Source organism: Lagenorhynchus albirostris, chromosome 19 (assembly GCF_949774975.1).
Source record: "Lagenorhynchus albirostris chromosome 19, mLagAlb1.1, whole genome shotgun sequence".
In the NCBI taxonomy this organism is placed as follows: Eukaryota; Metazoa; Chordata; class Mammalia; order Artiodactyla; family Delphinidae; genus Lagenorhynchus; species Lagenorhynchus albirostris.
This window is the reverse complement of record NC_083113.1, coordinates 7,871,953-7,984,469: the sequence shown is the minus strand read 5'-3', so window position 1 is coordinate 7,984,469 and position 112,517 is coordinate 7,871,953. Positions and strand designations below refer to the sequence as shown.

Below are 112,517 nucleotides of genomic sequence, written 5' to 3'. Positions count from 1 at the left end.
CGTGCAGTGCTATTTGCTGAATTAATAGTGTACACACTGTCTCTCTCTCTCACACACACACATGCACACACACACGCACACACACACACACGCACACACACACACACACACATCCTGGCCTGGGCCTTGGTGTTGCCCCGAGGCAGAGCTGGGGCCCATCACCTGGGGCATCTCTGGGGTCACTTCTGCCCTGGTTCAGTGAGTCTCACACCCACAGGGTGGGGCACTGTTACACCCACAAGCTACTGTTACACCCACAAGCTCCAGGCTCCAAATACTGTCACACCCACTGTCAGGGTTCCTCTCAACTCTTGTCACCCAGGCTGGGTGGGGGGCTATGACATTTCTGTTCAGACTTTGGCTCTGAGGCTGCTCCTGGGGCCAGAGCGCCCCACACCCTCCCCAGGTCCTTCCTGTTCTTCAAGCTCTGTCCCTCACTCTGTTTTTCTCTCTTTTTGTCTTTCCCTTTGTCTGGTCTCTGTCCTCCATCTCTGGATCTCCATCTTCCTGTGTCTCTCCTTTTCCTTGGCTTACTTTTTCTTTTCTTTCCTTCCTGGCATCCTTTAACCTCTGTTCGGGGAGCCACACACTTGCTGTGTGACCTTGAGCAAGAGCCTTTGCCTCTCTGTGCCTCAGTTTCTCATCTGTACCACAGCGCTTGCAGGGCCGATGTGAAGCTGGAGGGAGTTACCACGTGTCCCAAGGGCATCTGGTGTACAGCTAGTGCTCAATCAAGATCACGGCCAACATTGGCAACTCTGCGCCAAGCCCTGGGCTAAGATTTAAGACATAATGATTCATTTACTCCTCACAGTATCCCTATAAAGGAGGTAAGGTATTGCCCCCAGTTTACAGATGAGGAGACTGAGGTTTACAGGCTAGACTTGCCCCAAATCAAACAGCGAGTAAGTGGTGGGGCCAGAATTTGAATGCAGGTCACCTGGCCCGACCCCTAACCCTGAGCTATGAGACTTCTAGAGTATTAACTGTTATGTTTATCAATAAATATCAGAATTTCTGAGGTACTACTGACACCTGAGGCTGTATGATTCATCTCGTGGGGGCCATCCGTGCACTGTAGGATGTTCAGCTGCATCTCTGGGCTCCATCCACGAGATGCAGGTATCACCCCCATAAACATAAGCTGAAAGCAGCAGGAGAGGTATTTCATTGATCTACTCAGAAATTCTGATTGGGGAAGACTCAGACTCTGTCCACTCCCCTAGCCTCCTCCCTGGCCTCCCTGCCTCCAATCTCCCCAACCAGCCCATTCCCTCCAGGACCCCAGAGCTGATCCTGCCCCTCCTTTGCTCACAGCCCTCTCATAACTCCCCAGTGGCCCCAGGACGGCACCCAGCCTTTCATTGGAGACACGTGGCATCACCCTCTCTTGCACGTCTATATCACCATGCCCACGAGATGCGGGCACTCGGGGATAGTCTGACTCACACCTCCAGACTTTGTGCAGGCAGGTCCCTCTGCCCAGAATGCCCTCCCCATTCTCTCCTTCCCTACCTGCCCAGTGGACTCAACTCCATGCCCGAGTCACAGCCTGGCATGTGCCCTTTGACCAGCTACTCCAGTCTAGGAATTCAGCCTTCAGATAACAGTCACACATGAACTTGAAGAACCAAGCACATGGATATTCACCTCAGCACTGCTAATCCTAGCAGTTTAGAGGGGAAATAACCTAAATGTTCACCAGGAGGGGACTTCAGATAGATTCCAGGAGGAGGCTGTAAAGTAAACAAATTTGATAGCTGCCCACAATTACGAACAGAATCCTCTTCAAATATGTTACTAAGGGAAAAACACAAGGTGCAAAATCAAGCGTACTCTGTGCCCTGCCCCTCCGTCGCTCGCTGTGTGAGCTTGGGAAAATCACCTCACCTCTCTGAACCTCCATTTCCTCGTCTATAAAATGGGATATTCATAATCTCAAAGTTTGAGGTGAAGATTACATAACAAAACATGAGGGGGAGAACCATATATATAAATATAAATATTCAGAAAATGTGAGCTTTTAACGTTAGGGCAGAGGTTGGTAAACTTTTTCTGTAAAGGGTCAGTTAGTAAATATTTTTTGCTTTGCAGACTATATGGTCTCTCTTGCAATGACTCAACTCTGTTATCATTGTGCAAAAGCACCATGCGTCAAAGAATGGACAAGGCTGTGTTCCAATAAAACTTTATTTAATATAACAGACAGCTGGCCCATGGGTCATAGTTGACCCGCATATTAGCATTGAAGAAGAGGCAACTGTTTATTTTTACAGGCTTTGTATGCCCCTCCAGCCTCCAAACTCATTTCCCTTTATCAGACAATATTGTGGTATTGGTTTCTCTTTCCCTTTAGGGGTCAGCCCTCCCCACGCCCAGACCTTGAACTCCCAGGTCAGGAGCCTTATCTGAGCTCTGTGGGTCTCCAGAACCAGCCTCCACCCCTGTCCTAGGAGCACAGCAGAAATATTTGTTGAATTCATCCATTCATTCATTCGTTCATAGAGACAGAGCATGCCAGGCACTGTTCTAGACACTGAGGCTATAACAGTGACCAACACAGACACAAACCCCTGGAGCTTATGTTCTAAAGGGGGAGACAGACCATAAATAAAATAAACACTTAAAACATGTAACCTATTAGATGGTCTTATGCACCACAGAGAAGTAAATAAAGCAGGAAAAGAGAATGAGAGTGTGTCGGGGGGCTGTTTATAATTTCCATAGTTCTGCCAGGGGAGGCCTCATTGATGAAGGTGAAGTCTGGATGGAGATGAGGGAGTGAGTCATGGGAATATCCCAGGGGAAAGCTTTCTGGGCAGCGGGAACAGCAAGTGCAAAGGCCCTGGGGTGCGAACGTGCCTGGCATTTTCAATGAACAGTAAAGAAACCAGTGTGATAGCAACTGAGTGCATGATGGAAAGAGTGGAAGGTCTGAGACAGGGTCAGAGAGGAGATGGGGTGGGTTGTACAAAGCCTTGTGGTGAGAAGTTTGCTTTTACTCTGAGTGAGGTAGAAGCCGGGTGGTATCTTAGTCTGCTCAGGCCGCCATAAAAAATACCATAGACTGGGTGGCTCCAACAACAGGAATTTATTTCTCACAGTCTGGAGGCTGGGAAGTCCAAGATCAAGGTGTCAGCAGATACCTTCCCCAGTAAGAGCTGTCTCCCCGGCTTGCAGACGGTGGCTTCTCCCTCTGTCCTACGGCAGAGAGAACACGAGCTCTGTTTTCTCTTCCTCTTCTTATAGGGCCACAACACTAATCCCATCCTGGGGGCTCCAGCCTCATGAACTCAGCTAAACCTAATTCTCTCCAAAGACCCCACCTCCTAATACTGTCACACTGGGGGTTTGGGGCTTCAACAGGTGTGTTTTGGAGGGACACAAACATTCAGTCCATATTGGGAGAATTTTGAGCAGAGGAGGGATGAGATCTGTCTGAGGTTTTAACAGGATTCTTCCGGCTGCCAGGTGGGGAATAGGCTGTGGATGGAAGCGGAGAGCCCAGCAAGGAGGCAATAGATAAATCAGGAGGTGATGGTGGGCTGGACCAGGGTGGTGGCAGCTGGCTAATGGGGAGTGGTGGAAACTGGAACATATTTTTGAAGGTACAGGCTATAGAATCTATTGACAAGTTGGTTATGAGATGTGAGAGGAAGTGAGGAATCCAGGATGACTCCAGAGGCTTTGGCCTGGAAGGATGGACCTTCCTCCCCCTGAGACAGGGAGACAGAGAGGAGGAGGTCTAAGGATGGTGGGGTAGGCTGACTAATGACACGCCCCCCATAGGTGGCCAGGGCCTAATCACCAGAATCTGTGAGTATGTGACGTTACATGGTAAAAGGGACTTTGCAGTGGTGAGTTACATGAAGGATCTTGAGGCGGGAAGATGATTCTGGATGACCTGAATGGGCCCAGTATCATCACAAGCGTTCTTATAAGAGGGACGCAGGAGGACCAAAGGCAGTAGTATGAGATGTAACCATGGAAACAGAGGTTGCAATGGGCCATGAGCCAAGGTGTGCAGGCAGCCTCTAGAAGCTGGGAAAAGGCCAGGAGACAGATTCTCCCCTCAGAGCCTCCAGAGGAACCAGCCAACAAGCCCTGTCGACACCTTGATTTTAGCCCAGCGAGACTGATGACAGACTTCTGGCCTCCAGAACTGGAAGAAAATAAATTTGTGTTGTTTGAAGCCATGAAATGTGTGAGAATCGGTTACAGCAGCAACAGGGAACGAAGACAGAGGGGGAGAGGTTAGGAGTTCGGCTCGGGACAGGATGAAATGTCTGTTGGACACCCATGGGGAAATGTCAGGTGGACAGGTGGGTAAGTGAGTCTGGGGTTTAGAGGAGAGGTCTTGTTGTGAACAAATGAATGAATGAAGTCATCTCGGTCACTCCAGAGGGATCAACGGCTCCCTATCTGCTCTCCCTACCCTGCCCCCGCCAGTCCATTCTCCATTCTTTGTTGTAGGGGCCCTTCTGATACAAAATCCCATCCTGTCCTCTCTGCTTAAAGTGTCCGGAGGCTCCCTGTGAGCTCAGGATTTAGTCCACATTCCTCACCACTGAGCCGTGCCCACATCTCCAGCCTCACCTCACACTCCATCCTGCTTGCTTCTCTCCAGCTGCACTGACCTTTCTGTTTTCTGCGTGAACCTTGTATCTTCCTGTTACGGGACCGTTGCCTATGCTGTTCCTTCTGCCTGGACCACCTTTCCCTCCCGTTCTACCTAATAACTCCTACTCACTCTTCAAGTCAAAGCTCAATAAGGACACCTCCTCAGGGAAGCACTCTGGATGGTCCCAACAAGGTCAGATCCCTCTGTTACATATTCTCAGAGCATCACGCGTCTTTCCATGGAAGCCGTCGGCAGGGAGGGGATTTTACATAAGAAGGAAGCTCTAAGAGGACAAGAACTTCCTGCCTGCTGCACCCCCAGCATCTAGACCAGCACCTGGTACACAGTAGGTGCTCAATAAATATTTGTTGGATGAGTGAATGAATGAGCAAATGTATGAATGACAAAAATAACAAGGATGCGCACTGACAGCCACGGACTCAGAGAGGAAGGGATAAATGTAAACCCTTTGGCAAAGGAAGTATGGGTTGGGGATGGTGTGAGGGGAGAGGAGGAGACGGATTTGGAGAGAAAGAATGATAATAACCTTGGCCGAGAGAAGGAAATCCAGCCAAGAGAGTGGAAGCTTAGTCCAGACCTAAAAGGACTACCCCCCTTTTTTTTTTAAAGAAGATGTTGGGGGTAGGGGTTTATTAATTAATTTATTTATTTTTGCTGTGTTGGGTCTTCGTTTCTGTGTGAGGGCTTTCTCTAGTTGTGGCAAGCGGGGGCCACTCTTCATTGCGGTGCGCGGGCCTCTCACTATCGCGGCCTCTCTTGTTGCGGAGCACAGGCTCCAGATGTGCAGGCTCAGTGGTTGTGGCTCACGGGCCCAGTTGCTCCGCGGCATGTGGGATCTTCCCATACCAGGGCTCGAACCCGTGTCCCCTGCATTAGCAGGCAGATTCTCAACCACTGCGCCACCAGGGAAGCCCCAGGACTCCACTTTTAAGCTGCATTGTCCAATGTGGCAGCCAGTTGCTACCTCTCACTCTTCTTTTTTCTTAAAATTTATTATTTTTTATTTATTTACTTTTGGCTGTGTTGGGTCTTCGTTGCTGTGCACAGGCTTTCTCTAGTTGCAGCGAGCAGGGGCCGCTCTTCATTGCGGTGCGTGGGCTTCTCACTGCGGTGGCTTCTCTTGTTGCAGAGCACGGGCTCTAGGCGCGTGGGCTTCAGTAGTTGTGGCTCGAGGGCTTCAGTAGTTGTGGCTCGCGGGCTCTAGAGCGCAGGCTCAATAGTTGTGGCACAAGATAAGGAAAGGCGGACCATGAGGTGAGACAGGAGATAGACGGGCTGCAGGCTGAGCCGCTGGAATTTATCCTCTGTGGACAGACACTCCAAGATGAAGACAATAGCAGGAGAGAGGAGCTGAGCCCTGCCCAGATAAGAGATAAGTAGACCACATATTTCTCATTCTCAAGGTCAAGGAGACCTTCCCAACTACGCATGTACAGAAAGGCTCCTCAGAGGTCGAAAAGGGAGGGGGCGCCTTCCCATAGTAGGTGCTGTCAACCTACCCATAGGCCTCTTTGCTAGAATCCATCTTGGCTAAGAGATGTGTGCGCACGCAGGGGAGGACCCTGAGATATACGAAATACAGACTCAGAGCCAGGCAAAGCAAGATGATTGACCAAGGAAACCCGGAAGAATTGTCCCATATAAGTGATTCAAACTACCATGAGGGCGCGACTCCCTCTCTGAGCCCACTCATTTGAGTCTATTCACACGTACCCTTTTTCCTCCTAACAAACAATTTACTTGTTTCACTACTTTCCGTCTCTTTGTGGGAATTCATTTCTACACAGCTGATGGGCCAGGGCCTTGTCACTGGCCAATGGTCCCTGGTGGTCTAGTGGCTAGGATTCAGCCTTCTCACTGCCATGGTTCGACTTCAATCTCTGCCTGGGGAACCGAAATCCTGCTTCAAGCCGCTGCAGGCTGAGGCCACCTGGGATCACAGGGACTTCTGTTTTGTTCAGTGCTGTATCCCCGGCGCCTGGCATACAATAGATACCCAGTATATATATTTATTGGATGAATGATGAATGAATGCATGAAAGAACGAGTAAGTGCAGGAATGGAGTAACCAGGACACGTGCTTGTCTTTTGAAGATAGTAATGGAGGGTTAGAGTCCCGGCTGTGTGGCTTCGGTCAGGCAACGTCAGCTTCTTGGGTCCTGGTAGCCAAGGGGAAGAGAATTTGGGTAGATGGAAAACCTGTTTATAATGATCTGACTTAACTCTGTTTTGCCCATAAACACAAAATACTTCTTGCTCAGTCTGAGTTATACCAACTGTTCCAGGGGTGTGGCTGGCATGTACATTGAGAGATTTTGCTCCATTGTACTCTGAGATCGTCAGAAGAGTTGACCGCGATTTTGGAAAAAAATCCCACGTCTGACAGCACAGTATCTCCTGGTTTTTGACTTCATACGTATCCCCGTGTCGGGCTGGGTTTCTAGCTGTTGCTTTCATGTTGATTGTTATCCGTACATTGTCATCCATGCAAGCCCTGGCTACTTCTTTATGTAGGCTGGGTCTCAAACTTTAATGAACATATAACTCCTCTGGGGGGAGGCTGTTCAAAGGCAGATTCTGATTTACAGGGTCTGGGATGGGGCTGGGGAGTCTACATTTCTAACAAGCTTCTCAGAGTTGCTATGCGGCCGGTCCATGGATTGCACTTCCAGAGTAAAGTTCTGGGGTGGGGTTTCTCAGCCTCTGCACTACTGACATTTGGGGCCAATGATTCTTCGTCGTGGGGCAGTCCTGTGCATCGTAGGATGTAGCAGCGTCCCTGGGCTCTACCCAGCAGCACTCCTTACCAGTCATGACAATTGTCTTAGTCTGTTTGGGCTGCTATAACAAAATACCATAGACAGGTAGCTTATCAACAACAGATATTTATTTATCACAGTTCTGGAGGCTTAAAGTGGAAGATCAGAGTATCAACACGGTTGGGTGAGGGTCACAGACTTCTTATTGCATCCAAACATGATTGTAAGGGTAAGGGGGTTCTTGGGGTCCCTTTTAGAAGGGCACTAATCCCGATTGTGAAGGCTCCATCTTCATGACTTAATCACCGCCCCAAAGTCCCACCTCCAGGTACCATCCCTTGGGGATTAGGATTTCAACATATGAATTTTGGAGGTACACAGACATTCAGACCTTAGCAACAAACAAAATGGTCTTCAGACATTGTCAAGTGTCTCCTGAGTGACACAATTGCTCCCTGTGGAGAATCACTGATCTAATTAGAAAAAGATCAGAAAAAGTTTGACAACTCTTGTTCTAGAATGTTCTTAGCAGCCTTATTGTAATACCCCCAACTGGAAATTACACAAATACCCATTCACAGTTGGATGAATAAATAGACAGTGTTGTATTCGTACAATGGAATGTCATCCAGCAGGGGCTGACGAACTTTTTCTGTTGAGGACCAAATAGTAAATATTTTCAGCTTTCTGGGCCATATGGGCTCTGGTACAGCCATTGAGGCATGCAAGCAGCTACTGACAACAGTAGATGAATGGGAGTGACTGTGTTCCAATAAAACTTTATTTATACAAACAGTCAACAAGCTAGCTCTGACCCCCAGGCTGTAGTTTGCCAACACCCACCATACAGCAATGAGAATAAACAATCCACAACATAGAACCTTGATACATTATGTTAAATGAAAGGGGTACAGACTGTCCAATTCCATTTATATGAAATTCAAGAACAGGAAGAACCGAAAGAAAAAAAAAAAGAGAGAGAGATGAAAAGAGAAAAAGAACAGGAGGAACTAATCTATGGCAATAGAAGTGAGGACAAAGGTGACCCTTGAGGGAAGGAACACAAGGAGAGCTATCCTGATTTTTCAATCTGGCTTCCTGGACATGCTTGCTTTGTGATAATTCATTGAGCTGTACACCTATGGAGTGAGCCCCCCTTTTGTGTGCATATTATTGTAAATAAAGATGGCAGGGGCGTTGGCTGGGATACAGCAGCTGGGACTCACTAGAGGCCCCTGATCTCTCGGTGGCATAGGGATCTGACGGCTTCGCAGCCTCACAGCTGTTGGGGCTTCTCAGAACCGCTGACAGAGTGATTTCGACACGGTGTAAAAATTCTCAGATTCTTACGAGAACCACACCCCCATGAGTCTACTCCCTTTTAATCTCACCAGTTTCAGACCAGGAAATGAGCAGGAAAAAAACAAATTAAACACCTCCAAGATACCAAGGGAAATGTCGTAAACACCAGGCGGTGAAATTTATATCTGTTACTCATAGGAGAACACAGTCAACTCCTCTCCTTCAGGCTATGACTCGAGTGACAGAGAGACCTTCCCAGACCACTCTGTCTAGGGGAGCAGCCCCTCACCCCACCACTTCCTGTCCCCCTTCTCTGTTTGTGTTTTGCCTTAGTGTGTGTGAGGGGTTGAATTGTGTGCCCCTCAAAAGGGTATGTCGTAGTCCTAGCTTCCAGTAGGTCAGAATGTGACCTTATTTGGAAATAGGGTCATTGCAGATGTAATTAGTTAAAATGAGCTCATACTGGAGCAGGGTGGACCCCTAATCCAATGGGATCGGTGTCCTTATAAAGAGAACACCATGTATAGACAGAGATGCACAGGGATAACGCCATGTGACAACAAAATTAGAGATTGGAGGGGCGCAACTGCAAGCCAAGGAGTGCCAAAGATTGCTGACAGCCATCAGAGGCTCGGAAGAGACAAGGAAGAATTCTTTCCTACAGGTCTCAGAGGGAACATGGCCCTGCTGACAATTTGATCTCAGGCTTCTGGCCTCCAGAACCATGAGACAGTACATTTCTTCTTTTTTAAAAAAAAATATTTATTTATTTATTTAATTTATTTTGGCTGCATCAGGTCTTGGTTGTGGCATGTGAAGTCTTAGTTGCGGCATGCATGAGGGATCTAGTTCCCTGACCAGGGATCGAACCCAGGCCCCCTACAAAGTCTTACTCACTGGACTACCAGTGAAGTCCTGAGACAGTAAATTTCTATTGTTCTAAGCCATCCAGTTTGTGGTACTTTTATTTATTTTTTAAATATTTATTTATTTATTTATTGGCCACACACATGGCATGTGAGATCTTAGTTCCCCAACCAGGGATCAAACTCATGCCCCCTGCAGTGGAAGCACAGAGTCTTAACCACTGGACCACCAGGGAAGTCCCTGTGGTCCTTTTTTTAATGGCCACACCAGAAAACAAATAGAGTGTGCATTACCATCTGACTTATTTACCTTGTTTATTCTCTCCCCACTGGGATGTAAAATCCATGAAGGTAAGGATTTTTGTTTGTCTTGTCTACTCCTGCATCACCATGGACTAGCACAGAGATTGTCATTAGTAGGTGCTCAATAAATATTTGTTGAATCAATTAATTCATTAATTTTGAAAACGTAGAGTGAGCACTTCCTTTATATCAATGCACTGCGTGGACAGAGAGGGTGTCTAAGGCATTGATGCTGCCCTTGGTGAGCTCCCATCCTAAGAAGACAATTACAAAATACAGACAAAAATAACTAGACAAGTCTGCATGAAATGAGTCTGGAGGACAAGGCTCTGGAGATTTAGGAGATAGAGCAGTGAGGGTTAGGCGATGAGGGAACACTTTAAGGAGGAATCTGGATTTCAGCTAAGCCTTGACAGGTTGAATTATGTCCCCGCCCCACCAAAGATGTTGGAGTCCTGACTCCAGGGACCTGTAACTGTGATCTTATTTGGAAACAGGATCTTTGCAGATGCTCAAGTTAAGTTGTGATCATTAGAGTGGACACTAATCCAATATGACTGATGTCTTTATTAAAGAAAAGGGGAAACTTGGACACAGACACACACAGAGGGCAGATGATGTAAAGACATGGAGAACATTATCTACAAGGCAAGGAATGCATGAGACTACAAGAAGCTAGGAGAGAGGCCTGGGACAGATTCTCATAGCCCTCACAAGGAACCAACCCAACCTACACCTTGATTTTGAACTCCTACATTCCAGAACTGTGGGACAATACATCTGTTGTTTAAGCCACTCAGTTTGTAGAACTTTGTTCTAGTCATCCCTAGCAAACTACTACAGATGGGTGAAATTCAGATATGTGGAAGAGAGAGGTTGGGCATTCAAGGTGAGGGAGCAGACTGGGCAAAGGTAAGGAGGCAGGAAACCACTGGGCTTACACAGAGAAGAAAGCACAGGTTAGTTTTATGGGGCTGTGGCATGCAGTATTATAGGGTGCTGCATCTCTAGGACACCTAACCCAGACATCTTAACCTTGCATCTCTAGGACACTTAACCTCCTTCTCAGTTCCAGACACATATCTCTTCTCCTGGAAGAGGGGATATTTGAGTTAGGTGTTAAAGGATGAATAGGAGTTCACCAGGGAGAGAGGGGGAGGGAATTCTGGGTAAAGGGGGCAGTGTTTGTGCAGAGATGAAAATTGAAGGGCTGGGATGTTGTCCTAGAAGCACTGGGGAGCCCTGGGAGGACTGAGCAGAGGATGAGCTCTGGGTGTAGAAAGACCTGGGACCACATGGGGGACAGGCCAGAGGGGAAATCTGGAGGCCTGGGAGGAGGATGGGGTAAGAGCTTGAACTGAGGCTGTAGCCATGGGGATGGAGAGAAAGGCTTGGGCAGAGATGGGAGCCAGAGGGCCCAGCTGTGGGAGAGGTGCAAGGAGGAGAGAGGCAGTGATGATGGTGCCTCTGTTATCTAACCTAGACAACTGGATGTATGGAGAAGCCATTTACCAAGAGAGAAAATACAGGTATTAGAGCAGGTTTGGCAGGAAAGATAATGAGTCTTGTTTTAGGGTAAGTGCACAGAACATTTATGAGAGACTTCCTTCCAGGATGTCTGGCCCCAAGAGGTGTGGAATTTAAAGAGTTAATCCCTCTGCTATTTGGAAAAGGAAGGCCTTGGCTGGAGTGTCTTTCTCTCTTGCCCCTCCTTTATGTCTCTGGGAATAAACATATGTCAGATAACCTAGTCAAGAAAGCACCTGGCACTCAGTAAATAATCATTAGATGGTAATTGTGTATTTTTTTTAATGTAATGAGTGGAATGGTTGGAATTTTTTCTCATTCTTGCCACTTCTTTATTTCTTCTTCTCTTCACCCGCAGTGGGAAGGCAGTTGTCTGGCATAATAACACATTTGTGTAATCTTAAGAAAGGCAGTCACTTCTGCAAGAGACAGGTTGATTTCCCTGTAGATACTTCTAGAACTTTCCACGAAAGGGAAATGTTGCATGTCTGTGCTGCCAACATGGTAGCAACCAGCCTCATGTGGCTGTTGAGCATTTGAAATATGGCTAGCAGGACTGAGGAACTGAATTTTCAAACTTATTTAATTTTAATTCATTTAAACTTAAACAGACTTATGTGACTAGTGGCGACCATGTTGGGCAAAGTGGTCCTAAAACTAAACCGACTCCCCAGGAAGTGTAAAGAAATACCCTGCTTTCCTCAAAGACACAGAAAGCCTCAAGGACTTCTGAGGTGGCAGTGGAGGGGAGATAAGAGAGATAGAAGAATAAAAAAGAGGGACAAGCTGGGAACTTTCTATGTGGATGACAGGAGTGTGAATTGAATCAGTCAAATAAAAAAGGCACACATCCCTCCTGGAACTCAGAAAGAAAAAGACAAAAAAACCCAGTTCAAATATGGGCAAAAGATCTGAACAGACACTTCATGAAGGAGAAAATACAGATGGCCAATAAGCTCATGGAGAAATGGCCAACATCATTCGTCATCAGGGAAGTGCAAATTGAAACTGTAATGAGACACAGCCCATCTGCCATGATGGTTGATATTAAAATAACTGACAGTGTTAAATGTTGGTGAGGAGGTGGAACAACCAGAATGCTCATTCACTGATGGTGGAAGTGTAAACGGCAGGCAGAGTCATATCCCCCAAAGATGTCCACATCCTGATCCCCAGGACCTGTGAACATTACCTTACGTGGCAAAAGGGACTTGGCAGATGTGTAAATTCAGGATCTTGAGTTGGGGAGATTATCCCGGATTATCCAGGAGGGTCCTGAATGTCATCACAAGGGTCTTAGTAAGAGGGAGGCAGGAGCGTCAGGGTCAGAGAGGAAGATGGAAGCAGAGGTTGGAGTGATGAGGCCAGGAGCCAAGGAATGAAGGCAGCCTTGAGAAGGGTTGGAAATTAAAGTTCCAGATCTGTGCTGCTGACATGGTAGCCACAAGCCTCGTGTGTCTACCGAGCATTTGCAATATGGCTAGCGACACTAAGGAACTGAATTTTCAATCTTATTTCATTTTAATTCATTTAAACTTAAACAGACTCATGTGACTAGTGGGCCGCCATACTGGGCGGTATGATCCTAAAACTCAGTCTAAGGGATGGATTAGAGCCTCCAGAAGAGACACATTTCCGCTGACACCTTGATTTTAGACCTGTAAGACCCATTTCAGACATCTGACCTCCAGAACTATATAATTTGTGCTGTTTTAAGCTACTAAGATTGTGGCAATTTGTCATAGCAGCAATAGGAAGCTAATACAGCCACCTCAGGAAAAGATGTGGCATTTTCTTAGACATTAAACCCACATCCACTCTGTGACTAAGAAATTCCACGCTAGAGAAATAAAAACATGTACCCACAGAAAAGACTGGTAAAAGAATATTTTGGGGGGGTAAATTCTATAATAATTTTATTTATTTTTTTATGTGTATCTTTTTTTAAACATCTTTATTGGCGTATAATTGCTTTACAATGGTGTGTTAGTTTCTGCTTTATAACAAAGTGAACCAGCTATACATATACCTATATCCTCATATCTCCTCCCTCTTGCGTCTCCCTCCCACCCTCCCTATCCCACCCCTCTAGGTGGTCACAAAGCACCGAGCTGATCTCCCTGTGCTATGCAGCTGTATTGATAGCAGCTTTATTCATAATAACCCCAAACTGGAAATATGTGTCCAATAGCAGGAGAAGGGATCAACAAATGTGTACGTCCATACAATGGGATACCACACAGTGATAAAAAGGAAGAGACTACGGATTCATACAGCAACATGGATGAATATCAAAACCACTTTGAGGAGTGAAGGAAACCAGACACAAAATATTACCAACTGTAGGTTTCTGTTTATGAAAAGGTCTAGAACAGATAAAACTTAATCTATGGTGATAAAAATCAGAGCAGTAGTTGCCTGGGGTCGGGTGAGGGGCGGGGTGGAGTCAGGGATTGACAGGGAAGGAGCATGTGGTAACTTTCCGGGGCATGAAAATGTTCTCTATATTTTCATAGTTGGGTATATATTTGTCAAAACGTATCGAACGGTATCTTTAGGACTTGTGCATTTTGCTGTATACACATTTTACCTCAAAGAAAGAACCACTGAAGAAATAACAAACTCTAGCTGATAATGTGTGTGATGAAGTGTGTAGGATGAACTGGACTGATGTCTGCAAATTATTTTAGCGAATGGGCAGACTGCCATATTTCTCAACTTCAGCGTTATTAACATGTGGGGCCAGAGAATGCTTCGTTGTGGGGGACCGTCCTGTGGGTTGCAGGATGCTAATAAGATTCTCTCCCCCACACACAGGTTGCGACAATAAAAAAAAAGACTTCCAGACAATGCCAGATGTCCCCCCAGGAGCAAATTTGCTCCTGGTTCAGAACCACTGAGATAGAGCGAAGGAAAAAGGGATACATTTGTAATAAAGCACATACAGTAAAATGGTACAACTGTGGGATCTAACTGTGTGTTCATTGCATACTTGTTTTCAATGTTTCTATGTGCTTGAAATGTTTCATAATAAAAATTAGGGAACAATGCACGTGACCTACGATCTACCAGTACTAGTATCCACTAGGGAGAAACAATTGCTCTGTATTCATAAGGAGACATACATGAGAACATTCACCATTCCCCCATTTCCTTATTTATAATAACAAAACGCTGGAGACAATCTAAGGGGTTCTATCAGTGTAAATGTCCATCAACCCCATCAACTGGGGATTGTGTACAATAAGCCGCGATGCGTTTGTGTTACGGAATTCTGTGCTGCCTTTTTTTTTTTGCATGAGAAAGACATGAATGGACTGACACAGAAATTTTTAGGACATATGATCAAATGTAGCGCTGCCTGTAGAACTGGGCAACAGAAACTACAAAAGGGGCAAGGGAATTTCAGGGGTGATGCATCTGCCCTGTATTTTGATCGCGGCGGTGGTTACACCACTGTCAGCATTTGTCAAAACTTCACAGACTGTACACTAGAAAGAATGAATTTTACCTAGGAAAACTATACATATATCTATGATATGATTATACATTTGTCTATAAATTATACCTCATAAACGCAACTTAATTATTCTGAGAAAGAGTCCGTAGGTTTTATCAGATGCTGAAGGGATCCACGACAAAGGAAGGCTTGTCTGGTGTGCAAAGGTGAGCTCACGTGGGTGAGGTGTGGGCATTGCCTGAATCACCTGTCACAGTGGGAATGGAAGAAAGGAAAAGAAGGACATTCCAAGGAGAGGTCCTTGCATGGGCTCAGGCTGGGGCTCAGAGGTGGGTCCTGGGACAGGTGTGCCCCCAGGAGGCTGGAATGCAGGGGAGGGGGAGACGAGGAGGCAGGAGGCAAGTTGAAACCAGATGGGGACCCTTGGCATATATAGTTTCCACCCTGTCACCAGGCTATTATCATATACAGCCTGCTATATATTCATTAATGATACACCTGCCTTATCTGCCCCCTCAGCCTGCATTTCGTTCAGGTTAGCAGATGGTTCTGGAGGCCCGAGGGACACCGGCCGCTGTGTCGGGCTCCGAGGAACCCGAGGGGAACCGACCCTGGTCCCTGTCCTTGAGGAGTTCCAGCCCAGCGGGGGAGACAGACAGCTGAGTGCCCTCACCTGGGGAAGAGGCTATACTGGAAGGACCCCAGGCGCTGGATGACAGAGCAGGACTTGCCCCTTGATCTGGGGCAAGTTGCTTCACCTCTCTGAGCCTAATACCCAAGACAGTTTTATATTGCTGCATAACAAAAAATTTAGTGACTTAAAATAACACATATTTATCATTTCATAGTTTCTGTGGGTCAGGAAATTCATAAAATTACATAGTAAACTTTTTGTGAATACACACCAAAATATTACCAGGGGTACATCTGGCTAGGGAAATGAGATGGAGGATGCTGGTCTATAAAGGTACCTGCAGACATTATTCCAATCCAGTGTGATCAGAGCCCATCCATCCATCCATCATCAGTCCTTCCGTCCATCTGTCCAGCTGTTCCACCATTTATGCATGAATTGATTCTTCCATCCATCTGCCCACTTATTTATTCATTGTGTATACCTCCATGCATTCATTTATTAATCCATCCATTCAAACATCTATGCCCTCATTCATTCATTTATTCCACCAGTTACACATCCATCCATTCATGTGTTTATTCATCAGTATCCACGGTCATATGATCTTTCCACTCCAAATGTCACCTCCTCAGGGAGCCTTTCCTGACCCCCTTTCTGAAAGAACATACCCCACCCCTTCCCTCTCTTACCTTCCATTGCTATTTCTTTGTAGCACTTGCTCTGACTTGTCGCTGTGCTCTGTAATTATGTGTTCACTTGTTTGGTGTCTGTGTCCACCACCCAGAAAGTATTTGTTGAGGATCTAGAGAGTGCCAGGCTCTGTTGTAGGCACTGGGAACACAGCAGGGGACAAGACAGACAAAAATCCCCACCCACACAGAGCTGACATTCTAGTTGGGGGCTTCAGACAATAAACAACAAGTGTAATAAGTAAATTACTGGCAGGTTGGAGAATGCTTAGTGCTGTGGTCAAAGAAAATGTAGAACAGGTGAGGGGTATCAGGGGTCCAAAGGAGAGGTTGCTCAGAGAAGTCCTCATGGAGGAGGTGGTATTTGAGTAAAGACTGGAAGGAGATGAGGGAGCCAAGTGGTTTTCTAAGGGAAGTGCATTCTAGTAGAGAGAGAATGGCACGTGCAAAAGTCCTGAGGCAGGGCTGAGCCCTGTGTGTTTGAGAAGCATTGAGGAGGCCAGCATGGCTGGAGCAAAGTAATCAAGGGGGAGAGGGTGGGAGCTGTGGATAGAGAGGGGACAAAGAGGGCCTGTTGGTATAGGGCCTGTGGGACCTGGTGAGGACTTTGCTTCAACTTTGAGACTGGACCCAGGGGTGGGCCCTGAGCAGAAGAGGGACAAGATCTAACTTAGATGTGAACAGCTTTCCTCTGCCTGCCATATAGGAGTAGATTAATATCTGAATTCTCTGAGGGCTGAGACTACATCTTTGTTCACTCCATCTCCTCGGCTTCTGGAACAGGGGTCTGCAAACTACAGCCCACAGGCTAAATGCTCCCACTTCCTGTTTGTATAAATAAAGTTTTATTGAAACAAACCCACACCCATTCATTTACATATTGTCTATGGCTGCTTTCCTTCTCTGCCACCAAGTAGAGTAGTTATAGCAGAGACCATCTGGCTCTCAAAGCTGAAAATATTTACTGTTTGGCTTTTACAGAAAACGTGTGCAGACCCCTGGTCAGGAACAAGACCTGGCACATGGTAGGCACTCAGTAAATATTTGTTGTCGCATAACTGAGCCTGTCACTCATCTGTGACCCACACAAGGCTGCCAGATTACTCTTGTCTCAAAGCCAGTTCCAGTCACATGCAGGAAAACAACAGCCCAGGGACCAAAAATAAAATACTGGAACCAATCACATCTTTGCCACAGAGGAATTGCCCAGGCAGGAATACAGTCAGGACCCACAGAGAAACTTAACACACTCTTTGTCCCTTTCTTTTTCTCTATTAAGACTTGGGGCTCCTTAACCCCTGCCAGGCATGGAAACTGCTCCCCCATTTTTTCTCACTTAAAAAATCCCCCTAACCCTCTTCCATAGAGAAGCCCCCTCCCTGACTCTCCTGTCTCCTCCCGTCTCAGCTCCAACGTTTTGTTTCTGTACATGAACTTAGCTCCCTGCTGTTTTTTTTCCCACACTTGTGCTGCCCATTACTAAGATTCTGCATAACAAGGTAGTTATGAGTTACGAATAATGGGGCTGTTTCAGCTGGAAGGAATCCCGCTGGTAACTGAAAAAGCTCCCACACTCCTATTTCCTTTTCTTCTTATACACATTTATCCCAGTATTCTATCCATCCCCATTTTCCGAGTTCCTCTCTACTGCAGTTTATCCTGCACCCTCGGGACCCAGAGAGGAATCAGACCTGGTCCCTCATAGCCAAGGACTCACAATTTAGTGGAGACAATCCCAGTGCCTGGGGTGAAGAGGTGGATGCGTGGTGGGGATGCCTTGACCGTCAAGGGAATGAGTTTGAAGTTTTATCCTGAGGACCCTCTCTGGCAGACTTGGATGGAGGCCAGATGGAGGGCTCTGAGGCAGCAGATTGTCTCCTTCTGACCTGGTTTCCTGGGTCTCAGCTACACTCTGGTGGTTTCACATAGGGATCCACAACGCAAGCTCTGGGGCCAGACTGCTTGGGTTCAAATCCAGGCTCTCATGCTTTCTAGCTGTGCAGTCTTGGGCCGTTTTCCCTCAGTGTCCTCACCTATAAAATGAGTATGACACTAGTACCTACCATTTAGAGTTATTGGGAGGATTATGGGACTTAATACATATAAAGAGCTTAGAACTGTGCCTGGCACACAGTAGGCACTCAGTAAATATCAGCAACTATTAATGTGCATAGTACAGGCATCCAGCTCATAGAAAACCCTCAGCAAAAGGAAGCTTAATATTATCCTTTGGTGATGTCATCACTTACCCATATAGATCTCCAGTTTAGACCCTCGGTGGGAATGATGACATCACTAGTTGCCAGGTAGATTTAATCCCAGAGGGTGTTGATGACATCACCAGTCACAAGGCAGGAAATGGTTAGAATGTGCATGCCCGAGGCTTCCTTCCTGTTTGAACTTCTGTTGTGTCCCAGGCCACACTCTTCCCTGGGGCACATGAGATTTGCATCTATTTGAGCCCAGTTTTCTATCAGTCAAATGCAGATAATAAAAGTATCAATCTCGTAGGATTGTTGAGAGAATCCAATGAGTTAAATACATACGAAGGGCACAATGTCAAGCACACAGTCGGCACTCAATAAACAGCAGCTCCTGTTAGCCTCACGGCAGGAGGCTTCCATGGTGGACATTCGGGCCAGAGTAACAGGTGCTCTCCTCTCTGTCTTGGTTAACAGCACAGACTCAGGAGTCTGACCTACTGCAGTCTGAGCCCAGATCTGCCATCAGGAGCAGGTGGGAGACCCTGGGCACATTGCGGGACTGTAAAGTGAGGTAATGACAGTGCCAACTCATAGGACTGGCATGAGGAGGCATTGACGTGATGGTCATGTTCCCAGCACACAGTCAAGCTTATACCCGTGAGCTGCGTTATCACTGAGCATGTCCTTGGAAAGGTCCTCCCCTCCTTGGAACTCAGTTTCCCTGTCTGCAAAGAAATGGGCAGTGGCCATGGCAATCTCAAATCTTCTTGCCTACAAGGACTCACCTTTGCCATTGCTGAGCAAATGCGTTGGGAGTTGGATGCTCTCGCTTGTATCTGCTCTCATCCCAACTCCAGCTCTCTCCTTCTGTCTCTTCATTTCCCACCTCTTACCTGTCTATTTTTCCCTTTCTCTGGCATCTTTCCCTTGCTCTGGACTTTCTCTCTCTTGTTTCTCTCCTGCATGCTATCAGCAGGCCATTTGCAGAGCAATAAATATCAACAGTAATCATCATCATAATTTGTTTATTTAGTCTTTCCCCGAGGCCAGGACTGCTCTAAGCTCTTTGCATGTATTAACTCATTTAATTCACACAATACAAGGACTTGTTACTATTGATTCAACAAACACTTATTGAGCGCCTACTGTGTGCCAGGCCCAGAGGAGCCAGCATGAAGCAAAACAAAGATCCTCATCCTTGTGGGGCTTACGTTCTAGTGGGGAGACAGAAGATAAACAGGTAAACAAGTAGGAAAAAAAAAAAACAACCAAACAAACCTCTACTAGTGCTATGAGGAAAAAAAAACAAAGCAAAGTCAAAGGGAGAGAGAGTGATGAGGGGAAATGTTTTCTACAGAATGGTTAGGAAACACCTCCTGAAGGAGGTGACATTGGATCTGACCTGATGATGTGAGAGGGAGGCAGCCATGCAAAACCTGGGGGAAGAAAGATTCCTGGTGAAAGGAACAGCCAGTGCAAAGGCTCTGAGGCAGCACCATGCCTGGGGAGTGTTTGAGGAATTGAGGAACAGCCAGAAGGCCTGTATCACTGGAGCTGAATGAAGGGAAAACAGTATCACACAGGGCCCCTGGGGACCACATCATGCAGGGCTTTGTGGGCCATAGTGAGGACTTTCGTTTTTACTCTGAGAAGGAGCCATGAAAGGTTTGGAGCAGAGGAGGGGCACAGTCTGAATAAAGTCTGACAGGATCCCATGGGCAATAGGCTGTGGGGGGAGGGGGAGAGGGAGGTGAAGGTAGAGGCAGAGAGAACATCCTCCCCATTTTACAGATGCAGAAATAAATGGACCCTCACAAAAGGCCAGCAAAGCGGGCTCAAGCCCACACAGCTGTTGAGCAGCAGAGCCAGGTTGGCAGGCTGGCTGGGACTTGAGTCCCAAGCAGCCACCCCCACTGCCAGCCCAGCTGCTCACTCCTCCTGGAGCCTCAATGTACACCTGTAAACTGGGGACACAGCTCAGTGGTGCAGGGCTCTCCAGCGACATGCTGGCTTCGGACATGGACACCACCTCGGAGTTCAGTGGAGCCTTCACTCTGTGACCTTGGGAAGGTGCCTACCTCTCCTGAGCTTCAGTTTTTCCATCTGTAATTTGGGAAGCATTAACTAACGTCTGGGTGTAGCCTGGTGGTTAAGAGCGCAAGTTCTAGCGTCAGATTTGGCAGCATCTGAGTCCTTGCTCTGCCACTTGCCAGATCCATGACTTTCCGCAATTAAACACCTTCTTTCTAAGCTTCGGTTTATCTCACCTGGAAGATGAAGCTCTTAACAGCACCAATTCCAAGAGGTAGTTGTAAGGATTAAATGAGATCATGCAGGTAAAGCGCTTAGCACAGTTCCTGGCATACATCGGGCACTCAATAAATGATCATTATTATTACTGACAGTAATGCCCACACCTCTGGGTGGGTGAGAGCCTGGGAGAGTGCCTGGTGGTACGCGGTCGGCGTTCGACAAAAGTGAATTCTCTCTCCCTTCCTTCATGCCCGCCGGCTCCCGGGGGACCCAGGCATTCCGGCCTCCGGCCGCCCCCCCACGCCGACCCTTACAAAGGCCCTCATTCATGCCTCGTGCACAAAGCGGCCCATTCACCCGGGTCCCTTGGGCTTCCCGCCCCTGGCCGCCCCCCGAGTCTCGCCATTGGTCTCACCCCTTGCCTGTCAGACTTTGGGTCCCGCCTATGACCGCGCCGCCTAGCTCCACGCTCCGGCGCCGTTCTTTTCCCACGGCTGGCACACTCCGGCAACTTCTGATTGGCCCCGCCCGCCAGCCGCTCCTCTTGATTGGCGGGAGCGTCCCTCGTGGGCGGGTCCATAGCTTGTCGCAGCGGGCGCCTATTGGCCCCTTTTGCGCTTGTGTGGGCGGAGCTTTCCTGACTGGCCCGCCTCTCTTTCTCCCAAGGCCGAAGCCTCTGGACGGCCCTGGAAGCCGGTGAGTGCCCGGGGCCAAATGCCCGCCTGAGGCGGCGAAGTGGGACTGGGCCCGGGGAGGCTGGAGCTTCGGGGCTCCGGTCGGGGCTCCGGAGGCCGGCGCGAGCTGCGGGGGAGGGGCGGTGACGCGGACAGTCACCTCGGGCGAGCCGCCGGACGGCAGCGGGGGTCGAAGGGAGGGGGGTGGGGCGGGGCGCCTACACTCCCCCAACTCGAGCTCCTACTATGTGCGAGGCCGGGTCGGGGTCCTCGCCGGAGCCCCAGGCCTACTCCGCAGAAGGGGAAACTGAGGCTCGCTTTGGGACCTTGGACGCTTTAATACCTGAGTCATTGCCTTCAATCCCCCACTCCCAGATGACAGTGTCTCTATTTTCACGTGTAAAAATTGCGGACCAGAGACAGGGATCATCATGACTGGCGGAACAGAGGGGTGGGGAAGGACATCTTTGAGCCCCCACGGTGTACTTGGGTGCTTTTATTTTTATAACTAAATAATTACCTTTAATTATATTAACTCGAGATGGGTTATATTGCACCCATTTTACAGGGAGGGTAAACAGGCTGGACAGAGGCGGTGACTGCAGGGGGACAGGGTTGAGAACAACACTTCAGAGACCAACTGTGTGCTGGGTTCCTTTACCTTTTTAATCCCACAGTAGTCCCCCAAGGAAGGCTGTAGTCTCTAATAGATGGGGAAGCAGGTTGAGGGAATTACCAGTTGGGAGGAGGAAATTGACATCTTTGAGGACACGTTGCTCTCAAATCCCCTCTTTAGAATGACCGAAAATGGTCTGGGCTTGAATCCCATTTCTCCCTTTTACTGACCGTATGACCTTGAGCAGTTTACTTCGTTCACCTCTCCATGCCTCAGTTTCCCCATCAGAGAAGTGGAGATTCTGACTGTCCCTATCTTACTGTTTTTCGAGATCATTCTATGAATTTGGACAGCTGTTCTAAAAGCAGGAAAACAGCCGGCACATAGTAGGTGCGCTTACCACTATTTAGTCCTCAATTCACCCCTGAGAGAAATGAACTGAAGCTCCAGAGCCTCGAAAAACATTTTGTCGTCTTCTTTGCTACTCCTAGTGCTTTCTGTGGATTGTGTGGTCCCATTTCCAGGGTCGGGGAACCTGAAGTTCAGCGAGATTAAATGATGTCGTGAGGCATTACTTGTTTAAGCGCTGGGCTGGGCACTTTCTCCCACATCGGCTTATTCATTTCATTGGCCTCAATTCGCGGAAAGGAAAGCCGATGCCCAGGAAGCTTGAGCGGGATTTGAACCCCCGGAGTCCTCAGCCCCCTCTGACGCGGGTCCTTGACCTTTGCTCACCAGAAGAAGGAGGGGCCCCTGGCGCTGCTGCTGCCGCCGCTGCCGCCCACCTGGCAACAGGCTTATCCCCGCCTCCCGCCGTCCCCCTGTCTAGAGCCTTGCAACTCCAGGACCCGCCCCCTTCCCAAGCCGGGCAGGTGCTGGGTGACATCAGAGCCGGGCTCCCTCCCGGTGACGTGACGTGGCCCCGCCCCGCGCTGGACCGCGGAGGTAGCCGCACCTGAGAGCTCGGAAGAGGACTTGGGTTCCCGTGCCTCCTCCCCATCTTCCCGCTTCCTGTACCAAGCCGGCGCCCCCCAGGTAGCCCCGAGGATCCGCGGGTTGAGGGGACAGCTACACGGGCACTTGGGTCTCAGGGAGATGGGGGTTGGGTGCTGAGATTCCGAGATCTGAGGAGAGGGGCTGGGGGTCAGGAATGCCAGGTCTGATTAAGGACTGCTCTGGGAGTCTGGGCTCCTGGGTCTGGAGGGAGGAAGGCACTGGTGCCAGGACTCTGTGTCTGGGAGCCTGAATTTGTGGGTCTTGAAGGAGGAAGGGGCTGGGGACCTGGACTCCTGGGTCTGGGGACCCAGGTTTCCGAGTCTGGGGGCAGAGCAGACCCCTGAATCCTAGCACTAGACTGAGGTCAGAGGGCCAGGTGCCAAGGGCCCCAGCCCCTGCCCCAGGGGCGGATCCCTGGCTCCTTTGCCTTTCCAGCCCGGCAGTCTCTGCCCCTCCCAGGGTAGGTGCTTTCACCTGCGCTGGTGACAGAAATGAGCCCTGGCAAAGGTGTTCCTGCAGGCTAAGGAGGGTGGGGCTGCCAAAAGGGCAGGCCCACCTCATCAGAGCTGTATCAGCCCTCAGGATCTGGATGTCCCAGGCGTCTTCAGCTCTAGCCCGCCTGCAGTAAGGTGAGGGGGCTCGGACTCATGGGCCCAAGGGAGGAGGGGGCTGTAGGTTCCGATTCCTGGCTCCTGGATGAGTAGCCTGCTGGGGGCCCAGACTCCTGAGTCTGGAGGAGGAGGGGGCTGGGGGCCTGGACTCCAAGGGAGGAGGGACTGGGGGCCCAGATTCCTGGCTCTAGGGAGGGGAAGCATAGGGCTGGGTGATTGCAAAAAACTCCCAAACCCTTCCTGGTCAAAGGCCGCAGGCTGGAGAGGAAGTGGGTGGGGTGAGGGTGGGGGTAAAGTCCCAGGGATGGGCCTTGGCTATGAATGGATCAGGGCCGCTGGCTGTGAATGGATCAGGGCCGCACCGGAGGCCTGGGGTGAGCCTGGGCAACTTGGGGCCTGGGAAGTGGAGAAATGGTATCCAGCGGTGGGAGAAGCCTGCTGTTGGAGTGCAGGGGCCTTGGGTTTGAGGCCCGAGAGCATCAGGACCAAATGAGAGCATCAGGGCCAAACGTCACGGGGTGGGCTGGGGGCCTGGGACTGCTGGTGGTGAGGAGAGGGTCTGGGGGGGAAGAGGGACATGGGGCCTGGAGCTGAGTTTCTGGGTGAGGGAAAGACAAGAGCCTGATGGGACCAGATTTAGGGATGCCCCTAGAGGAGCTGGGTGTTTGGAGGGACTTCTGCAGGGATATGTCGGCGGTGGGGGGGCCTGGAGGGCAGAGGCAGAGGCACTGAGGTGGGAGAGACAGAACACTGGGGGGTTCCTGTGACAGGGGTGGCGGTGACCAGGCAGTGATGTGGCCGTTTGAGGAGAGAATAGAGGCCGACTTTTTTCCTGACCTGTGCTTAGACTGCTGTAGAATTGCCGTGGTCTGCACTACTGGTCTGCAGCCCCTTTAAGGGCAGGGAGGGGTCTAGCACAGGCTGGCTCCCCCAGTGCCTCCGCTATCAGCTCACAGCTCATCTTGGGTTCTGGCTGTCTGAGCCTAGAACTGTCCGAGACTAGATCAGCCCCAGACCAGGAGCTCCTCCAAGCAGGGCCCTGTCTGACTCACCTCTGGGTCTCCAGACTCACTCTTGGCAGAGGCTGGTACTTGAACAGCCTCAGGGAGCGTTGAGTGAATGCAGAAGTGAATGAATGGGGCCAGTCTCCCCATTATAAAGAGAAGGAAGTCAGGTCACAGGGAAGGAAGCCATTAACCGAGGGATGAGATTCAGGTCTGTTCTGGGGTACACCAGAGGTGGTCAGGGAACCTGAGTTACAGAAATCAGATTGACACCCTCCTAGGGCTCACATCTATGAGATCAAGGTCCTCATCACAACACAATCTGACCCCTTTGGTCCCTAATCTTACCTTACCTACCACCCTCTCTGCCTGGATCACCTGGCACCAGCCACACTGGCCTCTCACAATGCCACAGACATACAGGCACACACCTGCCCCAGGGCCTTTGCACGGGGCTATTCTCCCAGCCTGGAATGCTTTTCCTCCTGACGTTCCCATGGCCTGCTTCCTTCATCTCCCTCAGATCTTTATGCTGATGCCACATCAAAGAGGCTTTCCCTGGCCACCCCAATTAAAACTTCAGCTCCCCTCAACCCCTAACATCTCCTGTTCCCTGCTTCATTTTTCTACTTGGCATGTATCATCATTTAACATACTATATAATTTACTTAGTTATCTTTGAATCCATCTCCTGGGATTAGAGCAGTGCGAACTCATACAAACACAATGCAAGCCAAATGTGTAATTTAAAAATTTCTAGCCACTTTCAACATAAAAATGTAAAAAGGAACAAGTGACATGAATGTTAATGATGTATTTTATTTAACCCTATACATCCAAAATATTATCAGTGCAATATGTCATCCAATGTAAAAAACACGAATGAGCTTTTTGTCGTACTGTCTTTGAAACTGGGTGTGTGTCTTATGCTCAGAACCCACCTCAGTTTGGATTCTCCATTTCAACTTTCCAGTAGCCACACAGGGCCATGGCTCCCAAAATAGCCAGAGCAGGGCTAGAATGTAAACACCTTAGGAAGGCAGGGATCTTTTTCTGGCTGGTCTTTGGCTATATGGCTGATGCCTTGAATAGTGCCTGGCTCACAGCTTGGCTTATTAGAGAATTAATTCTTAAAAATCTGTTTTATTGAAGTATAGTTGGTGTACAATGTGGTGTTAATTTCTGCTGTACAGCGAAGTGACTCAGTTATACACATATATATTCTTTTTTATGTTCTTTTCCATTAGGGTTTATCACAGGATATTGAATATGTGTCCCTGTGCTATACAGTAGGACCTTGTGGTTTATCCATTCTATATATAATAGTTGGCATCTGCTAATCCCAAACTCCCAATCCTTCCCTCCCTCATCCCCCACCCCTTGGCAACCACAAATCTGTTCTCTATGTCTGCGAATCTGTTTCAGTTTCGTAGATAAGTTCGTTTGTGTCATATTTTAGATTCCACATAGAAGTGATATCATATGATATTTGTCTTTGTCTGACTTACTTCACTTAGTATGATAATCTCTAGGCCCATCCATGTTGCTGCCCATGGCATTATTTCATTCTTTTTTTAATGGCTGAGGAGCATTCCACTGTATATATGTACCACATCTTTGTCCATTCATCTGTTGATGAACATTTAGGTTGTTATTAAAGAATTATTGAATCAGGGATTCCCTGGGGGTCCAGTGGTTATGACTTGGAGCTTTCATTGCTGTGGCCAGGGTTCAATCCTTCGTCAGGGAATTAAGATCCAACAAGCCACGTAGTGTGGCCACACACACACAAACAGAATTATTTAATGAATGAATGGATAGAGAGGTGAATGGGTGGAATGAGTAAAGGAAGATCTGTGGATCCATTTTGCAGACGTGTAAATCGAGGTCTGGTGGAGAAAGGCAGTGGCGACTGCCTGGGGGATCTGGGGTGGGGATGGAGCCCCCACTTCCCTGAACCTCACCCTCTGCTCTCTCCCTGCAGACCATGGCAGCAGTGACCGTGTCGGTGCCCGGGCGGAAGGCACCCCCCAGGCCTGGCCCAGTGCCCGAGGCGGCCCAGCCGTTCCTGTTCGCGCCCCGTGGGCCGGGCGTGGGGAGTGTGCCCGGGGGCTCGGCCATGTCCCCGCAGGTGGAGTGGACGGCACGGCGCCTGGTGTGGGTGCCTTCGGAGTTGCACGGCTTCGAGGCGGCGGCCCTGCGGGACGAGGGTGAAGAGGAAGCCGAGGTGGAGCTGGCGGAGAGTGGGCGGCGGCTGCGGCTGCCGCGGGACCAGATCCAGCGCATGAACCCACCCAAGTTCAGCAAGGCCGAGGACATGGCTGAGCTGACCTGCCTCAATGAGGCCTCCGTGCTGCACAACCTCCGCGAGCGATACTACTCCGGCCTCATCTATGTGAGTGGCCTCCTTCCCCGGGAGGGCGTTGCCCGGGGTGCGGGTCTGGGTGTCAGCACCACAACCTGAACCAACCTGAGCCTGTTTATAATCTTTATCCCATGTCGAATGACTCTGCCTGCACTTACTTGCCAAATGATAAACTATTGCATATCAAGAGTGCCTCAGACCCCATGGGGGCGTCCTGTAATATTATAGGGTAGATGCTCCTTATTATTTTCCTTAAGTTAAAAAAATTCTGAATCCCCAAATATAACACATCCAAAGGTTTTGAGAAAGGGATATGGATCTGTAGTGATAATTAATGGGTATGGAAAACTGCATGCCTGGCTCTGTGCATTTGTTTCCTTTCATCTTACAAATAGTAGAGTGTTTTATACCTAAAAGGAAACCGAGGCCCAGAGAGATTTAATAACAGTAAAAACTAACATTTATTAAGCATGTGCTAGGTACTCTAAAATATATTGTTGCAGTACATTTGCACAATTATAAAGCATTTTGTCCCCATTTTACAGATAAAGAAACTGAGGCACAGAAAGGTCAAGTGCCTTGACCAAGGTCACCCAGTTGGACTTGGCAGACGTGGGTAGTCTGGCTCCAGGCCCCACCACTTTGCCATGATGCCTCTTAGGATTGAGACGGGATTGATGATAGTGAGGTTGACTATGGTCTAGTCTCTGTTAAGCATTCACTGTCTCCCATTAAAAGCAAACAGGTGGAGTAGGGCGGCAGTTCTTAACTCTGCCTTCACGTTAGAATCATGTTAGGAATGTTTTTTAAATACCGCCACTCAAGCCCCGCCTCACCCCATTTAAATCAGGCTCTCTGAGGGTGTGACTGGTCTTGTTAATAAGCTTCCAGGGTGGTTCTAAGGGACAGCCAAAGCGTTATTCAGGGCAAACAGGATTAGAGAGAGCGACAAGGAATGTGGACAGTAATAATGAGAAATAACGATCATGGGTGGCTAGCAAATATTTATCAAGCACTTGTGATGTGCCAAGTGCTGTTCTAAGTGCTTCCTGTGGGTTATCAGCTCACTTCTGGGGCGGAGCTTGTTCTTATCACCTGATGTTTCAGGAATGTTAAGTGACTTGGGTCCCAGGTCACATGGACATGAAGGATTTGAACCCAGGCAGCTGGCCCCAGAGTCATGCTCCAAACACTGGCTTAGAGTGCTGGGGTCTCACTACCTTACTCATTTCAACTGACCCCACAAGAAAAACTACAGAATACCTCGCTAAAACCCTAAAAGGAAAAGTGCTGGTTTTATATTTTTTTAAGAACCACAAAACTTTAATGAGAGTAATAAAAGAATATTTCAATAAATGATGAGATGTATCAAAAAGATAAATAAGCTGGCCCCAGTATCCACCTCATTAAGGGTCACAAGCACAAGATTAGAATATTTTTTATGAAATCTGATTCCTGTTTAGGGAGGAGACTGAGGTTGTGAGAGGGACAGTGGCTGGCTCAGGGACCCTCAGCTTTTGGTGGCAGGGGTGGGATTTGAACTGAGGGCTGTCTGGCCCTGGATGGAGGTGGCAGCTTCTCCAGGCTGTACTGGGCCCTTATGATTCCTCACTAACCTTTGCGAGTCCTGGGAAAGAGACCTCTGTCCAGGCCACTCCCCTGGACCTCACCAAAGACAGGGGATCAGAGGGGCACCCAAAACACTGAGCCACCCTTTTCCTGTTAATAAACACTCTGAACCCTCATGGCAACTTTGTAAGGTATCTCCTGTCATCCCCATTGTGCAGCTGGGGACACTGAGCCTCAGAGAGGGGCCAGGATTTGGACAAAGCCCCACCAGCTATAAACCAGCTTAACTGGGATTTGAACCCAGGCCATCTGACTCCAGACCCTACATCCTATCCACTGCATTAGGAAGATTATTGGGAAAGTTCAGGGGAAAAAATGGTAAGGCCTGAGCTAAGGCTATGGCCCAAGAGCCAGAGAATTGGGACCTGAAAAATGAAAGTGAGATAGAAGATTCCAGAAGCCCAGACAGGAAGCAAATAGGACCTTAACAATAATCATTAGCAATTAGTGAGGGCCTGCTTTCTCCATCAGGAGCTGTTCTAAACTTCTTTCCAATATGATCTGTTGACCCCCTCTCCCCATAAGGCTGTGAGGTAGGGGTTATCACTTCCTTTGTCCACGGCTTGGAGAGGAGAAGCCATTAGCTCAGGAGTAGCTAACAGCTAACATATTAAACACACACAGGGAGCTCCCTGGAGGTCCAGTGGTTAGGGCTGCAGTGGCAGCGCAGTTTTGATCCCTGGTCGGAGAACTAAGATCCTCGCATGCCGCGTGGCCAATAAATACACAAACAAACAAATAAATAAATATGCATGCACAGGGCTCCAGGGCCCACGCTGAGCCCTGTACTTGCAACGGGAACTTGTGGATGGCTCCCAGCAGCCCTCTGTGGAAGCGCTGTTCCCGTCCCTGTGTGATGAGAAAATGGGACCCAGAAAAGTTAAGGTGCTTGCTCAGGCCACACAGCTAGAAGATTCGATTCAAACTCCACCTTGTTCGTCCTTGGGCCCTGCTTAATAAATACTAACTGGCCAACTGGTGATGGGGAAGACAGCGCTTCCCAGTACAAGGAGTGGGGGGCGTCCAGGGTTCTAGAAACCCAGCTTCTGTCGCTAATAGGCTGTTTGGCCTTGAGTGGCTCAAGGTCTCGGTCCCTTCACAGGGATGCTCAGGGCAGGAAGGGAACCCATCTGCTGGACACTGGCCATGTTTCTGCTCCGTGAGGCACTGGAAGATGCATAGTGGCGTGCCACTCTCAGAATCCTTCTAGACTGTGCGGGGGGCGGGGGTTACAGCTCCATTTTACCAGGACTGGCAACTGAGGCTCAGAGAGGGCGAGCCCCTTGTGCTAAGTCACACAGGGCTCGAAACCCAGGATGACGTGGCATCCGAGTCTGAGTGAACTCTTAGCTTTCAGGTGGGATGGGAACGTGAGCGTCTTGGGACCCATGGCTGGAGTGCCTTTCATGGGGCCCCGCCTTGGGCTGGCTGGTTTTTATGCATTATCATCCTTAATCCCCACAACCTCTGTAATGAGGTGGGGAGGGTTTCTCAGGGAGAAAACCGAGACTGTGGGGAGAGCCACGGGGCTGAGGAGAGGGGGAGGCAGGGAGCCGCACCCGGTGGGTCTGCCTTCAGAGCTCCGAGGGCCCGAGCAGCTACCCCAGACCCTTCCAGCCAGGTTTTCCGCAGCTGCGCCCCGGCCACTCAGGTGTCCCCGACCCTCTCTAGGCACACCAGCCTCTGCCCTTTGCCCCCTGGCCTTGGCAGCCAGCTCAGGTTCCATCTGGGGTGTCGCCCTGGCCACAAGGTATGGTTGGCAGGAGGGGGCTGAGATGGGGAGTGGCACGGGTCGGGGAGGCTCCTCTGTCAGCCAGGAGTGGGGGCCTGGGCGCCAGCAGCCATGAGATACCCTCCCTGGGAATGTGGTCCGGCCGCCCTGCCCTCGAGAGCTCCTGGGAGCTGCTGGCAGGGAGGGCAGACACCCAGCAAACCGGTTGTGCCACCCGCCCTCCCATCCTTAAGAGCTTGGCACCTGGGAGCCGGCAGCCTGCGGTGGCCACACCCTCGCTCTGCCTGAGAAGCTCTAGCCACCTGGGAGCTTAAAGCAGCTCTGCTGCCAACCAGCAAGTAACCGGCTAGCCATTTAGCTAGCTAAGTAGCTAACTAGCTGGCTAAGTAGCTAAGTGGTTTCATAGTTAACTAGCTAAGCCCCTAAGCAGCTAACTCTGCTGGATTAGCTAGCTTAGTCCAGCTAACTTAGCTCGTTAGCTCTCTGGGTTGGGTTAACTAGGTGATCAGCTAGCCCTCTAGCTGTCTAACTGCCTCTATCCGTCCTAAGTGCGTCTTGTCTACCCGAGGCTCTGTCCGAGCTGGAACAGTTCTTAAACCGTTACAGGGTCCTGCACTCAGGCCCAACAGCTGTGTGGACAAATTCAGGGTGTCCATGAACTTGGATGCAAAAAAAAATCACATCTTTATTTTCACTCACCTTGAGAACCTGTTTAGCATTTCCTCCAATAAGAAGGAACCACCAAGACGGTCGTGGAAGCAGGTCCTGTGAGGAAGCACAGTCCTGTTATGAGTCCAGGTCCTGTGAGGAAGCAGGTCCTGTTATGAACAGAAACGGTAGACATGCTCTTTTTTTTTTTTTTTTTTTTTTTGCGGTACGCGGGCCTCTCACCGCTGCGGCCTCTCCCGCCGCGGAGCACAGGCTCCGGACGCGCAGGCCCAGCAGCCACGGCCCACGGGCCCAGCGGCTCCGCGGCATGTGGGATCCTCCCGGACCGGGGCACGAACCCGCATCCCCCGCATCGGCAGGCGGACCCCCAACCACTGCGCCACCAGGGAAGCCCTAGACATGCTCTTGTTGTGTTTCAGCTGCTGCAGATACTGGGAGCACCCTTCCGGAAATATTCTATGTGTATTCAAGCAAATTCATAAAAATATTCTTCTTGTACCCCTTTGAGTGCAAACAGTTCTTACCTTGTCTCCTTTCCGTGATAATGTTTTGGAGATAGTTCTCTACCTGTACACAGTACACCAGAAGCATCACAGGAATCCATTATATGACCGAGCATCCGGATTGTCTCCAGTCTTTCACTGTTTTAAAAGTGATGCTACAGATGAACTTGCACATGGTCCTTTCACGCATGTGCGAGTCCAAGCAGTGACAGGGCTACAGAGCCTACATTCTCTCTCTGTGTGTGAATCCTCATCTGTACAGCACCTTTGTGCAGTTTGGAAAGCTTCTTTTCAACCATCCGCCTGAAACTGTAACAAATGTTCAAATCTACATTGTCACGGTGTGAATGGCAGCCCCTTTGCCAGATGTCCTTGTGCAGTGCACAACCTGCCCAGCTGTACACGGCAGCCCCATGCCGCCCTCTGGGCCACAGGCAGGCAGCTAGCTGAGGCCCTCTCCTTCTTGCCCACTGCAGACCTACTCCGGCCTTTTCTGTGTGGTCATCAACCCGTACAAGCAGCTTCCCATCTATACGGAGGCGATTGTGGAGATGTACCGGGGCAAAAAGCGCCACGAAGTGCCGCCCCACGTGTACGCGGTGACTGAAGGGGCCTACCGAAGCATGCTGCAGGGTGAGTGTGGGGCTTGGGCTGCTGGAGGTGCCCCTTCAGTGGGGACTGGGCTGGGGGTCAGGATCAGATGACAGGTCAAGGGTTTCAGACACTGTGAGGCTTCTCTGTGGGGCAGGAGGTAACACCAGTGGAGGGCTGAGTGGGCAAGGCTCTGGGTCCTACCAGACAGGCCCCTTTTTATCTGTCTCTCTGTTCACCCCTTCCCTCAACAAGTCTCATTTGGGACCTCACTGTTGCCAGCTCTTGCAAAAATTCCTCTTGAAACAGTGATTCTTAAGACTGTTCATTCATTCAGCATTTATATTGTTGACATGATCTACATTGTCATGGGTGAATGGCTGCCCCTTAGACGATGGGCAGCATGGGGTCGCTGTGTACAGCTGGGCAGGCTGAGCACTGTGCAAGGATGTTCGTCAGAGGGGCTGCCATTCACCCCATGACAGCGTCGATCAGTTCAGGCAAAATTCCATAATTCCCATGTAGTATTCATACTAAACTCATTAGATATTCATTATGTATGCATACATGCATATATATATATATATATATATATAAAATACCTGCAAATACCTGCATTATGCACTCAAACATATTTATATAGTCACATTATAAATTGGTATTTAGTCAGAGGTAACATTTTATTTGGTTATATAATCTAATTTGTTACATATTTTTTATACTAGTTAATATAACAGGAATAAATGCTCAAGAAAATAAGAGTGAGTGCCTACCCTGGGTCAAACACTTTTCAGGGATGAACACATTTAACATCACAGCCACCCTATGAAGGAGGTGTGCTCGTTATCCCTGGTTGCCAGATGGGGAAACTGAGGCATAGAGCAGCACAGTCACTGCCCACCGTCCCACTGGTGGGTCAGTGGCTGAGGTAGGGTTCGAACCCAAGGCCCCCAGCTGCAGCTTGCGTGTAGGTCACACTGTGGATCATGTCCTCGTCCTGGGCTGGGCATGTGACCCTCCTGGATTCTAATACTTGACCCCGACTCAGCCTCTTGCTTGCTGTGTAACCCTGGGAAAGTGGCTGTCCCTCTCTGAGCCTCAGTTTCTTTTTTTTGGCCACACCATGAGGCTTGCAGGATCTTAGCTCCCCGACCAGGGATTGAACGTGGGCCCCAGCAGTGAAAGTGCCGAGTCCTAACCACTGGACCACCAGGGAATCCCCCCTAAGCTTCAGTTTCCTCGACCTGTAAAATGGAGACAATAAACTCCAACTGAACAGAATGTAATTCATTCAAGAAACTTCAATTTGAGCCCCTACCATGTTGTTCCTCCTTGTGCTGAGCATGTGAAATTCAAAGACATGAGAGCAAGGTTCTGGATCCCAGGTTCAGCCCTGGATACAAAACAGGCCACAAAACTGTATTATATACTAGCTGGTATATTAAAAAAAAATTGAAGATTCTCTCTGAGTTCTGACTATGGCCCTGTGAGGTAGGGGCTGTTTTGAGCCCCATGTTTCATCTCCGAGATTCTTTTTTTTTTTCTGGCCACGCGGTGCAGCTCGCGGGATCTTAGTTCCCCAACCAGGGATCAAACCCGGGCCCCTGCAGTGAAAGCACCAAGTCCTAACCACTCTGCCCCATTTTTCAGATGGGGAAAGTAAGGCACAGAAGACCTCAGAGACTGACGCAAGGTCACACAGCAAGGCGGGGAGGTGGCTGGGCCTTGAACCCATGTCCATAGGCTCCCAAATCAGGCTGCTAACTCTGAGGCCCTATTGAATGCAGCCCTCTCTCTGGCTTAAAACCACCCAGAGACCTCCTGCCCTCCTTAAAAACCATCCAGACCCTTTAATCGTGGTCTCCAAACCCATCTGCATCATCTCCAGCTCTGCCCCCTCCCCCAGCCTCACTGGCCTCCTTGCTGTCTCTCAAACATCTCCAGCTTGATCCCACACAGGGCCTTTGCACTGGTTGTGCCCTCTGCCTGGAATGCTCTTTCTCTGCTTCCTCGACCTTTAGGGCTGAGCTGAAACAGCACCTCTTCTGAGACGCCTTGTGGTCCTCAACCCCTCCCCTCAGTCACTTCTTATGACTCTAGACCAGGGCTTCTCAACCCTGGCTCTGTTGACATTGGGGCTGGATGATTCTTTGGAGTGGGGGGTCGTCCTGTGCATCATGGGATATTAAGCAGCATCCCCGGGCTTTACCACTCAAACCTGTAGGACAGCCCTCCCAGGTTGTGACAACCAAAGATGTCTCCAGACATTGCCAACTGTCAAACCTCCATTTTTAGTTTATGGTGGGGGGGGGTTGTTGTTGTTTTGTTTGTTTGTTTGTTTTGCTGTGCTGCATGGCTTGCGGGGATCTCAGTTCCCAGACCAGGGATTGAACCCAGGCCACGGCAGTGAAAGCCCAGAGTCCTAATCACTAGGCCACCAGGGAACTCCCCTAGTTTATGTGCTTTTATCCCCCACTCAAGCGGATGCTCCATGCGGGCAGGGACCTTGCAAATTCCCACTGCCCTCGGTGTCTGACACTTAGTAGGTGGTCAGTGTGCATTTGTTGAAGGGTTGTGTCAAGCCCAGGGCGAGCGCAGGAGGAGATGGTGGGGACTGAGCTGTGCTCTCTGCCCTCAAGTTGGGCAGATGACCCACCAATGGGCCACCAGTCACCATAACTATGATTCTGTGGCCTGTTGTCCATTAGAGGCTGAGCCTGGGGTCCAGGATCTCACTCTCATGTCTTTGAATTTCACACACTTAGCACAAGGCAGCACACGGTAGGGACTCAAATTGAAGTTTGTTGAATGAATCACATTCTGTTCAGTTGGAGTTTGTTGTCTCCATTTTACGGGTGAGGACACAGGCTCAGAGAGAGGTAGCTGCTTTCCCAGGGTCACACAGCAAATGAGAGGTTGAGTTAGGGTTAGGTATTAGAATCCGGGAGGGTCACATGTCAAAATCCAAGCTTTTCCTTAGCCCTTCGGAAGGATTTTGAAAAGAGGGTGGCCAGTGTCTCGCTGGAGAAATCCTCCCCAGTGACACGTCCCCCTCTGTCCCCTACAGATCGTGAGGATCAATCCATTCTCTGCACGTGAGTAATCCTGAAGGACTTCCTGGAGGAAGCGGGGTCCCGGCTGGGAGTGGCTCTGCTTGGAATGGGTGGGGCTTACCTTGGAACATTGCTGACCCTTTTTGTTTCCCTTTGTGCCCCCCCTTAGCGGGGAGTCTGGGGCTGGGAAGACAGAAAACACCAAGAAAGTCATCCAGTACCTCGCCCACGTGGCATCATCGCCAAAGGGCAGGAAGGAGCCGGGTGTCCCGGTAAGTGACCTGCCTTGGGACATACTCTGGACCCTGCCACCAGCAAGGCCCCCTCCATCTCAGGTTCTGCTTCCCCCCATAACTAACTCCCTGCCTCCCTCATGGAGGGACACAGTTGTGGGCCTTCTCCTGGCTGCCCATACCCCCTGTGTCCCTACTGTGTGCCTGATATAGTGCTGGGAGCAGAGGCAGGGTAGACACAAAAATGTGAAGGCCAGTCCTTGGCCTCATTGGCCCTTGGAACAGCACCTGGCACACAGTAGGTGCTTACATTCCAGAGCATCCACTGTGCGTCAGGCCTGTTTAGGTTCCGGCAATGCCCAGGTTTGCTCTGTAAGTGAGCATTTATATAGTGCCCGTCCCTTTGCTTCTATTACTGTAACACGCCGGTGAGGTGGGTGTGGTCTTCCTGCGTTAAAGACGGGAAGAGTCACAGCTGGGGTGAATTGGTTGTCCGAGGCCGCACACCCAGGAAGGACCAGCCTGGATTCAAACCCCAGGTGCTGTGGGTAACCCTCCCCCCCGATGCCACCCCACTCCACATGGCCAGTTTCCCCAGCCCCTTGTCTCTCCGCCTCACCCCACCCACCACCTGAGACCACCAGTTCACCTGTGTGTCTGTCCACGTTCCATGTGCTGTGTCCTGCTCCGTGTCCCGGTCCGTGTCTCGTGTCCTGTGACTTCCTCAGGCCTCCACCAACACCGTGTCTTATGTGAGTAGTGGGGAATCGCCTCGAGTCCTGTCACCCCTCATACCACCTGGGTCACCCCAAACCACAGTCTTCCTGGCAGACAGGGCCCCCTCGGACACCGGTGGGCACCCCTGCCAGGAAGCCACATTGCCATTTACAACAGTCCCGTGCTGTGCACGCCCAGCCCCACGCTGTCATTTCACACAACCCTGCTGTGTGCCACAGGCCCCCCTCACCCCACTGTTGCTTATGGCAGCCCTACTGCACACACACACCTAGGGCCCATGCTGCCATTAGTGTGGTCCTGCCGCACATGTGCAGACCCCAACCACACAGCCGTTTCTGTTAGCCCTACTGTGTCTGTGCAGACTGGCCACAGATCCCAATGCGAAACAACCCAGAGGCCCAAACTACCATTTATTGTTGATCTGGTAAATATATGTAGACAGAGCCCACAGACACCACGAGTTCACACAACCCACAGACCCACACTGATAGTTACGGTAGGCTTGATGTGTACACCCAGCTCAGGCTAGTGTCTGAGGGCTCACAGGGCACTTGAAGAAATAGTTGGTGTCTTTGAGAGCCTGGCTAGGAAAGAGGGGAAGGGGATTGCTGTTGACTGAGCACCTACTATGTTCCTGGCTCTGCCACTGAGGTGGCTGTAGGGAAGTTCAGAATAAGATCCCTACCCATGGGGGTGGGGGGAGGGATAAACTGGGAGTAGAGGATGAAGAGATGCACATTACCAGGTATAAAATAGATAAACAACAAGGATTTACTGTATAGAACAGGGAACTATATTTAATATCTTGTAATGAGCTATAATGGATAAGAATCGGAAAAAGAAGAATATAGGTATATACATATATATGTATAGCCATATCATTCTGCTGTGTACCTGAAACTAACACAATATTCTAAATCAACTATACTTCAATTTCAAAAAAAGGTTCCTATCTTAAAAAAATAAATCAATAAAAAATCCCTACCCATGGATCAGCCTGACTGGGGGAGGAGACTACCAAGCTGCCAAACAGTTCGAAGCACTTTACACGGATGGTGTAGATTTTTCTTTAATTCTACAAGTGATACATGAGTACATATTCACTGTAACAACAACAACAATCAGATAAAGTGAAATTCCTCTTTCCTTCTCTCAGTCCTTCCTTGGAGTGTCTTATGCTGTTGACAGTTTGGTGTGTATCCTTGCAGGCCTTTCTCTAAATGTTTACTGACGTGTCTATCCTTATAGAAATAGGAGTCCTGTTTTGTGGTGTGCTTTTCCCTCAGTTTATTTTTTATTAATGGGATCACACTGTAGGCATTTTCCTGCAGCGTGCTTTTTGTTTTGTTTTGTTTCCACTAACAATGTATCCTGGAGATGTTTCCTCAGATGTTTCCTCGTTCCCTTCCCAGTAGACTGAAGGGCAAGACCCACATGCGGGAAAGAGGGCACACACCCGGACACACAAAGGCCCCCCCCACCACAGACACTCAGCCAGCTGTGACCCAGACCCACCCCCCTTACAGCTGGGCCAACCCCCTCCCCCCACTGACGGGTCCTCCCCCGCGCCCCTGCAGGGTGAGCTGGAGCGGCAGCTTCTTCAGGCCAACCCCATCCTGGAGGCCTTTGGCAACGCCAAGACAGTAAAGAATGACAACTCCTCCCGATTTGTGAGTGCTGGGGGAGGGCGGTGCCTGGGCCTGAGTCAGTGAAACAGGAGCTGGGAGTTTAGGAGGATGGTGGAGGGGAGGCAGGACGTATGGGTCTGTTGAAGGGGCAGGGGCCTGGGGGCCGTGGCTCCTAGGTCTGAGGGATGAAGGAGCTGGGGACCTGGGTCCCAAAGAAAGAAGTCAAAGGGGCCTGGACCTTGAATTCCCCTAGGAACTGCCCCCCGAACTGGAACCTTACGATTGGAGTGGGGTTCAGTGGAGGGAGAAAGCAAGAGGCAGCCCTGGCTCTGGGAGGGGTGAGTGCGGGTTGGCGGTGCTCTCTAGGCCCACGGGATCCTTGGCTAAGTCCCTCCACCCGCTTCCCTCGCAGGGCAAATTCATCCGCATCAACTTCGACGTTGCCGGGTACATCGTGGGCGCCAACATCGAGACTTGTATCCTCTCACCTCCCAGAGGGGTGCCTGGTGGGGGGACGAGGGGTGGCAGCCAAGGAGGGTGGCTCTTGGGATCTCACCGCTTACGGAAAACAGGCGTCCACACTCGCCGGGAAACCTGGCTCCCTGCAGCTCAGAAACTGTGCCTCAGTTTCCCCCTCTGCACAAGGGGAAGGATCCTAGAACCTCAGGAAGGGGCAGAGGCAGCATCTCCACATGAAGGGAGGAGGGCAGGGCCTCCCGGAGCTTTTAGGAGAAGGCCAGCCCAGCCTCGCTATGGGGCGGAGGGTCGGCTATGACTTAACCATAGAGAAAGGTTGCGAGCGCAGGCAGCAAAAGGGGAAGGCGTGTGGGGCTGAATGGGTGGGGGGGCAGAGGCCTTGCCCCATGGAGTCACACGGGACGTGCTTAATTCCCAGGTATGCCAACATGTGTGAAATGTTTTCTACCAGGCATGCTCATCAGAGACTCCGTGCCCAGGGTTTTTACTGGGGGCTGATCACATAGGCACCCTCTCCCTGGCACGTACCCAAATTCCGGAGTCCCTGCAGGAAAGCGGGTGTTCAGAAGAAACCATGTTGTTTTGCACAAACAGTTTAGGTGCAGGGAGCCCCTCCTATCAGCCAAGGAAGGCTGGGAACCCTCCCGAAATCCAGATTCCCAGACACCAGCCAGAGGCGGGCTTTGCAGGCCGGCTGGCTCAGGCCGGCTGTGTCAAACCTTTCCCACACATGCTCGGTAGGAATTTAAAAGATAAACCCCAGAAGCTCCAGGAGTGCAGCGCATAAGAGAACGAGCAAAGAAATCACACCCACCCGTGTTCGAATCCCAGCTCTGACACTTTGAGGCTCTTGAGCACGTGATTTGACCTCTCCGGGCTTCAGTTTCCCCCTCTGTAGAAGGGGATGGATCGTTGAACCTACTCTGGAAGGGTCTGAAGTGAGGCAGGTTCTTAGCGTGGCCCCTGCCACATCGTAAGCACTCAAGCATGAGCTCTCTGGGAACTCCCTGGCGGCCCAGTGGTTAGGACCCGGCGCTCTCACTGCCGAGGGCCCGGGTTCCATCCCTGCCTGGTCGGGGAACTAAGATCCCACAAGCCGTGTGGCAACGGAGGAAAAAAAAAAAAAAAGAATGAGCTATCATTATTAGGAATGAATGATTAGATTAGCAGTGTCCTTATAATGTTAATATTGATATTCATAACAAATCACATCCCCATCCCCTCGGTATCTAAGCTCACTGTCTCCCCCACCCCCCGTAATCGGGGTGGGGGAGGGTTGAGAAGCAGTGTGTTGGTGAAGGGTTTTTCCCAAGAGGGCTTAGGGAGTAAGGAAACAGGGATCTCGCTGTCAGGCAGCTGGGCCTCATGTCCCCTGCTGCCACCAGCTTCTGATCCCCACAGTTCCTGCGGCCCGTCACCCCTCTGCATCACGGTTCCTGCTCACACAACTTCTTAGAGCTCACGGCTCTCCCTGCCCCATCCGTCCTGCCATCCCAGGCCTCCACGGACCCCGGAGTCTTCTCTGCCTGCTTCCAAACGCTAACTTTCTCCCATCTACACTCCCCATCCAGTTGGGGCTGCCCCCACCAGGCACGGCTCTCCTTCCTGGCCGTCTCTACCTCGGGGCCAATGACCAGCCTGTGGTCATTGGTGTTCGCGGGGCAGGTGCCACCCCCGGGGTCAAACAGATGGATCCCGGGCTTGGCCTGACCCCTCACACCAGCATCAGCATGTCCAACATTTCTTGAGGGTTTACTGCGTGCCTAGCAGTGTCTTGAGAACCCTCCATATGTTAACTCAGTTCCTCGTCTCTGTACCCTGTGAGGCAGATGCTGTTGTCCCATTTCACAGACGAGGAAAACGAGGCTCGGGGCTGTCATCACCCAGGGTCTCACAGGTCGTGCATGCTCCCTTCACCCCACCTTGCCCTGTGGGACCTCCTCCCGTGGGTCCTCCCTGTCTCACCCAAGCAGGTTAGCGCCCCAGGGTTTTGGGTCAATGGTTTGCAGTCCATCTTGGGCGAGGCTCCCCAAGGCAGGTCTTGCATTATGACAGTTGTGTAAAGTATGTGCTCGGAGATCCCATAGTGAAGGACACAGACGGCTACACCAATTATCAGATGTTTTATTTTCCTTTAAGGCGTCTCACCAATTTTCAGTGTGTAAACGTGCCATGTGGCTTTCCCAGAGGGAGAAGCTGAGAGCCCCAGTAGTCATACGGGGAAACTGAGGCTGAGAGGGTCATGACAGCAGGAGGTATTCTTATCCTTGGTAGCGAAAAACCAGGCACAGCTCCAGTGTTTGACGCATAATAACTCATTTACCCCGACAGCACGTCATAGGCTCATGGACGGGTGTTATTATCGGGCCCCTTGCACAGATGAGGAAACTAAGGCTTGAGGCTTAAGTGACACATGTCGAAAGCCACTGGTCCAGTTAGCGACCAGGTCGCCGGCCGGGGCTATGAGCGACTCCACTGTTCCACGGGATAGCAGGGGTTCCCCTCCATGGAGCACCTTAACTCACCCCCCGCCCAGACCTGCTGGAGAAGTCGAGGGCCATCCGCCAGGCCAAGGACGAATGCGGCTTCCACATCTTCTACCAGCTGCTGGGGGGCGCCGGGGAGCAGCTCGAGGGTTAGTGTCCAGTGGCTCCCCACCCCTCCCCGGGGTCTGGGTGGTAGCCGCGTGTGGACCCCCTGGGGCGGAGGACATGGGAGGCACTAACCTTTGTCAAGCACCTGCTTTGTGTCAGGCTCCTGCTGGGTGGTGGATTCTCTCGCCTCCCGGATCCCACCGCCCCTGGTTTCTGCCGCCTCTCGACTCCTGCCACCCCCAGACTCTGCTGCCCTCTGGTTCCCGCTGTCTCCCGGGTCTTGCTCATGCCAGCTACGTGGCCACGTGTCTCCCGCCCACACTCACTTCTCTCCTGAAACTCCGGGGCTCTGCTTACTCCAGCGGGTGCTGTAACAACTCCAGCTTTGCCATCTCGTGGTTCCCGAAGATCGTGGTTTGCGTGGCTTGTAGGCTCCTGCTGCCTCATGGCTCCTGCCTGAGACTCCTTCTGTCTCCTGCTCTGCGCTCCTCCAGCCCTCTGGCTGTGGAAACGCCCCAAGGCTGTCTCGTCTACAGTGGCCCCGCTGCCCTGTGGCTCCCTGTCATTCTGGCTTCTTCCACCCCGTAGCTTGGGCCGCCTCCTGGCCCCTCCGCACCCAGCCTCCTGCTTACGGTGGCTTCCGAACCCTGTGCCATCGACCCCTCCTGTCCCATGGCTTCTGCTAACTCAGGCACCCGCAGCCCTGTTGCTTCTGCCAGTGGGCGGCTCCTGCCTTCTCTGGGCAACTCTGCGACTTGAGGATCATTATGGAAGGAGGGAAGAGGAAAGGTCTAATATGTGCTAAGTACCCACTTCACGCCTGGCCCTTCCCACCAAACCCTTGAAGAATGGATCCCCACTCGTTTGACAGAGGAGGAGACCGAGGTTCCTAGTGGGGAAGTGATGCTCTTCCTGGGGTGGCTATTGAGGAAGCCGGGACTTGAGTCTGACTCTACAGCTCATTCTTGACCTTGGCCTCCCCCCGTTATGCCTACAGCCGACCTCCTCCTGGAGCCGTTCTCCCACTACCGCTTCCTGACCAACGGGCCATCATCCTCTCCGGGCCAGGAGCGTGAGCTCTTCCAGGAGACACTGGAGTCCCTGCGGGTCCTGGGATTCACCCACGAGGAAATCACCTGTGAGTGAGCCATGAGCCCAGAGCCCCCCATGAAGGATGGGGGTGGACACCTGGCCATTCATTGCTTGGTTTGAAAACTAAAACAGGGAACGGAGGAAGGAGGAAGCTTTAAGTAGGGGATCGGGAAGGACACACTGAGATGGTGATGTTTGCGCAAAGGCCTGGAGAGCCGAAGGTGTGAGCATTGGTGCTATCTGGGAAGAGCGGTCTAGGCAGGGGGAAACAGCGTGTGCAAAAGCCCTGAGGCAGGAAAGGTGTGGCATGTTTGAGGAATTGAAACTTCTCGAATGGGTTCAATTAGTGGGTGACCCAGGGGAGTGGGGAGATGGAGCCACAGAGGCAGGTGGGGTCTCAAATGCCAGCCTGAGGGGCTGGGATTGGTCCTGAGGGCACTGGGGAGCCATGGGAGGGCTGGGAGCCGTGGAGGAGCAGCTCTGGGCCGTGTGGAGGATGGACTGGAGGGCAGGAGGAGGCTGAAGCGAGGGTGCAGGGAAGACCCTGCCCCTGGCCCAGGGTCTTCCTTGGTTGGTCTGGGCTCGGGGGCACTGGGGTGAAATACTCAGCTCATTATCCGTGTTCTGCTGCTTTGCCCCCCACCTTTCTCACCAAACAGTACACTTTGACAGTAGTTCCGTTGCAGTACTGTATTCGTTTGCCAGGGCTGCCATCACAAAGCACCATAAACCGAGTGCCTTAAACAAGTGAAATTGATCATGTCCCAGGTCTGGAGGCCAGAAGTCCGAGATCGAGGTGTTGGTGGGGTTGGTCGGTCCTGGGAGAATCTGTTGCCTTCCCCTCCCCTAACTTCTGGTGGTTTCCTCGTTAGAAACGTCACCTGACCTCCGCCTTCAGCTTCATGCGGTGCGCCCGCCTCCCTGCCCAAGCATCTGTATGCAAATCTCCCCTTTTATGGGACACCCGTCATTTTGGATTAGGGGCCACCGCACTCCCGTGTGATCTCATCTTAACTTAAATAATTACAGCTGCAACGACCCAATACCCAAATCAGGTCACATTCTGAGAGGTCCCAGGCATTAGAATTTTAATGTATTTTTGGAGGGAGTAGGGGGACACGATTCAACCCATTATGCGCACATAGAGGGGGAAATCTCAGTCTTTTTTCCGGCTACCTGGCATTTCATTGTCTGGATGAATTGTGATTCCTTTCACCAGTCCCGTGGAGACCTTGATTTCCAGTTCTGAGCGGGTCCGGGGCTGGGTCTCATTCTCCTCTGGTCTCTGGGGCTGCAGAAGGCCTCGGGAGCCACTGTGGGCTCCAGGGCCAATGGGGAGGGCTGGAGACCCAGTGCCAGGTTGGCTGTCCACCCAGGCAGCAAACGGGCCAGCGTCCTCAGGCATATTGACACAGGGTCCCAGGCCTCCCTGCTAGATTTCCCAACCACGGGTTGCGTAACTGCCCTGCTCCTCCCTGGGCAACTGACAAACAAATTCAGATGGAGGCCACAGTGGGGGCCTGAGCCCCTCAGGTACCGCCTGCCCTCCTGACACAGGTCACCTCAAGTAACCCTCCTGCCGTGTGGTGGGCGCGGGTAGCAGCTCCAATTTTTCCAGTCCCGAAACAAAAATTTTGCAGCACCGTCGGCATGTAGTGACATAATCTGAATATGATCAAAGGTCATCGTGTGAAAACCGAGTCGCCCTGGGCCCCTCTGAGCCCAGTTTTCCACTGTTAAGTTTCCTGCATCTCCTGCCAGAAATATTTCAGACATGTAAGAAAAGACACACATTCTCCAGCCCCAGGGCTGATGTTCTTCTGTAATGTTGATCAAAATGTTACCGAATTTCTGGGACTTCCCTGGTGGTCCAGTGGTTAAGACTCTGCGCTTCCACTGCAGGGGGCATGGGTTCAATCCCTGGTGGGAGAACTGAGATCCTGCATGCTGCCCACCCCCCCCCCCAAAAAAAATGTTACTGTATTTCTCTCCTGATTTAAAAGTTCCTGCACAGTGGTTGATCCAGATGGGCCCCACCTCCCTGACCTTCCTCCCAGTACCCGCTCAGAGGCACCAAGTAACAATGAAAACACCTGGCGTATCAGGCCCCGCACCCTGGCCTGGGTCCTGGGCGGCACTGGGGTAGAACGCTCAGCTCATCGCCCCCCGTGCTAGCGTGGGCTTTGTCCCCTACTTTTCCCACCAAACAGCGTGTTTGGCAGTCATTCTGGTTTTGTAGGTATAGGTGAATTTCAGGTTTTTTTGTGGTTGCAGAAGGTTTCACTGTTTAGATGAACTGTGATTCTTGTAACCCGTCTGTCCCTTACAGACACACCCTTCGGGTGACTGCCTCCTATTGCTGTTGGAATCAAAAAGTGCCAGGAATATCCTTATAAGTAGATCTTTGTGCTCGTGGGCGAACAGAACTGCAGGATCAGTTCTTAAGCCACAAAATACTGAGTCCAAGGAGAGGTGCAGTTTTTGGTTTTATCCAGCTTTCACAGAAATCTGACAGCCTTATTGAGATATCATTCACATACCAAAACATTTACCTATTCAAATTATATGTCAGGGAATTCCCTGGCGGTCCAGGGGTTAGGACTCCGCACTTTCACTGCCAAGGGCCCAGGTTCGATCCCCGGTTGGGGAATTAAGATCCCGCAGGCCCTGTGGCGTGGCCAAATACAAGCCAGTGGCTTTTAGTACCTTCAGAGCTGTGCAGCCATCCCCACAATCAATTTTAGAACATTTTCAGTGACCCAAGAAGATAACTTGTTCCCCTTTGCGGTCGTCTGCTGGTTTTCCAGTGCCAGCCCCTGGCAACCACAGATCTGCTTCCTGTGTCTATGGATTTGCTTATCCGGGACCTTTCATATAGATGGAATCATACAATATATCATCCTCTGTGGCTGGCTTTCTTCCCTCGGCATGATGGTTTGAAGTTTCATCCATGTGGTCGTATGTATCCGTGCTTCCTTCCTTTTTACTGCTGAATAATTTTGCTTTTTACCTTTTTCTTACGGAACCTTTCAAACAGGTATGCAAGTAGAGAGCAGAGGGTCGTGAACCCCCCACCCCTCCCCCAGGAACCTGGCACCAGATCCAGCAGTTAACGGGCTCATGACTTCTTGGCTTTCAGCTCTAACCCCCAGCCCCTTTCCCTTCCCCCAACCCCACTCTGTTTTTTTAAATTGTACTGAATCGACCTCGCCGCCGTCCAGAAGGTGGCGCTAGTTTCCAGTTTCTCCCACCCTGTATCTGGAGCACCTGTTCCCCCGACGTGGTTGTCAGCAACCACTGTTGTCAGCTTTTTTGCTTTTGCTGGTGTGGCAGGTGGATGGAGTCTCATAACAGTGTGATTTTGTGTCTCACTTCCAAGGAGTGGAGCCAGCCGGTCACCTTTTTTCTAGACTCTCCTTTGGAAGAAAGAGGAGACAGAGATGAGGAGTTCCCTGGCGGTCCAGTGGTTAGGACTCGTAGGTTAGGGATGGCCCTGGGTTCGGTCCCTGGTCGGGAAACTAAGCTCCCACAAGCCTCATGGCATGGCCAAAAAGAAAGAAGGACACAGAGGTCCAGGGAGGTGGGGTGTCTGCCCCATAGGACTCACTGCCTTTGATGAGGTGGTGGTGGAACCCGGGTCTGACTCCAAAGCCAGCCCGTGATCCGTTTCCAGAGAGGCGGGTGGGCGCCTCTGGGTCGCCCACGGGAAGCCCAGGGCAGAGAGCGTTCGGGGCCAGTGGAAGCAGGACCTTCACGCCCCTCCTCACTTCCCATCCACGTTGGCGCCGTAAATGCCACCAGGGAGGTGGAACAGGCAGCCTAGCGCGCAGGGAGGTGAGCTCCTGTCACGTGAGGCCGTCGTAGCCTCGCCAGCCCCGCGCCTCCGCCCGTGCAGGTTGGGGCTTGCTTACTGCCGGCTGGGTTGAAGTCAGCAGCCAGAGCTGACTGCCAACCCCTCAGGCGTCAGGTTCGCCGGGTGCCTGGAACCCACGCAGGTTCCGAAGCCAACCGTAAAAGGCCACCGGGGGAACTCGAGTCTGGGTCGGGTCTGAGCTGATGTTAAGGATGAATAATCATCCAGTTTGTGAGTCTATCAGGAGATGTGCTCATTTATTTATCTTTTGAGAGGTACCTCGCTTGCCCTGCCGCAAAACCTCCCAGCGTTTCTGGGACCCTGGGCTGTTCCCGACACCCCAGCCCCCTGACCCCCCCGCCCAGCCCCTCCCACTGCCCAGCAGGGGAAACCTAGGCCCAGGAGGCCACTGGCTTGCCCCAGGTCACGCCTCAGTAATGTACCCCCCACTAGTTAACTCTTGGCCATTTGTTCATTCGTATATCGATTCATTCAGCACATGATGGAGTCTGCGGGCCAGACCACTGCAGACGCTGGGAGAAATGAACTGTGACCAAGACAGAACAAGCCCCTGCCCCCTGGAGCGCTGAGACCCCGGGAGCATCAAATCACACAAGTGGATTAAAGTTGATGCCCTGGAAGAGTGATGGCTGGAAGGTGCATGGAGTAGTGACTGTGGGTCAGGGGGGTGGGGGGCGGGGTCTCGGAAGGGGCGGGGCAGCCCCTGGAGGAGGCGGCGCTTGGCTGAGCCCCGACGGTCAGGCAGGAATTAAGCAGGTGTAGGTGGTTCTGGACCGCCTCTATGGGGAGGGAACTCCCAGGGCAAAAGCCTGGGGGCAAGAGAGGGTGTCAGGTGTTGGCGGGGATTAAAGAGGTTGGCCTGGCTGGTTGGAGTAACTGAGGGGACCCGAGGCTGGAGCAGGTGGGAGGATCGGGGACAGGGTGCCGAAGACCTTGATAAGGGATAAGATTGAATCCCAGAAGTAGTGGGGACTGTGGAAGGAATTCTTCCCCCCAGAGTGGCAAGCTGAAGTTCATTCGTGAACGCATTTATGGAGTGCTTACTGTATACAGAGGATACAGTTAGAAGGTGAATAAGGAACAGATACTTTCCACAAGGAGTTACGATCCTGATGGAGATCGAAAGGAAAATTCAGATTTGTTGCACACCCCAGCGTGCCCCGAAAACTATACCAAAACCTTTTTTCCCTGGGGCACTAGAATTCATGGACCGTAAAATTCGCCATTGTCAAGTATACAGTTCAGTATTTGTAACATATTCACAAGGTGGTGTGACTCATCACTGCAATTTCACTGTCTAATTCCAGAAACTGAGTCTTTTCTCAGCAGTGATCTTTTTTTTGACTACATTTCAAGGGGTATGAAATTCAAAAAGAACTAAAAGTCTTTGATCATTCCAGTGTCCCGGGCTCCCAGGAGGCCACCTCTGTTAGCTGTTTCTTGTGTGTCCTTCAGAGTAAGGCTTCTTGAAGCTGTCAGGCCAGTGACCAACACCCCCCCTTCTGTTTTCAGGGATTTTTTTTAACCTCTTTTTTTTTAAAAAAAAGTACTTATTTGGCTGTGCTGGGTCTTAGTTGCGGCACACGAGATCTTTGTTGCAGCATGTGAGATCCTTTTAGTTGTGGCATGCAGGATCTTTTAGTTGTGGCATGGGGAGTCTTTAGTTGCGGCATGCAAACTCTTAGTTGCAGCATGTGGGATCTAGTTCCCTGACCAGGGATCGAACCTGGGCCCCCTGCATTGGGAGCGCAAGTCTCAACCACTGGACCACCAGGGAAGTCCCTAACCTCTTTATTTTGAATAATTTCAGATTTACAGAAAAGTTTTAGAGTACACAAAATCGCCGCATACCTTCTCCCAGAGTCCTCAAACATTACCATCTTGCCACATCTGCTTTATCCTTATCTGTCTTTCTAATTACTTGTTCTGAGCTGTTCGAGAGTGGGGGTGTAGCCCAGGGATCCCTTCACCCTTCATATTTCCGATGACCACTGTCACAAATGACCACAAACCTAGTGGCTTATAACAACACACATTTATTCCCTCACGGTTCTGGAGGTCAGAAGTCAAAAATCAGTCTTACTCGTTAAAGTCAAGGTGTCAGCAGAGCAGGTCCCTTCTGGAGGCTCTGGGAAGAATTCGTTTTCTTGCCTTTTTCAGCTTTCAGAGGCCACCCGTATGCCTTAGCTCATGGCCCTTTTCTGCGTCTTCAAAATGCATCACTCTAGGGACTCCCCTGGTGGTCCAGTGGTTAGAACTCTGCGCTTTCATGCCAGGGCCTGGGTGCGATCCCTGGTTGGGGAACTAAGATCCCGAAAGGTACGCGGCGCGGCCAAAAAAATTGAAAAAAAAACCAAAATGCATCACTCTAACCTCTGCTCATGTGGCCTTCCCCCTCTGCCTCCCTCTTATAAGAACGCTTATGATTACGTTTCGGACCCGCCTGGATAATGCAAGATTAATCTCCCGTTTTAAGATCCTGAATTTCATCACATCGGTAAAGTCTATTTTTCCCTGCAAGGTAACATTCACAGGATTCAGACCGTGGACATTTTGCGGAGAGGGGGCATTACTCATCTTATCGCCCCCCCCGCCGAATCTGTCTGTGCTTATTTCCTAAGAACATTCTCTGACACAAACACAGTACAGTATCATCATTAGGAAATTAACATTGGCACTGTTAGTACTGTTATCTAATCCACAGACCTTATGCCAACTGTCCCAATAATGTCCTTTATAGCAAAAAAATTTTTTTTAAGTTAAACACACACACACACACACACACACACACACACACACACACACACACACACACACACACACACACACACACACACTTCCCCAGTCCAGGATCACACACGTTGCATCTAGTCGTCACACTTTACTCTCCATCCATCTGGAACCGGTCCTGAGTCTTTATCGTTCGTGACCTTGACACTTGGGGAGATTACAGACCAGTTGTTTTGTCAACGTGTGTGTGTTTCCTCGTGATTAGATTCGGGTTACGCATTTTTGGCATGGGTCTTCCAGAAGGGCTCCCCCCTCCACCTTCCGCCGCTCCCTTTTCCTAAGTAAACTTTGTACAGAAGCTTACGTAGCACAGACACCGGCAAATGAGCGCGGTGCCAAAGCGCCCAGCTCAGGGGAATTTCTGCAGGTGACGCCCCATATCACCCGCACCTCGAAGCCCCCTCAAGCCCCTTCCCCTCGCCGCAACCCCCATCACCAATGTGTTGGCATCTAACAACATGGAGTTGTTCCGCCCGCTCTTGAATTTGGAACACACAGACCCGTACAGTCCGTGCACTTTTGAACCTGGCTTCTTCCTTGCAATCCTGTGAGTGTGCCATCTGTCCGAATTCAGTGAGTGGCCAGAAGGGGGCTTCTGAGGGGCTGGCCCACTGGTGTGTTCGCTTTGTAAGATCTCACTGCGCGGCATGGAGGTGCTCTGTGTGCTTTTCTGTGTGTGCTCTACGTTCGTACAAACGTCCGAATTTTATGCTGAAAGAGGGACGGAAAGGGCTGCACGGCCGTTAAGAATACAGACCCCAGGGCCAGACCGCCGGGTGTGTCTCAGCCATGCCGCTTATGAGCTGGGTGATCCTGGGTAAGTTGATTACCCGAATGTGCCTCGGTTTCCCTGTCTGTCAAATGGGGGTTTTACTGTTTCCCATCGCAAGATGCTATTGCAGGATTTGGCTCAGTGAGTTGTTCCGAAGGTGACATGAGGTCATTTGTGAGTGTTTGGAACAGGACCTGGCACGGAGTAAGTGAAAATAGATCAGTGTCCTTTTCAATCCGTAAATCGTGAAGACTGTTCTAGGAGGAACGTGGATGAGGTAGCTGGGTGTTGGCGCTGGTCTGAAGCATCACCTCGAAAGCAGCAGGCAGGAGCCCAGCCTGATGTAGGCGTGTTATATGGTCCACTCCAAGCCGCGGGCAGCTTCGCAGGTGGAGACGAGGAGGCTTTGACGCGATGACCAAATCTTGATAAGTTCTGAACAAAACCAAGACCAGCCTTCCCTCGGATTCCTCAGTGACTATTCTCCTAGAAAATGCCCTGTGTATTAAAACCAAACACAAAACACTTTTGTGTGTATACATAAAACTGCTGGGGTTAGTCTCATAGCATTCCAAACCATGATTTCACAGACGTGAATGTCCACTGGGACGTTTCGCAATCAAACGGAATGTGGGCAACTCTTTGTGATACAGAAGGGCAACGCCTCTGGTTCCCACCTGCCCAGTCTCTGTGGCATCCAGAAACATTGCCAGGGTGGCCCCCATCCCTATGCTAACCAACCCCTGCACGTTCCCGAGACGTCCTCTAGGGGGCAGCATTGCCCACTCACGGCGAGATTTCTAGCCGCTTTGCGCAGACGTGCAAATATTAATACAATCGATCTTCTTTTACGATGTCCGAGTTGGAGAATTCACCTACACACGACATTTATTCGTAACCCCCAAACCAGATATCCTGGTGCTTTTGTGGTCATTGCTGTCATGCATAGAGGAGTGAAAGTTTTGAGTTGCCCAGTGTGCACCCAACTGAAGTCTCACGGGGTGACATTCAGCCTTCTTGTTCCAGCCCATACTGTAAACCACTGTCCTTTCTACAGTCTGTTGAGTGCCATGCTTTTCACTTTTGGGGTGCTTTTTGGTTGGTGATTTCACTGTCTGAAATGTCCCCCTAAATGTAGTGCTTAATGCTGTCCGGTGTCCCTAAGAGCAGGAAGGCTGTGATGTGCTTTACAGAGAAAATACGTGTGTGAGAAGAGCTTCCTTCAGACTCCAGTTGTAGCGAATGTTGGTTGTGAGTTCAATGTGAATCAATGCTGTATATCAGATAAGATGTCTTTAAAAAAATTTTATTGAAGTATAGTTGATTTACAATGTTGTGTTAATTTCTGCTGTATACCAAAGTGACTGGGTTATATACATGTGTGTGTGTGTGGGTATTCTTTTTCATATTCCTTTCCATTATGGTTTATCACAGGATATTGAAGAGTGTTCCCTGTGCTATACAGTAGGACCTTGTTGTTTATCCATCCTATATACACTAGTTTGCATCTGCTAATCCCAAACTCCCACTCCTTCCCTCCCCTACCCCCCACCCCTTGGCAACCACAAGTCTGTTCTCCGTGTCTGTGAGTCTGTTTCAATTTCATTGATATGCTCATTTGTGTCGTATTTTAGATTCCACATATAAGTGATATCATATGATATTTGTCTTTCTCTTTCTGACCTACTTCACGTACTATGATAATCTCTAGGTCCATCCATGTCGCTGCAAATGGCATTATTTCATTCTTTTTTATGGCTGAGTAGTATTCCATTGTATATATGTACCACATTTTCTTTATCCAGTTATCTGTCAATGGACATTTAGGTTGCTTCCATGTCTTGGCTTTTGTAAATAGTGCTGCTGTGAACATAGGGGTGCTTGTATCTTTTCAAGTTAGAATTTTGTCTGGGTATATGCCCAGGAGTGGGATTGCTGCAATTCTATTTTTAGTTTTTTGAGGAACCTCTATACTGTTTTAGATAGTGATGCACCAGTTTACATTCCCATCAGATAAGGTGTCTTTAAACAGAAATACACATAAACCAAGGTGATGCATTGATCAGTTGATGAAAATGTGACCAGAGGCTCCCAGGAACCAAACCTGTATTCCCCCATAGGAACATTTGTTCACATTCGATAATTCAGTGTTTCAGGTGACCCTACAGAACATAATTACCAAGAATAAGGAAAATTGACTGACCTTGACATTTTCTGCCTTTTTTTTTTGCATAGATAGTGGTTGCCATATATACCATTCTGCACCTCGAATTTTTTACTCGATATTTTAGAAATCTATCCATATTGCTAAAGATCTTCCTCATTCATTTCTCTAAATCCTTTTAAATCTTCTATGCATTGCTCTATAAAATGGACATGAGCACACACCAAATGACGATAAAGCAAACTTTGAATATAAAATACAGAATTCAGGGACTTCCCTGGAGGTCCAGTGGTTATGACTCCGCTCTTCCACTGCAGGGGGCGCGGGTTCAATCCCTGGTGAGGGAACTGAGATCTCTCGTGCCACGCAGTGTGGCCAAAAAATAAAATAAAATACAGAATTCATTTATCCGTTCATGTATTTAAGACCTGCTTGGTGTCAGGTGGTGGTATAATTTGACATAAGGTTTTTAAGCTAGATTTCTTTTTTTTATTATCTTATTTTTTTAATTGAAGTATAGTTAATGTACAACGTTGTGTTAGTTTCAGGTGTACAGCAAAGTGATTCAGTTATACATACATATACATATGTCTATTCTTTTTCTGATTCTTTTCCATTATAGGTTATTACAAGATATTGAGTATAGTTCCCTGTGCTATACAGTAGGTCCTTGTTTAAGCTAGATTTCTAAGGGGCTAGTTCAGACCACATGTCAGGACCCTGAGCCTCGCTGATCTGTGTCTCTGCTGCCCCTTAGCCATGTTGCGGATGGTCTCGGCCGTTCTCCAGTTTGGCAACATTGTCCTGAAGAGAGAACGGAACACCGATCAAGCCTCCATGCCTGACAACACAGGTACCACCACATGGCCTGCTACCCACCTACGTACAGAACATCCTCCCTTCCCAGCCAGACCCACCTCCCATCCAGGACCACCCTGATTTCCTGCCCTTTGCTGAATCTTTACCAAAATAACACCGTCCACTCTTTTCTTGATTATAAAAAGTGTGAGCTCTGCTGAAAATTTGAACAACACCAGTGTGCCAAGGTGGAAGGGGGCGCGGACAGCAGGATCCTCTATCATCCCAGCCCCTCCCAGAAAACCAGCATTAGCACTGGCCGTATCTCCTCCTGGCCTCTGCGCTCTGCATGTATATGCTTCTGGGGTTTTTTTGCCTTTCAGCAGAAGTATAGTTGATATTCCTTTTTTTATCAAAATGGAAATAGCTTTGCTTCCTTATTATTATAAAATAATACAATCTGAATGGGGAAGAAAATATGGCAAGACAGGAAAGTATAAAGGCAGGGAAATTACCCGTAATTACTGCTAACACTTTGGGGGCATTTCTCTCTGGGCTTTGTTCTACGTCTGTGTCAATGTGGAAATAATTATCACAGAAATGGAATCTCGCTTTACACCGCCTTCCCCTTGAGATGGGAAGAGCTTTCTGTCCTGATTATGACACCCTATGGGCTGTTTTCAAAAGCTGTGCAACACAGAACATATGAAGGAAGGGGCATCTCTCACGATGTCACTGATCTGAGCTGTCCCTGTGACATCTGGGGGCCAGGTTCACACACGCAGCAGGTGTGCTATACATACTCATTCGTTTGATTTACAAAATTGGGGTCAGACCTTATAAACTATTTTGAAACCTGCTTTCCCCCCACCCCCTTAATGCAATGGGGGTAACTTTTCAAGGTTATTAACTAGAACTCTACTGGGGTTGCTTCACCTGGGCTCTGTGAGGAGAACTGTATGTCAGTATAATTAATCTCCTTTGGAATCCCTTGTATTTCCTTTTCTGCATTTGCAAACATTAATTGGAGAAGCAGCCCCCAGGCTCCACCGGCTGGCAAAGTACACACCAAGGGCTTAGAACCCTGTTAAGTCACCCTGTTACTGGCAGCATAGTACTCCATGCTGTTTTTTTCAGTTTTTAAATATTCCCATATAATGCAAAATCACTGTAGAAGAATTAGAAATTGCAATTGCATCAGAGGGAGGGGGAGAGAGAGAGAGATTGATTTAAATCCTCATCACCTCTCAGAAATAACCACTGTTGACATTTTAATGTGTCTCTTCCTCAGTGTTTTTCTCTTTTGCTGGAGCTGAGTATTTGTAGTAACTATCTTCCTGTGACGCAAGTGATAGAGGCTCAAAAACACTTCTTAATGATCATTTTAATTCAGAGACGAAAGAAGAAACACACCTGCCCACACAGCCCTTCCTCCATCTTCTGCCAAAACAGCTATTAACATTTTGGCAATTTTTTATTCCTACAAAAATAGGGAAGAGCAGTGAATTTTTTAAGATTTCTTTTAGGTTTGGCCGCCTCACTGAACTCTTATTCCAAGAGTTTTCCCCCAGCATTTTATTGAGACATTTTCCAACATATAGAAAAGTTCAAAAAATTTTATACCGAACACCCAGATCCACCACCAAGATTCTACCACTGACACTTTACTACACTCGCTTTATCGAATATCTTTGCATCCTCTGTTCATCCGTCTCCTTTTCTGGCGCGTTTCAAAATCTCAGATATTGGTACAGACCCTTCAGCCTGTATATCAATGACTGGCATCCGATATTTGTTTACAGTTCTTTCATGGACTGGAAGTGAAACATACAAATCATGAAATGTACATGTCTTAAGTGTACCGTGTAATAATTTATAATGATTATTTATTTAGTAAATAATAATTATTTATAATGCTTATATTATTAATTAGTAATAATAATGTTATAAATAATTATTATTTATAATAATCATATTTAGTGACTGCAGAACATTTGTTCAGATGGATGCACCCTGACTCTCTAACCAATCCCTAGCTGTTGGACATTCAGGTTGCTTCCTGGTTTTCCCCATTGTAAACAGTGCTGTGACGGACATCCTCCTAGTCCAGCTTTTGCCCACATCCAGAATTATTTTTGCCAACTTAGGGTTCCAGGAGGAGAATTATTGGGCTGGAGAATGCACACACCTTTAGGACCCGTAATGCCTCTAGCGGGAAAGGCCGGTGTTCCACCAACAGTGGGGGGTGGCACCCTCTCCCCCCTCCCCCACTCTGCACTGTCCCCACCTCCCAGTGCTGATCGCATCTTGGTGCCTCTCGCCCTCAGCTGCGCAGAAGCTCTGCCGCCTCCTGGGCCTGGGGGTGACAGATTTCTCCCGCGCCCTGCTCACCCCCCGCATCAAAGTTGGCCGGGACTACGTGCAGAAAGCACAGACCAAGGAACAGGTGGGCAAGGCTGGCGGCAGGTGGGCGCAGGGAGGGCCCTGGATTTTTAAGCAGCTTATACCAGTTTTTTCTCGCTCACTCAACAAACTTTTGCTGAGTGTCTGTTCAGTTACCGACTCTGGTCTAGGCGCTAGAATAAAAGCAGTCATGGAAACAAAGACCACGCCTTCAGGGAGCTCAGGCTGTAGTAGGGAATCAGATAATAAAGGAAGAAACGGGTGCTTTCTTCAAAGGAGGGGATTGAGGTGCTCGGGAAAGTCTTCTCGGAAGGGGTGACATTGGAGTTGAGACTTGGATGGTTCAAGACAAAGGGCATGTGTAAAGGCCCTGGGGCTGGAACAAGCTTGGCAAGTTGGGAACGTTAAGGAGATCAGTGAGACTAGACAGTGGGGGAGAGGGTGGTAGAAGCCGCAGTCAGAGAGGTTGGAAGGGGACAGATCACATGAGGTCTTAGGAACCACAATAAGGAGGTGAGTTTTATGCAGAGTGCAGCAGGAGGCCAGTGAGGATTTAAGCCAGGGAATAACTTGGTTCAGTTTGTCTTTATAAAGATTCCCTTGTCTACTGTGTGGAGAATTGGGTCCAGGGGGCCCCAGTGGAAGCAATGAGACACAAGGAGGCCGCTGTCATAGTCCCGGCAAGTGATGACAGCAGCACAGATAAGGGTGGTGGCAGTGAGGGTGAGGAGAGGTGAACACAGACTAGATGTTTTCAGAATTCCAGTTTTGGGGCAGAGGCCTCTGCCTGACCCCAGGCTGGGCTCTCGAGGTGCTAGGACAGAGAAGGCACAGTGACGGAGATGAGATTGGGGATCACACTGACCTGGGTTCTGCTCTCAGTCAAGGTACTATTGATAGGATCCATTTTACAGATGAAGACACTGAGGCACAGAGAGGTTTATTCACATGCCTGAGGTCACACAGCCTCTAAGTAGCAGAGCTAGGATTCCAATCTAGATGTTGGTCTCCAGATTCCACCCTCTTACCTGTTCTGCCGTGGAAATTGGTTCAAGGGTTGGGTGGAATATTCATGAACTAATGTGCCCCCAAGCGCTTCACACAGTGCCCGACGCACAGTAGGGCGTCACTAATGATCTGCTGTTGTTAATGTCGCTGCTCTTGACGAACCATGATGGGGCTCCGTCCACACCCAGTGTCTCCTTGCCGGCAGGGCGGGGTCGGGGGGCACTAATGTGCAGGCTGGGCCCTCACTGTGTGCCCTGACCTGCAGGCTGACTTTGCGCTGGAGGCCCTGGCCAAGGCCACCTACGAGCGCCTCTTCCGCTGGCTGGTCCTGCGCCTCAACCGAGCCCTGGACCGTAGCCCCCGCCAAGGCGCCTCCTTCCTGGGCATCCTGGACATCGCCGGCTTTGAGATCTTCCAGGTCTGCGCTTTGTGCCTGGCTGGGGGCTGGGAGGGCTCCATCACGCTGGCCCTGTCCCCCTCTCTCTGGGTCCCTGTCCCCCTCTCTCTGGGTCCCTGTCCGCCCCTCCCTGGGTCTCTGCTCCCCTTTCTATGGGTCCCTGTTCCCCCCGGGTTCCTGCCCCTCCGGGTCCCTGTCCCCCTCTTTCATGTGTCCCTCCCCCCCGCAGCTGAACTCCTTCGAGCAACTCTGCATCAACTACACCAACGAGAAGCTGCAGCAGCTCTTCAACCACACGATGTTTGTCCTGGAGCAGGAGGAATACCAGCGCGAGGGCATCCCCTGGACCTTCCTCGACTTCGGCCTCGACCTGCAGCCCTGCATCGACCTCATCGAGCGGCCGGTGAGCCCATGGCTGCTCCACCCTCTGCATGACCTTGGTCCAGCTCCTCACCCCACCGGCCTCAGGCCTCTCCATCGGTCAAATGGGGAAAATGGCATAGATCTGTGTGGCTGCCGGATGATTAGAACCCAGAACATGCCTGCCACAGGGCGTGGCTCGAATCAAAGGGCTAATCGATGGCTATAACGGTTGTTCTCGTGTTTGCTCGTAGGTCCCAAGTGGCACAAGAACTAAAAATTAGCAGCAACCTAAGTGTCCAGTATTTGGGGATCTGACTTAACTCTTCTGCCCTCCTCTGTTAATGGTCAGGCCAACCCCCCTGGGCTCCTCGCTCTGCTGGATGAGGAGTGCTGGTTCCCAAAGGCCACAGACAAGTCCTTTGTGGAGAAGGTGACCCAAGAGCAGGGTGGTCACCCCAAATTCCAGCGGCCAAGGACTCTGCGGGATCAGGCCGACTTCAGCGTCCTGCATTATGCGGGCAAGGTAGGGAGCAGGGGCCAGCCTTGGGGGCTGTGGGTGGGAGTGAGGATGAAGGGAGGGTGCAGAGGGAAAGCAGGGGCCACCTGGTGTCCACTGGGACAAGTCACAGCCAGGCCAGGGGTAGGAAAGCCCTTGGAGGAGTGAGGACTCTGTCTGATGAAGTCAGCAAAGGCTTCCTCAAGGAGGGGATATTTGCAGTGGGTTTCGAGAGATGGATAGGAGTTCACCAGGTGGAGAATTAGGTGCGTTTTATTCACTCATTTGGCCAACATATGCCTTTTGTGGGCTCAGCCCTGTGCTGAGCAAAGCTGGGAACCCACGTCAGATATGATTCTGTCCTCACAAAGTTCCTTATCTGGGAGGGAGACGAAGACAGACCATCGGGATATAAGGCCGATAAGTGCTTTAATGGGGCCAGCTAGGGATAGTGTCAAAGTCCAGAGGAGCAATCCCAGGGAAGGTCTCACAGAGGAGAGTGATGCTTGATCTGAACTCTAAATCAAGGGTCAGCAAACATTTCCTGTGAATAGTTTCAGTTCTGTGGGCCAGTCTGTGGCACAACTACTCAATTCTGCCGTGAGAGCACGAAAGGAGCCACAAGTTCACACATAAATGAAGGCCATATTCCAATAAAACTTTATTTTATTATTTTTTAAATTATCTATTTATTTATTTTTATTTATTTATTTATTTTTGGCTGCATTGGGTCTTTGTTGCTGCACGCAGGCTTTCTCTAGTTGCGGCAAGCGGGGTCTGCTTTTCGTTGTGGTGCGCGGGCTTCTCATTGCCATGGCCTCTCTTGTTGCAGAGCACAGGCTAAGCACACAGGCATCATGGCGTGCGGGCTCAGTAGTTGTGGCTCGCAGGCTCAGTAGTTGTGGCACACGGGCTTAGTTGCTCCGCGGCATGTGGGATCTTCCCGGACCAGGACTCAAACCCGTGTCCCCTGCATTGGCTGGCAAAGTCTTAACCACTGCGCCGCCAGGGGAGTCCTATTTATTTATTTTTGGCTGTGTCGGGTCCCAGTTGCCACACCCTGTGCGGCCTCTTTGTTGTGGCGGGCGGGCTTACTTGGCCCGTGACACGTGGGATCCCAGTTCCCCAGCCAGGGATTGAACCTGCGTCCCCTGCATTGGAAGGCGGATTCTTAATCACTGGACCACCAGGAAGGTCCCTAAAACTTTATTTATAAAAGGAGGTGGATTTGGCCGGGAGGCCATTGTTTGCCAATCCCTGGTCTAAATGATGAGTAGGGACTTCCCTGGTGGTCCAGTGGGTAAGACTCCATGCTCCCAATGCAGGGAGCCTGGGTTTGATCCCCGCTCAGGGAACTAGATCCTGCATGCCACAACTAAGACCTGGTGCAGCCAAATAAATAAATATTTTAAAAAATAATAATAAAATAAATGATGAGTAACCCGTAGCCAGAAAAGAATGGGTGGAGGGAACGGCATACACAAAGGCTGAGGGGTAGGAGACCCATGTGTTCTGTTCTAGAACTCAGTTGTTTTCCAGACATTTGCTAAGATTTCCTGTGTGCCCAGTCCTCTGCTGGTTGTGAGTCAGACTCAGGCCCCGGCCTCTGGAAGCCACCATCTGGTGGGGGGGCACGCATGCAGGGAATCGTGGTGGTCAAGACTGTGATTCCATGGAAGGGAGCTGGCCACGTGAAAATCCACGGAGAGGGAATCACAGGTGGCGGGAACGGCAGGGGTCAAAATTCTGAGGTGGAAATGAGCTTGCACATTTGAGGACCAGAGTGGCTAAATGAATAAGGAAAGAAGTGTTGGTGGATGAGGTCCCAGAGGTGGGCAGGGTCCTCTTAAGGGAAATACAGAAAGGGAGAGGGACCATGCTGCAGGTGGGTGCAGTTCAGGATATGGGCACAAGGTGTCCACCAGTGCTCTCTCCTGAGTGGTGAGCCCCAGAGCTGGGAATCTCAGAGCTTCTGGGAGGCTCCCTGGGAAATCAGCAGTGCTGGTGAACCCACCATCCCGCCACCCTCCTGTGCCCAATTTCATTCAGGTTGACTACAAGGCCAATGAGTGGCTGATGAAAAACATGGACCCTCTGAATGACAGTGTCGCAGCCTTGCTTCACCAGAGCACAGACCGGCTAACGGCAGAGATCTGGAAAGACGGTAAGGACCAGCTTCCGCAGGCCCTGTCCCTGGAGCTCTGTGCATCCCTTCTCCCAACTCACAGTGTGAACACTTTTGTTCCAGACCTGAGTTGTCAGCTCAGAGGCAGAACTGGTGCCAGTAGGCCAGACAGCCTTACAGTAGTGATTCCAATTAGTGATTATTGATTGATATCTCAAACCAGCATCACACTCAATGATAAAACACTCCTCCTTAATCAGAAAAAGACAAGGATGCCCACTGTCAACACTGCTGTGAAACACTGTTTGGGCGATAATAGTTTATGCAATCAGACCAGAAAAAGAAATAAGTATGTGAATATTCAAAAGGAAGCAATGAAGTTATTAATTGTAGATGGCATGTGATCCCTAAAAAAAAAAAAAAAACAAGAGATTCGACTGAAAAAGAATTAATAACAACAAGAGAACTCGGAAGGGCAGTATTTACAGGTTAGTCAACTTTTAGGCTTTGCTTTCATTGATCTCTCCCAAAGTTCCCTTCAGGGATTCAGGGAAGAAAAAAAAGAGCAAAAACCCAGGTATAGTTTTGGAGTTTTCCTGCTCCAACAAGGCCCGTGTGAGTTTGGCCATCCGTCTTTTCAGACTGACACTTTCAGACCAGCAAGCCCTGTCCATCCTTGCCCTCCATCCTTAGAGGAGGTTTGAGAGGTGATTTTATAAAACGGACAGAACCAACATCTTGGTTTCCTGATTCTGGGTTTCCAGAATCTGTCAGTTTGCCTTAATCTTTTATTGAAGTGAAAAGCATAGTAGTAGAAGCGCCAGCCCATGCAATTGGACAAGAGAACAAAATAAGCAAGATGAGTCATTCCCAAAACAAACTCACAGAGCAAAAGGGCATAGCACACCTTGATATGGTGAGCTGATTTTAGACAGGGAAATTTGATGTTAGTATCTCATATAGTTTATACAAGAGGGATTGAAAAGCATCGTTTGATGTTCAGTAACAGAACCAGATTCTGCCGAGAATCATCTCCTTCAGACTGAAAATCTTCCCCGTCAACTTCTTTAAAATTTGTGCCATGTTCACGGGCACATGATGTTCCCCCTAATCCTTCACATGCTCCACCCTGTATATGCTCGGCTCTCAAAGTGTTCCAAGAGAGAAAGTAGAAGTGGCAAAGCCTCTTGAGTCCTAGACTGGAACCCCACACAGTATTATTTCCTCCACAGTTCTTCTGAACAAAGCAAGTCACAAGGCCAGCCCAGATTCAAGGAGCTGCAAGTCACAGAGAGGGGTGGGGGATTGGGGCCATTTCTGCATCAATCTCTACTACAGCTGCCCTGAGCCCAGAGTTGGCTTTGCTTTCGGGCATCCTGACAGCCCAGAGTTGGGTACCCAACATCCTGGAAGCCCAGGGGAAAAGGCAAATGAGACAAACTCTCTTCAACAAGCTGGGTGGGAGCCTTGAGTTAGTCCTTGAGCTTCCTGGTGGCCAGGGCAAAAGGGGATACCTAATAAAACAGATACAGACTCAACCTATAGGGAGAGAAGTTTTTTCCCCCCGGGTATTATATTCGCAGGGGACATTCGCCCTTTCATCCAACATTGATGCCCTCATAAAGCTGAACAGGACAGTCTCCCTGGCTTTAAAAGTTCATGGCCAGGATCAGGTTCCTCCTCCTGCTTTGCTCTGCGCTGTTGACTAATAACCCTTTCTTCTTTTTTCTTCCTGCCTCTTCTCATGCTGCTCCCTTTGCACCTCCCATCCCGTCTCCCTGCCTCTCCCCCCCTCTGTCCTCACCCCCACCCAGAGCACGGGGGCTTGCAGCAGTTCTCTTTCCTGGGCTCCTTCCCACCGTCGCCCCCAGGATCTTCAGGGAGGCGCGGCTCTGCCATTTCTCCGTCAGGGGGTGGGTGTTGCTGTGCACCAACGGGTGAGATTTGCCAGACGAGGAAGGTGGGCCCTTTGGACCGGGAACCTGGTTTTGAACATCTATCCCCTTTCCTTACCATACAGAGATCTTTCCCTCTTCTTTCCTGTCCCCACCCCTTGTTGGCTCCCTTAGCAGTTTCCAGACTCTTTGTAGCAGCACAAGGCCTTCTTCTAACTAAACCGCATGTAAAAGTGCAAACAACTGTGACAGTATCAGCTGGCATTAATTGAGCCCGTACTGTGTGCTGTGCACTGTGCAAAGCCCTTTCACCATTATTAACACATGGAATCCTCTGAACAACCTAATCAGGCAGCTGTTAGTACTGTTACCCCTGTTATATGGATGAGGACATGGAAGCACAGAGAGGTTAAGTCACCTGCCTGTGGTCACACAGCCAGTAAGGGACAGAGCTGGGATTTGAACCCAGAGCCTCTGCTCTTACCTGTGCTATAAGAACTTAATAAATGATAATTAGCCTTTTGATAATAACTAGGAGCATGGCGGTAGGAGGGAGACTTGAACCTGGGGAGGAAAAATGCCATATCTGAGCCCCCACTGTGTGCCAAGCACTGCCCTCAGAGCGAGTTATCTAGTTGGCCGTGATAACCCTCGTGATTGGGGATTGCAGGCCATCAGATTCTGCCCCAGCTGCAGGTTCTTGAGAAACTGGGAAGGATTCAGTACATAGAATTTGAGACAAAGGAGTGCATGTTTCTCACTAGTTGAAGTGACAGCATCAAATGACAATAGGGAAAAAAAATTATCATGAAATCAGGCCTTTCTGGGAAAATGGTGACTATGGAGGCAGTTTGCCTTATTTTATTTTATGTTTTTTCATTTCTTTTTATTTATGTATTTTTAATTTTTTGCCTTATTTTAAACATTGCCTTATTTCAAATATTGTAATAAAACCAGACTTCATTACATTGTTAATGTGACACTGTTTCAAGTTCCTGAAAATGCAGCTGTGGTTATCGCCCTTTTCCCTCTCTGTGCCTCAGTTTCCTCATCTATAAAATGGGAATGACTTTTATAGGCTTGTAAATAAGCTGATGTATGTCAAGTGCTTTGAGCAGTGCCTGGCAGAGAATAAGTGCTAAGGAAGCATTTTCTATCTTCATCATCATCATTTGCTGATAAGGAAAATGGAAAAGAAGGGTCAGAGACCAGGGTTCGAGAAGATTCATACTGCCTGGGTTCAGATCCTGGGTCTTCAGATCCTAAGCTGTGTGGCCTTGGGCACAGTCTTCCATCTTTCTGAGCCTCAGTTTGCTGGTCAGTCCAGTGGGCTGATAACACCTACCTTACTAGGCTGTGAGCGGTGTTTCATATGTAAAGTGCCAGGTCCTATAAATAATAAGATCCTTGACCTTTGGCCAACCCAGCCCCCTATAACTGACCTTTGACTTTACTCTCTCTCTACATCTGTTTCCTCCTCCCACAGTGGAGGGCATCGTGGGGCTGGAGCAGGTGAACAGCCTTGGGGATGGCCCGCCTGGTGGCCGCCCACGCCGGGGCATGTTCCGGACGGTGGGACAGCTCTACAAGGAGTCCCTGAGCCGCCTCATGGCCACACTCAGCAACACCAACCCCAGCTTCGTCCGCTGTATCATCCCCAACCACGAGAAGAGGGTGAGTGACCCAGCCCGGGGAGGGAAGGCAGCTCTGGCAGTGGGTAAAGTCCCAGTCACTGGATGTGGCTGGAACCATGTCTGGCCCCAGGCTCACTTCTGACTGGCTGTGTGACCTCGAGCAAGTTGTTTTCCCTCCCAGGCTCAATGCCCTGTTAGGAAAATTCATTCATTCATAGGACTTAAGTTTTACTGAGCACCTACTAAGTGCCAGGTAGTGGGAATACAGTGAAGTCAGGGAGGGCTCCCTGGAGAAGGTGAGGTCTGAGCTTGGAAGGATAAGTGGTATTCTAAGCAGAGAACAGCTTGTGCAGAAGCCCAGTGGTTGGTTGGAGCGTGAAAGGTACAAGGGATGGAAAAAAGACCGTTGGAGCTGGGAGTGTCATGTAAGTGTGGGGCGACCATGCCTGGCCTCCTAGGCCACCAATAAGTTTTCTTGTTGGGAAAATCAGAGACTAGGCCCTGTAGAGAAGGGTCAGCATAGTAGAAGGTGAAACTAGGTGCCTGGGGCTTATCCTGTCCTCAGAAAGCAGGAGCTGAGGTTATTGAGTAGGTGGATCTGTGTTTCTCATAGCTGTAAATACCGTATTTTATCAAATCTAAGACACATTTATTGTGACATTTTAGCATCTCTGAAGTTGGGATGTGGCTTACAATCAAAGGCCTGTCAGAGTTTAATCGACAAGAGCTTTTCTTTCTTGGTGGTATATAAGATAACAGTGTGTTTTACAATTGATAGTGGCTTTTATTTGATGAAATATGGCATACATGGACTCAGCCACTTCTCCAAAGAGCCTTAGTGGAGAAGGGTGCTTACAATCTAAGATCTGGGTGCTAGGTGTGCTCCATGGTATCAAGGTGTCACTCCCAGGACCTCTCAGTAAATAGAGCTATGTACGTACACAGTAACGTACATGCATGCATACACATGTATATACATGTACACACATATATGTGTACATACACTTAAACATCTATGTTTATTTCTATAACTATCTTTATATATTGAAAACTATGAGTTCCCACCAGTATGTCAAGTTCCAGTCCAACATCTCTTTTTAGCAACAGTGAGATCCTGTAATATAGCACACATTTACTAGTTTTCTCAGTCCCCTTTTATGTAATCAGTCTCCTGACCTTGCTGGGCACCTCCCCACTCAAGCCTGCCAAATGTCTTGTTGAAGGGTGGAATGGAGGAAGGAAGGAGGAAAGGAAGGATAGAAGGAAGGAAGGAAGGAAGGAAAGGAGGGAGGGAGGGAGGGAAAAAACCAAAATGTTACTGTGAGACCATCCTATATATTATTTCCAATTTCCAGCTATTTTCAGCCATTTCCTTGGGGCTCCTTTGAGAGAGCCACTAAGATGGCTTAAGCAAAAGTGAGAATGTATCAGGAATTCCCTGGCGGTCCAGTGGTTAGGACTCCACGCTTTCACTGCCGAGGGCCCGGGTTCCATCCCTGGTTGAGGAACTAAGATACCACAAGCCACAGGGCATGGCCAAAAAAAAAAAAAGTGAGAATGCATGGATTCACATAATTGAAGATTCCATGATTAGGTTCAGGCACAGTTGGATCCAGGTGCTCAAATGGTGACGTCAGGAATCTTTTTCCTCTGCTTGGCTCTGCTTTTCTATGTGTTGCCTCCTCTCCGATGAATCTCTGTCTCCATTCTCAAGGTGGCACGGCAGCCACCAAGGGCTCCAGACTTTCATTCTTTCAGTTCAGCAACCCTAAAGGAAAGAGAGAGCCTCTGGCAGCATGGATGTAGCAGAAGTCCCAGGGCTGGCTTTCACTGGCCTAGGATGGCTCTTGTGCCCACCCTTGAACCAGCCTGATTGGCCTGGCCTGAGTCACATGACCATGTCTGGAGCCAGGATGAGGTCAGTCCTAGCCACTCACGGACTGAGAGCATAGGGGGAGGAATAGCGCCCTCCCGCCCACAGAATGGAAGTGTTATTACCGAGGAATAGGGAACATATATAATAATAAATAAACAGAAACTCCCTTTTTGCTGGGACATAAACACTCTGAGGGCAGGGGCTTTTATCTCCTTTTTTACTGCTGAGTCCCCAGTGCCTAGAACACATTGTGTGGCAGACAGTGAGTATTCAATAAACATTTGATGGATGAATAAATACATATATGCTTAGATAGCCCTTGGAAAAGATACAGAATGGTGGTTCTCATTTTTTAACCCTCCTCCCCACCAGATATTTATATTCTGCCCTAGCCTGGGGCCAGGGCTTTTTTTTTTTTTTTTTTTTTGGTTTTGTTTGTTGTTTGTTTTTGCTTTTTTAAGCATGTGAGGGGACTCCAGTGTGTAGTCTGGGTTGAGAACAACTGATCTAGAAGGCTCCATAAAAACCTGGGTATTGTGTTGACCACTCTGGAGGCCTGGGCAAGGCAAGAGTTGTTTTTCAGAATGTGTAATTTGAATTTTTTTGTAGTGTTTAGATTTTTACCATTTGTGTATTACTTTGGGGGAAAAAAAAAGCAGGTAAGAGAAAGAAAAGGCAATGAAAGCTCACTACCAAAAATAATGATGTACGTGCTTTGTTCACACGTCACCTTCCCAGACTGTCCTATGCAAATTCAGCACTCTCCGTCCTCCCTCCCCTCTGCTCTTTGCCCCTCAGCACTTAGTACTCTTTACTTCTGACGTTTGTGATGTCTTGACCTCATTTATTGTCGACCTCTCCCAGTGGATAGTGAGCTCCCTGGGGCAGGCATTTCTGCCTGGCATGTAGTAGGTGCTCAGTAAATTATAGGTTGAACCAGATGAAATTGCCAACCATTTTTGACCTGCCCAAACTGCCATCCACCTGAGTTCCCCTGACGGCTGCCATCCAGTGAGTGGCGCCCCCGTGTGGCAGCCACTGACCTCGCATGTCTGTGACTGCTCTTTGCAGGCTGGGAAGCTGGAGCCGCGGCTGGTGCTGGACCAGCTGCGCTGTAACGGCGTCCTGGAGGGCATCCGCATCTGTCGCCAGGGCTTTCCCAACCGCATCCTCTTCCAGGAATTCCGGCAGAGGTGAGCGGCATGGGGTGGGGTAGGGCTTGGGTGCCTGCATCCAAAGCACCCCAACTGCTACTTCTGGGAGGGGTCAGGGGTGGGGCCTCCGGGCAAGTTCCTTTGGTTACTGAGTCTCAGCTTTCTCCTCTGTGATATGGGAGAGCAATGCCCCCTTCACTGGACTCCCCAAGAGAAAGGGCATAGAGTACTATGTTGCGATCTGGGTATCGCAATCGGCGTTTCTTATAAAAATGCAGTCGAGGACTTCCCTGGTGGTGCAGTGGTGAAGAATCCACCTGCCAAAGCAGGGGACACAGGTTCGAGCCCTGGTCTGGGAAATTTCCACATGCCACGGAGCAGCTAAGCCCGTGCACCACAATTACTGAGCCTGCGCTCTAGAGCCTGTGAGCCACAACTACTGAGCCCACGTGCCACAACTACTGAAGCCCGTGCACCTAGAGCCCATGCTCCACAACAAAAGCCACCGCAATGAGAAGCCTGCGCACCGCAACAAAGAGTAGAAGCCCGCGCACGGCAACAAAGACCCAATGCAGCCATAAATAAATAAATAAATAAGTTTATTTTTTTTAAAAATGCAGTCGAATAGGAGAGAAGGAAAAAATATCAACATATAATAAGCCAGTAATATGGTGAATATGATAACAAAAATTATGCTTCATGCAAGCTGTATGTAGCAGCACCATGCAATAGAAAGAGAATGTGAGCCCCATATACAATTTAAAATTTTCTAGTAGCCATGTTTTTAAAAGTAAAAAGAAACAGGTGAAGTTAATGATAACAAGAGTTTATTTAACCCAGTACACCCAAGATATTAGATCATTTTAACATGTAATCAATATAAAAAATTAGTAGTGAGACATTGTGCATTCTTTTATTCCTACCGAATCTTCGAAATTTGGTGTATGTCTTACACCTGTAGCACATCTCAGTTCAGACACTGAATTTCCCGTGGTCAAAGTGAAATGTAGTCGTATCAAAACAGTGAAATCGTGGGAACTCCCTGCGGTCCAGTGGTTAGGACTCCCTGCTTTTACTGCTGAGGGCGCATGTTCAGTCCCTGGTTGGGGAACTAACATCCCCACAAGACGAGCGGCCAAAAAAAAAGAAAAGAAAGAAATTGTGTTGAACAGAAAAATATTTTACACTGCTTCAGTTTTTGGTTTTTTTTTTTAATATTTATTGATTTATTTGGCTGTGCTGGGTCTTAGTTGCAGCATGCAGGATCTAGTTCCCTGACCAGGGATCGAACCTGGGCCCGCTGCATTGGGAGCGCAGAGTATTAACCACTGGTCCACCAGGGAAGGGAAGTCCCCCCTGCTTCAGTTTTTAAATTTAAATTTCACTTAGTTAAAATGAAACGCAGTTAAAAATGCAGTTGCCCAATGGCCCCAGCCATGTTTTAGGGGCTCAGTAGTTGCGTGTGGCCAGTAGCTGCTGCACTGGACAGTGCAGGTCTGCAGTTTCATACTCAAAATGTGGTCCCCAGGCCAGCAGCATCAGTGTCACCTGACAGCTTGTTGGGTATGCACATTTTCAGGCCCCACCCCAGACTTACTGAATTAGCATCTGCATTTTAACAAGATCCCTGGTGACTGAGAAACTCTGATACACACACACACACACACACACACACACACACACACACACGTTTCTCAATCACCAGTCAAAAAATATCACATATTAACATATGACATTAATATATAATATTATGTATATGATATATGTGTTTGTGTATATATGTTGTATATCTAATATGCATTATTTTTAATGAAAGGTCAGGATCCAGGGAGAGGGCACAGCAGGAGAAAGGCTCTGAGGACAGACACGTGTGCTTATGAAACGTACTTTTAAAATTTGGAGTTGCACTGAGAAATGTGAAAGAAACAGCTGTAAAGCACTTAGCTCAGGACCTGGCACGTAATAAGTTCAAGAGCATCAGCCCCTATTTGTTGTTATTCTCACACTTCCGAGACACACCTTGCCTTTACGTCTCAATGACCTATGGTGTTGGTGTAATTAAACACTCATAATCAGCACGTGGTGTGTCCTAGGAGTGGACACACCTAGGACATATTGATGATGTTGCCATTGGTGGTGGTATTAATGCTCTCTGCCTGGTGTGTGGCCCTCGGTAATACTTAAATATTTGTTTTTCTTACTGTTCCTATTGTTATTGTTATTATTGCTATTTGTCACTCTGAACCCAGTGCCTGGCCATAGTGACAGTTTGCTGTTACTCTTCACCCCTCCCTCACCCCTCCCCACCCACTTCAGGTACGAGATCCTGACACCCAATGCCATCCCCAAGGGCTTTATGGATGGGAAGCAGGCCTGTGAGAAGATGGTGAGTGTGGGGTGGAGGCTGAGGGTGTGTGCATGAGTGTGAACGTGTGTGTACAGTCTCAGGTGGTGGAGGAGGTTGAACTGGAGCCTCCCCTTTCATCACCCTTCCTCCTCATGACCCCTCCCCCACTCTCACAGATCCAGGCCCTGGAATTGGACCCTAACCTCTACCGCGTGGGACAAAGCAAGATCTTCTTCCGGGCAGGGGTTCTGGCCCAGCTAGAAGAAGAGCGGGACCTGAAGGTCACAGACATCATTGTGTCCTTCCAGGCAGCTGCCCGGGGATACCTGGCTCGCAAGTGCGGCTCCCCACTATCTCTTGGGGTCACGTTGGCCAAGGCTGGTTCAGGGAGGGGTTGACCAGATGGCCCCAGAGGCTGGGTCAGGGAGGCTCCAGGATGGTAGAAGATCAATTGGCTCCAGATGTCAGGGCCTCCAGGATGGTAGAAGGGCTGAGAACAAAAGGATGGAGCCACTGGACGCCCAGGCTTCTTGGTTCTAGAGTCCTTGAGGCTTCTGAGCAATGCTGGGGACACAGAGAAGAGCTAGACTCAGCCATAGGGTGACCAGCCATCCCGGTTTGCCTGGGACTGGAGGTTTCCCAGGATGCATGATCTTCTGTGCTAAAACAGAGAAAGTCCCAGGCAAACCAGGTCCGTGTGATCACCTTAGTGGCCAATCCGTCAAGGGACTCCAGTCTGGAGGGGGAGATATACACGGACTCAAAGTGTCACAGTCCAGGGCGAGATGTGCTTTGATGGGGGTCATACAGGTACAGCAAGAGGCCCTTCAGACCAGGTAGATGAGGGAGGATGGGAAAGGTGTTCCAGGCAGGAGTGACAGCTTGTGCCAAGGCCCAGTGATGTGAGAGCCTGGTACATTTCAGGAATGCAGGGAGTTTTCAGGACAGTCTCCTTCTCCCTTGGAACTGGCCCAGAGGAAGGATCAGAGAATAAAGGACTCCTCAAACACCAGGCAGAGGGGCAGGGACCATATCCAGGGGCACTGAGGAGCAAGAGAGGGGTGGGTCAGCTGTGGGCATAGAAAGCCCTCTCTGGAGGCTGGGAAGCTGGGGAGGTGGCTGGGGTGAGGGTCCAGTGGGTGGAAGATGAGGCTGGGGCTGAACTGGGGCTGGGGCTGTGGGAACAGAGAGGAGGGAATAGGGCAGAGAGAGTCAAGGGCAGAGAGACTGATAGACGGAACCCAACAAGATTTACTGATAATAGAGCAGTGCTTGCACACAGTAGGCATTTAATAATGGTTGACTAATTGAAGAGAGCTTTGCTCCCTTGCTAAGGGGACAGGGCCTGGAGCGGCTGAGTCTCCATTGTCCCACCCACCCATCTCCCCACCCAGGGCCTTCCAGAAGCGCCAGCAGCAGCAGAGTGCTCTGAGGGTGATGCAGCGGAACTGTGCAGCTTACCTCAAGCTGAGACACTGGCAGTGGTGGCGGCTCTTCATCAAGGTGAGGGCACCTGGAGAGGTGGCCCAAGTGGCAAGGAGACAGGTCCTTGGGGCCAGGTCTGCTTGGGCAAGTGACTTTCTTGGTTTGGGCCTCAGTTTTGTGCATCTGTAAAATGGGACTGATCAGCCCACCTTTTGTTCATCAGGATTCTTGAGGTAACAAGCGACAAAAAATCTGACTCAAACCAACGTGGTTAAAAGATACGGGACAGCTTTAGGTGCAGCTGGATCTAGGGTTGAGTTGAGGTCCCTAAGACCCCCTAGGATTCAATGATTCACTGGAAGGACTCACAGAACTTAGAAAAGCTGTTATGCTCACGGTTACAGTTTATTACAGTGAAAGGATGGACATTAAAATCAGAAAAGGTAAAAGGCGCACAGGGCAGAGTCCAGGAGAGACCAGACACGAGCTTCCAATTGTCCACTCCCAGTAGAATTGTACAGATAGGACTTAATTCTTGTAGAAATGCTGTATGACAGCACATATGGAATATTGCCAACCAAGGAAGCTTACCCAAGCCTTAGTGTCTAGGGTTTTCATAGGCATGTGATTGACCCCCTTGACTGTCCACGTGGTTGACCTTAGTTACTCCAGCCCCTCCAGAGGTCAAGGTAAACAAAGGACTCTTATCAGGCAGGATAGTCCAAATGTTTAGAGATGATCTCCCAGGAACCAGCCAAGGGCCAGTCCTTTCCTTGAAATACACAGGGTTTGAACAACCCAGACCTGCTGAGTTAACCCTTTATTGCACAAGGGCCCAAACAATGTTAGTTTCTAACAATGTTAGAAATCCCACATGGCGGCCACCAACTAGGCCACTGTGGTCTTTTCTTATCACAGACCTCCAGCCAGAGTCCCAGGTTTCACTCTCACTGGCCTGGCTGGAGTCATATGACCATCCCAGAACCAGTCAGTACACATCAGATGAGCCAGGCCGGCATCACATGCCTCCCCAATGCAGAGGGGCAGAGCCAAGTGTGTGAGCTTCGAGGCAGGGTGTTCTCCCAATGGGAAATTGGAGAGCAGGAAGGAGGATGGAGATTTGGAGGCGAAAACACAGCTGTTCAGTGTAATTCTGAATGTGACGTCTGAACTGTCAGCCTACATGCCCTCAGCCCATGTTAACTGAGCACCTACTATGTGCCAGTAACTTTTGAGGGTACAATAATAAAATGGTAAATAAAAACAGACAATGCTCCACCAAGGACCTACTGTATAACACAGGGAACTATACCCAATATCTTGTAATAATCTATAATGGAAAAAAATCTAAAAAAGAATATATATATACATATATTAGAATATATAAGAATATATACAGTTATATATAACTGAATCACTATGCTGTGCACCTTAAACTAACACAACATTGTAAATCAACTATATACTTCAATTAAAAAAAAAAATACAGTGCCCTGCCCCGTGGAGCCCACAGTTTAGGGCAGGGGTTGGTAAGCTATGGCCCATGGGCCAGACACCTGTTTTTGTAAATGCCCATTGGTTTGGTTACTGTATTGTCTGTGCCTGTTTTTGAGTTACAGCAGCTGAATGGAGTAGTTAAAACAGAGACAGGATAGCCTGCAAAGCCTCAAATATTTCCTAGCTGGCCCTTTAAGAAAAAGTTTGCCTATCCTAGGTCTGGGGACAGGAGGTGTGGTTTGCCAGGTGTCACTGAAAAAAAAATACACAACCTACAAGTTGAGAATTCTGTTTTGTTTGGGGCTTTACTGAGGACTTTAGCCCCGGATACAGCCCTCAGATAGCTCTGAGGGACTGTTCCAAAGAGGTAAGGGAGGAGCCGGGATATATAGGAGTTTTGAAACAAACAAACAAAACATCAAGATTAATGCTAATTAAAGAAAAACCAGCCACCTTGAGTTAATGAATTGAGCGCTTTTCTCTGAATGGGAAGATGCAAGAGTCTGGGCTGAATGAAATTATTCCTTAGATATGCACCTTAATGACCTAGGGCCAGTATCCTGTTTTCCTCCATCCTGAATCCCCTCAGGGTGCACCGTTGGGGGCAGCTGCAGCGGCTCACGGCTTGATGGCCTCAACATCCTCTGTTTACTGATATCTCAGGCGATGTCCGGCAACATTCTTGGTCCACACAGGCATCAGTGAATGAATCCCACAAATAAACAGAAAGTTATAGTTGTGATAAATGCTATGAATTAGCTCAGAAAGGAAAATAATAAAATAGAATCAAATACAGTAGAGAAGTTGAGAAGAATCGGAGTTGAGGAGAACCAAAGAAAAGCAATAGAACAGACGTGAGCAGAGTATATCCCGCTTAGCAAAGGGGAGGGTGGTTTGGTGAAACTTTCATTTCGGTTATTCATGGGGGGGGGGGCGGCTGGCCTGTCACTCCAGCCTGGAATCACACAGTGTAAAGTGCATCTCTCACTATGGACCTTGGACCAAGAACTTTGAGGCACAGTGTCTCCTGTAGGCCAAGGGACCCTGTAGCAAAAAAGGGACACATTTAGTGCTGCTTGTAATGTACCCCAGACTGTTCTAGGCTGTTGGCAAATGTGAAGTCATTCACTCATTCCGACTGATGAGGTCACAAGGCCAGTAGTGGAGGAGCTGAAATGCGAACCCAGGAATGCGGCCCTGCTCAGAGCATGAGTTCTTAGCTCCTGAGCCCAGCGGCCTCCCACGGTGGGAGCCAGTCACCCACCATCCCTCCTGTCCCCCTAGGTGAAGCCACTGCTGCAGGTAACGCGGCAGGATGAGGTGCTGCAGGCACGGGCGCAGGAACTACAGAAAGTGCAGGAGCTGCAGCAGCAGAGTGCCCGCGAGGTGGGCGAGCTCCAGGGCCGGGTGGCGCAGGTAAGGGGCGAGGTCCCCGGGTGAGGGCGTGGCGGTGGGAGGAGCCGATGGTGGGTGGGGCTTCCAGCTGAGCTGGGTCGGGGGCAGGGGTAGGTTGCGGGCTGGCGGAGAACCGAGGTTTACTGGGGCCGAATGGGGGCGGAAACTGGTGTGGTTGAGCAGCGAGATGCTGGGAGCGGGGCCCTGGGGATGTCGCCAGGGTATTGAGTGGGGGTGGGGCTGGTTGCTGCAGAGCCAAGATGATCAGGAGGCTGGTCCAGCATCGGGGCAGGGCAGGGGCTGGGCTATCCTACACAGGCGGTGGACTTTTAACTGTTGCCAGTATTTCTGGAATCTTAAAATAACGCTGAAGCAAACCCCTTCTTGAGCATTTTTCTGTTTGTTTTTTCAGAATTATTTCCTTTGGTTAAATTTCTAGGCGTAGGAGTATTAAATGCACTGTGAGCTGATAGAACGTCCTCCCTGGGGCTATTTGGAGGATGGACTGGAGATGGAGAGACTGGAGGCTGGGAGAGCGGGTAGAGAGTCCATTGGGAGAGGATGAGGCTCAAGCCTGTTAGGGTTATGGGGAGAGAGGAGAGGGGCAGGAGGGATGGAGCTGGGGACTGATGGGCTGTAGGGAGGTGAGGGAGAGGGAGGCCCCCAGAGGTCTGACTTGGTGACTAGGGGTCATCCTGAGATGAAGAGCAGGATGGGGGACTGTCTTCCATCTCTCCCTCCTGCCCCCCAGGCCTCAAAGGGCAAAGTAACTCAGTGGGCAGGAGGGACCTCGTGCTCCACTGAGGGCCATCCTGGCAGCACTACCTAACGGACGCTGACCTCCCACCCCATCCCCAGCTGGAAGAGGAGCGTGCCCGCCTGGCAGAGCAACTGCGAGCAGAGGCAGAATTGTGTGCTGAGACTGAGGAGACCCGGGGGCGGCTGGCAGCCCGAAAGCAGGAGCTCGAACTGGTGGTGTCGGAGCTAGAGGCCCGTGTGGGCGAGGAGGAGGAGTGCAGCCGCCAGCTGCAAACCGAGAAGCGGAGGCTGCAGCAGCACATACAGGTCTGGCCCCGTGCGCCCGAGGCCGCCTCCCCCACCCCTTCTGTTTACCCCACACTCCTTTGCTTCAGCAAACCCTGCCTCTTTTGGCCATGAATTGGAAAAAATGAAACAAAACAAAACTCAGCTCCAAGTGTCTTAAGCAAAAAGAATACTTTTTTTTTTGGCTTTCGAATTAATGGGAGACTCTAGAATGTGTAAGCTTCAGGCATGGCTGGATCCGGGTGCTCAAGCAGTAGCTTCAGTACTCTGCCTCTCTCCACCTCCTGGCTCCATTTGCCTCTGTGCTGCTGCAATCCAAGGCAGGCTGCCCTGCCATGGTTCCCCTTCAAAATCCATTGTGTATTTTACACTTAAGGCGCGTCTCAATTCAGATGCTCAATTTTCATTGGCAGGACTTCATCTGCATTTGTGTTTCATAACTTCTTCTGTGAAAAAAAGTAGATTAACATCCCCACGTTGATCCAAACATACTTAAAAGTTCCCCAATAATTAATTGAGTGACTGGTTTTAAATTTAAAAGAAATCGAATTAAATTGAAAATTCAACTCCACAGACTGGTCACATTTTAAGAACTCAGTAGTGCTTTAATCACCTCCTCTTGACCCCATTGGTGAGGGGGGGCGGGGATCCTGCCCTGTGGTTATGGAGATGGCCTAACACACCACACCTGATCCTGGACAGATGCGATAGAAAGCACGTTATTAGTCACAAATATTCACAGCCTGAGGGAGGCAGACACCATGGCACAGAGAGTCACAGTGGGGTTGCATTCAGGAATGGCATGAACAAGCTGCAGCTGTGAGAGGCAAGCCTAGTAGTAACAAGAGGATGAGGTGACCCCTGGTTCCTGCAGGAAGATGTGATTGGTTTATTTATTTATTTATTTATTATTTTGGGGCTGTGCCACACGGCATGTGGGATCTTAGTTCCCCGACCAGGGATCGAACCCATGCCCCCTACAGTGGAAACGCAGAGTCCTAACCACTGGACCACCAGGGAACTCCCGATTGGTTTGTTTTAAATAATTCCAAGGACTAGCAGGTAACTGAAGCCTACTAGATAGGGATAAGCAGGTACCCTGTCTGGTCCCCAGGATACAGAGGGTTATTGGTTAGGGGACCTTATCTTTGGTAGCAGGGCCGGTGGAAGGACTTGTGATTAGGCCATTATAGGGACTCCTAATTTTACCAGCCATCAAGGCCACACATAATATTGAATTTTTTAAAATTGAGGTGTAATTGACATATAACATTATATTACTTTCAGGTGTACACATAATGATTCGATATCTATATACACTGCAAAGTGATCACCGCAATAAGTCTAATTTACATCCAGCACCTTAAGTAGTTAGAAAAAAATTTTTCTTGTGATGAGAATTGTTAAGATCTGCTCCCTTAGCAATTTTCAAATACACAATAAAGTATTATTAGCTACAGCCGCCATGCTGTACATTACATCCCCATGACTTATTTCATAACTGGAAGTTTGAGCCCCTTCACCCATTTCTCCCACCTCCCTACCCGCACACCTCTGGCAACCACCAATCTGTTCTCTGCATCTATGAGCCTGTGGGTTTTGTTTTGTTTTGTTGTGCCACTCAGCTTGTGGGATCTTAGTTTCCCGATCAGGGATTGAACCCAGGCCCTCGGCAGTGAGAGCGCCAAGTCCTAACCATCGGACCACCAGGGAATTCCCTGAGCTTGTGTTTTTCTGTTTTTTTGGTTTTTTAAATTACTTATTTATTTTTGGCTGTGTTGGGTCTTCGTTGCTGCGTGTGGGCTTTCTCTAGTTGTGGCGAGCGGGGGCTACTCTTCCTTGCCGTGCATAGGCTTCTCATTGAGGTGACTTCTGCCTGCTGTGGAGCACAGGCTCTAGGCACGCAGGCTTCAGTAGTTGCAGCAGTTGGGCTCAGTAGTTGTGGCACACGGGCTTAGCTGCTCCGCGGCATGTGGGATCTTCCCGAACCAGGGATCGAACCCGTATCCCCTGCATTGGCAGGCGGATTCCCAACCACTGCACCACCAGGAAAGCCCTGAGCTTGTGTTTTTTTCTTGTTTTAGTTTTGTTTCTTAGATTCCACTCATAAGTGAGATTGTCTGGTGTTTGTCTTTCTCTGTCTGACTTATTTCCCTTAGCATAATGCCCTTGAGGTCCATCCATGTCATTGCAAAATATTAAATCTTAATTTCCAGTCTCACACCACAGATCGCCCCGCGTGCCTGGTGACTGCCGTAGTGGACAGTGCCCATCTCTGTGATATGTTTATTTATGATGTTTATTGTTTATAATCTTCACACACACATACAGGAATGTGATTTCAATGTGATAGACAAAGATTTTTATCTATCCTAATACCTCAAACAGTGCCTGGTCCCCACCAGGCACTCAATCAGTGTTTATTGACCCAATGAATGAAAAGTAAGCCTTGGATCCTTCCCAGCCCCACCCAGACTGTGGACCTGTCTGAGCCACGAGCCCCGGAGATCCGTGAACCATCCCCTCCACCCATCCTTCCCATCACACGCCAGTCCCCAGCCTCTGGGTCCTCAACCCTGCCTTCTCCCCACTGCAGGAGCTGGAGACCCACCTCGAGGCTGAGGAAGGGGCCCGGCAGAAGCTGCAGCTGGAGAAAGTGACGACGGAGGCAAAGCTGAAAAAGTTTGGGGAGGATCTGTTACTCTTGGAAGATCAGAATGCCAAGCTGAGCAAGGTGGGTGGGCTGTGAGCCCCAAGGGCAGGGGGAGTGGGCTCACTGGTGAGCACAGGTCCTTCTCTGCATCCCCCCCAGCTTGCCCCACCTCTAGGGGTCTTCAAACTCTTGGTCTTGGCTGTGTCTCCTTTGAACCCTTTCCATCTCCTTGCGTCTCTGTCACAGCTTCACTCAAGCTGGTATTTATTGAGCAGCTATTATGTGTCATTATCTATCTCTGGATCATCCGACACCCCAAAGCCGCATCGCTGAAAACAACCCCCGTTTCATTACATCCCATCGTAGTGTGGGTGGGCTGGACTGTGGTCCCCTTAGGCAGTCGCGATGACGTAGTGGTGGGCGCTGGAGGGCTGGTGTCCAGGTGCTCTTTTGTGTGACCTCTCTGCCCACGGGAGAGCCTGGGTTTCTCACCTGGCAGCTCAGGGCTCCCAGAAAAAGAAGTGGAAGTGGGCAGGTCTCTGAAAGGCTTAAGGCTGGAACTGACACGGCATCACTTCCCTTGAATTCTATAGATCAGGTGTTGGCAAACATTTTCTCTAGAAGGCCAGATAGTAAATATTCGGGCCTTGGCATGCCACTCCATTTCTGTGACAACCACTCAATTCTGCCATTGTAGCATGAAAGCAGCCACAGGTGGTCTGTGATCAAATGGGCGTGGCTGTGTCCCAATAAAACTTTATTTATAAACACAAGCAGTGGGCCATATTTGGCCTGCAGGCTGTGGTCTGCAGACCACTGAGCTTAAAGCAGACTCAGTCTAGATTCAAGGGTTGGGGAATTAGACTCTGCCTCTGGCTGGGGACATGATGAAGAGTCTGCCACCATCTTTAACCTGGCACAGCCAGGACTGGACTAGGCACAGGGGATATGGCATTTAACTAGCTAGAAAACCATTTCTGTCCTCACAGGGGCATGGGGGGAGAGGGAAGCTAGATGAGTCACCCCAGGAAATCAACATAACCACACATCATGAACTAATTATAAACTGTCAGAAAAGAACAGAAAACCATGGAAGTGGGGTGGCCTGACTTGTGCTAGGGGTAGTCAGGGCAGGCTTCCTGGAGGCAATGGTGCCTGAGTTGAGAGCTCAAGGATGCACAGTTTTTTGCAACATTCCTTGGATGCAGTGGCTCTTCTCTTCTACTCTGTTCTATTTTTTCCTTTTTGAGGTAGTACTGACCCACTGCCTTGATTTCCAAAACCACTGACAGTTTGAAAAGTGCTGCTCAGAAATAAATTAAAAAATAAAATAATAAATAAAAATAATAAACAGAAAGAAAAAAGAAAAGAGCTGCTCCAGGCCAGTGCTTATCAAACTCCACCGTGCCCAGGAATTATATGGAGAACTTGTTAAAATGCAGATTCTGATTCAGCACGTCTCGGGTGGAACCTGAGATTCCATTCCTTGCAAGCTCCCGTTTGGTGCTGATGCTGCTGGTCCATGAGCTGGACCTGTAGTAGTCACAAGGCTCCAGAACTCACCCATAAGTGCAGCACATGTGCAAAGATGTTCACTGCAGTGTTGTTTATAATAGCAATTGATTTGAATCAACCTCAGTATCCATCTTTGGGCCAATGGGTTAATGAATGGGAGTGTCCTTCAAATAGTGGGAGTCTCCACAGTTAACAGGCGTGAACCCGGTGGGGGTGGGATGGGTCCCTAAACCCTAAAGAATGCAAAAGGAGGGAAGGGGGTGGGAGCAGGAAAGGTCAGGGAAGGATGGAGATAAGCAGAAACGCAGATGAGAATGATATCAAAGATGAGGGTCGGGCCCCTGACGCCCCACCCCCACCTCCTACCACCCTCAGGAGCGGAAGCTGCTGGAGGAGCGTCTGGCCGAGTTCTCATCCCAGGCAGCTGAGGAGGAGGAGAAAGTCAAGAGCCTCAATAAGCTTCGACTCAAATACGAGGCCACGATTGCAGACATGGAGGGTGAGCACCTGCCCCTCGGTGGGGGCCTGTGCACACTCCAGCGGGGTCAGGGGGTACCTCGGGTGACCTTCATGTGCTGTGGGGCCTCAGTGGTCATATCTGTTAAATGGGGGCAGGAAAGAAGACTCGGGACAGGTTAGGTGTCCTCCCAGCTCTTAAGTTGTTTCTGTCTCTCTCCATCCAATTCTCTCTCTCCTGAGTATCTTGGGTCACTCTCTCAATCTGACGGTCCCACTAGCTGTTTCAGACACTTTTTTTTATCTCTGTCCCTTGCTGTGGACTCAGAAGCAGAAACAGAAGGGAGAGAGCACAGGAGGAGGCCGGGGAGGCAGGGAGGAAAGGGCAGGGCAGAGAGAGCCAGCAAGCAGGAGCAGGGGCTGTCCCTGGGGGGCGGAGGGGAGAAGGCATCTGGGGGTCTGGGGACCAGTGGGCGATCCCAGCGATGGGGAAGCTGGGAAAGAGCGGGAGGGGTGGAAAGAGACGCTGAGCTCAGCCTGACTGCGGAGCCGTGGGTCTCCCTGGGTGTGTGGGTCTGGCTCCCTTGTGCATGCCCCACCCCCCCACCTCCTGCCTCCAGATCGCCTCCGGAAGGAGGAGAAGAGCCGCCAGGAGCTGGAGAAGCTGAAGCGGCGGCTGGACGTGGAGGGCTCAGAGCTGCAGGAGCAGATGGTGGAACAGCAGCAGCGGGCGGAGGAGCTGCGGGCCCAGCTGGGCCGCAAGGAGGAGGAGCTGCAGGTCGCCTTGGCCAGGTGCGGGGTGGGCCGGGTGGGGTGCACAGCACGGGGGCGCCCCCTGCCAGCGTTGGGGGCGCCCGGCAAGACCCTCCCGCAGGTACAGAGCTCGGCCGAGCCGCTCAGCAGCCGTGCACACCCACTCTGAGCCTCCGTGTCCCCTTCTGTAAGATGGACACAGAGTTCCAAGCCCACCTGGTTAAGGGAAAACTGAAACCGGGCCCTACGTGTCTGGTGACTCACACAGTTTCTTGCACAGAGGCAAGGAAATGCTATTTCTTCTTCTCCCACAACCCCAGCCTCTCAAAACCAAACAGCCCAGAATCCGCTGTGATTGGATAGGTGGTCTGGCCATCTTAGGAATCATAATCATCATACTTACAGTCATTCACAGTTATTGAGCACTTACTGTGTCCCAGATACGATGCGCAGTGTTTCAAATGCTTTTCACCCACTGTGCTCCATGCGACCTGAGGTGCCCTTGTGTATGGGCGCAGCTTGATTTCAGAAAGGTTACAATGTGGGGAAAACATGCATCTGAGAATCGATGGGACACGGGGTTGGTGGAGGGGGGTTAAGAACACGCACCCTCCAGCCTGACTTCTGGGTTCAAATCCTGGCTCCTCCCCTTTTTGGCCATGTGACCTCACCTGGGTGACATCACCTCTCGAGCCTCAGTCTCTCTATCTGGAAAAAGGGCATGATTATAGAAACTCTCCTAGGATTAGTGTAGGGATTAAATGAGAAAGGGCTGAGAACTTGCTTGGCACACCCTAAGCCCTCATTAGATGCTGCGTGTGTCTGTTCCTACCATCCGTTATTGCCATTGTTATTTTTTTCCGTTTTCTTTTGTATTGAGGTGAAATTCACATAACAAAATTAACCATTTTAGGGAGTTCCCTGGTGGTCTAGCGATTAGGACTCCGTGCTTTCACTACCGTGCTTTCACTGAGATCCTGCAAGATGCGTGGCACAGCCAAAAAGAAAAAAAACTTAACCATTTTAAAGCATACTGTTCAGTGGCATTTGGTATGTTTGCGATGTTGTGCAACCACTACCTCTATTCAGAACATTTTCATCACCTCAAAAAAAAAAATCCTATTAAGCAGTCACTTCCAATTTCCCCTCTCCCCTCAACCCCTGGCAACCACCAATTTGCTTTCTGTCCACATAGGATTTGCCAATTCTTACTCTTTCACGTCAGTGGAATCATACAACATGTAGCCTTTGGCACTACATTGCCATCCTCGCGGTAGCCCTGTGAAGGGGGGCAGTCACGCTTTCTCACAGACCAGGAGCCTGCAGTTCAGAGAAGCTGTCACTTGCCAGGGCAGGTGGCCAAGCAGGGGATACAGACCGTGGTCAGTGCATCTCCCTGAACCATTCTTACAGGGTTTTTTTGTTTGTTTGTTTTTTCTTTTCTTTTCCTTTCTTTTTTTTTTTTTTTGGCCGCTGCCGCACGGCTTGTGAAATCTTAGTTCCCAGACCAGGGATCGAACCCACGCCCCCGTGCAGTGGAAGTGCAGAGTCCTAACCACTGGACCACCTCCCTGAGCCATTTAACCCAGAGTCCACGCTGCTGCTCCATTCAGCTTCTCTTTGCAAGAGGTCGATCCCATAGGGGTTATGAGGAGGGACTCTGGGGTCAGCCACCCACTGACCATGTGACCAGGGCAAGTACTTTCCCGCTCTGGGCCCCAGTTTCCTCATTTGGCATGAACGTTACACAAAATGATGAAGTGCTCTCAAGTGGCAGGAACTTAATGAGTGTCCCTGTGATTACTGGTGGTGTCATCCCCATTTTACAGCTAAGAAAGCTGAGGCTCTGAGTACTGGAGACACATGGCCAAGGGCAGAGCTGGGCTTTTAACCGGGGACTGGCCGTGTCTGGCCCCTCCAACCCCTAGAAATCGTCCCCACCCCCTGCCTGCCCCTATACCAACCCCCTGGTCCTCGTCCACCCCCAGGGCAGAGGATGAGGGCGGGGCCCGGGCCCAGCTGCTCAAATCCCTGCGGGAAGCACAAGCGGGGCTGGCCGAGGCCCAGGAGGACCTGGAGGCTGAGCGCGCAGCCAGGGCCAAGGCAGAGAAGCAGCGCCGGGACCTGGGTGAGGAGCTGGAGGCGCTGCGGAGCGAGCTGGAGGACACGCTGGACTCCACCAACGCGCAGCAGGAGCTCCGGTGAGGCTGGGTGGCCTGCAGGTGGCACAGGCGGGGCACATGGGGGCTGGGGGCGGGGCAGGGAAAAGGACGTGGGTCCAAGCTCTCCATCTACACAGTTGTTTAGTCGTTCAACAGTTGTTTACTGGACACTGGCTCTGGGCCCAGCGTGGGCCACGCTGGGGACAGAGACGAGTCAAGACTCGGGCATTGCCCTTAGGAACTCCCAGTCCAGGGGTAGGCAGATTCGGGCAAAGACAGACACAGTGCAGAACAAAGTGAGCTTTAATGGAGTACGACAGGGCATCATGGATGATCAGAGAGGGCCCTTGTATCACTCTATGGGAGGGAGTCCAAAAAGACTTCTTTAAGAAGGGGCCTTTTGAATAGGGTTTCGAAAGATGCGTGGGAGCTCACCCTTAAGGCCACCCTTCTTCTGCAGCATCACTGCCCAGATCCCTTGGAGAATGTAGAGTGAGGTCCCCATCCTTGGAGGGAAAGAATAAAAGGAGGCACAACCAGCAGTCAGGGGCTCCCTCAAAGTCCCAGCCTTCCTCTATTCTGAAATTCTGTTCCCTTCCCCTTCCCCAATAAAAGGTCCAAGAGAGAACAGGAGGTGACAGAGTTGAAGAAGGCTCTGGAGGAGGAAACGCGCGTTCATGAGGTGGCGGTGCAGGAGCTGCGGCAGCGCCATGGCCAGGCACTGGGAGAGCTGGCAGAGCAGCTGGAGCAAGCCCGGAGGGTGGGTGGAGGTGGGGGAGGAGTGTCTGGGGAGCCATGGGGAGGGGAAGCAGGATGCTGGGTTGGAGGAGGTACCTCTGGCTGGTTCTAGGCCAGCCCATTTTTCTCCTCACATATCCATGTCCCTGATCCATCTTGCATTCAGCAGATGTTAATTGAATATGTAGTATATTCCCCGGTTGGTACTGGGGGCCCCAGCTGTGAGCCAAGCAAGCAATACCCACTTCCGTCGTGGAGCTCACGTTGTAGCAGGCAAGGCAGAGAGTAAACAATCTAAACACACTCATAATATATAGCGGGGTCATAAGCGCTACGGGAAGATGATGAACAGGAAAGGGCTTTCAGAGTGCTAACGGCCAGGCGGGGGCGTGTTGTGATTTGAAATAGAGAGGCCTTGGAGAGACTCAGTGAAGAGATGACATTTGAGTAAAAAACTGAGGGAGGTGATGGGTGAGCCATCCTGGCATCACAGGGAAACATGTTCCAGGCAGAGGGAACAGCCAGTGCAAAGGCCCTGAGGCAGGAATGTGCCTGGGTCTTTAAGGAACAGTGAGGAGTTCCAGAGGGAATAGACAGTACAGAGGACTTGGGGCGTTCATGTGCCTGGTCTGGTAGAGAAAGGGAATCATAAAATCATTGCTGTCTCTCTCCCCCACCAGAGCAAAGGTACATGGGAGAAGACCCGGTTGGCTCTGGAGGCTGAAGTGTCTGAGCTACGGACGGAGCTAAGCAACCTGCAGACCGCGCGTCAGGAGGGTGAGCAACGGAGGCGTCGCCTGGAGTCACAGTTGCAGGAGGTGCAGGGCCGGGCTGGCGATGGGGAGCGGGCACGAGCAGAGGCTACTGAGAAGCTGCAGCGAGCCCAGGTGAGTGGGGTGGCTAGGTAGGGGGTGGTCTCTGCTGTGTGGCTTTGGGTGAGATGCATGCCCTCTCTGGACTTCAGTTTGGTCCACATCAACCCTACTGTCCTTTCCAACTTTTCCAACACAATCACACGTTAATAGCTAGTATTTGGTGAGTGATTACTATGCACCAAGCATCCTGTGTATTTTGCCAAAGGCTCCTCCTAATGCTTCTTTGAGGGAAGTGCTAGTATTGTTCCCATTTTACACACAAGGAAACTGAGGCCCAGGGAGGTGAAGTTGATTGTCTTGGGTCCCTCAGAGCCAAAGCGTGAACCCAGGCATGACTGATCCTGTAGCTCTTAACCCTGTAGCGCCCACCCTCCACCCTCTTATCTTCTGGTCTTAAACAATCCATGGCCTGATTAGAAAAACCCAGCGTGAATACTTGGACCTGTGTCAGGACAATATCATACTATGACTGTTAGAAAAAATGTGGGTTTTTAAAATTTTATTATGTTTTTTAACTAAGCGACCAATACCTGTTTATTACTGGGAATACAAAGAAGCAGAAAGAGGGTAAGAATGACTTTTAATTCCCCAACCCCAAGGCGGGGAAAACACTGTTACCGTTTTCAATTTAAGGTGAAAGGTAAGTCGATATAACAAAAGACTCCAGAATTCATCAGCTTGAATAAAAGACATGTGTCTTCCGTCTCAGGAAATAGGCTCAGAGTAAGCAGTGGAGGCTGGCGGGACACTTATGCTCCCTGAGGTCACTCCATTATCCCTGAGGGCATTGACCTCATCTTCAGAGTTAAATCTGGATTGTGGGCACCTGTGTGCTCCAGCTTAGGAAGGGGAAAAGAGGATGGGATGGAATTTGCATATATCACTTTGCTTGCATTCCATTGGCCATAACATAATCACATGACCACAGCTAGCTGCAAAGGAGACTGGGAAATAAAGTTTCTAGCTGGCAGCCATGGGCCTACCTGACAGCCTGTCACAGTGGGACCAGGGGAGAAGGGATTTGGGGGGACAGCTAGGGGCTGCCCCCATGGAATTAAGCTATGTAGTGCTCATTCTCGTAAGCACGTTACGTGTTACAGAAATAAAAGTGACACCAAGAGTAGAGTCTGGTGGCTGATAGCAGGAGTTCTAGGTTGCACTGGTCAGTAGAACTTTCTTCAGTGATGGAAATGTTCTGTAACTGCACTATCCACCTGGCATGTGAGGAGTACAACTGAGGAGCTGGATTTTCATTTTATTTAATTTTAATTACTTTAAAGTTAAATAGCCACCTAAGGCTAGTGGCTACCATATTGGACAGGGCAGCTCTAGAGCCATTCTGCCTGGGCTAAAATCTCAGTTCCACCACTTGTAGCTGTGTGATCTTAGGCAAATTGCCTAACCTCTCTGTGCCTCGGCTTCCCTTTATGTAAACTTAGACTAATAATAGTATGTACCTCATAGGGTCGGTGTGTGAATCCAGCGAGCCTAAACTTGGAAAGCTTTTACAATAGTTCCTGGGCTCTCAGTAGGCTCTCAAAAATTGTCAGATGTACCTATATATTGAGCACAGGTATATGCCAGGCACTGAGCTAGTCACTTTACGTTCATTATTTCATTGACTCTTCAAAGCAGCCCTGGGAGGTAGGTCCTGTTATCATCCCCATTTCACAGATGAGAAAAACTGAGCACCAAAAAGATAGGAATCAGGCACTTCCCTGGTGGTCCAGTGGTTAAGACTCCATGATCCCAATGCAGGGGACCCGGGTCTGATCCCTGGTCAGGGAACTAGATCCCGCATGCATTCCTCAACTAAAAGATCCCTCATGCCACAGCGAAGATCCTGCGTGCCATAACTAAGACCTGGCACAGCCAAATAAATAAGTAAATAATTTTTTTTTTAAAAGATAGGAATCACTTGCCCAGGTCACACAGCCAGGAGGTACCAAGGTCAGCTCAAAATATCATTTTCAGAAGTTCAAAGCATGACTGTCATACAAAGACATAATAAGCCCATGTCAAAGATTTATTTAAAGCATTAATGAACCATAAAAAAGAATGAAATAATGCCATTTCCAGCAACATGGATGGACCTAGAGATTATCATACTGAGTGAAGTAAGTCAGACAAAGACAAATATCATATGATATCGTTTATATGTGGAATCTAAAAAAATGATACAAATGAACTTATTTACAAAACAGAAACAGACTCACAGACATAGAAAACAAACTTATGGTTACCAAAGGGGAAAGTTGCAGGGGAGGGGTAAATTAGGAATTTGGAAGTAATATATACACACTAATATATATAAAATACATGAACTACAAGGACCTACTGTATAACACAGTGAACTATACTCAATATTTTGTAATAACCTATATGAGAAAACAATCTGAAAAAGAATATGTGTATAATGTATGTATAACTGAATCACTTAGCTGTACCCCTGAAACTAACACAACATTGTAAATCAATTATACTTCAATAAAAACATAAATATTAAAAAAAAAAGCATTAATGAGGGATCCAGCAGAATGTCAAAGATGCTCAAGGAGAGAAACAACAACAAATTGGTGTGTGTGTAGTCAGCAAAAGAGAGAATGCCAGAACGAAATGGCGCAGTCAAAGACAAAACCGGTTAATGTCCCAAAGGGCAATCAAATGTAAGCTTTATAGAAGTGTAGTTGATTTACAATGTGTTAGTTTCAAGTGTACAACAAAGTGATTTATTGATTGATTGATTGATTTTTGGCCGCGTTGGGTCTTCGTTGCTGCACACATGCTTTCTCTAGTTGCTGTGAGCGGGGGCTACTCTTCGTTGCGGTGCGCAGGCTTCTCATTGCGGTGGCTTCTCTTGTTGCGGAGCACGAGCTCTAGGCACGCAGGCTTCAGTAGTTGTGGCACACGGGCTCAGTAGTTGTGGCTCGCGGGCTCTAGAGCACAGGCTCAGTAGTTGTAGTGCACAGGCTTAGTTGCTCTGCGGCATGTGGGATCTTCCCGGACCAGGGCTCGAACCCATGTCCCCTGCGTTGGCAGGTGTTAACCACTGCGCCACCAGGGAAGTCCCAGTCCTGTCCTTTCTAAAGGATGCCTGACCACTGCCTTTTCTTATTTCCAAGTTTTCAGATAAATTTTCTTACCAGCCAGAATTTGAACCCAACCTTGTTTGTTAAGTGAACCTCAAAAAGGGAGAGAAGAAATTTCAGGGTAACACACACGTGCTGGAGGCACTCACCCAACAAACATTTTCTGAGCACCTGCGGTGTGCCAGGCCCTGTTTTGAGCCCTGAGGACACAGCAGGGAACAAAGCAGATGAGGTCCTACCCCATGGAGGCAACAGTCCAGGGGGGAGAAAGTGGTAAGCTGCTGCCCAGTTCCTACAGCGAAGGAACGTGAGACCAGGAGCTGCACCCAGGATCACTGTGGTGGTGATTTGCATGCCAGGGGAACAGCTCTATTGTAATATAACTCACATACCGTATAATTCACCCATTTAAAATGTACAATTTGAGACTTCCCTGGTGGTCCAGTGGTAAGACTCTGTGCTCCCAATGCAGGCGGCCTGGGTTTGACCCCTGGTCAGGGAACTAGATCCCACATGCCACAACTAAGAGCCCACATGCCACAACTAACACCCAGCACAGCCAAAATAAATAAATGAATATTTTAAAAAATAATAAAATAAAATGTACAATTCAATCGTTTTTAGTATATTCATAGAGTTGTACAGTCATCACCGTAACCTAATTTTAGGACATTTTCATCAGCCCAGAAAGAAATCCTGTACTGTGCAGCCATCATCCCCCAGTCCCACCCCCTGCCCCGGCAACCACTAATCCCCTTCTTTTGGCTCTCTAGACTTCCTATTCTGGGCATTTCATAGAAATGGAATCATACAATATTTGTCCTTTTGTGTCTGGCTTCTTTCATTTAGCATAATGTTTTCAAGGTTCATCCATGTTGTAGCATGTGTCAGTACTTCATTCCTTTTCATGGCCAAATAATATTCCATTGTCTGGATAGACCACATTTTGTTTATCCAATCATCCGTGAATGGACATTTGGGTTATTTCTGCTTTTCGGCAATTGCGAATAATGCTGTCGTGAACACCCCAGTACAAGTTTTTGCCTAGACTTCTTTTCATTTCTCCTGGGTACACACCTAGGAGTGGAATTGCTGGGCTGTATGGAAACTCTGCATTGAACCATTTTAAGGAGCTGCTAGACTGGTTTCCATGGCAGCTGCACCTTCCATGCTGGTGCATCCTCACCAGCAGTGGTGGTAGGGATTAGAGGCAGAGGAGCAGAGGGGTTGGCTGGCTGGAAGCCGCCATTAGAAGATGTCCCTTCCCTGCAGGCTGAACTCGAGATTGTGTCTGGAGCACTGAGCGAGGCCGAGTCCAAAGCCATCAGGCTGAGCAAGGAGCTGACCAGCATGGAGGCCCAGCTCCACGACGCCCAGGTGATCCCAGCCCACCTCTCACCACCGGGCTCCCCCCAGGCCTCCCCACACTCCTGCCCACACGTAACATCCATTCTCCCATCCATCTTCAGGAGCTGCTGCAGGAGGAGACCAGAGCGAAGCTGACCCTGGGGTCCCGGGCCCGAGCCCTGGAGGCGGAGGCGGCAGGGCTGCGGGAGCAGCTGGATGAGGAGGCAGCTGCCAGGGAGCGGGCGGGCCGTGAGCTGCAGGCTGCGCAGGCCCAGGTGAACAGCCCCGCAGGGAGATCTCAAAGGGATGCCCAGTCTCCCAACCTGTTCCTCCTGGGTTCCCCTGCTCCGGGGTGGCCCCGTTGCCCAGCATATCATAGGCCAGACCCTTTCAAGCCATACCCGCCTCTGTCTCTCCCGCAGCCCCAGAGCCTGTAGGTGCAGACCCCCATCCCTCCTGTCCCCAACTCTCTGTTTCATTCCCTACTCTCTGTCCCCACAGCCCCAGTCACCTGGATCCTCATCTCAGCCTCCCTTCAAACCTCCCTGCCCCTAGTCTCTCCCCTTCCAGCTCATACTTCACATGGTCTTTCTACACCCTGAGTTGACCCTGCCCTTCCCTAGCTCACAGACCTCCCATGGCTCCCCAGCTCCCCCCAGACAAAACCCATGCCTCTCAGCTGGGTGTCAGAGGCCCTGCACTCTCTGGGCCTTCCTTCATGTTTAGCTGTATTCATCTCTCATCTCTTTTTTCACTTCTCTTGGGAGCACCCTTTTCATTTTTCAGGACTTAGCATCAGCCTCTCCTGTTCTGGGAAAACCCTGACCATTCGGCTCTGGGCTCCCACAACCCTTCTTTCTCCTTTGTCCCCACTCCAGTCACCCTGGCTGGAACTGTCTTTGCCCATGAGTCCCCCCATCAGACTGGGAGCACCTTGAAAGTGGGACCCCATCAGAGTTAGCTCTGGATCCCCAGCATAGGCCAACATAGAGCCTGACATATAGGAGACCTTGAGAAATGCCTGTTGAATGAATGAGTGATGAATGTATGCTTGCAAGTATCCTTCTTTAACTGGAAAACTCCTATGCATACTTCAAGATCCATCACAAATGCCCCCTCCTCCAGGAATTCTCTCTTGAATGTTCTAAATAGATTTTTGAACCCCTCCTGTGGACTCCCATGGGTCTCATATTTCTTTTACCTTAGCCTCCATCACCCTGGCTGTGATGTTCAGTCTCCCCCACCAGACTGGGGGTTCCCCAGGACAGAGCCTGGGTCTGATCCATCTTCTGGGCCCTGGTGGGAACCATTTTAATCTCCTGGAGGAGCTGGAGCTCATGGAACTCACAACCTCATCCCTACTCATGAGGCAGAAGTGCCCAATGAAGTGAATTATTTCCCCCTTCAGGTCTCAGTCTCCTCATCTGGGAAATGGGGCCCCACCAACTCACACCTGGATCGCAGCCATGAGTGACACCCTCCCTCTCTCTCCTCCCCAACCCCAGCTCTCAGAGTGGCGGCGGCGCCAGGAAGAAGAGGCGGGGGCACTGGAGGCAGGGGAGGAGGCACGGCGCCGGGCCACCCGAGAGGTTGAGGCCCTGACCCAGCGCCTGGCAGAAAAGACAGAAGTGGTGGAGAGGCTGGAGCGGGGCCGCCGGCGGCTGCAGCAAGAGCTGGACGATGCCACGGTGGACCTGGAACAGCAGCGGCAGCTTGTGAGCGCGCTGGAGAAGAAGCAGCGCAAGTTCGACCAGGTGAGGCACCTCGGGTTACCCAGCTGGGAAATCGGGATGCTGATCCACGCTGCCCATGGTCATCGTGAGCAATCAGTAACATGTGATGTCACAGCTCAGCTGTGAACTTGGGAGGACCTTAGGGCCAGATGCCTCTTCCCTCTGAGCCTCTGTAAAATAGGACACCCATCCATCCTGGCTTATGTCTCTTGCCCCAAAATAATTACTGGTGGCACCCACTTTTACTCCCAAAAGAGTCCTGAAGGTACACCAGAAGGTAGTAGGAAGATGAAATGGAATAACACACCTTGCTTCTCCTGCTGACTCCTGTGGACCTCAGGCAAACTGCTTGTCCCATTTCAGCCTCAGTTTGCCCATCTAGGAGATGGGGATAATGTTAAGCAGCTGGCAATCTGAGGATGGAATAAAGTTCTCAGAACCCCAGAGCATTAAGATCAGGCAACCCTGAGGTTCAAATCTCAGCTGAGCCCCTTTCTGGCTGTGTGGCTTGGGCAAATTGCCCGACCTCTCTGTGCCTCAATTTCTTCATCTGCAAAATGTGAGAGTCCTTATTTTGCCTTCACTTTTGAAAGGTATTTTCACTGACTGTTGAATTCCAGGTAAACGGTTTTATTCTTTCCACACTTCAAAGAGATCATTCCATGATCTGTGGCCTCCATTGTTTCAGATGAAGAGTTAGTGGTCACTCAAAGCATTGTTTCCCTGCAGGTAGTGTGATGTGGTTTTCTGGCTGGTTTAAATTTTTTCTCTTTCTCTTTGGTTTTTAGCAGTTTGACTATGATATCCAGCTGTGGGGTTTTGTATTTATCTTTGCCAAGCTTCCTATATCTTTGGGGTGGTGGTTTTGATCAGATGTGGAAATCTTCAGCCATTATTTCTTCAAATATTTTTCTGCCCCATTCTCTCTCTTTCCTCTTCTTCTCAGACTTCAAATACATGTGTGTTTGACTGCTTAATACCATTCCATAGATCATCAAACATTTTTTAAATGTTTTTTAAAAATTTTTTGTATCTCCTAGAGTTCTATATAAATTATTTTTATATAAATCTCATTTTTGACTGGCTTCTTTCACTTGGAAAAATTACTTTGAGATTCATCCATTTTTTAAATAAATTTATTTATTTTATTTATTTATTATTTTTGGCTGTGTTTGTTCATTGCTGCGCGTGGGCTTTCTCTAGTTGCGGCGAGCGGGGGCTACTCTTTGTTGCGGTACAGTGGCTTCTCTTGTTGCGGAGCACGGGCTCTAGGCGTGTGGGCTTCAGTAGTTGTGGCACGTGGGTTCAGTAGTTGTGGCTCACGGGCTCTAGAGCGCAGGCTCAGTAGTTGTGGCACACGGGCTTAATTGCTCCACGTCATGTGGGATCTTCCTGGACCAGGGCTTGAATCCATGTCCCCTGCATTGGCAGGCGGGTTCTTAACCACTGTGCCACCAGGGAAGTCCCTCATCCATGTTTTTGCATGCATCAATAATTCATTCCTCTTTTTTTTTTAAACTACTGATTATTATTCCTTTATAGACCACATTTTGAAAAGTACTATACTGCTGATGAACATTTGAGTTGCTGTTTCTAGTTTTTGACTGTCATGAATAAAACTTTAACCTTTCCAATAGATGTAGTGGTTTTACTTCACATTTCCCTAATAAACGATGTTGAGCATCTTTTTATGTGCTTATTTACCATCCATACCTGTTCTTTGGTGAAGTCCCTGTTCAAATCTTTTGCCTTTTTTTTTTTTTAAAAAAAAAGGATTGTTTCTTTTCTTATTGAATTTCGAAAGTTCTTTATATATTCTGAATATGAGTTCTTTATCAGATATATTGCTTGGCAAATATTTTCATCCAGTCTGTGGCTTGTCTTTTCATTCTCTTAGTAGAGACTTTCAAAGAGCAGAAGTTTTTGTTTTGATGAAGTCCAATGTTTTAATTTTTTATTCTGTGGATTATGCTTTTGGTGTTGTGTCTGAGAAATCTTTGTCTAACTTAGGGTCACAATGGTTTCCTTCTATGAGTTTTTTTCTAAAAGTTGTCTAGTTATAGGTTTTACCTTTAGGTCTATGATCCATTTTTCTTTTAATTTTCTATGATCCATTTTGAGTTAATTTTTATATATGGTGCTATCATAGCTCCAAGTTAATTTTATATGTATCTGGATATCCAGTTGTTCAAACACTATTTGTTGAAAAGACTCTCTCCACTGACTTGCTTTGCATAGATATTGAAAATCAGATAGCATTAGTTCTCCAATTTTTTCTTCTTTTTCGAAGTTATTTTACCTCTTCTTGGTCCTTTGCATTCCCATGTGTATTCAGTATTTTACAATCAATTTGTCAATTTCTACAGCAAAAAAAAATCTCCTTGGTTTGAGATTGTTTTGAATCTATAGATCAGTTTGGGAAAAATTGATGTCTTCATGATATTGAGTTTTCTGGCCCAGGAACATGATACATATATCCATTTATTTAGATCTTCTTTAATTTAATCTCAGAAATGTTTTATACTTTTCAGTGCCCATCTTTCACATCTTTGTCCGATTTATTTCCACGTATTTCATTTTTGATGCTATTTTAAATATTATTTTTATTTAATTTCTGATTGCTAGAATATGGAAGTGTAATCAATTTTGTTTATTGATCTTGTATCCTACGATCTAGCTAAACTCACATTTTGGTGCTAGTAGGTGTTTTATAGGTTCCATTGGATTTTCTATGATTATGTTTTCTGTGATTAAAGACAATTTTACTTCTTCCTCTCCTTTTTTTTTTAACCTTTCCTCTGGGACTCCAAATACATGTCTGTTTGATTGCTTGATACTGTCTCACAGGTTATTAAAGCTCTGCTAATTTTTTTTTTACAATATTTTTTCTTTGCTCTGTTAATCATCTCTATTGACCTGTTTTCAAGTTTACTGATTCTTCTGATGTGTGTCCATTCTGCTCTCAATTTCATCCAGTGACCTTTTTATTTCAGATATTGTATTTTGAAGTTCTGGCATTTTTCTTTGGTTCTGTGTTACAGTTTCAAATCCCTCCTGCAATAACCCTGCCTCTTCACCCATTGTATCCATCTTGTCCTGAAACTTACTTAACACAGTCAAAGTGCTTGTGTGATAATCCCAGTATCTAGGTCATCTGTGGGTCTGTTTCCATGGACTGATTTTTCTCTTGACTGTGAGTCCCATTCTCTTCCTTTTTTGCATGTCTTGTAGGTTTCATTGTCAATTGCTGTGTCTTAAAAAACAGTGAAGGTTGAAGTACATTTTAAAAATTTATGTATTTTTTTCCTGCCATTACCCCAAGAGGAAGAAAGGAACACCATTTCCTCAGTTGTTTATCTAGAATGAGGGGCTGATCAGTTGACCCATTTAAGAGGTTTTTTTTTTCAACTTAGAATTTCCTTTAACTTTTAAAAATTGAGGTATAGTTGATTTACAATGTTGTGTTAGTTTCAGGTGTACAGCAAAGTGATTCAGATATATGTGTGTGTGTGTATATATATATGTATGTGTGTGTGTGTGTGTGTATATATATATATATACGCACATATACACATTCTTTTTCAGATAATTTTCCATTTAGGTTATTACAAGATATTGAGTATAGTTCCCTGTGCTGTACAGTAGGTCCTTGTTGGTTAACTATTTTATACATAATAGCATGTATCTGTTAATCCCAAATTCCAAATTTATCCCTCCCCCCTTTTCCCCTTTAGTTACTGTAAGTTTGTTTTCTATGTCTGTGGATCTGCTTCTGTTTTGTAAATAAGTTCATTTGTATCATTTTTTTAGATTCCACATATAAGCAATATCATATGATATTTGTCTTTGTCTGACTTGTTTCACTTAGTGTGATCATCTCTAGGTCCATCCATGTTGCTGCCGGTGGCATTATTTCATTCTTTTTTGTGGCTGAGTAATATTCCATTGTATATATGTACCACCTCTTCTTTATCCATTCATCTGTCGATGGACATTTATGTTGCTTCCACGTCTCGGCTGTTGTGAACAGTGCTGCTATGAACATAGGGTTGCATGGATCTTTTCATATAGTAGTTTTCTCTGGATATGTGCCCAGGAGTGGGATTGCAGGATCATATGGTGACTCTGTTTGTAGTTTTTTAAGGACCCTCCATACTGTTCTCCATAGTGGCTGCACCAGTTTACATTCCCACCAACCGTGTGGTCCATTGAAGAGTTGGGCTGCTTTGGGACATGGTTGCGACTTTAATCCCTCTACCTCCCTCTTGTGTCTCTGCCTCTGTCTGTCTGTCTGTCTGTCTCTGCCCTTGGCTGCCCTGTCTTCCCCATCCCCCTGTACATTCCTTTCAGCTAACCTGTCTCCCCCACCCCATCTCCCTCACCCCGGAAGCTCCTGGCGGAGGAGAAGGCAGCCGTCCTTCGGGCGGTGGAGGAGCGCGAGCGGGTCGAGGCGGAGGGCCGGGAGCGTGAGGCCCGGGCGCTGTCACTGACGCGGGCGCTGGAGGAGGAGCAGGAGGCGCGGGAGGAGCTGGAGCGGCAGAACCGGGCACTGCGGGCCGAGCTGGAGGCGCTGCTCAGCAGCAAGGATGACGTCGGCAAGAGCGTGAGCAGCCCCCCGTCCGGGGACACACACGTGGCAACACAAGCACCTGTGACGCTGGGGCGCACATACACACGTGTGTGCTCTCCCACACGCAGGGTGAAGGGAACCAGCGTCAAAGCCCCATGTTCACGTACCAGACGTACGTGTTCATGCACACGCGCAGAACAGGAGGAGAATCTTCTGCCAAGCAGACGCATGCACACAACACACACAGAAAATAAGGAGAGCCAGTCGTCACCGTGCATGTTCACGGGCACAGAACAGGAGGAGAATCTTCCAGCAAACATATATGTTCACACACTGAACATGAGAGCTGCTTACAAAACATACGTATTCACCTGTGTGTTCATGGAATGTGAGGCGGATCTTCCATCAAGCACGCTTGCTCACGTGTACACACAGAGCATGAGAACCACTCATCTTGTGTGTATGTGACTCAGAGAGAAAGAAAATGAAGAAAATTTACCACAACATGCAGCCTGAGACGCACTCCACAAACATGCAGATGTGCACGCACGTGCACACACAACACACACATATATGCACATACACACATATACACACACCACGTACATACATAGCGCACACACCACACGCACATTATACACATCGCATACATACATAACACACACACACACACTGTGAAGACACCCCACCTTGCCACCCCCCAACTCCACTGAGCACACACAGGCTCCCCTACCAGGTCTCTATCTTCCCCCAACTCATACATCCCTCCAGGGCCTGTGCGGGGGTCTCCCAGGCCAGTTCCCAGTCCCCCCTCACCCAGCCAGTATCCCAGCCTCCCAGGCTTCTGAAAGGTCTGAGACACCCTCCACACCATCCTTTTTTCATGTGCGCAATAAATATATTTGTGGAGCATCTAGCAGAACAGGCCCAGGGCCACAAGCCACCCTGGCTGGTGACGGAAGGCACTGATGGAAGGCGTGTTTAGTTGGGTCCCTGGGCAGACACAGTCCCAGCATCCTTCCTTATTGCTGGGGGTGCAATGGCCGAGGGCTTTATTTTCTCCGCGTGCTCTGGCATTAATCCAATGGAGCTTTTAGCCAGGCCTGGAAAGAACCTCCATCCCCATGACACACCCTTGGCCTGCAGCCCCAAGGATAGTCCAACTCATGCTCAAACTGCTAAGGCCTGTCCTTTGGGAAAAGTGTTAAGTTATATATAGTGACTCCAAAGGCCTTGGTGGGAAGTAGGATGTTGATGGGAGAAGTTTGAGTCCTTCAAGTCAACCAAGTTGATTGGCAGGTGCCAAATAAAAGGGGGACCAGTTGGACCCTGCTAAGCACTGAAAGTAAATACTGTCACTGACCAGCATTTTCATGAGGGTAATTAGGCAGGGGTGATAAGCAGATATAGTCCCTGCCCTGTGGAGCACACAGGCCAATGTGGGAGGGGGTGTTGCCCAAAAAGACACGTAAGCACATAGTAAAGGACCACTGTGACTAGGGCTGAGTCAGAGAGCGACTCAGTGCCAGGAGCATGGGTAACAGGGAGGCCCTGACAGGCCAGGGGATGCCTCTCTGAGGAGGTGACAATTAAGGAAAGGCCGTGGGGGGGTGTCTTTGAGAATTCATAAGCCCAGGTCTGCTTTCACAGGGTATTTGGGGTTTTCATTTACACCTCCCTGAAAGGTCTGGAAAGCCCCACGCTGAGAAAAAAATAGTAGTCGCTAGTGGGTTGGTAATATCCTCGGGAGCCTGGCAGAAACCAACTCTGCTAACTCTGGAGCTACGTGCCTTCAACACATTTCCACACGCGATTCCTGAAGGTGAAGCCACAACGAAGTGAGCTCACAAACCAATCACAAGACCAGGAATTCCCTGGGCGTCCAGTGGTTAGGACTCTGAGCTTTCACTGTCAGGGCCCCAGTTCAATACCCAGTCGGGGAACTAATATCACACAAGCTGCGCAGGTCCTGGCCAAAAAAAAAAAAAAAAAAAAAGATCACAACACCTACGAGGAAATAATCCACCATGAGTGAGAGTCAGCCGACCTCACAAGCACTGGAATTGGATTCTCAGGAGCTTCAGATAATAGAATTACGGTGCATAGGTTATTAATAAAATATGTTCTAGGATGATCCAGAATGAGACACACAGTAAGTGGGTGCTCAGGAAATGTTGAACGTGTGAATGAATGAGCGAACTAGGATGGGCACGTCAACTTGCTGCCTCCCCCTCGTTTGTCCAAACTTCCCTCCCCTCTAGCCTAGGATAGATCTCGGGTCCTGGCCTCCCCGTTCCTCGGTGCCCCAGGTGCCCCAGTGCTAACTCTCCCTCCCCTCCAGGTACACGAGCTGGAGCGAGCCCGCCGGGTGGCCGAACAGGCAGCCAACGACCTGCGGACACAAGTGACGGAGCTGGAGGATGAGCTGACGGCGGCGGAGGATGCCAAGCTGCGCCTGGAAGTGACCGTGCAGGCCCTCAAGGCGCAGCACGAGCGGGACCTGCAGGGCCGAGACGAGGCTGGTGAGGAGAGGCGGCGGCAGCTGGCCAAGCAGGTACAGGCAGGGCGCCCGTCCAGCGGGGGATGCCCTGGTGCTTACAGGCAGCAAGAGAGGCCGGAAGTCTCACCCACCCACCTTCTACTCCGTGTTTCTACCCAAGTCCCTCCTGCTAGCCATCCAGCCTCCTGTTTCCCAACCCACTCACCCATCATGACCCATGAACCCACACGCACATCCTGTTGACCCATTCAGACACCCTCCATCCGCCAAAACCCTCCACCCAGCTACCACCCCATCTACTGAGCCACCCGGCCGCCCATACACAGCCTCCCCAGCAACCAGCACTTCTACATAACCAACTCTGCATCTGACTTCCCCTCCATGCACCCAACACCCGCTTCCAATCAACCTCCTGTCCCCAGCCCAGTCACTCCACTATCTAGCCCTCCACACCCACAACCTACCCAGGCACTCATCTACTCATTCATTGACCAGCTCATCTGCACCCCGCTTCATCCACGACCTTCCTCCCGTATTCATTTACTCCTTCACCTGCTTCCTCATTCATTCCATCTCTTTCTCTCTGTCTCTGCACCATTCATTCATTCAGTATTCATTCAGTGGAGGAATTTCCTGTGGTCTGCAGTGGGCAAGGCTCTCCGCTAGGTGATGTGTGCTGAGCCTGGGAGGGGCGGGTCAGCTCTGAGTGTCAGACCCCTCTGGGGTCATGTGGGCAGCAGACTGGAGCGGGGGAGACTGGAGCTGGGAGGCCCTGAGAGAGATGAAGACGTGATCCAAGGCAGGGGGTTGGGGGTGTCTCTGGGTGTTTTTTTGATCTCGCCTGGCTCCACTGATCCAGCCATGGGTTCATCCAAAACTTAGTCCTGGGGGCACTGGGGAGCCGCAGGAGGGCCATGAGCAGGGGAGGGGCAGTGTCAGCTCTGATTGTAGAAGGACCCTTCTGGAGCCATCGGGAATGGGCTTGCGGTGGGGGGGAAAGATGGGAGCAGAGAGGAAGCTGGGGCAAGGGGGGAGGGTGAGGCCTGAGCTGGGGCTGTGGGGTTGGAGAGGATGATGGGGTTTGGTGGTGGAGAGAGGCAAGGGGCAGGAGGAACGGGGCTGGAGGCCTGGGCCAGGGCTGGAGGGTAGACATCTATGTCACTAGCATGTAGAGGGAGCCTGGGCCTCCCATCCCCTGAGCCCACCCCTCCCGGCCTCCCCTGTACCAGCTGAGGGATGCAGAGGTGGAACGCGACGAGGAACGCAAGCAGCGTGCTCTGGCCGTGGCCGCCCGCAAGAAGCTGGAGGCCGAGCTGGAGGAGCTGAAGGCCCAGACCGCGGCCAGCGGACAGGGCAAGGAGGAGGCCATGAAGCAGCTTCGCAAGATGCAGGTAAGGGGTGGAGCTTAAGCTTCGGACCAGGGAGGGCCCCACCTCCCTCCGGCTCCAAACCCAACTGGGGCCCCGCCCTCTCGATCCCAGGAGCTGCACCCAGCGTAGGCAACAGCTTTGTAAACAGCCATGCCCCAAAGGCTCATTGGGTTCTTTTCCTGTTTTTTACTTCCTTTATTTAAAATGCATAATGTGTAAGTGCAGTTTCCTCATTGTATTTCATTTTTGAAGTGGAAATACCTTAGGGTTCCCCCCCAGCCCCATTATGAAACTTATACATGGTTGTTTAAAAAGAATTTTTTTGGATGATGATGTGTCAAGGTAGGTTCATCACTGATACCTACCATCAAGGTAGGTCCCACTCTGGTGGGGAATGTTAATAATGGGGGAGACTGTGCATGTGTGGGGGTAGGGGCTGTGTGGGAAATCTCTGTACCTTCTGCCCAAAACTGCTGGGAACCTAAAACTGCTCTAAAAAGTAAAGTCTATTTTTTAATATAAATTTATTTATTTATTTGGCTGCATTGGGTCTTAGTTGCTGCGCCCGGGCTTTCTCTAGTTGCCGCAAGCGGGGGCTGCTCTTCATTGCGGTACGTGGGCTTCTCATTGCGGTGGCTTCTCTCGTTGGGAGCATGGGCTCTAGGCACGCGGGCTCAGTAGTTGTGGCACGCGGGCTCTAGAGCGCAGGCTCAGTAGTTGTGGCTCATGGGCTTAGTTGTTCCTCAGCATGTGGGATCTTCCCGGACCAGGGCTCGAACCCGTGTGCCCTGCATTGGCAGGCAGATTCTTATCACTGCACCACCAGGGAAGTCTCTATTTTTGTTTTTTTTAAGTATAGACCTGGCCTGTCCAATACAGAGGGTACCAGCCCCATGTGGCTACTGGGCATCTAAAATGTGGCAGGGGGAAAAAAAAAAGGGAATTCCCTGGCGGTCCAGTGGTTAGGACTCTGCTCTCACTGCTGCGGGCCCAGGTTCCATCTCTGGTTGGGGAACTAGCTACCTGGCGAGGCCAAAAAAAAAGGGTGGGTGGGTCCAAAATCCAAGTTACATGCTAGATTCAGAAGACTTCATAAAGTAAAACATCTCAATAATTTTCACATTGATTATAAATGGAAATAATAATATTTTTGATATATTAGGCTACATAAAATATAGTATTCAAACTAGTTTTACCTATTTCCTTTTACCTTTTTAATGTAGTTACTAGAAAATGTTAAAGAACGTAGGTCCTTGCAGTGTATTTCTGTTGGGCAGCACTGATGTATGACGATTCCTCCCAAAAAGTGAAAATTATAAACCATGTCATCACTGAGCAAAAACCCCTACACTGAAAACCTATTATTATCAAGCAGATAATAATAATATTAGTAACAGTGATGGTAGTTATCCTTCTACTACCAAGCCTGCCCGCTGTCCTCACTATATCAACAAGCACTCGCTACACCATTGTAAAGATAGGGTGGGGATTTTTTTTTTTAACGGCGATGGACATTTCGTTTGTGTTTTATTTTTCTTTATTTTAAGCACCTTTGAGGAGAAAAACCCTTTTACCGGCATCCCTACACACTCAATAATGTGACCAGGTAGCTTGGGACTTTCCTAGGTGTCTAGTGGTTTCGACTCCGCGCTTCCACGGCAGGGGGCGCGGATTCGATCCCTGGTCTGCGAACTAAGATTCCGCGTGCCACCTGGCGCGGCCAATCAATCAATCATCAATAACGTGGCCAGGTATCAAAGTGGCTAAAAGGGTGAACTCCAGGGCCAGACAGCCTGGGTTCAGGTCCTGTCTCTGCCACTTACCACCCTGAGCACGTTGCTGAACCTCACTGTGCTTCAGTTTCTCCGTCTGTAAACTGGGGAGGAAAATAGTCCCCACCAACTGGAGTTGTGAGGATTAAAGGAGTCAGTGTGTCTGTAGAATAGAGCCTGGCCCAAGGTAAGTGATCGGTGTTTCCCATCCCTATTATTACTGCAGAGCCCAAATATTATCCCCATTTTAGGCTTACTTTAATTTTGATGTGCTTCTTTTTTAAAGAGGTGAGGCCCCGAGATGGGAAGGGGCTGGCCCAAGGTCACACAGCCAGCGGCCGGGGGCGGGGTGCAGAAGCCCAGGTCCGCAGGGCTCTGCTTGCTCACGGGGAGCCCCCACAGGGCTGATGCGAGGGTAGGGGGCGTCCCCGTGAGTCACGATCAGGCTGGGTCCGCTCACTCGCTAAATTCCTCCCAGGCCCAGATGAAGGAGCTGTGGCGGGAGGTGGAGGAGTCGCGGAGCTCCCGGGAGGAGATCTTTGCCCAGAACCGGGAGAGTGAGAAGCGCCTCAAGGGGCTGGAGGCGGAAGTGCTGCGACTGCAGGAGGTGATGCCAGGATGAGCGGGGCCGTGGGGGAAGGGAGGGAGGCGGGGCCTGGGGGAAGCTTGGGAGCCCAGAGAGGGTCCTGAGGCGCAGCGGCAAGGCCCTCTCTGGGGCGGTGTGGGGCATGGACTAGGGGGAGAATGGAGGCTGGAAGGCTGGGGAGGGAGGATGAAGCCTGAGCCAGGGCTGTGGGACGCAGAGGAGGGACCAGGGCAGAGTAAAAGGGCAGGACAGACAGGGCTATGGGTGGTAAGGAGGCAGAGGAGTCGAGGAGGTCTGGCCCGATGACCGGGGGAAACTGGAGGAGGAACTGGCTTGAAAGGAGATAGTGGGCTCAGTGAGGAGGCTATGAGGGTGAGGGGCCTTGAGGGGCAGCAAGAGGTGGACACGGACCAGGGGCTCCGGAGACGGATTTAGGAGACATCTGCCTATGGACTGAAGTTCATTCCAAGGTTATACAGGGGCAGCATGTTCAAGTGCAGTGAAAAAAAGGCCAAGAGACTTGAGGTGTGAGGGGCAGGGAGACCAGTGCCCAGACAGCCTCCCCTCACCACAGCTGACCACCCCCTCTCTCGCTCATCACAGGAACTGGCCGCCTCAGACCGTGCCCGGCGGCAGGCCCAGCAGGAGCGGGACGAAATGGCAGATGAGGTGGCCAACGGCAGCCTTAGCAAGTGAGTGGTCCCTGGTAATGTGGGGCAGGGCGCCCTCCTCTGGCCATCCTGCTCTCTCACCGCCCCCGTGCCCGTTCTCCCTAGGGCTGCCATTCTGGATGAGAAGCGTCAGCTGGAGGGGCGCCTGGGGCAAATGGAAGAGGAGCTGGAGGAGGAGCAGAGCAATGCAGAGCTGCTCAATGACCGCTACCGCAAGCTGCTTCTGCAGGTGAGCACAGCTGGGTCACCCACTGCCAGCCTGGGTCCTTGCTGACCTGGGACCATAACACCTTCAGTTCTCTTATTCAACAGACGTAGGAAAAGGGAATATTTGAGTTGGGTTTTGAAGGTTGAATAGGAGTTCTCAAGGTGGGGGAGACATTGATGCATTCATTCACTTGTATTTCTGAAGCTTCTCAAAGGCTGGATTCAGGGATAAATTATGTGGAGTCTCTATCCTGCAGAGTTCCCTGGGGAAACAGACAGGGAATTACACCATGACATTACAGAGTGACACGTGTGATAATATAAGTATTGAGGGCCCAGTAGCGAGAGGGAGAGAACTCTCTGCAAGAGAGGCATTTGCAAGAAGGGGCATTTGTCTGGGTTTTAAAGATACATAGGAGCTAGGCAGACAGACAAAAGCATATTTCATTTGTTTATTTATTTATAACTATTTTATGAGGCTTCTGGAGGCCCATATCCTATTCTGGGTGTGCTAGGGACCTAGAGATGGATCATTCCAGGTCTCTGCCCTTAAGGACATCCTAGGCTGATGGAGGAAACAGCCGAATACCGAAATTCAAATGAAAATGGAGGAAGCACAGGACACTGTGAAAATGTAGAGGAGACTGGATCAGTATCCAGCCTGGAGGCTGGGGGCTATCAGGGAAGACTTCCTGATAGAGGTGATTCCTTAAGAGGTCTTGTAGGAAGTTAAGAGTTTGCCAAACAGACATTAGAGGGGTGAGATTTCCAAAGAGAGACCTACATCTCTATTATTTCATACATTTTAAAAGATACATTTTGAGACCTCTCATGCTGGGGACTCAGAGAGGAGTAAGAACCCAGCTCAGCCCTTGGGGAGCCCCTAGACCAGTAGGAGAAGCAGTCATACACCATGATGATGCACTCCCATCTTACTCAGAGTAAAATCTCAGTCACCAAAAAGGCCCCACACTCTGGTCCCTGGCTAATTCAGACCGTAGTTCTCTCTAACCCTTTTTCCCCTAGTTCACTCTGCTTCAGCCACACCAGCCTCCTCACTATTCCTTGACTATGCCTAGTTTACTACTACCTCAGGGCCTTTGCACTTGCTGTTTCCTCCTCTTGGAAAGCCCTTCTCCCAAACCATCACACATCTCACCCCCTCAAAACAGCCTTCCCTGACCACCCTGTGTGAAACAGCCACCCTCCCTCCCATAATTTCTCTCCATTCTCTCTGCTTTAATCTCTTCATATCACTTACCACTGCCTGGCATTCTATTATATATTTACTTATTTGTCTATGGTCCATCTTCCCAACAGAGTGTAAGCACCTTGAGCATAGGGCCTCTGTCTTAGTTTTAGTTCTTAGTTTTTACCTAAAACAGTACTGGGTGCTCATTATAAATGAAATAAATAAGCCAGTATATGCCTAGTGGAGAGCCCGTAGGATACTACAGTCATATAAAGAATGATGTGACTTAGCCCAGCCCACATCTTTGGCTGTTGGTGAAAAGGAGAACCTTTTAAAAAAAATCAAAATAAAACTTTTTTTTAAAAACCTATTTCCTATTTATTTATTTATTTTTGGCTGCATTGGGTCTTCACTGCTGCGCACGGGTTTTCTCTAGTTGTATCGAGTGGGAGCTACTCTTTGTCATGGTGTGCGGGCTTCTCATTGCAGTGGCTTCTCTTGTTGTGGAGCACGGGCTCTAGGTGCGCAGGCTTCAGTAGCTGTGGTGCGCGGGCTCAGTAGTTGTGGCACACAGGCTTAGCTGCTCTGTGGCATGTGGGATCTTCCTGGACCAGGGATCGAACCTGTGTCCCCTGCATTGACAGGCGGATTCTTTTTTTTTTTTTTTTTTTTTGCGGTACGCGGGCCTCTCGCTGTTGTGGCCTCTCCCGTTGTGGAGCACAGGCTCTGGAGGTGCAGGTTCAGCGGCCATGGCTCACGGGCCCAGCTGCTCCACAGCATGTGGGATCTTCTCGGACCGGGGCACGAACCCGTGTACCCTGCATTGGCAGGCAGACTCTCAACCCCTGCGGCAGAAGCGAAGTCCCCAAAATAAAACTTATAAAAGACACAAAAAGGGCTTCCCTGGTGGCGCAGTGGTTGAGAGTCCGCCTGCCGATGCAGGGGACACGGGTTCGTGCCCCGGTCTGGGAGGATCCCACATGCCGCGGAGCGGCTGGGCCTGTGAGCCATGGCCGCTGAGCCTGCGAGTCCGGAGCCTGTGTTCCGCAACGGGAGAGGCCACGGCAGTGAGAGACCCGCATACCGCAAAAAAAAAAAAAAAAAAAAAAAAAAAAAGACACAAAAAGAAATTCATAAGAAAATGGCAAATATTGAAGACAGGCAGAGAAGATCCAACATATGGATAATAGGAGCCCCCAAAGAAGAAAATCAAAGCAAGAGGTCAAAGCAAATAACAAAAAAACATAATGCAAGAAAACTCCTGAAGCAGAAAAGTTTGTAGCCACTGTGTACCTGAAGATATTGACCCATACTAACTCATACCATGACAGATTCTAATAAAAACCCTTGGACTTATAAGAGAGTGAAAAATTCTTTAGCCATCCAGGAAAAAATAAACAAGTGATATATAAGAAAAAGAAAATTAGATTGTCATCAGATTTTTCACAGCGAGACTTTATGCTGGGAGAAAATGGAGGGATATAGTTATGATACTCAAAGAAAGAAAATGTGAGCCAAGGATTTTATATCAAGCAAGACTTTCTTTTCTTTTTTTTTTTATGTGCAGATATTTGGGGTTTTTTTTAATATAGTTGATTTACAATGTTGTGTTAGTTTCAGGTGTACAGCAAAGTGATTCAGTTATATATATGCATATATATTCTTTTTAAGATTATTTTCCATTACAGGATATTGAGTATAGTTCCATGTGCAGTACAGAAGGTCCTTGTTGGTTACTATAAGATATAAGACTTACCTTCATGTATAAAGGACATAAACAAGTTGTCAACGTGCAAGAACTCAGACACTGTTATTCCCAGGAGCCCTTCCTGAAGAATCTAGGAGAGCAGCAGTCCTCAAAGTGTGGCCCCGAGATCAGCAGTACCAGCCTCACCTGGAAACTTGTTGGAAATGCAAGTTCTGGGGCCCCAACCAAGCGAATGAGGAACGAATGAATGAGGGATGCTGGAGGTGGGGAAACCCAGGAATCTGTGTTTTAACAAGCTCTCCAAGTGGTTCTGAGGCATGAGGAGCCAGAACCACTGCCCTGGAGATCCAGGTTCAGATGATCAGGGTCACTAGAGAGACATCAGCTAAAGAGAGTAACGAGCATACGGTCTGCCCGTAGCTCTACAACTAAGTGAAGGCTGAAAAGGAGTAAGAAGGATAATTGGCTAAATGCTCATTTATTTATAACACAACTATTTTTTAAATGGAGAGAATGGGCAAATATGCAAAAAAAAAATTTATTACTATATTCAGTAATTATATTGATAATAGTAATATTATGTGTATAATGTGGGATAAAGTAAATGATTAAGGATGGGATATTCTAGTTCTATCATCTCTACCTGTGTTCATAATCTGAGGATCATCAGCACGTGAGAACCAATATATAGATGTCATGGAGAACAGGCTAAGTTAAAAACAAACAAATAGGGAGTTCCCTGGTGGCCTAGTAGTTAGGATTCTGGGCTTTCACTGCTGTGGCCCGAGTTCAGTCCCTGGTTGGGGAATTAAGATCCCACAGCTGTGTGGCACGGCCAAAACAAAACAAAACAAAAAACACACAAAAACCCTCTAGTCCCAAATTTGACTTGGATGTATTCATGTGAACTTATGGGGTAATTTGTATAGATCCATCCTATCTCTGTCCACCAAAAAAGCCTCTAAACAATAACCAACCCAATAGCAATGAACATTGTGGTCTAGAAATACCATTTCCCCCACTAAAAGAAAATGGGGCTTTTTTTTTTTTTTTTTTTTTTCAGAAGAAATGGCTCATTCCAGATCTGAATCAGGAAATGAATCAGAGTAGCCTGGACCATCTTGTCATACCATGCCTTAGTCTGCTCAGGCTGCCATAACAAAATACTATAAACTGGGCGGCTTCAATAAGAGAAATTTATTTCTCACAGTTCTAGAGACGGTGAAGTCCAAGATCATGGTGCCAGTAAGATAGGTTTCATTCTGAGGCCTCTTCTCTTGGCTTATATGTGACTATCATCTCATCATGCACTCACTGGCCTCGACTTTTTGTGCATGTGGGGGTAGAGAGAGAGCAAGCTCTCTGGTATCTCCTTACAAGGGCACTAATGCCATCGTAGGGGCCCCACCCTCACATTTCTCATCTAATCCTAATTACCTCCCAAAGGCCTCATCTCCAGGTACCGTCACATGGGGATTAGGGCTTCAACGTATGAATTTGGAGGGGACACAAACATTCAGTCTATAACACACCCTGGTTATCTCAAAAGCACTTAGAAGTCAACCTGGAAAGGCTCCCACTGGCCCCAAATGGAGCAACTTGAGCTTCAACAAGGGTCAGAATCGCACTGCTTTAAATCCATCAAATCTGTTTAAATACACGAGTTCACAATGATATTTTAAAAAATACTAATTAGTCACTGTATTAATTTCCTGAGGCTGCTGTAACATTGCCACAAACTGGGTGGCTTAAAGCAACAATAACTTATTCTCTCACAGTTCTGGAGGCTAGAAGTCCAAAATCAAGGTGTCATCAGATTGCTTCCTTCTGAGGGAGCATCGGTTCCAGGCCTCTCTTCCAGCAGCTGCTGGTTGCCAGCAATCCTTGGCTTGTAGATGCATCAGCCCAATCTCTGCCTCTATCTTCACACGGCCTTCCCTGTGTCTTCTCTATGTGTCTGTGCCTCTTTCTCTACTTGTAAAGACACCAGTCATATTGGATTTTGGGCCCACCCCAATCCAGTATGACCTCATCTTCTTTTAACAAATTACACCTCCAAAGACTGTCTTTCCAAATAAGGTCACGTTCTGAGGTTCCAGATGGGCATGAGTTCTTGGTGGACGACTGTTCAACACGGTAGAGTCACCTTCATAAAATGATGTGGAACCATTTCATTACCTTGAAAACTCATAGAGAAAAAGAATTAATTCCCTGGACCGAGCTGCCTATTTGAAGGAAACCGAACAGAGCAGCATGCTGAATTAGACCGTGAATGTGTAATCAGGAAAATACAGATGCAGAGAAACTCTGTAGGTCAGACAGCCCAGATTCTTCAACAGATAAATTGTAAGGAAATAAAAGGGATGGAGTAGGGAACTGTAGATTAAAAGAGACTTAAAAGTCATATACAAATTTTTAAAAAGATTTTTTTTTATTTTTTAAATTTTTATTTTTATTTGGCTGCATCAGATCTTAGTTGAGGCATGTAGGATCTTTCGTTGGGGCATGTGGGCTTCTCTCTAGTTGTGGCATGTGGGTTTTCTCTTCTCTAGTTGTGGTGCACAGGCTCCAGGGTGCGTGGGCTCTGTAGTTTGTGGTACGCGGGCTCTCTAATTGAGGCGCTCGAGCTCAGTAGTTGTGGTGCATGGGCTTAATTGCCCTGCGGCATGCGGGATCTTAGTTCCCCAACGAGGGATCGAACCCATGTCCCCTGCATTGGAAGGCGGATTCTTTACCACTGGACCACCAGGGAAGTCTCTTAAAGCTTTTTTTTGATGTGGACCATTTTTAAAGTCTTTATTGAATTTGTTACAATACTGCTTCTGTTTTGTGTTTTGGTTTTTTTGGCTGTGAGGCATGTGGGGTCTTAGCTCCCTGACCAGGGATCGAACCCACACACCCTGCATTGGAAGGTGAAGTCTTAACCACTGGACCACTAGGGAAGTCCATACAAGTTTCTTTTTTTTTTTTTTTTAATGGGCAGGATTCAACTATAGGATCTAGGGATGCATCTTTGAGTAATAAAACTCGAAAAAAGAGCAAGGAAGTGATCACCTCCAAAGTCAGGATGACATACTATTTGGGGGAAAAGGAAGAGGTTGTTATTAGGATGGGTACGTAAAGTTCTGTTTCTTGACCTGGGCAGGGGCAACAATGATGTCTGCCTTTCATAAACCCATTAAGCCATATATTTGATCTGTTTTTTACTTTTTCTATATCACGGTTTTATTTTCCAAAAAAAGGTTTTAAAAAAAAAAAGCATATGCTAATCCCCACATCGATGTCTTCCTTTGAGGGTGAAATGAAGTAAAGTATGAATCAGACTGGATCTGACTAATTTCTGTGTCCCCAGCATAGGACCTCACTCAGAGTAGGAGCTGAATAAATAAACAGGCACTATTATTAGAGGTATGTTTACACATTCCCAATGTAGTAGCTCCTGTTCATTGAGCCGGCATTTCTCAAAACGGTCCTACATATCATTCGTTTCAAAACCACCTGAGATGCTTGTTGAAAATGCGGATTCGTGGACCCCATTCCAGACCTGCTGAATCAGAATCTCTGGAGCGGGGCGACCCTGCAGTCCACAATTTTTTAACAAGCTCCCCAGATGAGCCTGGTGCGAACAAAAGTGTGATAACCCGGGCTTCCCTGGTGGCGCAGTGGTTGGGAGTCCGCCTGCCGATGCAGGGGACGCGGGTTCGTGCCCCGGTCCGGGAGGATCCCACGTGCCGCGGAGCGGCTGAGCCCGTGAGCCGTGGCTGCTGGGCCTGCGCGTCTGGAGCCTGTGCTCCGCGGCGGGAGAGGTCGCGGCAGTGAGAGGCCCGCGTACCGCACAAAAAAAAAACCACAAACAAACAAAAAAAACCCTGTGATAACCCTTGGAATAGACTCATTCACAGTCAAAGGTAGAAGTTACAGCATTTAAACAAGTTTGTGATAATCTTGTGGGCTTATTAAAATAGCAAAAACCTATCTAAAAGGTTAAAACCCAGGGCTGGCACTGCCATTGGCTGATGAGCCAATTGGAGAAAAATACACATTACCATTTGTTGAGTATTTAGTATATACCAGGTTCTGTGCTGCTTATTTAACAATCATCAACTCACTTAGCTGTGGGAGGTGCCTGCATTTACCTCCCACCTTCCCTCTGAGACTCCACCATGACAGTCCTGCCTTTCCCACTGATGCAGGTGGAATCACTGACCACAGAGTTGTCAGCTGAGCGCAGTTTCTCAGCCAAGGCAGAGAGCGGGCGGCAGCAGTTGGAGCGGCAGGTCCAGGAGCTCCGGGGACGCCTGGGTGAGGAAGACGCTGGGGCCCGGGCCCGCCAGAAGATGATCATCGCTGCCCTTGAGTCTAAGCTGGCCCAGGCTGAGGAGCAGCTGGAGCAGGAGAGCAGGTAGGCGGGAGAGGAGGGCACGGCTGGAGGGCAATCCTCACATTCTGGTCAATGAGATGAAGGGGAGCTGTGTTACAAGCACATGGTTTAGAAACATCCAAAAGGCATCATAATATTAATGGTTGATGATTTCCTATGTCATTTAGGATGCTTTGTGCTGCAAGTAACTGCATTCCCACTATATAATTTAAACAGTAATGTAGCAGTTAGCTATAGCTGCATAACAAACCACCTTAAAATTTAAGTGGCTTAAAACAACAATTTTTTATTATTGCTCATGAGTCTTCGGGTTGGCTGGTAGGTTCTGCTGCTCTGAGCTTGGTGGGCCTCACTCATGCATCTTTGCTCAGCTGAAAGTCAGCTAGATGGATTTGCTGATCTTGGCTGGGCTCTCGTATGTCTCCAGCCTGGCCTGGGACAACTAGGCTAACTTGTCTCTGCTCCAGGTTGGCCCAGGATTGTTCACATGACAAAGTGAAGGTTCCAAGAGTGAGGGCTTCTTGGGGTCTAGATTTGGAACTGGTACAATGTCACTTCTGTCACATCCTGTTACTAAAGCAAGTCATGTAGGGAATCCCCCGGTGGTCCAGTGGTTAGGGCTCCTCCACACTTCCACTGCAGGGGGCATGGGTTTGATCCCTGTTCTGGGAACTAAGATCCTGCATGCCGCACATGGCACGGCCAAAAAAAAAAAGAAAGAAAGAAAGTCATGTGGCTGGCTCAGATTTAAGGGAATGTCCAGTCATGGCTGCCAAGCACTGCCCATTGCTAGGGGCCCCATCACATGGACTTCACCCAGGTGTGGATGAGCAGGGACCGTGGGGATGGGGGAAATTAAGGAGACGGGAGGGAAGAGAGGGAGGTAAGGATGGTCCCAGGTGTCTGACCTGCATATCTAGGTGGATTATGGGGGATTAGGAGGAGGAGCAGGTTTGGGAGAAAGCATTGAGCCTAATGCAGGGTGTGCAGGGTCTGGGGATAGCTGAGGCTGGAGGCTGAACCAGGCTGGAGCTCAGGAGACGGATTTAGCAGACAACAGGCTGTTGATGGTTGTAGAAACCTGGGGCACAGCTGAGCTTGTCCAGGGAAAGTGTGTGAGTGAGAAGGGGAGAAGACAACAGAGATGGTTGGAGATGGAGCTTTGGGCTTCCAGACTGTTCCACAGAAAGCTAGAGAAAGAAATTAAGAGAGAATTCCAGGCCAGGTAGAGGGAAGGTCAGGTGGGAGATGATGAGTCCTGAACTGGGGGCTAGGGCTGTGAGGCTGAGGAGGGGACAAGACAGAGTCCAGGGGGCAATGGGACAAGGTTCGGTTACTAACAGGCTGGGGGTGGGGCAAAGGAGAGAGAAGGGGTGAGGACAATGCCTGGTGGTCCGACTTAGGGACTGGTGGTCAGTGGGTCAGTCCCCTGAGAGGAGGAAGAGTGGGGGCGGGGTGGTGGGGGAATACAGTTGAATATGAGAGACTGAGTGGGATATGGAAAACTGGTATAGCCATGGAGACACTTAGGACCTTCAGGCATCTTACTAGAAGCTAAGGACTAGATTCCCTGGTGGGAGCCTGGGTGCCAGTGTCTGGCCTGAGTAGACTGTGGGAACCAGTTGTGGGTGGAAAAGAGGGCAGAGGCCACTCTGAGAACAGGTAGCCACTGGACGAGGCTTGGGGGACTGAGCCCCAGGTGAGCAGCACTCCTGATTCTCCCGTTCATACCTCTCCATAGGGAGCGCATCCTCTCTGGCAAGCTGGTGCGCAGGGCTGAGAAGAGGCTTAAAGAGGTGGTGCTCCAGGTGGAGGAGGAGCGGAGGGTGGCTGACCAGCTCCGGGACCAGGTGAGCTGCTGATGTCATTGAGGTGCAGTGGGAGTGGTGGGGGGACCACTGACAGAGAAGTAGCACATGCCATCTCTGGAGGCAGTGAGTTCCCATCACAAGAGGACGTGTGGGTGCTGGACTGGAGCTGAGTGCAGACACCATCCTGGGGCTTGGTGCGTCAGCAGAGAGGTGGAATCAGTGGCTTTGTGATCCATAAATTCTGGAATCCAGGAAAGGCCCTGGTGGGGACCTTAGACAGCCAGGGAGAGGGAAGAAGTTAAACCCTATCCAGAGGCTCGGCCACAGCTAAAATAACAACACCTGCTGTTTACTGAGTGCTTTCTACGAGCCAGGCAATATGCTAAAGACATAACATATAGTACACTTAATTCTTATCCGAACTCTATGAGGTAGGTTAAACTATTATTTTCCCTCTAATTTTGGTGAGAAAACTGAGACAGAAAGGTGAATTAACTTGCTCACAGTTATTTATTTAGTAAGAGATAGAGCCAGAGTTCACACTCCAGCACTCTGGCTGCAGAGTCTGTTTTCCTAATTATTTATTCAGCAGTTACTGTGTCCCAAGTAGTATGCTACCTGCTTTTTAAAAAATACATGCTTACGTTCCCTCATCAGCTCCATTTCACAGGCGAGAAAATGGAAACTTTAAAAGGGGATATAATTTGCCCCAGAGTCACACAGTCAATAGAGAGCCTGGATCAGATCCTCTTGCCAGCTTCCACCCCAGGCTCAAATGTGACTGATTCTAGTTGCTGTGCCCTTAAAAGCTCAGCTGTGTTTTATTCACCATTCATCTCACAAAACAATTGTTGAGCACCCTCTATGTGCCAGGCACTGTGCAGGGCATTGGAGATGTGGCTGTGAATGACACAGAGAAGGACTGTGCTCTCAAAGAGCTCACATTTTCAACGTAGGAAAAGAAAGATACCATAAACCTATAAACAAGTAAAGATAATTACAGATTGTGACAGGGGCTATGAAGAAAAAAGAGAATGAAGAGAGAGGGGGACACAGAGGACTGGGGAATCCCCCCTAGATTGGGGGTGGGGTGTCAGCAAGACCTGCCTAAGGAAGTGACAGTTGAATTGATACTGAAGGGTGAGAAAGAGCCAGGAAGGGGGAACAGCAGGTGCAAAGACCCTGGGGTATGGAAATGAGCTTGGTGAGTTCCAAGCCATAAAGCAGACCAGTATTGCTTGAGAGAAGAATGAGGTTGGGGGGTTGAATGATAAGAAATGAGGTCAGAGGAGTTGGCAGGAGACAGATTATGTATGTCCCCTCCATGGAGAGAGAGATGGCAGGGTCTGGGGAGGGTCTCAGTGAAGATGGTCTGATCAGTGTGTTTATGGGAAGAAGACCCTGCAGGGCCTGGAATGCCAGGCTGAAGGGCTGAGACCTTGTCCCAGGGGTACTGGGGAATCACGGAGGACTTTGAGCAGGGAAGGGGCAGGGTCAGCCCTGAGCATAGAAAGATTCCTCTGAGGCTGAGTGGGGGATGACCTCACATTTGAATCTGAGGTGGAGGCTGGTGAGAGGATCTAGGAGAAAAGAACAAAGCATGAATAGATGGCAGGGCACAGGACAGAGTCAGGATGTAGGAGGGATGAGCTGTGGGGAGCTCTGGGTGAGGGTAGCACCCAGAGAAATGACCCGGCCCCCCTGCTCACGCCAAGCTGGAGAAGGGGAACCTTCGAGTGAAGCAGCTGAAGCGGCAGCTGGAGGAGGCCGAGGAGGAGGCGTCCCGGGCTCAGGCAGTCCGCCGGAGGCTGCAACATGAGCTGGAGGATGTCACAGAGGCCTCCGAGTCCATGAACCGGGAGTTGAACACGCTGAGGAACCGGCTTCGGTAAGGCCACCACCCCGCACGTGCGCACCGTCGCTTCATAAACCCCAGTATCTCGCTGTCCCCTCATCTCTCTGTGCCCCCCTCCCCATTTTATTCTGTCTCTCCATATCTCCCTATCTCTCACTTTTCTCTCTGCCCCCTGGTCTCTCCTCCCCGCAGACGCGGCCCCCTCACCTTCACCACCCGCTCAGTGCGCCAGGTCTTCCGACTGGAGGAGGGCGTGGTGTCCGACGAGGAGGCGGCGGCGGAGGAGGCGGAGCCGGGGGCTGGGCCACTGCCCGCGGAGCCCGAAGGGTCCCCTGCGGCCCCAACGCAGTGACCCTACCCTGCCTGCAGCCACCGGGCCCTCCCTCCCTGGCCCCCTTGGTGCCTGTCCCACGAACAACCCTCTGGCTTCTTGCACTTTGGAAATGGTGCCACCCTCTGGCATAACAGCACTTATCAACCCCACGGGGGGTGGGGGCGGGGGGGGGGTCGCCTGAGACTTCCCGTGAACCCCTAAACACAGAGGAGCGGGCAAGCAGGGAGGAAGGGACTGGGGCGCTCTCGCTTGGGAGAAATTCGGGTATAGTTGGCAAGCTGGGGTCCCATCCAGCTCCAAATCCTTCCTTCAGTTATGAATGATCTATATTAGGAAGGGAGCATGGCTCCCCTGCCCTCCTCAGCCAGGGCTTCCCACGCCCCTTCCCCCTCCCTCTCTCTTCTCCCCCTCCCCCTTCCCCCTACCGCTCCCTCTCTCCCTCTCTCTCCCTGTGTCTTTCTCCACTTAGTCACTGACCCCAGAACTTCTGAGCAACAGCACCCTGAGCCCCAGGCCACCACCAGCCTTTGACCCTTGCAGAGGGGCAAGATAAGGGGACCTCACGCCTTCCCCTCCCCCCATGCTCCCTTCTGGTTGCTCTTGTGTGATCACAGTTCAGTTGGAGTTTCTCATGGGAGTTGGAGGAGGCCCCCATACCCTCCCAGGCTCCAGACTCTGGCAGAAATAAACTCCAACCTCGACTGGACCCCTCGGGGGCTGTATGTGTTCCTGCAGGGGTAGGGGGACAGGGTGGGCAAGGGGCAGCGAGTGGAGGGGGGCAGTCTGCTGGTTCTAATCCAACTGGCCAGTGTCGGGGGACCTCACGTGTACCCAGCATTTAATGTGAAAGAACTCATCTTCCCCTCACCCAACCTTCCTCCAAAGTATCCCCTGCATTATACAGACGGGAAACTGAGGCTCAGTGCTCCAGGGTC

General features: G+C 49.6%; 1 protein-coding gene across 3 annotated transcripts; it reads left to right on the top strand.

Annotated features, from left to right (window-relative positions):
* Positions 1–21,297: 21,297 nt before the first annotated feature.
* On the top strand, positions 21,298–112,288 carry MYH14 (myosin heavy chain 14). 3 transcript variants are annotated; one of them, XM_060131860.1, is made up of 42 exons: positions 21,298–21,338; positions 26,528–26,938; positions 31,918–32,074; positions 35,100–35,127; positions 35,255–35,357; positions 36,047–36,070; positions 37,634–37,726; positions 38,097–38,160; positions 40,698–40,796; positions 41,753–41,893; positions 52,205–52,300; positions 54,573–54,691; positions 55,922–56,074; positions 56,283–56,456; positions 56,766–56,939; positions 58,962–59,076; positions 62,419–62,606; positions 65,514–65,635; positions 67,913–67,982; positions 68,120–68,280; positions 69,338–69,446; positions 72,150–72,281; positions 73,119–73,325; positions 75,901–76,038; positions 77,848–77,971; positions 78,549–78,720; positions 80,670–80,882; positions 81,459–81,603; positions 82,262–82,468; positions 86,818–86,922; positions 87,015–87,167; positions 88,398–88,646; positions 93,016–93,228; positions 95,537–95,749; positions 96,925–97,086; positions 99,316–99,444; positions 100,027–100,115; positions 100,200–100,323; positions 107,395–107,603; positions 109,324–109,432; positions 111,109–111,281; positions 111,441–112,288. In XM_060131860.1, exons 2-42 carry the CDS (start codon positions 26,531–26,533, stop codon positions 111,598–111,600), a joined length of 6,024 nt encoding a protein of 2,007 aa, XP_059987843.1. In that variant the 5' UTR covers positions 21,298–21,338; positions 26,528–26,530; the 3' UTR covers positions 111,601–112,288. The 3 variants fall into 3 exon arrangements, with proteins under 3 accessions (XP_059987843.1, XP_059987842.1, XP_059987841.1); XM_060131859.1 differs by lacking the exon at positions 21,298–21,338 and adding an exon at positions 22,775–22,967; XM_060131858.1 differs by lacking the exon at positions 21,298–21,338 and adding an exon at positions 23,398–23,557.
* The last annotated feature ends 229 nt before the right edge of the window (positions 112,289–112,517 follow it).

Excerpts from the sequence above, each read along its gene's own strand:
- MYH14 (XM_060131860.1), top strand. The coding sequence starts at position 26,531 with ATGGCAGCAGTGACCGTGTCGGTGCCCGGGCGGAAGGCACCCCCCAGG. Across the intron at positions 35,358-36,046 it reads GGAAGGAGCCGGGTGTCCCG|GCCTCCACCAACACCGTGTC; the intron begins GTAAGTGACCTG and ends TGACTTCCTCAG. Across the intron at positions 95,750-96,924 it reads GGCGGCAGCTGGCCAAGCAG|CTGAGGGATGCAGAGGTGGA; the intron begins GTACAGGCAGGG and ends CCCCTGTACCAG.